Below are 137,719 nucleotides of genomic sequence, written 5' to 3' on the forward strand. Positions count from 1 at the left end.
CCAAAAGGGCCGTGAAGCCCTGGCACAGGCTGCTTAGGGCAATGATGGAGTCACAATCCCTGGAGGGGTTTAACAGATGTGTAGAATTAACACTTGAGGGCGTGGATTAATGCTGTCAGTGCTAGGGGAATGTTTGGACTCGATGAGCGTAAAGGGCTTTTCCAACCTAAATGATTCTGTGGATTGCTCCGTTGTATCTCCGTGCAATGTCAGCCCAGGCAGGGCTCTGGGAGGGAACAGAATGAAGTGCTGAAGGCCAAGTGATGGTCACCACCTCAGCCTGGTCATCCTTGCTTTGAATGAACGAGTTCCCAAGGCTGCAGGTGTGTCCTCTTTGCTGCGTTCCCCGTTAAATCCCGGCTAATTAGGAGTCTCCTTTTTTACTGAAAGGATGGCCAGCTCCTCCTGCCCTTCCCTTCTCGTATCAATCAAAACCGCTGCCACCTAAATTCAGGTGTGCCTAGAGAGCTCCTCCTTCCCAGTGCCGCGGGGAGGGAGGCAGAGCAAAAGGTGATTTCAGGATTATTCCGGGCTTTAGGGCAGGGGCGCTCGAGGCTGCGGGCAGCCAGGAGGAGCCTCGGCGCTGCCTTTCCACCCTCCCACCCGCTTTCGGGAGGCGCCAGGGCCCGGCAACCAGGAAGATTTCGGCGCGGTGCAGCCCGGACCGGCCCCTTTGTTCGAGCGGGCCCAGCCGTGAGCCGGGAGGGCCGGAGGGAGTGGCGGTGCCGGCCCCGCATCCTCCTCCGCCCCCGCCGCTCCGAGCCGCCGCCCAGATCCCTCCTCCCGGCCGCGCAGGGAGTGGCAGGGCGGCTGCCGGCCGGGCTGGCATCCTGCGCTGCCAGCGAGCCCCTGCCCCGCTCCGCCGGGCAGCTCAGGGTGAGTGGGGCGGCGGGAGGGCCGGCAGCGCCCGGCCAGCGCCGCAACAAAGGAGGGATGGACGGAGAAGGTGCGGGAGGAGCGCGGGCAGCGGGGATGCGCCGCTCGCACCGATGGGCGTCTCGGCCCCGCGCATTGTCCTTGGGCTGGGAAAGGCAGCGAGCATCCTCGGCGGGCCGGCATCCCGGCGGGGTTCCTCGGCCGGGCAGCGGCGGCACCCGGCGAGGAGGGGTTCGGGGTGCTCACCCGGCCAGGAGCCCGGCAGGATGCGGGGCTGCGGGGTGCTCACCCAGAGAGGAGCCCGGCGGGGTGCGGGGTGCTCACCCAGAGAGGAGCCCGGCGGGGTGCGGGGCTGCGGGGTGCTCACCCGGCCAGGAGGGGTGCGGGGTGCTCACACAGAGAGGAGCCCGCCAGGGTGCGGGGTGCTCACACAGAGAGGAGCCCGGCACGGTGCGGGGTGCTCACACAGAGAGGAGCCCGGCAGGGTGCGGGGCTGCGGGGTGCTCACCCAGAGAGGAGCCCGCCAGGCTGCGGGGCGGGCGCTGCCGCTGCTCCTGGGACACGGCACAGCGCGGTGGAGCGGCCAGAGAGGCAGCGGCCTGATGCCATGGAGACGGAGGTGGGAGTGGGTGTCAGCATCCGTGTCTCGGTTCCGAGCGAGTTTTGGGTTGGAAATGGGTGGAAAATTGTCTTTTGTCTTTGGGAAGCTTGACTGTTTGCTAGGCTCAGTGTCCTCGCTCGGGTTTTCTTGGTTAACGATCCAGATCTGGACATTAACCACATCCTGCAGGATCTGCTGTGTGTTTTTGTCTGTTGCAAGATGTGCTGCTGAGGAAGGCCCGGGCTGAGCTGCTGGCACGGTGCTCAGCTGTGAGCAGCCAGGCAGATGCAGCAGAGTCTGCCCCTCTCATCTCCTGCCACGAAACAGCAAAGGGTGTTTGGGGCAGCATCCAGGGATGGAGGCAGAGGCATGAGCTGTTATCTGTACAGCATCCAGGCAGGCTGCAGCAGCGTTTGGAAGCGCTGGGAGACAAAGCACTGTGTCAGCACCGAGTGTTATTTGCTGCTCTGTCGAGCATCATCTCTCAGGCCTACAAACCTTGTCTCAGAAACTCATCCTGCTGGAATGGATGTCAAGTTTTACCAGTCCATCCCTTACTGCTGGCTAGAAGTCAGCAAGGTGACTTGCAACTCAAGAACTGGTCTGTATGTGGACAGAGATAAATTTGGGGTGCCTGGCTAGGCTTGCTGGCCTCTGCCCAGCTGCCTGCTAACACCATTCCTCTCCCCATAAGTGCTCCAAGAGAGCCCTGTTAATCAGCACAGGTCTGTCATTGCTGGTGTGGTGATGCTTGGCAACATAGTGCAGCTCCTGATCTTAAAGTTGGGTCTGAGATTTTAAGAAATTTTAAGAAATTACTGCCTGCTGTTAGAGCCTGCCAGAGATTAGGAAGGAGGGAGTCTGCTCAAACGTCTGTGTTCTCACAAAAGTTGTCACTGCCTACCAGAAATCTCTGGGAGTACAGGACTTCAAAGGCTCAGCTCTGAGACATGGCACAAGTGACAACATTAGCACCAGCCACTGCAGCACAGCAGGGAGAAGCTGTGCTGGAGCCTATCTCAGGAACACTTGTGTGGGGCTGCCCTCACTTAAGGGAAACCTTGTGGTTTTTTCAGGAGATGCTCTTAGGATCAGTATGGGTGGGATTATCCACTGGGGCTAAGGCTTGGAGGCTGCCATAATCTACTCTAGCAAGGAGCTCTTCCTGGTGTGTTTCCTCTTTATCCCCACTTGTGCTTTTTTGATTTGGCAGAAGAAGTGATGGAGAACACAGAGGGGGTTTTCTGCTACCAAGGGATGTGGTGCTGTAAGGACATCCAGATTCTTCTGTTGTATTGCTGGGTGGTTAAAATGGAACAAGGCATGTGTTCCACCTCCTGATTGAGGCTGTTGGTTTTATTTATCAAAATGCTGCCTCTGTCCATGATACTTAGGGAAATACTTTTTTTTTTTTTTTTTTTTTTTTTTTTTTTTTTTTTTTTTTGAGGGTGTTTTACAATTCTGGTGAAGACAGGAGACAATATATAGTTCCACACCCCAGTGTTGGTACCACTTTGCAGAGAGTACACAATGCATGGCAAGTTTTAGATACTTTTAAAGCTCTGGGAAAGCCCAGGTATGGGTAGCTAGACCTGAATGTGACTGCCTGTGTTAGACAATGGTGTGCACTTATCTATAGAGATATCTGTAGATATTTATAGAGAGATCTATTTTTTCATGGATGCCTTTTATAAATATCTTATGACTCTTTTCCTCTCCATCTTCCAAAGGCTCAAGAAGGACCAAGGAAGTTGCTGATATGGGTTGAGAGCACTATTTTTTCCTCTGTTGCTGACTTAAATGCCCCCAGTAATCAATCTCTGTTGTTTGTATCACTGTTCTTATGGTGTTTATGGTAGAATTTCAGGTCTTATCCAGGGAGAACACCTTGTTTGATAGTACTGGTGATGTCAGACTCCAGCCTAACTTGGGCTTTGTTTTACTGGTCAGTGGTTTAAAACAGCCACACTAAGTTGCTGACCAAAGACAAACTGTCCATGCCCACTCTGGAAGCCCAGGTTAGAGTAAGGAATTGGCCTTGGTCTTTCTGGTGTCCTGCTCTATTCCTGTCTTCTCCATGTGGGTCCTTCCCATCTTCTCCCACATGGAAGCTCTTGTTTGCATGGCTGACAGTGATGGAGACACACAGAATTCTCAGTGTATCACTGCACAAAGTCCCTTTCTGCAGCACCCCCGTGCTCTTGGAGCCTTTCCCTGTTCTGCTGAGAGCAGCCTGTGTGCTCTGTTGAGTGTTGATGCTGAACAGGACAAAGCAAAATCATTTCCCTCATAGCTGGATTTGATTTCTTGCTCTTACATGATTGTGCAGTAGCTCATGTTGTGGAAAAATTACTTTGTTACATGTGACTGATACTTTCTGCTATTCCTGAAAAAAAAACAAAACATCCCCTCGAAACCTCTTTTAAATAATACCTACAGCAACCTGACAGTGTTTCTACATCAGACTTTTGGGAAATCATTCCTGTACACTGGTACAGTTTTTTATTATCCCAGTCTAAATAAGTGAAACTGTGTCTCTAAAACAGCCATGCTTGGTTCAGATGCAGTATAAGCAAAGAAAGATGTGTGAGGAAATAAAGCCAACTTTGTCATATTTTTGTTCCTTTTGGTTGGTGTGGGTTTTTTTTCCTTCAGAATGATGGAACTAAATATGATGCTGACTTGAACTGGCACTGAAATTGTGATATTTTAATTTCATTTGTTTTCTTGTATTGAGCACTCACCTGCATAGTTGCAGAGGAATGTGGCACAGACTGGCAAAATTCCATGTTGCAGTTTCTGAGCCTGTCATGAAGTCTCCATCTCCTCATCCCAGTCTGCTGAAGCACAAAGAGAATCTAAACTTTGGTTTATTTTGAGAGTTTATGCTCTGAATTCTTCTGTTAACTCCCTTGATAATAACTCTGTTTGTGCCTGTGAAAGCCAAATGATTATTTTTGAAAATATTTATACTGTGGGTCTATAAAATAAACACTTCAGAAGGATTTTCCAAGTGCTTTGATGGGTTAGATATTCAAGGAGATAGTGGTGCCATCTCTGCCACTGTTTTTGCAGAAGTCTTGGGAAAATAGTTTCTTTCTCTCTGTTTCTCCCAGGTACAAAAGGGGTGCTGTAATTCTGACCTCCTCTGAGGTTTGTGAATGAAATGCTATGGGGATGTTTGGTATGTGCATCTTGGAGCTCTTAAATACCTTTTTGCTCCTTATAAATCACTTTCCTGTGCTATCACACATGCTTCCTTTAAAAAGATGATACAAATTAAATTGTATTGCCTATGCCAGAGCTCTTGGTCGAAATTAATTCTGTTTTATTTTACTGAATAACTTGCATAGTGTAGTAAAGACCACGTGGATATTGGTTACACTGGAAAGGTTTCACAGAAACTTCAAGAAATCATCTGATCCACCTGTCTGTTCCAGATTGGATCTGTCTTCATCTGTCATTCAAGACAGAGGTTGGGAGATTTTTATTTTACAAAGAATACTGTAGCAATGAAGGAATTTGCACAGCCTCTCTGGGCAGTCTGGCTCAGTTTGAACTCTTTTCTGTAGTGCATGTTTCCCTTTTGTTTTGTTGTTGTCATTGTCACTTTGCCTATCTGCATGTTTCTGTACAAAGGACAAAGGTGTTTGACTGATAAAAACCAACACAATTTCTTTTGCAGCATGAACTTTGCAGCACATCCTCTGCTGGGGCAGGGAAGGCTTCCAGCCTGAGGCACCAGCTCCTGATATAGTCACTGACAAAGGATTTCTCTGGCTGATCTGTTCTTTTTCTTCCTTTGGCATATTCCCCCCCCATTTATCTGTTGCATCATGCTTTGACAACTTCTGTCCCCTGTAATTAGTGCTGGAAACTTTTCAGTAACCTGACAGGCACAAAAAGCAGCTGCCTGTTGAAACCAGCAGCACTTTCCCATCCTTTGTGAACACTCACACTCATGACCTGCAAGTGCCTCCCCTGGATGCAGGGACTGTCCTGGCTGTGGAACAAACCTCCCTAGAAAAAGAGGCCTCTCCAGTTGTGTTTGTAGCCTCATATTTGGCTGTTGTATATTATGTACTGTGCTATCTCTCTGGCTCCTATCAGCATGAAGCTGGCCCTGGTGAATAAAGCCTCCTCCTTGGCTATATTTAGCATTTAGCTATTTGTTTTATAACTGAAATCCTTACTATGCAAATTGGAGCAGGTCAGTCTGCAACCTTGGATAACTGCCCTTTTTTTTTTCCCTCTGGACTTTTGTTTCCCAGCTGGTAAGTTTGGCATGTTTAGCTGATGACCCATCCACCAGCCATCCCTAATGGAGATTTAATGATAAAAAATATGGCATAAAAAGGCAGGCCTGTGTATAATATACTGGTGAGACAGAAATCCTTTTGGAGGAAGGATGGTTTGCCTTTTACTCTTCATCTTCTGTGTGTCTGTTTATGTGGGCTTTTACTGGGGCCTATGCAATACCTTTTTGAACTTGCTGAGTCTCATCCATAGGAAAGCTTTGTTTATATGTGTTCAAATATTTATGTATATTTCTAGTAAATACTACTGGCAATATCAATGCCTCATGCAAGCTTAGTCTTGATGTCTCTGAAACATCTGCAAGCACTATTCCTTTATTTATCTCTGAATCTCTCCAAAGCACACTGGGAAGGTGTAGGAGCACTCCCAGCACACTTACATGGAAATGTCAAAGTCAAATAGTACTTTTTGGTGATCATATGATTCAGGTTTATGGAGTGCCATGATGCACTCTGCCTGAGGGTGCTGGCAGCTCTGATTGCCATTGTTACAAGTGACAACTCAGTTTTTGTCCTTCCCTTTTGGTTGAAACATGACCAGTTTGTCTTAGAGATGTTGTGCCACTGCTCTGCATTGTGATGTAGGGAGCTGCTTTTTCTAAGGACACTGCACTTGCTTGGCTAGAGGAGATGATATCTTGATCTCTGTACAAAATCACGACTGTGGCTTTGCCTGCATTAGTGCAGGCACAAACAGCCATTTCTGTGAGAAGTGAAGGAGCAGCCAGGGACACCTGGTGACTCCAAAGCTCCAGCTGGAACATGTAGTGCTGTGCTACTCCAGGAGTGTGGTGGGCTGATCCATCTGTGCTGCCTACCTGCTGCAGGCTGAGTTCATCACTCCTACTCCAGAGATACAAACAATTAAATTGTATTTTTAGCACTGCTCTGTCTATCCAGACCCTTTCCTTTTGACTGCTGGCATCTGCACATCATGGACTGCTGTGTGTGCTTCTCAGGGGCATGGCAGTGTCTGGATTGAATGCTGGTTGAAACCAGGCCATGCAGCACTCCAGCTCCTGCTGAGTCTCTGCTGCTGTGGAAGGAGGCTGGGATTGACAGCCTGGCCCAGATGTGGCAACCTCTCATTCCTGCCAGCCCAACACATCCTGCTGGAGTGGGCATGTTCAGTCTCCACACCTGCTGTGCAATCTGACTGCATAGGGTGGGGTTTATCTTCTCACTGCAATCCCCAACCTCCCTATGTAGGACATGCTAGGGAGCCATCTCTGGTGTCACTGCCACTTAGTGCCCAGAGGCTTTGAGTTGGGGTCCATGTGGTGCAATCCAAAGTAAACATTGGATTTTGCAAGGCAGGGTGTGGGGGGAAAGGATCTGTGTGGCAGGAGGAGATAACAGATCAAATTGGATCTTATCTGTCAATATCATAATTTGCCAAAATTATGATTTTGGTCATTGATAGGGATGTAATTTGAATATGACAGGGGTGTGATTTGAATGAGATGTGTTCCTTCTTGTACTTTAAGATCCATGAGCTATCCAAACTCCTGTTGTGTGAGATGAGTGAAGTTACAGGTGGTAAATTAAGAAACTCCAGGATTAACAAACACTGACTGAAAGCAAACTCTTCAGATTACTGTTCTCCTTGTCTGCACCACTGGTTGTGGTGGGAGCTGTGTGGATCTTGCAGTGTTTGTAGAGAGGCTCAGGAGAAAGCTGCAACTGAATGCACATAGCCCAGAGGTCATCTGCTGAAATGGAAAGATGAGTCTGGGCTGGTGAATCAGCAGGGAGGAGGAGGAGGGTGATTCTTTAGTTTGGTGATCTCAGACCTTTCAAGAGGTATATCCTGCTGCTCTGCCCCCCTCAGCTGACAGGTTGGTGCTGTTACCATCCTCTGTATGTAGCAAGGACATCAGTGATGCCTGTGGAAGGACACAGGAGTCCTGGCTGTCTGTGCTGTATCTTAGCTATGGGGTGATTAGAGGTTGGATCTTTAGAGGTGCCTTCCAACCCACCTGGGTCTATTATAGTCTGTATTTACCTTTTAGCTTCCCTCCTGTTGTATCTTAACACTCACAGTGTGAAGGTGGGTTAGCTGTTCTTTGAACTTTTGGGAGCAGTTGCTTTGTTTGAAGGTATGAGATGACATTAGCTCATAGTATTTGGCATAGTTTGCCCCTGGCCTGGTGACCCATCATGGGATGCAGCATGCACTTTGGGTTCCCATGCCTAGAGCAGACTGAATTCAGTGAGGAGGCTTGGAGAAGGTCAGCTGAGATGACCTGGGAACTGGTGAGTCTCATATCTCTGGAATTCTCAAAAGAGAGCATTTCTTGCTCAGAATGGCACAGAGAAGGCAGAAAAAGGGCAGAGCTGTCTCTGGGAGCTGGGCACAATGGGAGGGTGTCAGAGTTGTGCAAAGGGCACAGGAGGAATGTGGGCAGAAGGTTGGCTTGGATAAATCTGCACTGGCAAGTGGTGGGGTGTTTCCTGGGCAGCAAAGGCTGAAACTGGAGTGAAATATCTTGTACAGTGGTTTCATAACTAATGGAAAGGGGCTGCAGCAGGGGCAGGGTTACATATTCCTATCCTGCATCCCTGCCTGAGGTTTTGGCAGCTTGTGGAGAGGCAGGGTCAGGTTTCCCTTGGTGTTGCACTGGGCTTGTTCTGAGGAGATTCTGTAGTAGATGTAACACCAGCAGTGGCCCAGGGCAAGGCTTCTGTTGGTTCCTGCTGGGATGGCCAGGTCTAAATCACAAAAAGGATTGCATGGACATGGTGCCTTTTCCTAGGGCTCTTGAGAGTGTGTGTAGGCACTGGGCAGAATTAGTGGAGCACAGTGAGGAGTTTGTCCCAAGGTACACCAGAAACTTTTTGTATCCCAGTCTTATTAACCAAATCATCTGCAAGTTTAAAGTGTCAGTCACTGCAGTGCCATCAGACAGGCTAAGCCTATATAAAGGCCTATATAAAAAGGGAAAAATCAGGACAGAAGGGGCCCAGATCCTGGTTTTGTTTCATAATCAAAGTTCAGAACAGAGGCTAGATTGCAGAAGGGCACAAATTACAATACATGTATTAATCTGAACTCCAGTTAGTAACAGATGAAGTGCCAGTGTAAACTTTAGTACTATGCTAAATCAGCAGTCAAAAGCTAGGAAATTCCAATTCTGCATTCCAAAAATGCAGATCCTTCTGTAGCTCTGCATAGCATGGCTGGGTTGGTGTACAGCTCATATTTAATTAAAGAAATTGTTTCTCCAGTAGAAAAACACCAAACCATTATCATGGAATATACATGCCATGTATCATTGTGTTTCCTGCACTCGGCTTGCTCTCCTCGTGTTTCTCTTCCAGATGCTGTTTTTGACAAATAACACTTCCTGTGAATAGGGAACTTGGATTTTATCAAAGCCTCATGAATTGCAGAGAAATCTCTAATAGAATTGAGTGGTGATAAATCAAGTCTGAGCTGACCTGCAGGACACCAGCTGTGAAACCTCTGTGTACATTCTGTTCCCTTCCCATGTGAGCCTGCAGCTTTGGTGTCATGGCCCTAATGAATCTCTGCAGGGACACTGTCCCCTGCCCCCAGGGCTGAACTCTAGGGAGCAGAAACTCATGCAGAACCAAGAACATGTCCAGGATTTTTCCCACAAATTGGAGATAGCTTTGCTCTGCAATTAGTACAGAATTTTTGTTATCTACTGTAGCACAAGCTCATCCAGCCCATAAATTACTCCAAAGGTTATGTAATGACTTCCTTGAATGTACTTTGGCTTTTTATTTCTGCCTCAGGATTTGCATTGTGGTTTTTAGAGTGCAGTAGGAGGGTTTTTTTCACATTGCTCCTTTAAAAACTCTTGCTTTAGATGTAAATCACAGGATGTTTAGTCTGTTATAGATGTTAGAATTAGTTTTAAAAATACCTGAGCTTTTAAATAAAAGTCCTCTAGGTTTTCCCTTGGCATTCTGTGCTAATTATTACAAAACTTGAGTGAGCAAGAAGACTAGCAAGGCTTCTCTAAATGTTAACAGCACTTCACACTTGTCAGGGAAACTCTGTAGTGACAACAGAGTTTTATGGCTGAAAATCTCTTTGAATTCTTAACTGCAAGAGAGAAAAAACCTGCTGGCTGACAGAGGGTATTCCCTGTTTTTCCCTACATGTAACTGGAAGCAGTATGAGGAGTATGAAAGCTCCTTTCATTCCTGCAGTACTCTGTCTCCATTCCCTCTATGGGAGAAGGAAAGGTTTCCTTGGAAGACAAGTCTGACCTTAATTAAAAATGAATGTCTCTCATTTCCTCTATACTTCAGTTAAGTGCAAGGATTTACTCCTAATCTGCCACGTGCCTCAGAAATGAGTTTCTGGTGGCTTGTCAGGAGTAACTCCTCAGAGAAGTGAGAAGGTGTTGGCACAATTACCTTGGATAGGATGGAGCATCTTAAGGAATTAAAAGATAAAATTGCCTTTTCTTCTCAGCACAATCTGTCTCTATTAGCAAAGCTGCAGTTTGGCCTTATCATATCCTGTCTCTGATAGGATTCATTTCCTGTCCCTTTCACACGAGCCTGAGCACTTCCAGTCTGGCCCCTGGATTTGGATTTCAAGGCAGAATTCTCTTCTTGAAATCCCTAACCCATCTTTGCAGCATGGTCTGTGTTGTGAGCCTAGGGCACCAAATCTTTACTTGCTTTTGTCCCTAGCATGGGACACTTGGCAGTAATATATCCAGGAATAAGAACTCCAGGAGATGAAAATGTCATTTCACTGGGAGTGGGGAAGGTGCAGAAAAGCTTGGAAATATGGAGTGGATGCAACCAAATGCTCAGGAACAAGAAATAAAATAGCTTTAAAAAAATCAGTATCTTTAGGCCAGTAAAGGTTTTATATAAGGCCTAATAAAGGAATACCAGATTTGGCTCTGCAAGCTTTTTGCCTTTATTCTGTGTGCTCATTGAGGTGAGTGCAGAACTCCAGTGATCAGGGGATCAAATTCTGTAGCATTTTATTTTCAGGGAGATGTTGAGCTGCACATACTGTTCTGAAGGTTTGCAGTGCCTGATGCTGAATTGTGTGTTTTCAGAGGGGAAGCAGGGGTGGCTCTCAGGCTGTTCTAAGGTAGGTTTGCTCTTGTCCAGGGTCCCAGAGGCCCTGACAGAAGGCAGGGAATGAAACCAGTGATTGTGAGGAGAATGACACAGATCAGGGGATGAGACCCAGAAATCTTGGAGGTTAATGCAAGAGTCTTTGTGTGCATTGAGCCATATGATAGCCCTGAAAGGGCTGAAATTCCATTTACAAATGTGCTGCATCCCAGACCCTCGTGTTCCTCATCTGTAGCATGAACATAAGGAAAGATGGAATAGGGTTTAAATAACAGCACAAGCAATTGAGTCTCAAAAAGTTGTCTTAGATGGGAATAGATAAAAACAGAGACTTTCTTGTGCTAACCTTTTCCTATCAAAAAAGTTGTCTTTGAAATCATTGATTATTTGTATAAGTCCAAAATTATTTTTTAAAAGTATTGTCCTGCTTCTCAGCATTGTTATCATTAACCTTTTGGACAACACAATAATATTGATTTCCCTCAGTATGATAATTAAAAAGTCCTTGGTTTGTGTTATTTCTCTCTCACATTTATGAAATAATTGACTCTAAGCACCTTCAGTTGTTTGTTTTGAATGTGTGCTGCTCTGATGCAATTATTCATGATGCCTGCCAGGCATATCCAGATATATTGCTCCTGGTGAAAAGTATTTCTTGGCTGTACATCTGTAATTAATTGAGAACAGTTCCTGTCTCAGCTTTGGAGATGAAATTTCAGGAGAATACACTCTGGAGTGAGTGTTTCCCCTAAAGAGAAAAGGGCTTCGGTACCTCATTTTTCTGCTAATGAGAGAAATTGATGCTGGGGATGAAAGTGGAAAAAAAAACAAAACCCAAAAGTGGTTTATAAAAAAAAAAAACAAAGGTGGGGGGGTTGCCCACAAGGTACAGAAAAGGATTGAATAAACGCTGTATATGAACCCCCAGAAATTTATCCTTCTACAATAGCACAAAACAACTCAAAAATTCCCCGGGAAGAAAAATCCACAGGCTGAGAGAGTGGTCTGGAAAGGGAAATGGTGTCCGGGAAAAGGAGTTCATGTGGCAGCCCAGAGCACAGCAGATGGGAAATTGTTGAATTTCTTCTCGCAGCAGCCAAAGTTGGAGGATTCTGATGTCCTTGGAGGATTCTGCTGTCCTTTCTCGTGTTGGATCAGCTCCCCCAGGTCTCCGGATCGGGGCAATCCCGGAAAACAAGCCAAGCCAAAAACAGTTCAGGGGAACAAGAAACAAAAAGAGAGGATTCCCGGCACAGCCTCCGTGCTAGGGGAAGAAAAGGGAAAAAACCCTCTTGCTTCAAGGTAGTAAAAAACCCAGTGGAAGAGGAGGAAGGATGCAGCAGAGTCAGAGAGGGAACATGGAGCGCTCCAACCCCGCCCTGCTCCTCCTAAAGCCGCTGCGGGCATCTCTGCCCATGGAGCATCAGCGGGGATGGAGAGTCAGCATTGCACTGCTCCCCTTCCCAGGCTGGGGGACTCACCCTCAGCTGTCCCCTTTTCTGGTGGAACCATGGGGAAGTGAATGTTTTGGTCATTTGGAGCAGGGTTTAATATTGTGCATTCCTGGGATGCTTTTCTTGGTTGTGGGAACAGACAGGATCATTCATTCCAGTATGGGAAGGCTGCAGGAAAAATCTAGCAGATATCTAGAAAATGCCTGTTGTCTGTCATATCTTGTAAAAGAAACAAAGCAAAATTAAGTAGAGCTGGTGGCACTGGACTATCCAGAGGGGCAGATGGGGTTTTCTTTTTACAGTGTATCTAAAGAAAGTCACATTTCCATGAAGTTTTGCAGGAAGGCAAAGCGTACAGCTTGTGCAGGTAATATGGGGAGTAGGAATGATAAATCATGTAGAGAATAGAAACTTTCAGTTCTCCTGAGGTTTCTGGATAGAACTTAAAGACTATTCTGGCTTTCAGTATCAGGGAAGAGAGATGGCTCATGTGTTTCTTACACCATGTGTTTGCCTGTGTTCAGCATCTACTGCTGGAAGCAGATTTTTAGAAGAGCTGGGAGCAGGTTTTTCAGGAGGGCTGTGCTAATAGAGCCTGTTGGGAAGCTGAGGGTTCTGTATGGGAGCTCAGAGCATGTTTTATCTCTAATGGAGCAGGACAGTGCCCTGTGGAGATACTGGCCTGGGTCCCAGGCCAAGGATATTTCTGCAGCATACAAGCTGCATCACTCAGCCAGGAACTAATGTGGGACTAGGATGGCTCAGGCAGCATTGCTCTGGGTGGTGAGGATGACCTAATGGCATCATTTGGAAGAGCTCTGTGCTCAGAGCTTTCTAAAAATCTGCTCATATGTATTTGTGTTGAAGTGGGGGAGAAACTGGTGACAGAGAAGGAGTATCTCTCCCTACCAGCAGGCAGAGACTTCTTTAAAAGCATCCCAGACATTTATTTTTATCTGTGTAGTACTGACAAACTGCATTTATAGTAAAATTGACTCCAGTTCATCCTTATTTGCTGTGTGGTGATGAAAGTGCAGGCATGTGCTGAGGCAGCTGTGCTCAGCCTGCCCTTGTGACAGTGACACTTTGGATGGGTGAGTTTGCCCCTCTCAGACCCCCAAAGCTGGCATGCAGTGGGCACAGCCAGGCAGGGGATCTGCTTTCATTCCTAGTACCACCTGAGAAATTTTTGAATCTGTTTAATGTGACCCTAGTGAGTGTGGCCATGAACTGGTTGTGGTGGTTAAAAAGCATAAAAGCATCTCTCTGTTCCAAGGGGAGCATGATTAGCAGCCTGTGGAGTTCATTTGGATTTAGCATTAGTGTGTTGAAAGCAAATGTGTTTGTGTAAAGATTTCTGGCAAAAATATTTATGTGGTGGGAATACACTTCCTCTTGTTTGTCTCCCCAGTGTAAAAATATCCAGTTGTCCTGAGAAGAAGCAGAAAATCACAATATCCTGTGATGGGAGTGGACAGCTGATCTTTAGGGATGAGATGTGGAGGGAGAATGAGCTGAAGTTCCTGTCTCCTCAAATATGGGCAGCAAAACAGAGGAACACACTAAATTCACTGTTCTCTAAAGTTTGTGGTGCTGGCTGCAAAGTTAAGGCTCCAGAGATGCTCTCTAACAGAAGACTGAAAAGCTGTAAAATCCTTTTATTCTTCTGGCACCCTTTCCTACTTAAATTCTTCTCTACTGCTGTTTTTTTCCTTCCCTGTGTCTTTTTATCTTCTTATCCACATTCCTGGTTAATTCAACCAGCTGTGTGGGAGCACCAGCAGCCCCAGGTTGCTTAATCATGAGTACAAAATCAAACTTTGTAACCAAAATATAGGACCAAGTAATGAGTAAATTCAGGAGTGAAGTGATGTTGTGAAGAGGGAAAACTTTCAGGCTGAAGGTGATGGTTTAAGTTCTCCAGGTAGAGCACATCACCTGCCAGCAGCAGAGCTAGAAATCAAGTTGGTCTGTACAATCAAAGCCAGCCCTGGGCAAAATGTGTCCTATGAGATGGAGTGGGTGGGAGATGCCATATCTGATGGCTTGACAGATAAAAGGAACTTGGCTGATCAATGTTTTTCACCTCCAGATTCAGTTCACTTTCTCCCTATTTTATGCTAAACAGAGCTGGAAGCTGCAGCCTCCTGTCCAGCTCTGACAGCTGTTCCTTGCCAGCTCTGTTGCAGGCAGGCTGTTTTTTCTCTTCTTTAAGAAAAATTTCTTGCTCTTGTCTGTTATTTCTGCTGTGGGTGATGTGATTGGAGCATCCTGCCTCTCATCCCTGACTTCTGCAGTGTCTGAATCCCCCCCAGGTGCTGAACACCTTGGTGGGCACATGGGCAAGGCTTTGATCCCTCAGTTTTTTGCTCAGGCTCCCTCCCCAGCATGTCTCTGCTGATCCCTCCTTCCTTTGTGACTTTAAGCTGATGTAGGATGACTGACTCCTACTGCACTTTTAGATATTTGAGAGCCCTTGGGAGCACAGTTTTGGAATTCTCCTTGTGGTTTTCCCTCCTCTGTGTCTGCTTGCAGCTTTTCCTGGAGCCCTGCCAGCCCTGTGCTCGCTCTGACTCTGAGCCTGTGTTGAAGTCCTTACTCATGCCTTAATCACTTCCCATCCCACTATTGCAATTCCCTCCTTGTACCATCTGTAAATCTTTGCTGCACTGATTCTCAGGGGTGCTGCCTCCCTCCTTTGCCCAGGAATCTGTGTCTCCAGTTTCTGCCTGGTCCTTGGATTGCTCTCCTTGCTGTGCCTGGCTTACTCTGCTGCCACCATTTTTCCCTCCACATCCCAGCCTCAGCTTCCTTTTGGCTGATAGGCTCATTTTTTAAAATTATTTTTCTTTATCCATTAGGAATGTTGCTGCTTTTTTTTTAACAACTTAGTCATTTCCTTTATTTTTCTTTTCTTGTCATAAAATTGTGCTTGTTGATGCAACATCCTTGCAAGGAATTTTGAGGTTTTATTCCATTTGCCTGCTGGGAAGGGAATGACATAAGAAAGGATTGTGACTTCACTAATGAATAGTTAGTAGAGTTATGCTTAAATTTCAGAAAGTTTGGGGTTTTTTTTCAAATTTTCTTGTAAATCCATAGGTCATATACCCTTTCTGTGATAAGTTTTTAGATTTGCCTTTAAGGAAAGGAGCTGAAAATCCCATGTCAGACATTGGGTTCATCCTTCCCCTGCCAGTTTGGAGAGGCTGCCCCAAAGGCTAGTGAGACTGGGGCTGTGCATCAAAGGTGATGCTTTTTGTCAGGGTTCTGACAGCACAGCAGAGGCTTGGCAGGTGCTGAATTGTGGCTTTAGAATTTAAAACAAATCAAAACCATTTCAGTTACTCAAATCCCAAACTGTAGTTAAATTCTTGTTTAATGGCTCTGGGAAGTTTCAGCTTTAGCCCAGGACTTTGATATGATGGGGAAAAAAAAAGTAACTTGAAGATGGGAGATGAGGGCAATATCACCCTTGTTTTATGGGAGAAGAAATGAAAGGTTCTGACTTTTCTAAGGCTGTGAGGACAGGGCTGGGCACTGCTTTCTGGGAGCCTGGTCCATGCTGTCCCACTCATTCTCTGTCTGATTCCTCTGTGCTCTTCTCTCCCAGGTGTGTGACAATGGAAGAAGAGGTGCATCATCAAGAAGCCTGATCAGTGACACTGGGACAGCTCTTGGGACACTGGCAGTAGGAGCCTGAGATACAGGAGACAGGAACCATGCTGAAACCAAGTGGACTTAAAATCCCAGGCAGGGCTGGGAAGCACTCCAGCCCAGTGGGACGAGCATCAGGGAGCACTGCAGCTGCTGTCACCACTGGCTCTAAAGAAGGTAAGGGCTCCCTGCAGGGCATGAGCTGATTGCCTGGCTTGGAGGCAGTGGTCTGGTGGAGCCAGTGTTCCACAGAATGTGAAATTCCCCATCTGCATGTGGGTTGATGGATCAAAACAAGTGTAACAGGGTGAATAAATGGGCTCCCTCTCCCAATTAATGCACAAACCAGGCTGTGGAGTGGGTGGGAGACAGATGGATCTGCTGATGTTTAGGGCTGGCAGAGGTGCCTATACAGACATGGGAAGGGCTATAATTAGGCAGATGGGAACCTTAAATACTGCCCTGTAGCCATTGCTGTTGGCCTGTGAGGATGTAGGAGTAATAACTGAGCACTTAAGGTGATTTGGCCTGTACTACTTACATCAAATTAGTGCCTTTGTTTGAACAGAAACATTTGAAGCCCTAGGATTTGAATAATGACTTACCTTCACATACCTACACATGCTAGCTGCTGTTGATCCATATCCAGTGTATACATAAGCTCTGCAGGCTGCCATTATCAGTATAATTAACACTTTGAAAGCAGTTGAGGGTGTGATTTGCTTAGGATTCATTTCTTCTGGCTTATTGGCTGGTGGGTTGTTTTTTTATTATATGTAATTTAGTAAATATTGAAGATGGGAGTTTTGTATGATATGTTTTTCATTTCACTTTGTTAAAAAAGGCTTTCTTCATTGCTTTCTGGGAGAACACATCAGGATGATGGCAAAACTTGTACTTTCACTATATTACACTTTCATTTGAGAAAGTCAGTGGTTGCTTCTTTAAATCTGTCAACCTCTTGTCCTTATAATTCAGGCCACTTCCTACATGCCTGGTTGCTTTACTGTGTGTTTCAGTATCCAAAATATAGAACATTTAGCAGAATGGGGAAAGCCTCTCAGCATTTTTAATCAAGGGGATAATATTTGTCAAAATTTGCTTTAGCATGCTCAGACAAATTAATAATGGGATAATGGGATAATGATGCTGCAAAATGAGGGTCACAAGACAATGCTGCCTCTTGTCAGAGTAAGGCAGAAGTGTTAATTATTTAATCACATCAAAATAATAGCCATCTCTGAGGTTCCTGTTTAGCTTGGGCACTCTGGGATGGTGATTCAGGCACAGGATGTTCACCCACAGTCTCTCCTTGCTGCTGAGCCTCTGCTACCTTGTGACACATCAGGGGCTGTGCTTTGCTCATGGATTCTTTCAGCTGAGCTCTCTGTTCTTGCAGTGACCAGCAGTGTATGTATAACCTCTGCCACTGTAAATTCTGTCCCCAAACAGAATTGTAAAAGCCAAAGGCCTAACTTGACTTTTTTCACATCTGTAAGGCCTTGTTTGAGGAGCCAAACATTGCTTGAGGTGGTGTGCAGAGTTCCAGACCCTTTGGTGTGATACAGCACTATAGGGGCTGGAAAGGAGCTGCTCTTTCCTTGCTGAGCACTTGGCACATTAACAAATGTGTGGATATTAACAAATGTGTGGATTACAGTTTTGTGTGAATGGGTTTTAATATTAGAAAGCCTGATTTCTTTATTTTGTACCCAAATCAAAGGTACCGAAGTATCCTTTCATTTGTTTGTTAGAGAGAAGCATAAACTGACAAAGAAAATTTTTGATAGGTTTGGCTGTGTATTTTTGAAGTTACTCTCCTTATCCTGTATTTCTGAATTTCCCCCTTGTTTCTCTATACCTTCAGCTGTGATTGAGGAATGAACCTGAACTCCAGTGATGTGCCAATATAACTCCCCACTGTGACTCTCCCAAGGTGCTTCAGTCTGGATTTATAATTGACATGTGTCATGGAGCTGCTTTCAGTTGATTTTAATCACCTGAAAACCACCAAAATGAGGGAAAAGATCTGAGGCTTCTCTCCTCCCCAGAGGCTTTGTAGTGGCATTTCAGCAGGCACAGTTGGTGCATGTCTTGTGGTATGAAAGGGTCAGTTAGTGGCAGGGTCAAGGCAACCTCTGGGCTGAATGCAGTGCCTGTTTGCTGGAGTCCCTTTGTGCCTTGTTCAGCTCCAGCCATCTGTCACCAAGGGATGTGCAGCCAAGTGCCCTGTGCAGCTCCAAATGGAGTCTGACCTTTGCTGGAGAAGTTCTGCATTTTATTCCTGGAAAAAGGTGGGCATGGAGAAAGGGAGAAGTCCTGTGATGGTGGCTTGGTGCTGTGTGACAGATGTACTGCTGCTCCTCTGCCTCTCAGGATAGTGCAGGAGGCTTTTGGAAATTGTGGGGCTGCTGGAGCAATCACAGCACTGAGCCCTTCCTACCTGGAAGGTGAGAACTGTGCACAGGGGGGTTACTTTAACAATTTGGGTTGGATGTGTAACAGTGGTTGGGCTTGTAGTGTTATCCCTGGCACCTTCTCACTCAGTGTCCTGCTCAAGGGCTGCTGCTGTGTCCCTGCATGGCCTGTACCTGCTCTTCCTCCTGCAGGTCTCTCCAAAAGTCTGGCCAGCTGCCTCTTGCTCCTCTCCTTTCCAAAGATAATCTGTGAGCAAGATATGCATCCCAGAATCCTGCTGACTTGCCTAAGTGCCCTTCTCTGGGAGCAGCAGCATCTGTGCTGCTGTGGAGCACAGCACAGTCATGGGATTCAGCCTTTGGTAGGGGAAAGCTCCAACAGAAAACACTCTATTTTTGTGTTAAAGTGGTTTAATTCTATTCCAGAGCCAAGTGTCCACATCACTGAAACTCTAGCCAAAGCAGGCACTGATGTGAGTTTTGGGGATGCTTGTAGCCAAAGAATCTGGTGGTAGATGGCTGTGGAAATTGGATTTCATTAAATTTCCTGGGATGAATCAGATCTGGGCCACTAGACTTTATATGAGGTCTTAAAGTTGTATGAAGGAGTCTCTGTGTGAGGTGTTTGAGAAGCCCTGCAGAAACCACGAGCTGTGACCTGTGTCAGTGCACTGAAAGTGCTTCCTGGGAGGCTGACAAGGTTTTCCTGACTCCACAAAAACTCATTACATGCCCCTGAACTCCTGCCTTACTCCTTGCTTCTTACCTGCCTCTTCCTAGAAAAGCCATAGGAAACATCTGCATTTTATGGAGCTTGATGGAAGAAAACCAGAGTAGTTTGGGTTACAAAATACAGAGCTGCAACTCTGATCTGCATGATGGTGGAGGATAGAAATCTCAAAATCCTGAAATGTGGTTGCAGAAGAGAACCAAACATCTAACAAAGCAACAGAATTAAACTGCAGCAATGCCCAGTCTGTTGCCTCTGAAATGTTCCTTGGCTCTGGGAGTTTAGGGCTGGCTCAGACCCCAAATGGGGATTACATCTTTCAGATTGTGTGTTAAGAGAAGATGCCTGTTCTCCAGTTGTACCTAAGATATGGCAGAGCCATTAGATACAAATGAATTTTTACAAGCTTCATGTTTTGATCCTCTTCTCCTCCCATGAGTTTATCAATCCTGTTTGCACAAGTGCAAGTGGAGGTACTTCCCTTCTTTTTTACCCTAGAATACACAAAGTTGCTTTGATTTCTCCTTTTTATTTTCCCCAGTGTTCTGTTCATATCCCTTTGTAGAAAGCCAGGTGTCTCTTATCTGTCTCATTTCCCAGGCATGGAGATCCCTCTTTAAAATTTCCATTTCCATGTACACTTGACAACTCACATCTCATGTACCAGGAAGAGGGTCAGTGCAGATGGGAGATGCTGTGTGTGCATGTCCATGGAATTTCAATTCATGGGTGTAGGTTTCTATAGAGACCAAATGTGCTGTAGTCACTCTGAGCCAGCTTGCCACACATGTTATATCAGTTATTATTCCTGAAAACAGATTCAGAGTCAATTCTGCTCAAGGAATGTCTTATGTCATCTTTGAACTTTCCTTGAGTGGGAAGTTGTGTCTCCTTCCTGAGCTGGTGCTTTCACAGAGCCATTATTTTTAAGGGCTTTTGTGGTCTGGGTTAGGTACATTGGTTTGCTGTAGTTGTGGGCTTTTTTTAAAAATTGGAAATTGCCATTTCTGCTGAAAGTCAGTGGGGAACTGACAGCTGACATGGACTCCTGGAAGAAATGAGCTGTGAGGGGTGTCCATGCTGGCTGTACCCCTCCCTCCTCTCCTATAAAGCTGGAGCAACAGAATAAATAAGTTCTGCTGCTTTGCAGTAACTATTTTCCTTAACCAGACTGAAAATTCATCTCTAGCTGCCTTAGAAGAGGATTCCCACAAATGTGTTGGCTTATTTCCCATGTTTGAGGTGAACAAAGCCACTGCTCTTTACCCCACATTCAGGAGAGGTTTCTGTGCTGAAGGTGTGGTTGATGGATAAAGGGCTCAATGTAATATCTGGATTTCTTGTTACAAAGCTCCTGTCTCAGTTTCTTTCCCACCCTACTCCTGGAAAACCCTGCTTTTGCAAGATGGAAAGAGAAGGGAAGCTGAGATGAATGGGCCCACAGAGCCCTCCCAGCTGGTGGAACAGGTGAAAGCTGCTGGGAAGAGAAGCATTCCTATTTGAGAGTGAGTTTTGTCTGCTCAGAGCAGTGTTAGAGTAACATGGCTGGAAGAGAAATTTGCCTTTCATACTAAATGTGGCTGTCAGCTGGCTCTAGTGTTTGTTTATAGTTCTTAAATCTCTTATTGAATTAAAAAATTATAGCAAAAGACAGAGGACAAAAGAAATATTTGTATTTACAGTGAAGCTGGGCAGCATTGAGACTTCAGTCTTTGCTGGAGGCAAAAAAGCCCAAACTTATTAAATTTTCTATGAGACTTATGTGCATCCAGTCAGAACCCAGCACAGACCTTGGATTTTACAGATGGATCCTGTTATTCTGAACAGGCAAGTGCAAGTATCTGTCACATGAATTTCATATTTAGGCATGGCTAACAATATCAGAACTGTTTTTCAGCAGTTACCTAGTTTTATTGCCAAAATTATGCTTTGATAGCTAAACTATACAGCATATTGCTGGGAGCCTGGCAATGCCTTCTTGTTTTCATATAAGTGTACATGCTTTATTTTTGATGAAGAATAAATGCACATGGCTAATTAATGTTGGCATAATGGCAACTGTGTGTTGCTTTTGTTCACTAAAAATAAGAGTGAAGCAGACTGGAACGTTCCCAGGGCCATTAAAGAGAATGGGATGACTAGCTCCATAGGGTAATTTAACTAAAATATGCTGTAATGAGGGTTTGATAAGGCTGAGCTGGGTACCAGGTCCTGGTTAGTTGCATTTGGGTTTTGATTACTGATGGGTTGAGTTTTTTGAGTGCTGGGTCCCCTTTTGGGGGACAATTACTGCTGTGCCCCAGGGCTGAGTTTGCACAAGGGGGTTAACTTTTTATTTAAAAAAATCTTTTCTAGAAATGTGATTATGTTCTGAGGGCTACTTCTAGTTTGAGACTCAGCAATTCTGTGGCCAGGTCTCTTTTGATCTGTACCTGCATCAATTCTGCTGGAGGACTCTGAATCTCACCACCTTACCTCTCTTTTGCATTTTCTGCCTTGCTCTTGCCTTTCCCCGTGGAAAATCTTAATTTCTTTTTATTTATCTGCCACAGTGTTAACAGCAACATCTTGGTAAATTGACTTGGAAATCAGTTGTTCACCCCTAGAGTTCCTCAGAATGTTTTTTAAGTTAGATTGGCTGGATGCATAGGAGTAAGAAGCAATTTCTGCTGCTTCTAAAATTTCCTGTGGTAAAAAACAGAGGGAGAGATGGTGTCCTTCCTGGGGAATTTATTCCTCAGTAACAAGGGAGAGCTTGGGGAGGTTGCTCTCAGGTAAATATTGATGGTTTGGTGGCATCTTAACACAGGCCTTTTTTTTTTATAAAGCTGCAAGAAATTACTGAGGCTTTCTGATTTTGTATCAATCTATTAATTCTAATTCCCAAATAAATATTAAAGACACTAAAGCATTGTTTTGCCTGCAACAAAAGAAATAGGATTGCAATGTCCAGAGCAGCTGATTGACTGGCACAGACACAGGGACCTAATTCTTGTCTGTTCAAAGGCTTTGTGCCTTTTGATTAATATTAACTTGGAGTGTTGTGTGCTGGTGAATTGAGAGAGAAGACCCCACATCCCAGGGCCAGAGGCTGCTATTATTTCTAGCAAACATTTGGTTTTGCTGTTTTGCATCAGGCCTCATGGAGTGATGAGTATTGTCAGCTCCCAGCTGAGTGCTGTCCTCAATTAAATCCCTGCTTCAGCCCTGGGGTTGGATTAGTGATCCTGCTGCAAACATGTCATTGGGGAAGTTTGATTAGCTCTTGCTTTATGTTAGTGGCTCTGTGTCTTCATTTCCTTGGGGAATCAGGTGGTTGAGGTGCCAGTGAGGTGTTTGAGGATCAAATGCTTCTATTGCAGTGGCAGCAGGTTAGCACTCCATGAGCAGGCAGAGCTGCAGGATCCAGGTCTGCACAGGCAGTCAAGGAGTTAACAGCTATCTGAAAGAAAATAAGATTGTTTTGGACAGGAAAAACTGCAAAGGAAAGTTACTGTTTTGCTGATCCAGGGCTGAGGTACAGCTGAGGAGTGGGAACTCCTCAACATCCATGGGAACTGCAACATCCATGGGAACTGCAACATCCATGGGAACTGCTCTGCTGAGGGGTCTTTAGAGCCTGAGTGTGGGTCATTGCTGCTGAGGGTTTGCTTTGTGGAGGGTCTGTCCCTCCATACAAATCCAGTTGCTCATGGACACAGATGCTGTCATGAGACCCTGCATGTTTGTTCTCATCCTCATGGCATGTTCTATGCCAGAGTGTTCTGGGTTGGTTGTGGACTTGTGTTCAGCTCATACTACCTTTCATCAGCTGCTCTGCCTGCCATGTGAAATACCTTTTGTACTGGAATTTTTGAAGGTGATGGTCTCTCCACCCTTTCTGGTTCCCCTCCTGAAGGGAAGTGCCTTTGCTGGCATTCCTTTCCCAAGAAGTGATTCAGTGCATTCCAAGCAATATAAAAAGCCATTGAATTAATCTTAGTTTAATCAGCTTTACAGGTAACATAGAGAGATAACTGTGAGTCTGATTTTAATTGTCTTAATGATTAGATACTCTTAGAAGGATTTGATGTAGTTAATCCTTAATATTCAGCTCATTCATTGTGGATGAGGAATGCACACACACCAAAGACATATGGAGGTCAGATACCCTCCTGCTCTCTCTGTAGCTGTTCTCAGAACAGCAGGGAAAGAAAATCTGCTTCCCACAGATGTTCAGCTTATGGAGGTTGGAATAGAATGAACTGAATGCTATTCAGCTGGGCTGGTGAGTCTGCAGCAGCATCACTGTGGTTGTGGTTATGCCCATCAGAGTAGGGATGCAGCTTGGGGCAGGATCTGCTCCTGTGTGTTCTGCCTGCAACAATTGCACTAATCCTGCAAGAGCAGATTAATCATTAAAGGTCTGGGCCAATATTCATTGAAATTAAAGGAGAGAGTCCCTTTGGCATAGCTGGATTTGGGATGAGAGCCTGCAGGATTAAAGTGGCATCAGACTGTTGATACATAATATTTGCCATAGGTGGGAATTAACCATCACACACTGACCCTGCATGTGAGCATCTTCCTTGCAAGCAGTCAAGGTGACTTGATCTCCACAAAAGCCTTAAAACATTTAGAATACAAATATTATTCTCTATTTATTTTAAGTTCAGTAGGATATTTACTTTTTAATGGAGATGCTAGTAAGTAAATTAAAAGAGACTGGTTTTTATGCAGGAGTGAAATCTGTAAGAAAACACTGTTTATCACAACAATCACTCCAAAATAATAAGAGTTGTCAAAATTGAGCTGTCTGTGACTTCATCAGCTCTATTCAAAATACAGTTGATGGTCTCTCTGTTACAAAATGTGTTTGGCAATGCTGTTTTCCAGCACAGTAAATGTGTGTCCTGAGTGCTACATCTGGACTGTGGACTGGAGGATGCAGCAGAGTGCTTCACTCCATGGATGTGTTTGCAGAATTCGTTGTGAGAAAGAAAATGTTTGTGAATGGGGATTTTTACATGGTCTCAGAGGAAGGCAGTGATGAGCTTAGCCACGAGTACCTCTTAAAAAAAAAAGCTGAACCTGCACCAAGGTTCAGGAGTAAATTTGTGATGTAGTGCACTGCCAGTGCTCCAGTTGTAGAGCAGCATTAGGAGTTAACTCTGCTGCAGGAGTGTTCCCAATCTGCTTGAGGAATTCCTACCAAGCAGGAGCTGTAAGTCATTCTCACTTTCTTTAATTTTAAGCCTCCTATGCACACATGAAACCTCTCTGTTCAAGACTCTGAATGCCTTACCACCTCCTGTAAAGCTTGTGACAAAGGTCAATATTACCCATTTTTTACACAAAATACAACTTACAGGATGGCATGGGCCATCTTCTTTAAGTCAGATGTGAAGGTGAAGGTTATCTTGGCAGGCAGATTTTTCTGGCCTTTTGTCCTCCCTGTCCTGTCACAGGAGCAGCAGCTTTCATCTCTGCTCCCCCTCATCCTTTTCATTGACTGAAGTGTGGTGTCTGTGAACATTAATGCTTTTGGAATTTGGCTGAGGGTGTGCAGTCACTGAGCTGTAAGATAAGTTTCTGTCCTGAACATGATTGTCTTATTTCACACTTAAATCTGCACAGTTCTTTAGGATTCATGTCCCTGAACATAACAGGAGCCTTTTTTATATCTCAGAAATACTTTCTACAGAATATTTTATTTGGAGGTATTTGCTCAAGGAAAAAAAAAAAAAAATCTTGCCAGAAATTAGAAGGGTTTGCTGGAGATTGAACAGAAGGATTTCAGGTAAAGATGGCATGATGTTGAGAAAATTCTGAACCCTAAAATGGGCTTGGGGGTATCATCCTCAGTGACTGACTCTATCCTGGCTGGGTGTTCAGAAGATTAAAGCCTAAAACTGATAATCTCATAAAGTGCTGAAGAAGTAGCATGAGAGGGAGTCATAGTCCACATGAGTCTTTCATCCTAGTGAGGTGTGCTGGGGATGGGGGCACAGTGTGTGCACAGGGCCCTGTGCTCAGTCTTCTGTGCAGCTCAACTCATCAGCTCCTGAGCTTTATCTCTCATCTCTCATTTCACACCACCAGTTTCCCACCACCCTGGTGCCTGCTCACTTTCCCCACCATCACTCCTGGAATGGTGTAAGGTGTCATTTCTGGTGGTCACTGAGGCTTAGATGTGTTTGGTTTGGGAACACTTGCTGTGGGGGTCAGTGTTTGTATTTTAGGATCAAATCTGATCATGATCGTGTTTACTTTCAAAAAAAAAAAAAGACAAAGAAAAGACATCCACTGACAATAGGTGACTTGGTTTTTCTGTAAATGATGCCTGTTCATGTACAGCTCATTGCCTTTTGAATTGGATACTTAGCTGTTTGTGCCAGGTATTTGGAATAAAGTAGATGACTCAGTGTTAATCTGCTCTCAAATATCCTTTTTATTAGATTAGGCAAAGCAGAGCCAGCCCAACAAACTGCATTTTGCATAGCATGGGGCTGTGTACAATCAGTCCATTGTGTGCTGGGTAGCCTGCTCTGTGCATGGATGTATGGCTGCAGGAATAAATGGCTGATGGAGTGATGATTCAGAGCTGTGTTTAGTACAGTGCAGCCCCAGGATTGTGCCCAGGGGTTTTGGCAGCTATGAGGTGATGTCTTTACCTCTGCTATAGTTCCTCTGGGATCCTGGGGTGCTGCAGGTGGCCCCTGGAATCTCCCTCTTTCAGGTGGATGACTCAAAGAGATGCTGCAATTGTATTAATGTCATGTTTTTACTGAGGAAGGGAGAAAGCCTAGTGCTTGTCTGTCTGCTGGTGCCATCCCAGTGGTTCAAACTCTGCTCTTAGCACAGCTGAAAACCAGCCTCAGCATGCAGATAAGGAGCTAACAAAGCTCATTCTTACATGTCAGGTGTTAAATTTTTCCACTTCTTCCCTCAAAAGTAGCTGCAGACAAGGCATGAGGAAAATACCTTTTGTGGCTGCAAGCTGCCAGCTTGTACAGAACAATTGCTGTGAAGATGATCCCAACTCCTGCCAGAGGCAAGCAGAGCAAAGTAAAATTGGAAAGTCACAGAAGAGCTTGTGGTTGTACCAAAGAAATGTTTCTGAGGTTAGCAGGTAGAAATGAGAAGTGATTATCTGTCAGGACAGTAGGAATGAGGAAGATCTGACTGCTGTGCAGTATTGCTGCATGTTTAGCCCTTATCATGGGGAGATTCCATGGTGCCAGCAGAACTCACTGCCTGAGCTTGCAGCTTCCAGTTGTACAAATGCACCAAATCAAGGATGCTTTAAGCCTGAGCTGGGGAGTGTGGGGCTGTGCAGGGCTCCAAGGGCAGTGGGAGCACAGGTATGAGTGGCACAGCTCCTCACCTGTCACACCAAGGAAACACTGCACTGCACTGATCTGACCTGACTGGGGGAACCAGATCACTGAGCACTCTGAGGATGTAATGCTTGTACAGAGCTGGAGTAAATACTGTGCCCACAGGCAGTCTGTGCCAAAGCTGGAGTCAAACTAGACTCTCTCCTGCCATTTAACTTTTCTTTCCCATGGATTGTTAGAGGTACAGTCACTCTGCTTGTGCATGGCTGCTCAGGTTATGCCCTATCAATAAACACCCCGAGTTATGCACACACAGCAACTTCTCCTGCATCTTGTTCCCCATTCAGGGAGCTGCTGGGATCTCCTAAACTGGCTCCAGTCTGATCAGAAAGCAATAATTGCCCTCTAGACAAAGCCAGACTCTTTTTTTTGGTGCTTTCCATCCTACATTTGATTGGGACTGAGCTAATGCTATAATTTCTGAATGAATAAGTCAGTGGCCTTTCTGTGTGCACCTGCTTGAGCAATGTTACTGCTTGGCTGCTCATCCCAGTTGCTGCTGCAGGAATGGTCCCAGAGTCCATCCGAGTGGGTTTTGTGTGGGAATTGATGCCTGAGCAAAATTCCAATATGTAAGAAGGCTGTGAAAATTCAAAACCCTGCTGCTCAATTATTTCTTCTGGTGGAGGGGAAAATACTATGCTTTACTTGGCTGCTCTTTACAATGTTTGGTGCTCCAGACAAATTTCTCCAGTTCAGAACAGTCCCAAGACTGTTGTGCTCTCAATGCTAGTGCCAGTGTTCTGCCTGGGAAATGGTTTATAAATGTCTTATTAAAGACCTGTGTCTGCCTCCTTTTCTTTGTTTTTGTCATGGGATCAGCTCACTGAGAGCAGCTGTCTTCACTTCCATCACAGCAGCCCCCAAGCCACACTTGTGCTCACAGATTCCCACGGCAGACAGCTGTGCACGTGTGTGTGCTGGGCTTGTGGGCATGGCAGATTCAGCCTGAGCTCCTTCTCTAACTTCTCCCTGCTGCTTTGGAAAGAAAAGGCTCCAAGGAATCAGCTTTGTGCTGGTTTTATAGAGAGCTGAACACGCAGTGTGGCTGCAGCTCTGCCAGTGTGGGAGCTGGGCATTGGCAGGGGGTCCTGTGACACTCAGGCTGCTGGAAGGAACTCCCTGTGCTGGCAGGAGCCTTTCCTGTGAGTATTCCCCCTCCCCACTTGGGGTTTCTGCTCTTGGGGCCATCCCATGGGTTACCCTGGGCTGCTCTCTAATGCTCCTTTCTGCCCTTAAGTCTTTCATTACTTGCAGTGGTCTGTGCCAGGTAACCCAGTTTGGTTGTGGGGCTAGTGGGACAAAATTTAGTGAACCTTTAGAGCTAAGGGCTTGCTTGAATGGAAAACTGTGTTTTCTTGTCAGAATAACTTAGGGTGAATAAAGTGAGTAAAGCTTTCTTTAGTTGAAGTGATTTTATTGCTTATTTAAGGAAGAATGGAATCTGTTATTTTGTAATGTACCCTGGGTTACTTTACTATACTAAGCTGGCATTTATTAAATTCTAGTTTTACAAATTTGTCTGTATGTTATTTCTAGAGATGAGGGGTGGCACATGCTGAGGATGAAGATATGGTTGCTCCAATCTTTGTTAAACTTGCAAGCTGTTAAAATTGTGGGATTTTTGTTTTCATTCTTTTTGGTGAAAAGAGGGTGCTTCTCCAGAGATGTAATATATAGGCCCTGTTTAAAGGCTGAAAAATGTTAAATAGAGTATTGAAAAGTGAATGTTGAAAGAATATGGCTTTAAAAATAATAATTACATAAAAATTAAGACTGCAATCTTGAGATGAATAGATCCTCCATATGCTGCAAGGTAATTATTCCCCAGTGAAAGAAATCTTGTGCATTTTCTATTAGTCACTTGCCTTCCTTGTACTGCCAAAACCAATCTGCTTTGCATATTTCATTGAATACTGTTGTTTATTTGGAAAAAAAAAACCAAAAACTAAAAAACTTGAAATCCTCACACATAATTATATAGTTTTGCTGTTTGTTTCTTTTCAGAATTATGCAGGATTTGATCTAGCAGAGCTGGTAACCCCCCCAGCTCCTCCATCCCTCCTATCTCTAGCAGGCACCAAGAATGTGTGTCTGTGGCAGAGCAGATTTTGTACCAGTCAGCATCTTGAATGAGACCTTTATAAGAAAGCCTTTGTTTGGGATGTCTGTTTGAGGTTCACTGCCCTTCCCAGCTGCCTCTCTGGAGGCAAATATTTGTCTCAATGGGCATCTCCTTCCATTCAGTGCAAGACATCTTTGCAATGCTCCTTACTTGGTTTTGCTTCTCATTCATAATTCTCATTCTTATTATCTTCCTCCTCATTGCAGTTTTATTTCTGGATATGCCTCCTCTCTTCAAAGGAGATAACACAGGGATGCTGAAGTTGTATCAGGTCTTAATATCCACACCATTGGGATTATTCCTGGGAGCAGCAGGGGCAATGGATTTTCAGGGTACCAGATGCAGAGCTTGCTTCTGTGCCAGATCACAGCCCCAACTTTTCAGCTGTGAACTTGCAGAGCTTTCAGTCGTTGTTTCCAAGTCAGCCATAAATCTCTGGGGCTCCTTCCTCCCAGTGTGCTGCCAGGCAGTTGGCTATTGTCTGCAAAGTATTGCTTTTGCTCTCAGGCACCTCTTCCCTCTCTGTTTCTGCCTCATCCTGCAGCTTGAAAGGGCTGTGATAAATCTTGCAGAAAACAGCCACTTCATTGCTGTGCTTGATAATTTGAATTTGGATGTGGCAATGAGCTGGCTTTCACTTGGTTGCTAACAGTGTCATGTTTATGTAATCCAGGTTGCTTTGAGAAGCTCAAATCCCTGTGTGGGAACCTAGAAATTCCATCACCATCAGAGAGTGCTGTGAGGGCAGCAGACAGCAGCCCTTCTGCAGGAGGTGATCTGTCTGTGCCTGTGTGGCTGCTGCTGCTGCTGCCAAGGGGAGAATCCCTGTCTCCCTGCACAGGTGGCAGCTCCTGGAGGTGCAGCAGGTTGTGCTCCCTTCTCTCTTGCCAGGCTGACTAGCTGCTGTAGGTGGCAGGGACTGTCCCCCTCTGAGCTCTGAAGAGCTCTGCTCTCCATCAGTGAGGTGCAGCAGGGTTGTGCTTGCAGATGAAATGGCATCAGAGAGGGGCTTACATCACCTACAGTGCCAGTAGATGAGTGAAACCACTGCACCAGGAGCTGACAGCTCTGGGGCTGTAAGGACAAGACCATGCTGTCCAGCTCTCAGTGGAGGTGGTGGGCTGTTGGATGGGAGAGTATCACCCTCTGCAGATGTTTGGTGCCCTGAGCAGGGATTGTGTCTGACTGTCATCCCCACCTCATCACCTGAGCATTGACCCAGTGAGCCAGGCTGCTCTAATGGCTCCAAGGCTCTTGCACAGCCCCTGTAGCAGTAAAACCAGATGTTACTCCTGTTAGCTGGCACCCCTGTGGCCAGCTGTAGGGTTTTTCAGCTGACAAAATCTTGGCTTCAAATGGGCATTGCAGCCCCTGGTCTGAGCACTGTCCTGAAGCCCTGCCGGGCTGGGAGGAGCAGAGCTGGTAACAAAACGTTTTTTTGGCCAGTCTGTTTGCAAGGCTGCACTTTGAGATGCTCACAGACTGCAGAAGTTGCTGCCCTGTCACAGGTTAGTGGTATCTACAGCAGGGGCCACAGGGTGGAGGGAATTCAGCCTTGTGGCAGTGGTGGTTCTGCTGGGCAGCTTCTGGTGCTGGGTAGTGGATGAGAAGATTATTGATTGCCATGGAGAGGGAATGCAGCCAGGAGTGGGTGGGCAGCTCTGCTGCATGCCAGGCTGTCTTGTGATGTGGAGATGTTAGAGGGTAAAAACCTCTGAAAATTGAAATAGAAAAGGAAAAAGGCCTCTTGTGGGGGCACTGTGAAACTCTTCTGTAAATACATTTATTTCTCCCTCCTTCCTGACACAAGATGCTGCTGTGGAATCTCTCTTTTTCATTTGGTTGTGAGTTTTTTGTTGTTGTTGTTTTGTTGGTTGGGGTTTTTTTGTGTGTGTGTGTGGTTTTGTGGGGTTTTTTTTGTTTTGCTTTTGTTTTTTTTCTTTCCTCTTTCTTTTAAATCTAGTGTGCCTCCATTTTATCAATTAACTGCTTGTCTCCTGATTCCCATGGCAACACAACAGGCTGTTGCATTTGGCAGTTGTGGTGCCTGGCATGTGTCTTGGGAGCAGCCAGACTACAAAAGGGTTCTGCAGGGAGTAGGAAATACATGGGCAACACTCACTGTGCCCTGCTCTCACACTGAACTGCTCTTCCCTTCCTCTCCCTCCTCCCCTTTAGATACAAGTTTCCTTTCCACTTTGTTTCAGCTGCCTGGTGTTAAGAAATGACCAGCTGTGGTGCTGTGGGAGGTGAGGAGGTGTGGAGGGAGCGAGGGGATGGATGTGTTCAGTGCATGGATGTGTGCAGTGCATGGACTTTAGCACAGCACAAGGCTGAGCACATTGTCAGGGATGCTGCAGGGAAAGCTGCTCCTGCTGATGCTGCAGAGCAAGTGCCTCTTCCTCCCACTTCAGTTGCCAGAGCTTCCTTGAGGGAGGGTTTCTTGCTTCTGTACTACACAAAGCTTCTGTTCACTCCTTTCTACAGCAGTTTCCAAGAGCTGGCAGGATCCATGCCCTTTTTGCAGAAATCCCTGTGCTTCAAGGGATTTTGGACACATAGCTTTCATTGACACGGTAACAAGAGCCCTGTGAACAGGCTGAAACTTCAGTTAAACTTTTAACCTCTCCAGCTCTTTGCTGGCAGGAATTTGTCAGTGTGGGTCCCTAAAACTAATGGGGTGAGTTTGCAGAAAAAAACTCTAAGCACCAGGTTTGCCATAGTGCTGGTTAATGTGTAGGTTTTGTGAAGGCCAAAGGTAACACAGAGATCTGGAGCTGGATAAGATGTGCTGGAATCTCTGTGTGACTCCAATTTCTGAGTTGTTGTTCAGCCCTGGAAGCTGTGACCTACAGGAAGCCTATTTAATCCAGAAAGAATGAGCCAGCTAATGAACACAATAGGATTGTAAAGTTGGAAAGCCTGAGTGGAGGAGATCCTGCTCACTGCTTGTTGTGTCTTGGAGTCCCAGTGAGAGGTGGAGGCAGTCACTGCTGTCAAAGTGCTGATAGAAGTGGGCTCTGTGCTGGATCCTCTTGGATCAAGCAGCAAGACCTTCCTCATTGCTGGCCTCAGGTGAGCTGCTGAGTTAGGCCTGGCAGTGACCTTCAGAGTGTTCCTGTGGCTTCTGACTGGCATCAGCAGGTACTGGCAGGGCTGGAGTAGAGTGTACCCAGCCTGTTCTATTTGGTGTGTTTCTCTTGCATAACTCTTCTCACTTTTGTACCTGAGATCTTGTTTTACTTTGTTTTGCTGTTTCTTGGAACTTTTCTCTTAGTGAGCTTTTTGGAACTTGTTGGCATTTATCTGGGGAGTCTGACTAGAAGAAGACTTTTCTTCAAAACAGCAAATCCAAGTGACCCAGACCAACAGACCAACTCCTCAGGTGCCTTTAGGCTGGGAAAGCTCAGAAATCTGTTGTGATAATCCTCTTGGATGGCTTTCCTTCAGCTGTAGGAGACACTTGGAGAGTGGCAATGCCAGTGTCAGGTCTCTGAGGGCAGTGCCATCAGCTGCTCTCACTTTTTGGGCTATCCTAAGATACTCATGGGGTTGAAGTCAAGTTACTCATTGCTACCATTTGCCTTCTGAAAGGCTGGTGACCAAATAGCTGGCAGGATCAGAGCTTAGTCTACTCTGGATGCTGTCTGACCATCTGGTTAATGGGTTGGTTACAGGCAAGAGAAGTGAGTTCAACTTGATCATGGTTACTCTTGGCTTCTCTGAAAACCTGCTGCACAAAAGTCCATTAGCTGCTCTGTGGTTATTATTTCATGTGTGGGTAATGAAAGCCATGTAAAACACAAGTTTCTACATTGTGGCCATAATAAACAAGGTGAAGCTTCAGGCAGTTCCTTATTTGCATCCTGTATTTTGAATAATTCACCTCATGCTCAAGAATAATGATGATTCTGCCTGCACTGCTGAGGAGCCTGGGATGAGATTGTTTCCCTGAGATGTAATTACTGTAGTTCAGCATACCTGCCTATCAGACAGGCACCTAAAATGGACAAGAGTGGGAAAGTTGCACTATATTTTCACTTTTGGGGGAAGACAGTGTTGCACCAGGAATCCAATGAACTGTTCTGTGTTATTTTCCTGGTCTAAGTCAATTTTGATGGTGTTTGCTCTTGCAGTGAAATGCAGTGAGTCTAAATGCAATTTGAAATCCTGCTGTAGTGTTTGTTTAGCCTTGGGCAGCCTTCCTGCCTTTCTTTGCTGCTGAAGGGTTTGCTTATCCCAGCCCCACTGCAGAGGTGCTTGTGAGAGTTAATGTGACCTGTATCTTAACCATTAACTAACACCCAAAATTGAGAGCTGTGCTGAAACTGAGGCTCCAGTAAGACTGGAAAAACAGTTTTGATCTCTTCCCAATATAGTAGCAGAACCTCCCAGATTTTATGTGCCTGTAGTTCCCTGTGCAGTAGGTTGAGTTTGGCTGTTCTTGACACTGTGCATATGTGTGCACAAACATGTCAGTGCCATGATCTTGGTGTGTTAGGGTGCTCTGCCAAGCATGAAACCAAGGTGTAAATTGTGTTTCTAATTTAATTTATTCTCCTACCTATCACAGACCTTATTGGTGATAAACCCCTGTAGCCAGCTTGGGCTCTTTAACTTCTTTATCTTCTTAAAATGTAACTTCTTATCTATCTGCTTTACTGTCTTATGCTATTAAGCATTGAAATGACAACAGTGGCCTTATTATCTTCCTATGATTGTTTTTATAGTTCAGATGGATGGAACACTGTTTCCTTCACACTTCTTTTTATTTAAAGTCTTTTGTAAAGATCAGAAGCTCAAAGCATCCTTATAGTCTTTGGGTTTATTTTTTGAAGGTGAAACTGGTTCTTGGATGTAGTGTTATTGATGTTGATGGATGTTGATGTTGTTGATGGAGCTCATCTTGGTTGAGAATTGAGAATGACACAAGCCAGAAAGTTGCCCAAAAGCCCCCAAAACTTCTTGATGAACACATGAGGTTGAGAAAGCCTTCAAGGCAGGGTCCAGAAGAAGGTTTTCCCTGGGGCTGACTGAACTCTTCTGGGAGCTCCATGATCTCTGTTGCCACCAACATTTTCAGTTGGGAACAGTACTCACACAGGTGGGGACAGTATTTACTGTCCTTCCTGTGCCCATCATGGAATTTTCTTGAGCATTTCCCATGTGTTATGCTGTGCATGTCCCCTTTGGTTGATCTTCTCAAGAGTTGCTTCAGTTCACTGAGCCCAGTGAGCTGGTTGGAGATACTTCTGTTCATGAGAGGAGTTTGTACAATCACACCTTAATTGCTGCTCTCTTCTTGTTCAGACAAGGTTCAGACCAGGCAGAGGCACTGCTTCCAGGGGCCCCAAACTGGTGGCCATAGAAATTTGTCAAGTGTTGACTCTGGAGTCTAATAAGAACCAAAGTATCAAAATTGATCCTTGTAAAACACATGATTCAGCAGAAACTAAGTTCTTCATGATATTTGAGCTCTTTTCTTTCTTCTTTCCTAGACTTCTAGCAAAGCTTTGAAGTATCTTGCTTTGAGAGCTTTTGTTTTTCCCTCTTTCTAGGAGCTGAGCCTGATCTGTCAGGCCCATTACTTGTGGAAGAGCTGTAGAAGTGTTGCAGACTGAGCTGCAGTGATGGCTGAGGCTGAACAACTTTCACAGTTCATTACACATAAGCACTCAAGTTTGGCTTGTCTCTGCAGCTGCTCAGGGTGTCCTCTGTCAGCTTCTTTGGTAGCAAATAAAAATTTTTCCTGGCTGTGCTTTAAACTTTTCTGGTTGATAGCAGCCAGAAACTTCAGCTGAAAGTTCAGGTGAAGAGTTCAGGGAGCTTTCATTGAGCACAGGATATTTGGGACCAAGTCTCCTGCAAACACCCCCTACACCAGCTGTGTTGGAGACCCACACTTGGGACCTCATGGCTAATGAGAGCTGAGGATGGCTGAAGGTCCATGGATGTGACTTGCTGGATCTTACTTTGCAAGCTTATTTCCTCAGTTTCTGTTGTGATTTCTATTAGGGCTTTACTCAACTTCCTGCTTTAACCCTTAGAGTTTTAATGAAGTTCACTTGTTCTTGACATTTGGTGCCTGGGTCCCAGGCTGAAAGCACAAAGTTTAAGATAGGAGGGTTTGAGAGTGGGGTCAGCAAGACTTAGGTCACTGCTGTCTCATTTGCTTGGGTTGACTCTGTTCCCATTCAGGCACCTATCATGTGTTTAAGGGTTCCATTTTGTATTATGGAGAGTTTGGCTGATCAAGCCTCTGCTGCAGAGTGTGGGCAGAGCAGTGAGTACCAGCATCACCTGCAGTGTTCCTTCCCCAGGCAGCAGAGAATTGCTGAAAGGCTGATGCTGGGAAAAGGGCACTCTTTATTGCCAGTTATATTGAGCTCCATGCACATTGTGTGGTCCTGAAAGGCTGTGCATGAAGGTCTGTAGATGCTTCCTGTTTAAATAAATGCTGTTCATATTGAACACAGCCCAGGTGCTGCTTGTTCAGCAAAGGGCACAGCAGCAGTTGAGAAAAATGGGGAATTTGTGGAGGCTGCTGTCTGTTCCCACAGGAGCTCTTGGTGCCATTGGTGAGACACTCAATGGGGTTCTCATAGTGCCAAGTACTAAAACATCAGTGCTTCACACTTAAAAAAAAAAAATAAAATATATATATATATATACACACACACATATTTAATTTTTGGGGTAAAAGGATGTCTTTGGCTTCTTTCTGCAAAGCAGCAGTTCATTGGGCTCTCTGGTCCTTACCAGCACTCCTGTGCTATTGAGCTTATCCACACTAGTGTAGCCCCTGTGGGGCTGTGAGGGGGCTGAGGTATTGTACAGGAGATGAAGATATGGGGTCGTTTCTTTATGTTCTGTGTGGGACCTGCAGAAACTGGGCAGCAGATGGAGGATCTGTGCAGACTGCCTTCCCACCAAGGAAGGTGAGTAATGATGTCACTCAGGTTTAATCTTCACAGGGTGTACACTGCAATCTAAGTTGTTGTCCCAGATGTTTCCTTTCTGTAAACACCTTTTTCCTAGTGTTTTGGCTTCATTCTAGGATTTCTCCTTATACCAAAACCCTCTTTTTCCTTGATCCACAGGCTCACCTTTACACAAGCAGGGTACCACGTCCACCGCCAGCGCCGACAAGTCGGGTTCAAAGGTTGCCGAGGTGGGCGACGATTTCCTGGGAGACTTTGTGGTGGGCGAGCGCGTCTGGGTGAACGGAGTGAAGCCAGGAGTGATCCAGTACCTTGGGGAGACGCAGTTTGCCCCAGGCCAGTGGGCAGGGGTTGTTCTGGACGAGCCTGTGGGTAAGAATGACGGCTCGGTGGGAGGAGTGCGCTACTTCGAGTGCCAGCCGCTGCAGGGCATCTTCACGCGCCCGTCCAAGCTGACGCGGCAGCCGGCGGCCGAGGGCTCGGGCAGCGACGCGCCCTCCGTGGACTCGCTGACGGCTCAGAACCTGTCCCTGCACTCGGGAACGGCCACGCCGCCCCTGTCCGGCCGCGTCATCCCGCTGCGGGAGAGCGTCCTCAACAGCGCCATGAAAACCGGCAACGAGTCCGGCTCCAACCTCTCCGACAGCGGCTCTGTGAAAAAGGGGGAGAAGGACTTGCGGCTCGGGGATCGCGTGCTGGTGAGTGCATCCTGGGTCCTGTTTGAGGGACAGGTGTCTGCCAATAAGGGCAGGAGCTTCGCTTTGAAATGGAGAATGTAAACCCCCCTCCCTCCAAATTATTATAATTTTGAAATTAAGGGGCTCTCAGGAAAAGATATGGGAATTAGGAATAACAGTTCTTTACTAGGAAAATTAAAATAGAAATGCAGTATTACAAAGAACAATCCCAAACCCTGCCAGAGTCAGAATCCAAGCTGACACCCGTCAGTCAGTCAGGGTGGTGGCAGCAGTCCCACTCAATGGTGGCTGCATCCTCCTGCAGGGGCAGATGTGGTTCAGCTGGAGCAGTGCTCCTGGAGAAGGTGCAGTTTCCTCTGAAGGTGCAGGGATGATGTGGAAAGGTCTGGCTTTCCTCTGGAATCCAGTGGGAAGAAGGTACCTTGGTGTCCAAAATCTCAGTTTTTATCTGGGTAGGAAAGGCTTGGCTCCTGCCCTGCCTGGAGCATCTCCCAGTGGGATGATGGAATTTTATCAGTCATGCACTGGGACTCACTGGCCATGAACAGGAGATATCTCCTGGAGGGAGGATGGGCTGTGGGAAGATAAAGATGATTGCCCAGCTGGTTTAAAGATGGCCCATTAGCAGATAATGTGTGCCAGGAGATCAGGGGCACTGCCACACCTGGCTCAACAGATGGTGACAGAATTCACATTTCTGGCCGCACCCTGTATTGCAACCCAAGACACCCTGCAATGGCAAAGGACAAAGATTTGTCCCCCCTGCTGAGTGTTCCTGGTCAGCTTCAGGACAAGACAAAAGGAGGACAGGGTTGGTGCTGAGGTGTGGGATGGAATGTGGTCTTGGGAGATGCCTGGGCCAAGCAGGCATCAAACATATACAGTGTTATTTGGGATGCTACTTCTTCTGGATGTGTCTCTCTTTCTCATTAGTGCATGTGTTCCAAAGTACTTCTTGTATTGAAGACAAGTCCTGAAATGTTAGAAAGATGTCAGAGAGAGAACAACTGAAATATGAGGGAAATAGAAGCACAATCATTTATTATATTCTAATCTTACAGTACTCCATAATGGAATGTGTTATTTGGGCTTTCAAGGAATTTGCAGCAGTGTCTTGTTCCATGTTGCTGTACATAGTCTGAAAGGACTTGCAAGAATCTCTCCTGCTTGTCACTCTTTCTGGTGGTTGAGGTTTTTATGTCAGATGTGACACAAACCTCTTTCCTGTACAGAGAGGAACTTCCAGTAATTTTTAGAAAATGGCAGGGCTTTGGGAGAGGTTGTGATGGATGAGTTATCCACATCTGATTTCTGTTGTTATTTTCATTATTTGGAATAGACTACCTGATGACTAAGCCAAAATGCCACACTTGTACTAGGAATGTACTAGGGTTACTGGAAGTTTGCCACCTAGTTTGTCATTTGTGTTGTAGCAAAGGAGATGGACAAGGGGAAGAATGATGTCAAAGATGGGAGGACTGGGTTCTGTCCAGCTCTGTAAGAGAATTTTGTATTGTTAGTGTGTGTGATACATAGTGTAATATCAGATATTGAAAGAGCCAAGCATTTGAGCAGATCTGTAGTAATATCTGTGGATCTAAAAGGTAAATATGGTTCTGACCAAAAGCTGTGACAGGTTGCAGAGGGATCAGTCTTTGCACATCCTGGATAATGTGAATCCCATTTATCCATGTGTTCCTGGATACCTTCATTTGCACCTGGTTCCAGTACAGCAGTGGTTGTGGGGAGGGCAGACAGACTGGACATCTGTTTAATGGCAGGTGTTTGGTAGAACTGGCTCCACAGTCAGTGTGAATCAGGAGTGTGTGCAGAGACTGTCAGAACCAGTCTCAGAAAGGACATTCTCAAATGTCCTTTTGGGACTGTTATTGGGTTGTCCAATAGTTTTTACTTTAGTTATATAAAATATATACAATGTAAAGTTGGTTATTTTCGGGGGGGGGGGGGAAGTGAAGATTGGTTCTGCTTGTGCTCACTGGATGATGCTTAGCAAACCTGGTGTGAATATGTAGGTTTGTAGAATTGAGAGAGTTTCATTTTCTCAGATTTTCCCCAAAATGTGCACAGGAGCTGACACTTGCTCAGGGGTCTGTCTGTTTCCTGATTTCAGTAGAGTTGGCCTCTGATCCCTCCCCATCCCTACTGGCAGCAGAGCTGCTGCTGTCCCTGCTGTCCCAGGATGGGTGGGCAGGGAGAGGTGGCAGCACCATTCTCTGTTTGCACAAGTGTTGATGCTTCATGTTGGTGTGTAACAGCAGGGAAAAATGAACCTGAGGGTCTGTGCTCTTTGGATGAGTTTATTTTCTCCCATTTTCTGCTTTACCTCTTGCAGGGAGTGTCCAGGTGACAACTTATGATTTTAGAAGCGGCAGTCATTAGAAGGCAAACTGCAAAATATAAAATCTTTGGTAAACCTGGCCCTGGTCTTTCTGAACCAGGCAGGAAATGGAATTATGTTCTTCTCCTGACCACAAGTTCTCTGAGACAGGACCTGTGCCCTGAACAGTCTGCTCACCTCAGTGCAGTGAATTTTGGCAGAGCCACAGGGTATAACCTGGGAGCATCTCTCCCCAGCCTTCTGTTGAGTTGTGTTTTGGGAATGGTTTGGGTTTTAAATTTGTTTTCAATGAAGATGTATTCCTTAAAAGCTTTTCCTCCATGCCTGTTAATTTATCCACCTCATGTTATTAGATAAAGTTTATGCTGTGACTTGTTAGTGTAATAAATAGCTCCAGAAGAGTGAGCCTGGATTAAGCTCAGTCTCTCTCTGGTTCTAGCAGCAATGCTCAGCTTACAGAAACATCAGGACTTGTTTGCACACAGTCACAGAGATCCAGGCAAAGAACAGATAATAACAAGAAGAAATAATTTGCTGTTATGGTTCATTCACATGTTCTTGGCTTGGCAGCTTTTATTTTACTTATGGGAGGTGTCAGTTAATGGGTCATGTTGGGTATTAGAATACATAAACAATAATTCTGAATTAACCTCAGTTCCCTCAAAGTCCTTGAGCAAATCTTTGCTCATCCTCTATGGATTGGTACAGTTTTAGTTGTTTTTATTACTCTCAATGTTTGCTTTTTGAGAGTGGCTTTTAGATGTATGGGATGCACCAAAGGCTTTTCAAATGACAGGATGTTTTTAGTGGTGATTGTGCACAAGGTTGCAGGGGACCCTTCTAGATTAGCCAGGACACCTGGCTCTCTGTAGTCTGGCCATTTCCTGATGGTGCCTTTCTTTAACTTCAATAAAATCCATTATAGCTTGAAGACATTTTTGCTTTTCAGTTACTTTATTACAAGAATCTCTCTGACTCTCCAGCAGTTGCAGAAAGTGACTTTCAGCTTTCCATTAGAAGAGTTAGATAATATTTGCCTTTGGCACTCAGGCTTTTTCCCAGAGATGTAAAAATTGCATTAAAGAAATGAAAAATCCACCCTAATATTGTAGAACTCATCTCTTGAAGTCTGGCAAATAAATGTGGGGCAATTAACCTTTGCTTTAGTGACAGTGGAGTTCCCAAAATAGGATAATTGCTGAAGTTCTGTTAATGTGAGGCTGGCTTTTTGCCTTTCTGCAGGGAAAGAAGGGATGGAAACAGAGCAGTGTGGAGCATTTTCTGCCTGGGAGGAATTTCTGCTTGGTTTTTTGCCTAAGAAAATGTATTTTGCATTCTTTGTGGAGAAGCCTTCTTAGCAGCTGAACTCATTTCCCCTTGGATGCCATTGCTTTCTGAAGAGCTGAGGAAAATAAGTGGCTTTATTATATGTCAGCCTAAATAAAAAAAATAATTTAAACAAAAAAATTGCTCTTAGAGTAGCTATTCTGCCCTTCAGCCATGCTTGTATTTCCTAACTGGGACTGTACACTTCAGCACTGAAATGGAGTAACAAACAGGACTGTTTAAAGGCCAGGTTACATCCAGAGGCTGGCTCAGCTGCTGAGGGTATTGCCCCAGACACCAGGATGGATTCCAGCTGTGTGATTGTGCTGGAAGTTGCAGATGTTCCAAGGCAGTGGCAGTGCTGGAGCAGCAGCACTCAGGGAGTGTCAGTGCAGCAGCCCTGGAGCTGGGCAGGGCTGTGTGAGCCTGCCTGAGCTGCTGGAAATGCATCCTGGCCTTCCCCCTGAGCCTGTGGCTCTCATCATCTTGTCTGTCTGCTGAGAACTTTGCCTGCAGTGTGTTGCAGCTCCTGGCAAATGATGGAAAGCATTCATGAATAAACTAATCAAGTTCTTTCTTCAGTATCCCCCCACATGTCCCTGCCACAGCCCTGAGCTGCAGAGAGCACTGAACCTCCTGAGTGAGAAGTAATTTCCTGAGAAGCTCCCTGGGCAGGAGAACTGCAGCCTAAGCCTTGTCCTTGGCCAGAGGCAGCTCACTGCTCTGCTGCCAGAGTCCCTGAGCTGCTCCAGGGCCTGAGGCTGAAGCCTCACTGCTGGAAAGACATGCAAGGTGCCATGGGGGAGGAGTCCTGCTCTTTGTTTTCCTGGTTTACCATTGGAGCTCTCCCAGTTTGGGGAGTCCTAGAGGTGCAGCAATGCTCCTGTGTGGCCTTTTTCACACCAACAATCACCAGGCATATTCCTTATTGCTAATCAGGCAGAAAGGAAGGATCTTTCTGTAGTTCTATCAAGGCAGGATTCTTGGTATTCCACTGCCTGCTTAGAGCTCCATCCTTTAGAGCAGCAGTTGCTGTGTTGTGATTAGAGAGTGTAGCAGAATGACTGTGGAATGATGGATCTCTGTCCCTATGCAAGTTTGTGACAGGCACTGGGAAGTGCAGTGTTCCAGCTGTTTGCAGGATTCAAGGGACAAGAAAACATCCAGGACTTCCAGTTAGAGCTCTTTCCTCTCTATATAATGTTGTTATATAATAATGTCTATATAATATTGAAAGGGGCTTTTTACAGGAGTGTGTAGTGTCAGGATAAGGGGGAATGGCTTCAAACTGACAGAGTAGGGTTAGATTTGATATTAGGAAATATTCTTGAGGCCCTGGCACAGGTTGTCCCCATCTCTGGAAGTGTTCAGGGCAAGGTTGCTTGGGACTTGGAGCAGCCTGGTGTGGTGGAAGGTGTCCCTGCCCATGGCAAGGGATGGAACAAGATGAACTTTTAAGGTCCCTTCTATCACACTTCTGTGGAATAGAAGATGGTTTCATAGAAACCATCCTGTTTCTGTGCAGTGAAATAAAGAGGGAAATAAATAGCCCAAAGCAACTGCCCTGCCCTGCTGCCACATGAATCCTTAGAGGCTCTTTGTGCACACCCTCCTAACCATTCATTTGGGCTGAGACACTGCCTGGCCCTTGTCTGTGGGTGCAGTATCTGCAGTTCAGTAGAGTTGGAAGTGGGCTGTGGAGCAAACTGTGTTACTGACATGGGCAGACTTGGTATCTGAGGCAGCCCCAGGAGGGATGCTGTAATTCCAGGCTTTCCTCTTACACATCCCTAGGATATTATTTTCTCACTGGTGCCTGACAGATAAATGCACAGAAATGTCTTGCATCAGCAGTGCTGTCAGACTCATTGCTGTGCAATGCTGACTTGTGCTGTGGGGATGGGAGGCACAAAGATAAGTGGTTGGATGAAAAGAAGCTATAAAAATTCCTGTAGCTTCACATACAGAGGGCTGGCCTGTAATTACTGGCTGGCTGTTTCTCCTCTTACCCTAAAAGCCAGTTCTGGTATTCTCAGATGACATGGTGTTTATCTGATCAGATAAAGCTGCTGATGGCCAGATGGCACATGGAGGTAAGTTGTATTTACAGATAAACCTGACCACAAGCCAGTTCTCCACCTTCCACCAGCTGCTGCACACTGGCCCTGGCTGTAGCTGGGACACAGCCCCAGGATGTGCTGGCCACATCTCCCATGGGTTCACACATTTACCCCCCTGCATTCACAGGTCATTATTTCAGGTGATCTGTAGTAGCTGGACCCACAGCCTGTGCCTGTGCCAGAAGCCCCCTCTGTAAATCAGTATTATTGCACAGTGATTTTCAGTGCTTGGAAGAGTTAAACTGTTTATGATGGGAAAATGCAGCTCCTGCCTCTCTCAGCTTGGGTGGAAATAAAATCCTTGAGTGGGTGGATGAGTATGGGGAGGGGGAAATAAGCCCAGCCATTTATCCCCAAGGAAAAGGATGGTTGCTCCAGTTTACAGGCTGGATAGAGCCTGCAGCTACAGCTCAAACCAGAACCAGCCACACTTGTCCAGTAAAGGTGATGACCAATTCCTGTTGGCCTCATCCCATAACAGAGTGGGATAAGCTGGTGTGCTGCACACAAAAAGTAACTGAAGGTCCTCAGAGTGTGAAGCAAGTGTCCTGTGTGTGCTCTTTTCCCCTGCCCCTTCCTTCCTCTTCCCACAGGTGAGCAGCAGGACAGTCTCAGGGCTCCCTGGGACACAGGAGCTCTGCAGAGCAGGCACACCAGAGTGTGCTGGGCAGCTGATGTTCCCACCTCCACCCTCTGGTCAGCAGCCCTGTCTTGTGGAAATGCTTTGAAAATCAATTTAAATGGGTAAATTAGAATGTTAAACAGAAAGGACAGTGCTGCCTCTGGAATTCTGCTTGGGAATATGATCAGGCAGGTGCCTCAGCCATTGCTGACCCCTGAATGTGCATGACATGGCTGGGGACAGTCCCTGTTGGCCTGAAAGGAACAGAGAATATTTTTCTCTTCTTCCTGAGCTGTATGGGAGTGTTCTGTAAGCACAGCAATGCCCACAGGCTACAGGGTAAGAGCAGATCCCAAGAGATTCTTGCTTGGAGCAAGAAACTAATGTGGGATGAGCAGGGCCATGAGGAGCAAAGAGCAAACACAGGCTGGAGGGTGTTGCTCACAGCAGCCAGGTTGAGATCTGTCCTGCTGCTAGTTTGGTAAATAGTTTAAATGATGTGTTAGCTCTGTTGAAGGCAGTGTCAGGAAGGGTTAACATCATTCATTATCTTCTCAACCCTGGCATACTGGTCTGGATCCCATTTTGCTGGGAAAAGCACAGTAAAATGTGATACTACAATTAGCAGGGAAGGTGTGTGGATGTCCTTCCATGACTGCATGTTGCTGCTCTGACTCAGCAGCAGATACAGACCTGCTGAATAGCCTTGCCTTCATTTTGTTGGGAAGGTAAAGCCCAGGACTGTCCCTTGAAACTATTTGGGATGTTTCATTGGGGAAAGGACCAATCAGCAAGATAGCCTTTGATCAAAGGCATGAAAAAGGGGGCAGAGACCTTCAGTCTGGAGCTGAATGTTCCAGGAGCTTCCAAGAGGAAGGGCGACCACAAACTTGTTTAAACTTAACCATGAATGTTTTTACCTGAAATGGAGAAACTTGGAGTGTTGGCACTGGCCAAAATAATCTCCAAAACAAAAAAAATCTAGTATCACTGTGTCAATATTGTTTCCATTTTTTGGAACTTCCAGAAAGAGCTCTTTTTAGCTGCTTTATGCTTGGTTTTTGTTGTCGTTTTTCCCAAAATAATTATAAAAGCAATAACACTTTATATTTAGTAAAATCCCATTCTCTTGGGCATGAATAATCTCAGCAATAGTTTTTGATAAGGTAACTATTAAAGGCTTCTCAGAAAAGCTCTGGGAGTTTTGTTCATTTTTGAGTGAAACTTGCTCTAAAAGCTGTGATATATCTGAGCTGAGGCTGGTGGCAGCATTGTTAATTCTGTGCTGTCTCTGGCTTTAGCACACAGAGGGGTGCTCTCTCCACTTTGCCCTTGCTCCACTCCAGGCATGTTGAGATGCAGACAAGTTCCCTGTAGAGGAGCTCATGACCTGGAGTGTCACTGATGCCAGCATCAGGCTGGGATGTTCTGGGTTGGAATCCTCAGGTCTCTGTGCCACAGGAGCCATCCATGCTCAGCTGCTGTTCCATCTGTTACAGATAGTGGTATCCAAGCCAGCATGGGCAGGAGGGATGGCTGAGAGCTCATGCCATGCCATTACTCACTTCCCTGGCTGCCCTGTGTCCTCTCCCAAGGTGATACCTCTGATTTATGGAAGGGTCTGATAGAATCAAACATTCTGTTCTGATGAGACCATTTCATACACAGCACAACCTGCTGACTGCCTTCTTCAAAGCATTATTTATTTCAGCAGCATTAGCTGAACAAATCTGCATGTCTGAGATGGGTGGATTTTCTGGGCCCTCCATCCATCAGAGTTTTTGCATGGCTGCCAAAAGATGGGAAATTCAACAAGAAGCTCAAGCACTGGCATCACATGTGACAGCCTGACCTTGGCTCCTGAGTGCACTGGGGGAGCCCAGGCTCTTGGAGAGCAGATGTGCCAGCCTGGGCTTGGGTGAGAGCATGATGCTGTATGGCAGGGTGTGTGTTACAGAGAGAAAAACACACACAGAGGGTGGCAGAAAAATGGCAAGTGAAAACAGAGCACACTGCTCTGGAAGGAGGGAATCATGTGGCTGTTCGGGGGAGTTTTGGACTGCTCTGTGCTTACAGTCCTCTATGACATGGGGCTTTTGGGTGGGAGCATGGCCTGCACTCTTACTGCCCAGTTTTGGTGTTGGCATAATTAATATGTGTATCAGGTCAGTAGGGCTTGCTTTTTACCCTCTTGGCTGAAAACAGCTTTCTGAAATATGTAACAGTGATGGGTACAGAACTGAGTGCTCCTGTGTGTGCCTGGAAGAGTGGGACCCTGCACTAGATGCCATGGGCACACTGATGGAGGGAACTCATTGGTTTTTAAAGCTTGCATGAGACTCTGTCAGGGTCATATGGCTTGGTAAATATCTGACTCAACATCTAGAATTAAAACACAATAAAAATAAAATTGGGGGGGGCACATCAGCAGTGGTAAGTTCCTATGAATGATATTAAGATTAATTACACTTATATTGAGTTCAACTTGCAGCTAAAGAAATGTATTAGAGTGGCATTAAATCATTGCATTAATATTAAGAGGCTAAATTTGTATAAACTCAAATCAATCAAAATAGGGACTGGCATTTAACTGTGAGTGTAAGGTAAAGAATTCATTACAACTGTTCAAATCAGTAACTTGCCAAGTACCTAATACTGAAATTGAATTGTCTTTTTACTCCTGGGCACAGTGTAGAACCAGAAAGTTTTCTTATGATCCTTTTCCTGCTGGCAAATATTTTATTCTATCCTATAGCAAAGAGAACATCCCCAAAGATTTTCTTCCATAAGCAGAAATGCTTTGAATCCCTAGTGAGAGGAATTCCAGAGGGCTAACTCAAGCTGTGTGCTGCAGCCTCCCAGGACTTGAGGTAGGACCCAGAGTTCAGAACTCTGCTGTTTAGTCCATAAAGGTGCAGTTACTTTTAGTCTGGGAAACTCTTTTTTCCTTTTTTATAAGCAATTTTTTTTAGGGATTTAGAATTGGTAAATCTAACATTCCCACCCTGGAATACACAAACCCAGAGATTTCTGCATTTGGCTCTCACTGTTTTCTGTAGGAAAATAATTCTCTGTTGATACCTTTTTATGTTCAGTTTAATATTAAGAAAATGAATAACTGCAGGATGAAACTGCCAATTTAATTTTAAACTTATTTTTAAGCTTTCTTCCTTGAATTTAGGCATTAGCAGAGATAGGCTAAAAAGGCTTGGATCATACGCTGATTTACTTAAAGTATGAACCTTTAGAACCACTTTCCTTCCTTTCTGTCTTCCTTTTCTCACCCAAGTGTCTAAGTGGGAGTGTTTAGTGCAGAGGCAGCTGCTGCTCAGTGCCACAAACTCTTGGAGCAATGATCAAAACAGCTCCCAAGGTTCCTGACTTCCCTCCTTGAGCCTCCTCAGGAAGCTGCAAACTTTGAGAACTTTAAGTGTAAATTCAGGAGAAAAAGGTGGGATTTATTCTTATTTCTCCATGGTGGGGGAAGAAAGCTGTGCTGGAGGATGCCTGGCAGTGAGCTGAGCCCCACTCCCATGCAGTTTGTCAGCACTGTGAATTGCTGTAGGAAGTGTAGATAAAAGTGGAACAACTCTATTTTGAGCAGTTCTACATCCTGGGAGCAAGCTGAGGAGCAAGGAATGCTTTCCTGGCTCAGCTGTCCTCTTGCTGTCATGCCCAGCACTGCCCAAAACTCTTGCCTGAATGAGCACAGGGCTGAAAACCTGGCAGTGCAGTCATGGTTCTCCAGGCAAGGCAGGTATGAGCTGTGCCTGCAGGGCTCAAACTCCTTTGTGGCTTCACAAATAACTTGGTGCAATTAGTTGACACCTTGAAATACGTTTTCATTACATTTACTCTGACATCTTCCAGGCAGGCAGTCCCAAAATCACTTTGTAGTTTCAGCACTGGGAGAGCTTGGTGTGAGAACTGAAACAGAAAACACAGATGTCTTCTCTACAGATGTCCCTTTCTCTAAATGCCTGTGCCAGCTTCAGTCCCCTTGTGTCAGTGCTGCCATCTCTAATGCTCAGCATTTCTCTCTGCCAGGTGGGGGGCACCAAGACAGGAGTGGTGCGCTACGTGGGAGAGACGGATTTCGCCAAGGGAGAGTGGTGTGGAGTGGAGCTGGATGAACCCCTGGGCAAGAACGATGGGGCAGTGGCTGGCACAAGGTACTGTGGGCTCTGAGCCCCAGCCCAGGTCCTGCACACCTCCTGGGCTGGCTGGGGGACAAATGCCATCAGACCTGGCAGGAGAGGAGGGCTGTGTTGGGTTGGACGTTGTGGGTGGGGGGAAGAGTCTCATTTGGAGTGTCTCAGGCTTTTGGATGGCTTTGAAGGGAGATCAATGCAAACCTCATCACTGGGCCACTTTAAAGCAGGATCAGATAACTTCTGTGAAGGAGAACCTGAATGGCTTCAGGAAACAGGAGAAAGTAGGGAGGGAAGATAACTTACAGTGGGATTTAATTTTTGCTAGAAATTGACTCTGTTAATTGTATTAACTCTACTTTCTACCACACATTCCCATCATAAACTTTCTTCTTGTGCTGTAAGTCACACTGTCAGAGCTACAAAAGACAAAGATTTTACTTTATTTTCTCCTCATCTTAATGTTTTATTTTGTTCTTTCTGGGAGCAAATTTCCAAAAAAATTTGGAAAGAACAGTTGGTGGTTGTTTTTTGTCCTTGTCCTAATTCTGTAGTGTGATAGGTGTCTGCTAATTGATCTTACCACCTCTGATTCCATAGGCACCTCCACTCTTTTCCAAAAAATACCTTGTTAGTCCCTATAAAACTAGGCAGGGACATCTCACAAGCTTGCATGAAAGCACTTTCTGTTCATGTGGAATTTAGTTAAGAGTGACCCAGGCCTTGGATCTTGAGTTTGGTGGTGTTAAATCTGAATTATACAGCAGCTCTTTGATCATGCTTCAAATACAGGTGCAACTATTCCTTGTCCTACACAAGTTCCTTAAGTGGGAAATACTGTTGGTTTCTTGGAGCTTCTGAAGGCAATCTGGCTTTAGAGGTGAGATTTATCTTTCACAAAATTAACTAGGTTGGAAAAGACCTTTGATATCATCAAGTCCAACCTATAACTTTGAAACTGAGGAGCTGAGAGTTCCTGCCTTGTTAGATCTCAGGTTCTCTAACGAAGGTTTCTTATGTTGGGTCAGCCTTAAAAATAAGCAGCCATGTGCCTTCATTTAAATGAAGAGAAAAGCTGTCTTGTTCAATGTCAGGGCAAGAAAGCAGAAAGTGATTGGCAGCAGATGGCTGAGTTTCAGTCTATTCTCAAAATAAAAGAACCAGGATGGTAGAGAATAAATCATGGAGTGAATGCAAGTTCCTGCTTTCTTTATCATACAATTCAAACAATCTGGAAGACTAATCTTCAGGGTGCTCAGAAATTATTTACTGTCTCTGTGCATGTGGAAGGTGTGAAAGGCAGATGTGAGTGTAGTGCTGTCTGCCTCTCATCCTCTTAACATGTTGCTGTGTTTTGAAAATCCACCTTTTGGAAGTCATCTGTGTTCTGAAACTGCTGCATCTTGGCTGAGGCTGTTCTGGTGTGTGCCCTGTCTGCAGAGGCTTCTCCTTTGTTTCACACTGTTTAGAGCAAGGCTGCAGCACTGTCCATGCCTCTCCTTCATCCAGCCTTTGTATTTTCTTGTGCCCATTTCAACAGCAGTGCTTTGGAGAAGCTAACACAGTGAAACCAGCTCCCTTGGTGCATGTAGCCACCCCTCAGTCAGTCTTCCCTGCTTGCTGTGGCACCCTGGAACTCTTGAGGCTGTCCTGGTCTTGTCCTGCAGGATCAGCCTGGCAGAGGCTGTCCAGGGCTCTCAGTCTGTGCTTTGCCTGTGGTTGCCATCTAGTGAGCATCCCTGGCCTGCCAACAAGCCCAGCACTGCAGCTGCAGCAGGAGAGTGAAGCCCAAAGTGCAGCTCAAGACCCTGAGGCTGGTGGAGCAGCAGAGGCAGCATGGAGCCTTTGGTGACATTCCCCACCTTTGGTGCCATGGGCAGCTCCACTTGAGTTGGTGAATTGGCTGAAATTTGTGCTGGGTCACTGGTTTTCCTGCAGGCTCAGGTGTGGATGTGCATCAAGGGGAGCCCCAGGCTGGGCTTTCCCTGCAGCTGTGGCTGTTCAGTGGCAGCTGCCTGCAGGCTGTCCCCAGGGCACAGGGGGTCTCTGTGGGGAGCCCTGTGTACATCAGGTGGTGCTGGTTTGCACTGAGGTTTGCTGCACCTGCCTTCCTGTCTGCACAGGAGAATACAGAGCTGCTGGTGTGCTTTGGTTTGGTGTCATTTCCACAAAGCCAAGCAACTTCATCTCTAGTAATTTAAATGCTGCCTACTTATTTTACTGTTCTCCCTTCTCTCCCTTCTCTAGAGTCCTTGCTCACTAAACTGCCCAGACCTTTTAACTTTTGCATTGTTTTCAGCCTTTTACATTGAAGATTTTTCCATCTATTTCAACATTTCTTGTGCTGTTTTCCACCTGCAGTTTGCATTTCCATCACACCACCACTTCTCTGCCCTGTTTCCTCTCTGTAATGTGAGCACAGAGCTCCTCCACACTCTGTGAGGAGGTTTTTATGTAGATTTTTTTTTTTTTCTGCTAAGTGGTTTGGACCCAAATCCTGCTTCTGAATTATAAAAGTTAATTGCAACCACTTTCAATCTGGGCTGAAAGAAAATGGGCAGGCATAGTGATGCAAGTTTGAACTTGCTAAGAGCTGTCAGAGGCTTTTAAGGGAATTCACATTTGAGATTGGTGCTCCTGGCTGCACAACAATCTGTGCTTACACCAGGCAGAGCTGTGGAAGGGCTGTTGGCTGCCTGTGCCTGCTGGAATTGGGGAAGATGATGCTGAGCAGGGCTTTGGCAGGTTTGCAAGAGGCCAGCCTGTGGTATGGCTGGTTTTCCAAACCCAAGGGCCTGTGTTGGCAGGAAGTTAAGGAGGCTGAGAGATTTGGGGTTGTTTAAAGTTTGTTATAGAAAAGAAACGGATCTGAGCTGATGTTTAAAAATTAATTTTATTCTCATCTGGCTGGAGATAAGGCTGTTCCCTGGCCTCCCAAGCACACAGGGGTCTGCCTGTGACACAGCTGTGTGGCTGCCAGCACTTAATAAAAGGGAGTTGGGGAAACAGCTGCTCACATCTGGAGAGAGAGAAAACTAGTGCTAGTAAAACTGGATTTATGTAATTCAGTCATTAGAACCTGTTTTTTTATATTAGCATAGGACAGATTGTTTTATGAGCCAGTATTTAGTTCTATTCTTGCTGGGAAACCTATGAGAAAGCTCTTACAGGAGTTTTTTGAGTTGGCTGCTCCCCTGAAAGTGGAGGACACAGTGCTGGAGGTGATCTTGCTGCAGTGCAGCTGGCCAGCAGCAGGGGAATCTTGGTTTATGCTGGTCAGCCAAGGCCCTGAAGGAGTTTCCAGGGTTTCACACTGAGTTGTGGCTCATTTTTATTCTGGAAGAGGGCTCTGGAGAGACAGAATCATTGGGCTGACTGCAGTTGTGGAAGAGACCATGCACTGTAATTATCTGATCCTCCCTTTTCCATGCTTTCATCTTTCCAAATTTGTTTGCAGAGGAGACAGTTTCTCTGCCACCCAAAGGAGGTGGCACACGCTGGAGTTTGCTGTAATGGTATTTTTAGCCTCAAAGGTTTGAGCTGTTGTTTTCTCCTGTTTGGGTAGGAAAGATTTTTACACTGTGGAAGATTTATGCAGAGCTGTATCATTCAGATCTTTTTATTTGACAGTGTCACAAGGTGGATCAGGTTGGAAGGGACCACAGTTGATCCTTTAGTCCAACCTTCCTGCTCAGGAAGGGTTATCCCTGAGCACATGGTATTATGTGTAGAAGGTTCAGGAATATCCCCAGTGTGGCAGACTCCACAGCTTCTCTGGGCAGCCTGGTCAGGGCTTGGTCACTGTACAGGGAAGAAGTTCTTCCTCATGTTTAGTTGGAACTTTCTGCCCATGGCCTCTTGTCTCATTGCTGAGCTGCACAGGCTTGTCCACCTTGTGACATCTCCCTGCAGACACACTTTACTCCATCACTATCTTCAAAGCAGGGTGTCCTGTTTGGAGCACAGGTGTCTGCCAATAAAGGCAGGAGCTTCTCTTTGAAATGGAGAATCTAAACCCCCTTCCTCCAAATTATTATCGTTTTGAAATTAAGGGGCTGTCAGGCAAAGATATGGGAATTAGGAATAACAGTTCTTTCCTAGGAAAATTAAATTAGAAATGCAGTATTACAAAGAACAATCCCAAACCCTGCCAGAGTCAGAATCCAAGCTGACACCCATCAGTCAGTCAGGGTGGTGGCAGCAGTCCCATTCAATGGTGGCTGCATCCTCCTGCAGGGGCAGATGTGGTTCAGCTGGAGCAGTGCTCCTGGAGAAGGTGCAGTTTCCTCTGAAGGTCCAGGGATGATGTGGAAAGGTCTGGCTTTCCTCTGGAATCCAGTGGAAAGAAGGTGCCTTGGTGTCCAAAATGTCAGTTTTTATCTGGGTAGGAAATGTTTGGCTCATCCCCTGACTGGAGCATCTCCCAGTGGGATGATGGAATTTTATCAGTCACACAGTGGGACTCACTGGGCCAGCAGCAGATGATATCTTCCTGGAGGGAGATGGGCTGTGGGAAAGTTAAAGATGATTTCCCAGCTGGTTTAAAGATGGCCCATTAGCAGATAATATGTGCCAGGAGATCAGGGGCACTGCCCCACCTGGTTTTAACAGTTGGTGACAGAATACACATTTCTGGCCACATCAACCCAACACACAGGGTGAAGAACACAGCCAGTTGGTTGGTGAGGCAGGAGTGCTTGTGCTGTGCCTGTGTTTATGTTCTGGGATGTGTGCTCTCCAGGCTACCAGCTATGTCTTTCCTGGCATCTTATCAAGGTGCACAGCAATTAGGGCTTGGTGATTACCTGAGGTGCCCCTGCTAAAACACCACAAATGCAAACATGGAGATTGCAGCACTATGAGTAGGAAAGGAGAACGATCCAACTGTCCACAGGAAACAATGCCACAGCAAAGCCCCTCGAATGAGCTGTGGGCTGGGGTTCTGTGCTGCTTGGCAGTGCCATTGCTCACTGGCTGCATCTCCTGTTCTCCAGGTATTTTCAGTGCCCACCCAAGTTTGGCCTCTTTGCTCCCATCCACAAGGTGATCCGCATCGGGTTCCCATCAACCAGCCCTGCCAAGGCCAAGAAGAGCAAGAGGATGGCCATGGGGGTGTCAGCCCTGACCCACAGCCCCAGCAGCTCCTCCATCAGCTCCGTCAGCTCCGTGGCCTCCTCGGTGGGCGGCCGGCCCAGCCGCAGCGGGCTGGTGAGTGCCAGAGCTCAGCCTCAGTCTGCCTTGGCACCAGCCCCAGGGCTGGCTGCTCCACTGCACGTGCTGAGAGCTTTCCTGCACTTTTTTCTGCTATTTATGGGGGATTTTGGTGTTCCTTAGTGTGAATTTTCATGGATTTTATTGGGTTTTTTAGGGTGACTTTATCCTGGATTTTTACTGATGTTTCTCCAAATAATCCCTGGAATTTTGAAAGGTTTGAGGTGTTCCAGTGCTGATGTTAAGAGTTTTTCTTCACTTTTTTTGTGCTATTTATGGGGGATTTTGGTGTTCCTTAATGTGAATTTTCCTGGATTTTATTGGGTTTTTTAGGGTGACTTTATTCTGGATTTATCCTGGATTTTTCCTGATGTTTCTCCAAATAATCCCTGGAATTTTGACAGGTTTGAGGTGTTCCAGTGCAGATGTTAAGAGTTTTTCTTCACTTTTTTTGTGCTATTTATGGGGGATTTTGGCATTCCTTAATGTGAATTTTCATGGATTTTATTGGGTTTTTAAAGATGAATTTATCCTGGATTTTTCCTGATGTTTTTGCAAATAATCCCTGGAATTTTGAAGGGTTTGAGGTGTTCCAGTGCTGATGTTAAGAGTTTTTCTTCACTTTTTTTGTGCTATTTATGGGGGATTTTGGTGTTCCTTAATGTGAATTTTCATGGATTTTATTGGGTTTTTTAAGGTGAATTTATCCTGGATTTTTCCTGATGTTTTTGCAAATAATCCCTGGAATTTTGACAGGTTTGGGGTGTTTCAGTGAAGATGTTAAGAGTTTTTCTTCACTTTTTTTTGCTATTTATGGGGGATTTTGGTGTTCCTTAATGTGAATTTTCATGGATTTTTTTGGGTTTTTTAGGGTGACTTTATTCTGGATTTATCCTGGATTTTTACTGATGTTTCTCCAAATAATCCCTGGAATTTTGACAGGTTTGGGGTGTTCCAGTGCTGATGTTAAGAGTTTTTCTTCACTTTTTTGTGCTATTTATGGGGGATTTTGGCATTCCTTAATGTGAATTTTCATGGATTTTTTTGGGTTTTTTAGGATGAATTTATCCTGGATTTTTCCTGATGTTTTTGCAAATAATCCCTGGAATTTTGACAGGTTTGGGGTGTTCCAGTGCAGATGTTAAGAGTTTTTCTGGACATTTTTTGTGCTATTTATGGGGGATTTTGGCGTTCCTTAATGTGAATTTTCATGGATTTTATTGGGTTTTTTAGGATGAATTTATCCTGGATTTTTACTGATGTTTCTCCAAATAATCCCTGGAATTTTGACAGGTTTGGGGTGTTCCAGTGCAGATGTTAAGAGTTTTTCTGCACTTTTTTGTGCTATTTATGGGGGATTTGCATTCCTTAATGTGAATTTTGAGGGATTTTACTGGGTTTTTAGGATTAATTTATTCTAGATTTTTCCTGGATTTTTCCTGATGTTTCTCCAAATAATCCCTGGAATTTTAACAGATTTGGGGTGTTCCAGTGCAGATTTTAGGACTTTTTGGGCCATTTCAGTTTGATTTTTAGAGGATTTTTTGCTTTTCTCCGTGCAAATTTTCAGGGATTTTTCTAGTTTGTTAGGCTGGATTTTTCCTGATGCTTTTCCCAGCAATCCTTGGAGTTTTGGCAGAGTTTAGGTGTTTTAGTACAGATTTCAGGAGGTTTTGGCCCATTTTTTTAATGATTTGAAGGGTTTTTGGGCTATTTTCAGTCACATTTCCTCTGGATATCTGGTGAGTAGCTCCTGCTCCAGCATCAATCTGCCTTTGTGACCCAACTTCCCAAAGCAGCAGGGTTGGGGTTCTCCCAGTGCTGCTCCCTCACCATCCATGAGTGAGAGAATGGAGTGTGGGGTGGTGTTACCCACCCCACAGATTGTCTCCCTCCATGGGCTCAGCTCCAGGTGATGGACACTGACCCCCTTGGCAGTGGGGTGAATCTCAGTCCTGCTGAACAGGTTTATAAGGGATCCCTGCAGAAAAAGGACCCTGTTTCAGTCTGACATGGTCACACTGCTCCATTGACCAGCTGTGCAAAGCTCCTGCTGGGACTGGGCAGGGTGACAGTGTCCTGGTCACATGCCTGGGGTTTTGGCAGAAACAGAGCAGTGAGATTATTAAAAGTTCTGGCTCTGCTGTGGTGTCACTGCAGAACACTCTTGGCTGGGGACAAGGGTGCAGTGTCATTCCTGGGAGTGGATCAAATAACCCCATTCTGGTCTCCACCTGAGATCAGTCTACCCAGCTGAGCTCACTTTCTGGGATTTCATCAGTGCAGGCCATCAATAAAATGTATCTAAGAAGGCAGATGATACAATGCATGATAATTTTTCCTGACCCAGTTCCCACCCCATGTTCTGTCCTTTGGGATATGATGCTTTCATTGCAGTGCAGAAGAGCAATTGAGCTTGTGAGCATTGTCCAGATGTTTCTCAGACTTAACCTCCCCTGTAGGGCCCAGAGCTGGAACTGCAGCTCTGTTCAGCTGAATCACTAGGTGAGCAGCATTCCAGATTTAACAGGGGGAATTCAGCTGTTCTAGCTTGCTCAGGACACAGCCTCACCCCATCTTGTTGAACTCTTTTCCCAGCTGACAGAGACCTCCTCTCGATATGCCAGGAAGATCTCTGGCACCACAGCTCTGCAGGAGGCTCTGAAGGAGAAGCAGCAGCACATTGAGCAGCTGCTGGCAGAGCGAGACCTGGAGAGGGCAGAGGTTGCCAAAGCCACCAGCCACATCTGTGAGGTGGAGAAGGAAATTGCTATCATGAAGGCCCAGCATGAGCAGGTGGGAGGTGATATGGCTTTTTGATCTCAAATACCTGAATACTTGATGTCCTCTGAAAGTGTCAGATCATAATGTTCCCACTGTGGGTGAAACTTGGGCTCTGAATTAATATTAAGAGCTGAGGCTCTTTCTCCCCTCTCCCAGTGTCACATGTGCTGTCTGTGCCAGGAGCAGAATAAAGGGCTGTGCCAGAAAAGAGGCATTAGACAGTTTGTGTCTGGTGGATCAATACATTTCATTGCTAAAATGCAAGTGGAAGGCAAATTTGTTCCCCTCAGCCACTGAATCTGGCTGTGGCTGTGACTGCATTGCAGTGATTTTATGGTGCTGAGAGCATCAGCTCAGTTCATATGCCACTGCTTTCCCACCAGAGAGGATGTTTTTATAACATCAATAAAGGCAGGAAATCTAGAAGGAAAACAGGCTGATCGTATTAGGCTGGTGTTTCTTTGGTTTTTGAACAAGCACTTATGCAGAGGATATTTGATGTATTAAAATGCTTAAAGAGAGTTGTGTTTGTGCTGTTTGTCAGTGTGTGGTTCTTCAACATCTGCTGCTGTCCTAAATTCTTTACTTGTGCTTGTAAAGCCAAGTGAGCAGCCTGGGAGCAGGGATGGCACTGTATGTTTGTGTGGTGGGTCACACCTGCCTGTCAGAAATGCAGGAGAAATTGAGAAATCAACTGCAAGCTGACATTCTTCTTGGGTGTTGTGTTTCCCAGTAATTATCAGTAACAAATGAACTAACAGAAGTCTGAAATATCTCTTGCTTCATGACTGGAGCTGAATTGCACTGATAATCTCTGAGCAGATTTTCAGAACTTTCCAGGCTTCAAGTTTTTAACTCTAATCAGAGCTGGCTTCTCCAAAAGGGTCAGGTCAGAGAGGCACTGGATCATTTACAGCTGCTGGAGATGGAGCAGTTTTTGTTCTTTTGATCCCTAAATCCTAAGCTCTTTGGAAAATGTGCTTTTAGCACTCCGTCCTCTGAAACAATCATCAAAACTTTCTGTTCCCTAGTTCTGACCCTTTCTTTAACAGCTTTGTACTACTTCAGACATGGTTAACTTTTGTGTCTTGGGCTTGCTTTTTGCTCCAGTATGTCTCAGAGGCAGAAGGAAACCTCCAGCGAGCACGAGCCTTGGTGGATGGGATGCAGAAGGAGAAAATTGAGCTGTTGAACCAGCTGGAAGAGGAGAAGAGGTAAGGCAGGAGTGGATGGGTGTGAGGGAGGCCATGTGTGGGCAGTGATAGAGCCTTCAGGTGGTTTTGGCTTAAGGACACAGTATGGAATAAAAATTGGGTGATAAACAGGCACGTGCACCTTGGGCCATCACAGACCCTCCTGTGGAACCTGGATTTACAGAGTCCTCTTCTTCCCCTCCATTTGTGTTGGGCTGGTCTTGAGGATGTTCTTTGTGAGGAAGAGAAGCCATACTGGAGTACAACCCTAGTGTAGTGTGTGATTCACCATCTCCCCACAGCCCAGAGGCCCCCATCTGTGCAGATATCATTTCCTCTCTGGAGAAGAGTGATGATCTGCATGTCATTCTTAGAGTCCAGATTATATACTCCATGTATATAATTAAACTCTTCAGTGGGAATAGAAAACATTTCTGTGTATTAAATAACTGAAAACATTGTTGATTTCAATTGACTGATGGCTCTCCTGTGGATGAAATGTTCTTTCATGCATAAATCTCCCCATATTCCTGGTAGGCAGCTGACTTTCCCAGCTCCAGCAGGCCCTTTAACCTAAGACAGCTGAATTTTCCTCTAAATATCAACAGAGGCCTCCCTCCTCTAATTAGAGGAGGTTTAGACAAGGAAGCTTGTTTATGGAGTTTATTATGTACACTCACAGCTATTTTTATCTGTAACAGAATCATAATCCTTACATCTGGCTACTAGCTAAACATCCTTGGCCTTTTTTTTCTTTTTTTTTTTTTTTTAATCAGTAAAGAGGAAAACAGGGATGGGTCTAGCAGAAAATTGAAATATTTTCTACTGTTACTGGCTTCTCTCTTCAGAAAGAAAAGAGTTTCCTCAGCATGTCTGTGTTAATGTGTGGGGTTTTATGTGCATTTATGCATGACTGCCCTCTGCAATCTCTGGGGAAGGCTCTTCTGTCTGCCAGGGCTGCTCACAGTTTCCACACTGTGGAAACATTAAACACTGCCCACCCTCTGCCAAGGAGGCAGAGGATCCAATTCCCTTGGAATATTTTGTAAGGACCCTGTGCATTTGGCACAGAAATTGCTCAGTGCTCAGCTGCAGGATAATAAGGTTTAAATAATCCAGTGCAACCTTGTGGTTTGCAGAGAACAGTAGTTGTGTGTCTGAGAGGATGTGCCTTGCAGAAAGGTCATGTTTGTGTGCAAAGCTGCTTGTAGCTCTCCTGCTCCATGGGTCTTGCTGCTCAGTTTCTGCTGAGCTGTTTGTATCCAAAGGTGGGCTGTGTCCCTCTCAGACTTTGATTCTGCAGGCCATGACATGATTTTTTAGCATTGGGTGGGTGGTTGTAGAACACAAAAAGCATATCAATAGTTTTTAGGCAGCTTTTCCATTTGTTGATAGTGACCTCTCCCTTGATGGTTGCAGTGAAAAGGCTGCAGTGGCTGCTCAGACAGAGGGTGCTGAGCTGAGTGTTCCTGATTGCTCTTTGTGTCCTTCCCTTCCCCAGGAAAGTGGAGGACTTGCAGTTCCGTGTGGAGGAAGAATCCATTACCAAAGGGGATCTGGAGGTAATTCCTTATGATCTTGCCAAAATGTGGGGCCCAAAGGTGCATGTGGGGCCTCACTTGAGTAACTTCTGCCACTTTTTCTCCCCTCTAACAATACTTTATAGATGGCTTTGGAGCTGCTGTGAACACCATGGTGTAACTGTGGGGATTGTTCTTTGGTGGGGTGCCCAAGGACTGTTCACTCTTGGAGCTGCCTGGAGCTGCTCTGTCACTCTGAATTGCCAAGCCATGTTCAAATCTCTATCTCAACATGTTGGAACATGCATTTTTCCACTCTAGAAATGAATTGACAGTTCAGTTCTTGTCCCAGTGGTATCCTGCTCTTAGCAGCTAATGGTCACACAGTCTCCTGATGGGATGTAATTGAATTCCAGCCAAAATGTTGTGCACCCTGAGGTATCCTCATGTGGGTTTGAGTGTGGGTTTGACTCTAGGATTGGCACCTGTCACTGGGAGGGGCTGTTGCTCAGTCATGCTGTTGCAGTGAACACTGTGCAAACTGGAAGTGATGTTTGGGTGAAGTGATGTTGGCCTTTGAGTGGGAAGCTTTTCCATGGGGAAAAAGGAAAATGAAATCTTTCTGTGAAGGCAAGGCTCTGCTCTCCAAATGTAAATCAAGGGAGTTTTCCATCTCTTTAGCTGGAGTGCTAGGTTATCAACAGCCAGAAAATGTCAAGGACTCCTGTGCTTCACTGTCACTCATAGCAATAAAAGCCCAGGAAAATGGGAAAACTAGGAAATGGATGTGTTGCTGTGGCTATGATGCTGTTGGCATAAACCTGTTGGCATCCAGAAGCTGAAGGAGATGCTTGACAGGGTATAAATTAGCACTGCCCTGATAGCAGACCTTTGCAGAAGCACAGCAAGTGCAGTTTCTGCCCATTGTGTGGGTGCAAAATCAGATTTCTGTTCATCCCTGGGCTGACAGCTTTCCCACAGTGCTTTAGAGAAATCCCTGCATCATTCCCTTTGAGAGCAGTGAGTTGTCCCTCTGTAAGCTCCAAGTGTTTAAGCTTGGCTGTGTAATTCTGGAACCAGGACTGGCCAGATGATATATTTGGATTTTTTATTTTTTTTTAAAGCCACCATGATTAGCATGATGATCAGATGGATAAGGCCTCCCATTCTCAGTTTGGGACTCACAGTCTTGGATTTCATTTTCCTTTGGGCTGGGAAAGAATTGTTTTGCATTGGGGATGTGGCCAAGCTTTCAGCAGGACATTATGGTCCTGTCCTCACTTCCATGCTTGTCTGTACAAAAGAATAAATAATTTAGGAATGCTTAATTTCCTCTGATCCAGGGAACTGGCATGCTCTCCATGAGTCCAGCATCAGTCCCAGCACAGGCATTGGCAGAGAGCTTGGCTAGGACCAGTTTTACATCTTGTCTGCCTAATTTGTATGCTCAGACTGAATGATTGACCCATTAAAGTTAATTCTCATTTTCTTGCTTTTTTTGTAGACAGTTAAGCTTTCCAGAAGCAAGTGATTAACTAGAGAAAAAAACCCCAAAAGCTGTTATTGGAAGTCAGGAGAATAAGTGTTCCTTCATGTTTCAGTGTTTCCTGGGAAATGCTATCCTTGATATTTGTTATGTAAAATCACAACAAAGTCATGCAGTAGCTGCAAGCACAGTCCTTGGCATCCCTCTCTGGAGCTGAACTAGCCAAAAGCAAAGTCCAGTGACCATTCTTTGCTTTGCTCTGGTCTTGTTAGTTCTCTTACACCAGCAGCTCTTCCAAGTATTCCGAGGGGAGTGTTTATTTTGACTTGACAGCCAGGAACAGACATGATGTCAATGGTAAGAACAGATTCTCTGCTCTGGGGTTTCTGCTGAAGGATTGGCTAAATCCCCTGAGGTTTGTCCCAACAGCATCCTTGGAAGCAAGGTGACCAAAGGTGTCCATGTGTTGGTGGCCTGAAGATACCGATCAAGGTGTTGGATCTCTGCTAGAGGGGCTGTGGATTTAGCCTTGAAATGTAGTTATGAATTCAACCCACTTTTGGCAGCCTTACTGTACAAAAATGACTTTGCAATTCATGTCAGGCCTATTCAAACCCAAAGCACTGATTTACAGAACAGTTTGATATCTCCATTCCCTGATCTCTGCAGTGCAGGTGTATTTTTTGGTTTACAGCATGCTATGTACAGTATATCCTGTATGACCTGGGGGTTTTTTCCCACTTAGTGCAAGATTTACATTGTCTTCAGAGCAGAAAGAGGATGGGAACTTCCAACTCTTTTCAGTCTACATTTTCAGTCTACCTTCTTGAAGAAAGATGTAGAGAATTATTGCAATGTCTTTGCATTTGTACTGGTAGGAGCTTTGCTTTTTGGGAAGTGTCTTCAGCTGATGCAGGAGAACACTGCAGCAGGTTTCTAATGCAGAAGGATGTTTTCCCATCACAGGTTCCATCTTCCTGTGAAGAGCCATACGAGTACCATGCAAAATCCCACAGGGACCATTTCCTGTTTGGCTGGATTTTTCCTCCTTGTTTGGGTTTTTATTCTCTTCCTGTTGTGAACTGCCTTTCCTTGTCTGGTACGCTGGAGATGATGTTGCAGCCTTCTCTCTCCCTGTCTCTCTCCCTCCCTGTCCATCTCCACTGTCTCCCCTCTGTGTGAGCAGACTCAGACGCAGTTGGAGCATGCCCGAATTCGGGAGCTCGAGCAGAGCCTGCTGTTTGAGAAGGCACAGGCTGAGAAACTCCTCAGAGAATTAGAGGACACCAGGGTAATGGAGCCTCCCTGCCCTGCCTGCACACAGCTTTTGCACTGCCCTGGTGCTCATGATGCCTTGCTTTGGGTTTCTTTCTTTTGGTTTTTGTGGGGTTGATTGATTTTGGCTTGGACTTAAGCTTCCTTGGGTTTTTTTTGTTTGGGTTTTTTTTTGCTCTTTTTCCCAGAAATAGTAGTATGATATGATTTCTAGCTTTGCTTCTCTTGTGGGGAGCTTGTTTCTCAGATTGAGTTTGCTTCTCTGCCCTACGCCACCATCTGACACATGAGCTCTTACAATTCATTTTTCAATTAACATATCTCAGTAGTATCCACACCCTGCACAATTCATTCTGCTCAAGGCCTCCCCATGCTATAAGAGGAAATAACATTGCAATCAACATTCCAGTCCCCCTGCCAGCTGTGGGAGCTGCCATCTGAAGTGGAAGGTGCTGGTGAGTGCAGGTGGGTCAGCCCTGATCCTTGGCCATGCCTGCAGCTGGACAGATTGCCCAGAGGAATCCTAAAAGCAGCCAGATGTGGAAAGGGCTTTTTTCATGCTGGTGTGGTATGGGAAGCAGCAAACTTGCTGCAGTGAGCAGCAATGGGTTTGAGAGCTGGAGAAAACCACAAATGTGAGGGTCTCCAAAAGTTGTGGATGGTTTGAAGTCCCCTGTGCCCATCTAAAACAATGACCACTGGGCTGCTGGCTTCTGGGGAAATGGCAATTGAAATGGAGTGAAATTGATCTCTTGGAGTTGGCCTCAGTTTCCTTCTTTCTTTTGCCTTTTTCTAATATTCCTTCCTCTTCTCCATCCATAGTGGCAGCACCCTGTACTCCCTGTGACTTGCAGGGAGTTCAGCCCTGCCAGGTTACATTCAGATGGCAAAACATGGATCCATAGCCCTTATGCTCAATGTGTGCCATGGCCAGATTTATTGTCTTGCATCCTCTAGCCTCCTTTGTTATTTTGACTTTGCTAATAAATTCTAACAAGTCCTCGTACGTAAAAATCCCTTTTCCTTTTTACACCAGGGTAAACAAATTCCATTACAGAAGAGAGGTCTGCAGGCTGAGGATTGCTGAGCAATAAAGGAAACATGATATGCTTAATGCTGGGTTTTGATGCTTGTGAAATTCCTGCATGTGCAGTCACATCTCCTCTGTGCATCATCTGGCAAGATGCCTGGTCTGGAAACATAATGCCCTTCCAGGACATTATTTTTCATAAACCACTGTTGCTCCCTAGTGAATTTCAAGGGTTATTTCCAAGCTGTTTTTCTGTGGAAAGCAAGAGGTTTGTATTAGGAAAAATAAATTGCAGTTGGCACAGACATAACTGTGGGATGTCAGTGCTGGTTACCCTGGTGCAAAACTGTGCTCGGGTCGGAGGGTACTGGGTGCTCTTCACCTCTTTATTTGACCTTTGCCTGATGCCCTTTGGATTTATTTCCACTGGAGAATGCTTGCTAAAGGGGAAGGTGCAGCAGTGAGGGGGTCACTGACTCAGTGCTGTTGTCACGTTGCAGTTGACCACGGTGGCAGAGCAGTCCAGGATCCTGCAGCTGGAGGAGGAGCTGAGCCTGAGGCGCAGCGAGGTGGACGAGCTCCGGCAGTGCCTGCACAGCTCCCAGCAGCCAGAGAGCCCCCAGCACAGCCTGGGCTTGCACTCCGAGGCGCTCAGGCTGAGGGACCAGCTGCTCTCTGCCAACAAGGAGCACCAGAAGGAGAGCAGCCAGCTGAAGGAGAAGTATGAGAAGACATTAAAGAAGTACCAGCAGGAGATGGAGAAGCTGAAGTCTGTCAATGAGAAGTACGCGCAGGAGATTGTTGATCTAAAGCAGAAAGTTCAGCAGGCCACTAATGAGAACATGGGGCTCATGGACAACTGGAAGTCCAAGTTGGACACGTTAGCTTCTGACCACCAGAAGTCTCTGGAGGACCTGAAAGCCACACTCAACTCAGGCCCTGACAGCCAGCAGAAGGAGATTGTGGAGCTGAAGGCAGTGGTGGAGAGTATAAAGCTGGAGCACCAGCTTGAGTTGGAGAACCTGAAAGCAAAGCACGACATTGAGACAGCTGTCCACATAAAGGAGAAAGAGAGTCTCAAACTGAAGCTGCAGGAGGCTTTAGATGAAGTGGAAAAAAGCAACAGCAACTGGAAAATGCAACTGGAAACCAAAAGCAGTCAGCACCTTCTTGAGCTCCAAGATGTGAAGGACAAGTGTCGAGATGCTGAGCTGAGGGTGCATGAACTGGAGAAACTTCATGGTGAATATACAGATCAGACAGAAGCAATAGCTTTCTTGAAAGAGCAGATATCTTTGGCTGAGAAGAAGATGTTGGACTATGAAACATTACAGAAAACAGAAGCCCACAGCAAACAGGAAATCCAAAGATTGCAGGAAAAAGTGCTTGTCTTAGAGAACAAGCTGCAGTCCATGGAGGCCCTGCATCCTTCTCAGCATGCAAATGTATGACTTTGGGGTCATTTTGCTTGTTTATTATCACTGTTGGTAACTCCTCAGCTGCTGCCTTGTGCAGTTTTCTGAGGCCTCTAATATCTGGATGTTTTTTCCTTGCACTGGCAGTGCTCTTTCTGCACTGCATCTCTATGCTGAAGGTGTCATTCCACTCTGGACAGCCAGTACAGTGGGACAATTAGGGAAAAGGAGGAAGTGGGGCCACATCTGGGTTTGGAGGCTGCTGTGGCAGCAGACCAGGGCTGTCAGGGTGGGCTCCCATCCTGAGCAAGCAGTGTTGTGAGCTGGGAAACCATCATTCCTACAACACAGGGAGCTGCAGCAGTCCTGGTGTGCTGTTGGGCAATGCCCTTTGGGGTGCTAGGAGCTAGGCTGGAAGAGTCAGCCTTGCCCAGCACCTGGAGCAAGAGAGGAACAGTGAAGTGTGGGATGGGGTGAGGGTGTGCCAACAGCAGGGCAGGGGCTTCACAGCACATATGGGAGACTGGGAAAGGCTGATGTTGAGGATTACAGTAGAAAAGCTGCCAGCAAAGGGCCAGAATGGCACCAGGCTGGGGAAATAAAATGCCTGATTGAATATGAGACCAGGGAAAATAAGAGCAGTAATATGAAGGGGTCAAATTACTGTGGCCTTTGTGTGTCCTTTTTTTTTCTTTTTTTTTACTATTTGCCAGAGGATGCATCATCCTGGCCTTGTCCATGGCACAGGGAATCATGGCTGGTTCTGCACTGTAGTGAGCAGAGATATTGCTGCTTATGGCTCTGGACAGGGCCATGTTTGTGTTTGGATTTTGCATGAGAAATGAGGAAAAACCCAATTTACATCCTGTGGGGATGCAGAAAATAAGCTGCGAAATGTACACATTTTAAGTATACTGTAATTTCATTGGTGATGTAGTCTCTGTTCCAGACAGAGATGTCAATGAAATGAATTCTATGCCTGTGTTTAATTTCCCAATATGAACAGCCCCACTGAAACCAGTTGCACCTCCAGGGAGCAAAGTCAAACCCATGAATTCCATGTTGTCTAAGTCAGAACATCACACCTTGGAAACAGGCGCACTGAGGGCAATAGAGGCAAAGGCCAAGGAGGAATCTCCAGCATTAATAGTGTTTGAAGGGTTCCTCCAGGATGTTTCATTTACTAAGGACAGATGGGAACAGTAAGTACTAAGGACACTGGGAAAGAGGAGTTGTTATTACAACATGTAACACATTATAGGCAATATTCAAACAGGAATAAATGGAAAAGAAGAAGCTGGAGGCTTGTTCCAGAGCCCTTTAGATAAATGGAAGGGCTCTGGGGAATATTGATACTGGATTAGAACCAGGGAAGTCTTGAAGTAATTATTTCAACTATATGTCAATTAAAATCAGGAGAATATGGGAAGAAATGCATGCATGAAAGCTTTTGAGTATCATGGGGAAAATTCTATTTAAAATTGTCATAGTTAATTTAAAGTGGCTGCAGTATTCACTGTCCAAGCATTTTAAACAAGCAAAGCTGTCTTGTGACCATCTTTCCTAGATTTTCAAGGGAGAACCACAACTGTGCTTCCCAGGAGTAGTTAAATAGTTTTTTCCTTACTAAAAGTCCATCAGGAAACATGTTTCTCCTCTGACTTGTCCCACAAGACTTCAGAGAACTGACCTGGGGGCTCCTGACTGTGGTGGCCACAGCAGCTGCTGGGTCTGGGCATGTGCTGAGGTGCCACCAGAAGCTGCTGGATGGGAAGAGGTGTGAAGGGCTCAGCTGTGGCCTCTGCCACAGAAAGTTTGGCATTGAAAGCTCTGCTTCTCTGGCTTTTCATTGCAATGTAGAAAGGAGGATGGGGAAAAAGCAGAATCCCCTGTATGGACCCAGCATTTGATTGTTATTATTTTTATGAATGCATTAGTTCTCTAATAAATGATTATTTTATTGATGTTTTTGTAACTCTGAGCACAGCTAGGTTCTACAGAAGTTGAGGAGCTCGTTGCTGGTAGGTCTCAAGCTGCATTTGCAGTTGGGTATTTGCTGTGATTGACCAGAGGTGCCTGGTCTGTGCAGAGCTGGAACCAGAACTTGTGGGGGAAAACCTGATCTCTGCTCCCTGCCAAGGGAATCCTGCTTTGTGCTCTGCTGTGGGTTGTGGCAGCCTCAGTAGTACCCAGCTGGACAAGTGGCTTCTCAAATAAGCCTCTATTTCCCTCTTGGGAAGGATGTAAAACATCCTAACTTGGACATGGGATACCTTTGCTTTGGGTGGGGCTTTGTGGTTGTTGGCTTTTGCTTTGAACCTTTGGGAAAAAGATTAGTTTATATCTTACATTTTACATTTATTCCAGATGATTGAGACTAATGATATTTCAGAAGAAAAGATAAAGATGAAGCAGACTATGGAAGGTATGAAACTATTATTTTTACCCTGTTCTAGTGGCTCATACATTTTCTCTTCCAAATTTGTGCTCTTGTAGGGATGGCTGCATGGCAGGGGTTTAGGAAGTCATTTCATGTTAAAATTTTCTGGATGACATTTGTTATCTGGATTTGTTTTTCCCTTCTAATCAAGCTGAGCATATGCAGGGGTGGATGTTTTTATCTGTGTTAGATACTCTCCATGCAGATGGTGCAGGTTGGAGACAGATCTGGGGAAATAGGTGCATTTCCATCCCATCACTGATTTTTACAGCAGGTAAAATTCAGACATTGTTATTTGCTCATGGGAGAGGAGTGATAATGGTAGATATTAATGTAGATATGAATGGCTTCAAATAATGATAGTTACTTTTTATTACACTTACTATAAATCAAATCCATCCTTTTAACAAAATGTGAAACTTATGCGCTCAGGAAACTTTTATAAAGTGTATTTCAACTTGAATTGCCCTCAGCCTCACAGAGGGTGGTGAGCTGTAACACTGAGTCTGAGCAATAGGTGGATTCAGAGGTATTTTGTCCTTTTTCTATTTCTCTCAGTGCAAGGCAGGCACTGTCCCTAAGCCTTGTCTGTCTTTGCAGATATGGGATTGTGTAGAACACATTCCTGTTATTCCCCATCCATGCAAGTGTCCAAGGCCAGGTTGGACAGGGCTTGGAGCAGCCTGGTCTGGTGGAAGGTGTCCCTGTCAAAACAGGACAAGTGTGGTGGAACAAGATGATCTCTATGTTCCTTTCCAAACCAAGCTATTCTCTGTTTCTACACCAAATTATTTGCTGATTGACAGGTAATTCCTGCCTAGTGATGGCAGAGCTTAACTAGATCCAGCAGCCACTGCTCTAAATGGCCACTCAGTCCAAGTGTGCATTGTTTCCACACTGAATAAACCCTGGAAAGATGTACTGAAAACAGCCAGGTCAGGTTTCAACCACAAAAGCATCAGACTTCACATCTACAGCTTGAGCATGGAAATACATCAGTTCCAGAAAACATCTTTTGAAACAGTCTCTGCCTTCCACTATAGGAGGTGGCACAAAGAAATGTGCTAAAAACTCCTTTGGGGTTTTTTAATAAATGTTTTATTGCCTTCACCCCCTTCCTCCTTTGTGGTTAATTTCTTAACCCTGTCTGACACAACTTGCAAGTGTGCCTCCCACCTCCAAGAGTGGTGAGATATCTCCTGCTGCTTCTCTGCCAGCAGGGATGCACCACCACAGTGCCCACTGCACCCTGACACCCCCCCAATTTGCACAAAGCATTTTCCATCCCTCTAATCTTTGCCTTTTCATTCCCCCACAGACCTCCAAGACAAGCTGAGTAAAAGAGACAAGGAGGTGTCATCCCTGGTGACCCAGACTGAAACTCTAAGGGCCCAAGTAAGTGGTAAGTTTCCCTAATCCAGTGTTGGTGGGAATGAAATGTTTCCCTGCTCGTTCTATGCACTGGTGTTCACCAAGAGCCCAGAGCTGAAAAAGGCTGATGTCAAACATGATGCTGCTGGTTTTTGAATGGCTATTGGTGGCAAAAATTAATTCAGGAATTGAACACAAACGGCACAAGCTATTTGTGTCCTGTGAGGGAGGGTTTGGGCTTGTTTGTGTATCAAGACACTGAGGCAGAATTCAGGGTGTGCTGTTTCCAAGATCTCCCCTTAACTACAGCCAGTCAAGAGCTAATCAGGTCTGTGCTTTTAGGAGTAGGAATTGGGAAAAGGCAAAAAGCAGGAATATAAGTAAAGGACTAAGTGAACTTTCTTCCTCTGATTCATCTGCTTCTCATAGCTCTGGAAAATAAATGCAAAACAGCAGAAAAGAAGGCTGATACAGTGTTCAAAGAAAAGAAGAGGTTGGAAGGAGAGCTGGAAGCCTTGACCAAGAAAACACATGATGCCTCAGGGCAACTGGTCCTGATCAGCCAGGAGCTGCTCAAGAAGGAAAGGTCAGTGTGCAGGTCTGGAGGACAGAGCTGGAGACAGAGGGGCTCTGTGTATATTCATGTTCCTTCTGGGTACAGTAATCGACCCCCAGAGGAAATGTAGGGTTGCACTGCTGAAACCCAGCTCACTGCTTTCCCTTCTTTAGAGATGCTGATGTGTGAATTAGGTTAGAATTAGAGGCTAATTCTCAAAAGGCACTGCCCTTTCACTGCTTGCCAGGAGCTGCAGGACAGCTCAGTTCCCGTGTGGAACTGAATGAAGTCATGCACAAGGCAGCCGAGCTGGCCGCTGCCCCGCTCCCCGCCTCAGAGGGACAAGAGGAGTTGGGTGGGATGTGCTGCCTGCCCTGTTTGGGTCTGTTTGGGGTGGGAGGGGCAGAGCAGCGCTCGGTGGTGTGGGGGCTGTCCTGAGGCCTGGCCGGTGTCTTGCAGGAGCCTGAACGAGCTGAGGGCTCTGCTGCTGGAGGCGAACCGGCACTCGCCGGGGCCGGAGCGCGACCTCGGCCGCGAGGTGCACAAAGCCGAGTGGCGCCTGAAGGAGCAGAAGCTCAAAGATGACATCAAGGGCCTTCGAGAGAAGCTGGTTGTGCTGGTGAGGGCACAAAACCCTTCCTGGGCATGCTTGGAGGCTGGGCGGCTCTGCCTGCTGTGGGGAGGAGGGTCTGAGCCCTTCGCTCGTGCTGTGTTTTCTTGGTGCTGCTGAGCATCTGATGGGAGTTCTCTTGACAAGGACTGAGCTGTGGCCTGGCTTAGCAGCGCCTCATTGAGCAGCAAAGATACCCACATGTCGTACAGTCACAGAATGTCCCGAGCTGGAAAGGCCACAGGGATGATCAAGCCCTGCTGAGGACACCCCAACAATCCCGTGTGCCTGGGAGCAGTGTCCAAGCTCTCCTGGAGCTCTGGCAGCCTCGGGACTGTGCCTGTTCCCTGGGGAGCCTGGGCAGTGCCAGCACCCTCTGGGGGAAAAACCTTTCCTGATACCCAACCAAAACCTCCCCTGACACAGCTCCAGCCATCCCTGGGTCCTGTCCCTGAGCAGAGATCAGTGTGTTCTTTCTGAGGAAGCTGCAGATTGCTGTGTCCTTCTCAGTGTTCTGTTCCTACAGGTTTTAGATCCATGGCTAAATAGAGCTACAGTCTGTGGGAGAAACTGAAGGTCGTTCAGCTACCCCCCGCGTTTTACATATTCTCTGATCCAAGAATAAGCAGTGTCCTCAAATTCCCGTGTTCTCAGCGTCCTCCAGTGGCTGAGATGTGAATAATTGATCTGAATTGATCAGCTGGGAGCAAACTGGTTGTGTTTCTGATCACTTGCTGCGAGCTGTGCGCTGCCCCTGTGTTACTCTATGGGGCTGGAGCAGTGAAAGGACACAGTAACTTAACTCCCTCTTGCATGGTGCAAGAAAAGCAATTTATTGAAGAAAGCCATGTTTTTAAATAAAGTTCATGCAAAACACAACAGAAAAGATTCATTGGTCAAAGTAATTTACCAAAATAAGAGTATTGGTCTAATACTGATACAGACAAAAGACTCTAACAATTTAAAGTTACAAAGTGTATGTTTATTCAGCGCTGGGCAGCAGTGAGGTAATCCTCTAATACACACTGCAAAATCACAGGTGATCACAGAGTATTTATTGGGAAAGGATTCAAACAAATACATATTCATAATAACAGTCCCTCCCATCCCTCCTTCCCATCGTAATTAGCTTGAATAGCTGTTAAGCATTTTTTGACTTCTTAAATTAAGTCTGGGGTCGTTTTCGTGGGGAGGGGTCTTAAAAGGAGGAAAACCTAAACTCTTGACCCTTTCTATCAGTGACAATACAGATGATTTCTGGGGATAGTCCAGTTTTCCAAAGAATGGTTTCTGGTTCCATTGTCTACGTTCCTTTGGATCTGCTCACTAGTTTCATCTTTTCCCATTGTAAGCGCAGCTGAGCAAACATAAAATGACAGACAATTAATTATTGAAGTTTCAGATAACTATTCCCTTCTAACTTTCAATTACTTTCAGCAAGGTAACTAAAATCCAAATTTTCTAAGATTCACAAAGAAGGGGAATCACAGCGCGGTTCTAGGCATGACGTGGATTTCCACCCTGAGTTTCTGCAGCGCTTGTTGCTGTAACTGACTCTGCTCTCCCAAGGACAAGGAGAAGGCGGTGTCGGAGCAGCGGCGCTTCTCGCTGATCGACCCCTCGAGCGAGTCGGAGCTGCTGCGGCTGCAGCAGCGCCTGGTCAGCACCGAGGACGTGCTGCGCAACGCCCTGGAGCAGGGACACCAGATGGAGAAGCTGATGGAGGCCATGAGGCTCTCCTCCGAGAAAACACAGGTACGGTGTTATGTGTTGGAGGTAATAAACGAATCAAACCGAATTCAAAGGTTAAATTGGCAAATTTTATTTTCGTGACTGAAAATACGGTCCTGGAAAACCACAACCGGAAAAAAAACAACACCGAGCCCGGGTTCGGAGTTGGGTGAACACACGATGTTACCCAGCCTCTATCGCACTGGGTTCCCCTGGTGTTCACACTGCCGTCTTGGTTGGCCCCTTTTTATACTGTTTTTCATAGCCTGGAGCGGGACAGTTCTTTGTTTCATTCAAATTCAGCTCTGGTGTCCACACAAGACAGAGTCCTTCCTGCTCCTTGACGAGATTTTGTGTCCCTTGTGTATTGCTTTTAGGTGGTTGATTTCATCTTTACGGGAACCAGAGTCGGGGAATGCAGTCCTGGGGGAGGTGATGGGATTTTCGGGAAATGCTGCTCCCCCGTGAGTTTCTGGGCTTCCCCAGGAGACAGGTGCTTATCGATAGCAGTCCAGCCTGTAGATGTGTTAATTTACCTAGTTCTGAGGCAATCACTGCCTTTGCCTGTGGCTCGTTTATTTTTATTTTGCAGACTTATTTTATACAAAACACGAATTACAATTTTATATATATATATATACATATATATATCACATTATAGATAAAAGCGAGATCAAGACGAATTAAATATGATTAAAATAGGCGAGATTTATTTTGTGACCTCACGGTCCTCCATAGCCACAATCAAAAACAGGGACAGTGCCGAGCCCGAGGGCGGCCCCGGGTGAACACACTGGTCTGATCTCTATCACATCAGATCCCCCAGTGTTCACAAACCCGTTTTTATACAGTTTTTCCTTGCCCGGAGCGGAGGTATTTGTCTTCTCTTGTCGTTCAGCATATTCATGTAGTTTTCTTTCACCGCGTTGGGCTGGACAAAACCTGGGAGATGATGAATATTGATGAAGGCAAGTTCAGGTTTACAGGAAGATGGAATTGAGATGTAACTTGCAGATTTTGGTTTACTGAAAACGGGCACTCAGATGTATTTTTCTTGGTGGCTCTGGTTATGTTAATCGTGGGTGCTTATCGGGCTCTCATCGTCTGGGTGTGCCCTGGGCAGAGCCATCTCCCCCGGGCTAGGTCTATTGTCTTGCTAACCCGAGCTCTGCAGCTTTTGTTGGCAGTTAGTGTTGCAATTAAGGAATCAATGTTTCTCCCTTTGCAGCTCCCGGTTTTCAAGCTTTTATTATTTTATTTATACAGACATTGCTCATTCCACATTTATTTACAACTCTTTACACGAATTACATTCTATCATATATCACAGTGTCACTGCCTGTGGGGTCTCTTTGTGCCCGAGACCCCTCACAGCAGGACATTCGGTGGTTTAGCGTTTGTGTTTTTCCCAGCCTGAGCACTGGAGAAGAGGCAGAAGCCGTTTTCTGAGGTTTCCAAGGTTGTTTATTCTTTCTTAGCAAAGGAATTCTTTGTCTGAGTTAGAGGTCTGTCAAAGGCACACTGCCTCTCAGAGGGCAGGTCTTATCTTTTATACTATAAATTACATACTTGATGTTTACAATTACTTTCCAATACATGACCCTTGCATTGCCCTGTCTATTTTTCTCCCAAACCAATCCAGAAGTGCCATCCTAACTCAGAAAATGGATGACATGAAGAAGAAGAAAATACATACTACACCCAAAATCCTCCATCTTAGCTCTAAACTACTTATCATAAACAATTCTAAAAATCCACTTTTCTACCTTCTAGCAATCTAATTTATACTCTACTTATTTTTTGTGACTTCTGATTCTTCTTGCAATGATGGAATGGGGTTTTGGGAAGTTGCACTGTGAATAATTGTTCTTTGTACAGTATTGTCTGGCTGCACGTGTTCATAACGTGGAGGTTGAGGTTTTTCTGACATCCTCTTCTTTGAGAGGTTTATCTGAGCATCTCTAAGCAGAAACTTTGCAGGTGACTCTGGGAAAATGCTTTCCATCTCTTACCAGCTCTCTCACCACCTTGGTGTCTTATGTGAATGTGCTGATGGGCTGTGAATGCTCCCACTGCAGTTTCTGTCTTCTCTCCCCAGCTTCCTCTGATCTCCCTTTGTTTCTTCTGCCTAAAGAAAAGCTGCTTCTGCTGTTTGTCTTGCATCCTTCTTTATGAAACTGAAGGGTACAAATAGCTTGATTTTTGGCTTTTCCATCTCATACCTGTGGAGTCTCAACCCTGACTGGTTCCTTCTGCAAAGTGACCTGCCCCTTGTGCCAAGCTTTGTGCTTCATGTCCTTAAATGTTCTTCTAGCTGTATTTTCTCTTGGGTCTGCAAATAGGCAGTGGCTTTTGGAGCTCAGATGCACCATTCTCTCTCTTGTACTTGCTCATTTAAATTCTCAGGTGAAAAGTGTCTCTCTTGCAATAATGAGTTACAACTGGCATTCAAGGAGACACCTTAAGGTAATGCAGAACAAGCCACTAGACACAGAATGGGCAGAGAGTTTTCTTTCACTGCTGCAGGTGCAGATATGCTGTGTTAGGTAATCTGGGGGTTTTCAAGCCTTCTCCTCCCATGACAATTCCTTTTGGAAACACCAAACCCTTTGCATTGCAGTGGTGTGAGCAATGGGCTGGGAAGGGTGCAAGGTAAAAAGTGCAACCCTGAAAGATCTGCTGGCTCACTGAACATCTGTGTGTTGCACACAAGTCTCTGTATCCTGCAGTGCAGCATCTGCCAGCACCAGGCAGCACTGATGGAGTTGTCATCACATGTTTGTGGCAGTCCAGGATGTATCATAATCCTGTCAGTACCTCCAGAGTCACTTCTGCTGCAATTGCTGTGTCAAATGCAAATGCATCATGACACCCTCATCTCTTGGCAGCTACAGGAGGGGAAAGTTATTCTCTCTTTGCTTTAATGCACAGTCTCTTGAGAAAGGGAAATCTTCCCTTTTGCATTCCCATCTCCAGAAGTTGTGCAGGTGGCAATTATTTCTTCCCCAGTTCTATAAAATGACTGATCTTACCTGAAGTGAATTGGAACAGACCTTATGAGGTCAGCTGAGATAGCCCTGCTATCTCAGTTTGATATATTCATGCTCAAGCAAATGTAGAGATATGATAGAATAGCATTATGTCTTCAACTGCAATCAAAGGTGCAAAGAAGCAGAGGATTACTGTGGGAAGGCAGGCTTCAAATTTCTACTGATGTCAGGTTTTTAAAGTGCTATTTTCAGGGAAGTCTGGATCAAAGCTGCCTAGTTTCAGTTTGAAATCTGTTCACCCTTCCTCATGTGAAGGAGAACTGTTACCCAGGGGCTTTCAGGCTAAGGACATTGCTGGCCCAAAGAAATCCTGCTGCAGTATTTAGGGAATTGATGGGTCTGCCCCAGAAGCCACATGCCCACTGTAACTCATTTTGCACCTCTTTCCAACCTTCTGTCTCCTCTGATGGAAGCAGCTGTTGCCCAGGTATCTGCCTTTGCAGAAAGAAAATCTTCACCTTCTCCTTGTGTTGGGAGACACGTGACCTACAGGTTTGCAGGAAATAACAGGATTTGGCACTTGGAGATTTTCTTGAAGAGTTTTAATGATTCCTCCGGGAGCCTTTTTTTTAAAATTTCAAGCAAATTGCATCACTTTGTTCATTATTGTGACCATGTTCTGAGCCCAGACGTCAAGCCTGATTTTTGATATCAGCTGTGTGGTCAGTGCTCAGATTGGGTGAGCTGCAGGCAGAAATCACCTGTGGTGGGGTTGCTGAGCCCTGGCAGCAGCACTGCTCTTGCCATCCAGGCAGGATCCACAGCCTGGCAAACAGCTCAGTCTCTTATCAGACCTCAGTTTGAATTTCTGCCTGGTTTTTGTGATCAAACTAAACCTCTGTCCTGTAGGGTCAAACCTCTGCACCTTTGTGGTCCCTGTGAGGATTGAAATTGGGGCTCTTAAACCCTGCAGTCCTGCTCCCCATAATGCCATCAGCAGGTCACCAGCAAATGTCACTCTGCCAAGGCCTGAGCACCCAACATTGGCAGTGCTGGGGCTTCAGACTGCAGCTTTCTTCTCTTGCTTTGCTGACTGTAGTGTCATTGGGAAGCTAAAAAGCTCCATTCTACTCTGTTAGAGAAACATTATAAATGTTTAAAAGTTCCTGTGCTTTCTAAAGATGGAACAGCCTGTCCTGGTTGCCAGACTTGTCCCCAGAGAGGGGAAATGGCAAATGTCCTTTTCAGTGCTGGGTGTTCAGTATGCTGTGCTTTGCAGCTAACATTTCCCTTGGCTGGATTTGTTTTTTGGTATTTTAGAGTTGGGGTGAATAGTGGGTCTGTGTCCCTAAGGAGCTTGGGGGATGTTTGGTAGCTGAGGGTTGCAATCAGGCACGTGGGGATTGAGCCAGAGCGCAGAGGGCAGGGAGGTTCTTGCCAGAAGTGGGGCGGGGGTTTTTGCACCTTCCTTTCCTTGTGTGGAGTGGGCAGCTAAGGAGGGACAGGGCAGTCTTGCCAAATTTCATTGCTTGTAAGCAAAACCACCAGGATCTGTGCCCCTCTTCAATAAGTATTGTCTGTTTTCCATTGCAGACTGTTGGAAATTCTGGCTCTGCTAATGGGATTCACCAGCAGGATAAATCCCACAAGCAAGAGGTAAGTTCTGAGCAGGATGTTGTTTAAAACAGTATCTGCTTCATGTGGTTTCTTGCCTGCTGTGGTGGGGGCAGCACTTGGCTAGGGGTAGTTCTGCCAGCACAGTTTGGCTGTATCATTCTCACAGCAAGAGCAAGAAGCTTTGCCCAACCCCAGTCCCCAAATGTGGTGAGAGCCTCACTAGAAACCCCTTGAAGCCATGGGGAAGGTGGTGGTGAGGGGTGCAGTGCAAAGGGAGTTTCCCCACAGTTTCCTGGCCCAGAGCTGTGTGACACTTCTGGCAGTCCCTGCTCAGCCTCACATCTCTGCTGTCCCTTTTTCTGAGTGCCATTTGTGGGACATGCTGTCCTGGCCTCTCACACCAAACTCCATCTGCCCATACTGGGAAAACTAGTGGGCATTCTACTCCATGCTTCTTCCCAAAAAAGCCTCTGTGCTTGTCCTCATTTCACTTACCAAGATCTCTTTTCTTCTAGGAGAAGCTCTGATAGAGAAGAGGTGAGAAGGATCATTTCACGCCAGTATCAGCTCCTCTGCACAGTCAGGAAAAACAGCAGCACATCTGGCTTTAGCACCTCCAAAAGACCACACACAGTATTTTCACTTTAAAGCAGGACAATGTTTATAATGTACTAACTGATGTAATCAGGACAATCCCAGAGTCCAGTTTCCAAGACAGCCATTGTTCCAGGAGGGAGCAGAAAGACCTCTCTGGGTTTGGTTTCTTACTTGTATTGGTTTTGACTGTGGAATTTGTATTGTTTGACTGCCCTTGTCCCACAGCTGACATGGTTTGGATGACAGCTGCCCTGGCCTGTGGCTGAAGTGTCAGTGGGTCCCAGTAACTCCCCAGGAGCTGCACAGGGATTTGCCTGTGCTGTTCAAAGCATGTGCCCATAGGCTGCACCCTTCCACAGGCTCTGTCCCTTCCCTCCCACACACCCTGGTGTCCTGAGGACCTGCACAAGTGAGTAAAACCTGCTGGGCTGATGATGTGAGGTCTGGGGACATGTTCCCCTTGTGCCTTTGTGGAAGACATCACTGTTTTAGAGCAGAGGCTGCACTTAGTTCTTGTATTACAGCATGTCATGGGAAACAATCCAGTTTCAGAGGGATATTTATTTAGTTTCTTCTCCCCTGCCATTTGGGGAAGAAGCAGTGGTGGCTCTGAGTCTGGGGTCAGGCACAACTTGCCTGGATGTTTTCCCTGCAGTGAGATCTCTGGGCAGGTCTCCTGGAGTCCTGTGCCCTGGCCAGCTGTCCAGCTCAGTGCCCCTCACTCCTGGGGGCTTCATGGGGTCTGTTCTGAACTCAGGACTCCACAGATGCTGGATCTCAGCATCACTGGCCTTGCAGCTCCATGCTGGGGGCAGTCAGTGTGGGACAGATGCATTGAGCAAGTGGTTCCCTCCTTGCCTGTTCAGTTTAACAGCTAACTGCAGACTGCCTGGTGCTTTCCAGAGCTGTCCTTGGCTCTTCAGTGTGATGCCCATCCCTTCTAGCCAGGATGGATGAGGTGGAGGTGCTGCTGTGAGCCTGACTTTGATGGCTTCAGCAATCCTCTGCAATACTGAGTGTGAGTATTTGGAGCAGAGGCAATCCAAGACTGGAGCCCACACAGCTCTTGTGTCTGTACCAGCAGAGGATCTTGTTCTTTCATCCCAGGCTTTACTCTGCCTTTGCACCACAGCTCCCAAGCAATATTAGGGCAGAGGAAGGTGCAAACATGCTCTTAAAGGTGTGAAAGAGCCCAGCTCAGGTTCACTGGTCAGTAGCACAGGGAACAGTCACAGCAATATTCTTCCAGGCTTCTCCCAGTTGGAGCCCAGCTCCTCCAGTCTTCACAAACTCTTGTGCTATGATGTGAAAGGACAAGATGGGAGAGGAGATGTGAGCCAGACCCCTAGCAGGTGAACATGATGGAACATCAGGTCCATTGCTTTTTGCCCTGATTTCCCACAAAGTTGTGTCACTTTTTCTGAGTGGGTTGCTGACTCCTGCTTCTTTGAAGGATGGGCAGCCAGAAGCAGCCTGGGAAAGATTTGAGCTTCATGGCTGCAGTTTTACCATGAAGAGAATGACAATGAATACTTGACCCTTCTCACCTGACACAGGTTTGGTGATCTCCTGTCCTTCAGAGCAGGATGGAAGAGGAAGGGGACTTCAGGGAAGTAAAGCAGGTCAGAAATCACAGCAGAAATCTGCATGTGGTAGTGGGATTGAACTGGCTGGCAATAATTCACAAAGGATTCCATCCTGCCTTGTAGAAGTGTTTCTTCAGCTCTTACTAAAAATTGCCACATATCTGCCTGGCTCTGGGAGTTTCCCAGGGGATTGTAGAAGTGGTCTCCAAAACCCTCCTGGTTGAGTATTCATCTTCTGAGTGGTTTTGGAAAGTCCCAGAGGGAATTTTTGTTTGTTACAACTCTCAAGAGTGAATACCTTACTGCTGTTTTGAAGAATTTAGAGCTGATGTTTCCCAAAATGCTCCTGTTGGCTGGATGGTTTCTGAAGTCATGTTTGCAGAACCCCTGGGCTTCCTGGTCACCTGCAAGAGGGAGGCTCCATTCTGGTTTGTAACTTAATTTCCCTTATGGGTCTTGTAGTGACTTGTGACCAGCTACCCTCACCTACAGCAGAGATAAGTGTGTTTTCCACCTCCCTTTGGCTCTGTGCAGAGGGGGATCCCCTGTGTGGCTATGGGGACCATGTATTTGGTTCTGTTGATCAGATCTAAAGGTGTCAGGCTGGAAGAGTCCCTGGCTCCTGCCTCTTCCCAGGGCCCATCCCCTGAGAGCAGCTCAGACCTGTGGCTTTTCCCATTCAGCTTGGGAGACAATGCAGAACAGGAACAGATGGGTTCAGAGTTAGTGCTGATGGTCTTCTCTGGCTGTGAATGGCTCTGCTGGTCCCTGGGGATCAGCCAGGAGTGTTTGCTCTGCTGGCTCTCTGCAGGCTGTGTGGTCACTGTGTTGCAGGGCTGAGGGTTGAAGCCCCCCACCCACTGGGGTGCAGGTGCATGGGAGCTGCTCCCAAATAGGACCATCCACAATGCCAGCAGGATATGCTGTTGTGTGCTCATGTGGGCTTAGCTCAACCCTGTAAGGGGCCAGGAGGGGTTGGACTCACTCACTTCCCCTCCAAAATCAGCACAGGCTTCCCCAGGGCACCAGGCTCTGGCTGCCCTTCTGAGGTGGTAAGAGACCACACTAGGGACAAACTTGGAAAGGACAAAGGGGGAGATTCCCCAGCCCCTCTATTTATTTGTAAGTTTAAGTGCTATTTTTACCTGTGTGGTGGTGTATAAAGTACTTCATGATACTTGGTCTTACTGGCTTTGTCTTTGGCAGCGAGCTCGGGGCAGGGGAGCAGTGGTGCACCCTTGTCCTGTTGTTGATCCAGGCTGGTTCCTGTTTGTGCCTTCACTCCCCCTCTGCCTTCAGCCTTGCTCTTACCTTGATCCCCAAGAGCTGGTAAGGGAGGGCTGTGCTTTCCCAGCCTTTCTCCCAGCCTGAGGATGCTGTGCTGGTTTTCCATCTGGCAATGGGTCCTGAGCATCCTCTGAGCCCCAGAGCAGCAGTGCAGGGTGGGGAGCAGGAGGTGACATGCTGCTGGAGCCCTGGGCTCAGGGAAGGACCAGGCATTACCCAGACAGTGATGCATTTCTGCTGAGAGCTGAGCCTTTATCCAGTGAAAAAAACCAGCCTTTGGAATGGACACTACTTAGTATTGAGTGATTGCTCTAATGCACAAGACCAAAGGGAAAAGAATCAGTCTTGCTTGGAAATACCAGCTTTGTCCCTCCTGCAGCATCCAGAGAGCTGGAGCAAGGGGCAGCACCATGCTGGAATGCTGGTGCCAAGCTGCCTGGATGTTACAGCTCCTGGAATGACAGGTGCCAAGCTGCCAGCCAAGGCCTTACAGCTCCTGCCTCCCCCCAGCCACCAGCAGCTCCTCTTGCAGTAGACATGCATAAGGGTTTCATTAAACAAAATGATGCAAATGACACTGTAAAAGTCTTAATGAAAATGCCAGTACTCTGTTATTCAGCAGCTTTAGCAGCTCAGCACTGTCTGTAGGGAGTTATTAATACACTAAGATCCTATAGGCCTCCTGTAAGTTACCAGAGAAAAAATGATACTAGATGTATAAATGGATAATAACCTTTTACCCATACAGTATGTATTACAATTTTGTAGCTTAGTCATTTTTGGCTATCAGATTTTGTTAGTATGATACAAAAAAAAAAAAAAAAAAAAAAAAAAAAAGTTTTGACTGCTAATGTCTATTTTGTTATTTGATTCATTTTCTTCCTCTGTACAAATCTGTCTGTGTAACTCCTCCACATCTGTATTCATGTACCATCCCCCTTGTCCTGGCTTGCTGGTGTGGTGAGCTCCTACTAAACAATAAACTCTGTGGCTGAAGTTGGACATGCTGGGGCTGCTGGGGCGTGTTCAGGTGTTGTGCAGTGCACAGAGTGTCCTGAGCTGGAAGGGGCTGGGGGCACAGGGCTGTGGCACTGCTCCCCCTGCCCTGAGCCTCAGCAGTGACCTTGAGCCATCTGGGTTTGGGCTCTGAGAGTGGCTGGGAGGCTGCAGAGCTGCCCTGGGATGAGCTGAGCTGGAGCACAGTAGCATTTGCTTGGGAATAGCCAAGCCCAGCACCATCTCCTGGCTGGGCAGCTCCTGCTGTCAAGTATCTCCCAGGCCTCAGAGTGGTTATGCAATTTATTAATCCATGATTATCTTCCATCTAATTGTCTCCTTGCTGGTGTATCCACAATGCCCTGAGTGTTGCAGGGTGCTGTGCCAGACCCACTTCCCTGCACCTCAGCACTGATCCATACTTGTTTGAGCAGTGCCACCTTCATTTTGCATAGACTGTGCTTGGGTCATCCCCATTCCTTCCAGGTCATCTACCACAGAGCTTCAGAGCACATGGAGATGGGGATTGCAGTGAATCAGTCCAGGAGGAGCTGCCACCCCCCAGCCCCCTGCCTCTCTTGTCCCTGTGTTCCCACCACGTGTCCATGGGATGCTCTGAGCACCACAGTTATGCTGTCACCCATGAGGCAGGACTGGACAAATTTATGCCAGGGCTTGGTGCTTTTTTTCATGGTACAGCATCTCAGTTGGGAATTTCCTTGGCTGCCTGTGGCCTGTGCCCTGGCTCAGCACTGCCCATGTAGCAAGGGAACTTCCATCTCCTCCTGCTGTATCTTCCTGCATCCAGAGGCTGTAGTTCCTTTACAGGAAAGTATTGTCAGCTGCTTAAGATACAGGGAAAAATTGCAATGATTTTCCACTTGCTTCCTGGCTCCTCCTTTTCCTGGATATAAAATTATCCACAGGATTATCTGAAAGTTTTAAATTCTTCCCAAGAGCAGCTCAGTTTTGCAGGTGTTGGTTTTGTTCCAGAGCAAGGCCCCAGGAAAACTAAAGGCACCTGATGACAACAGCATGAAAACTGTCCATGCAGCCTTATCCCAGAGTTGTAACAGTCTGTGCACATATCCCTGATTTCCCATTATTTTCCTTTTTCAGGGTGGGTAAGATGTTCTTATCTCTCCAGCAGCTCCCTGCCACGCTGCAGTGCAAACCAGCAGATGGAAAACCAGCCCTGGTCGATGGCCCTGAGCAATGAGCTCAGACCAGAGTGCAAAGGATGAGTGAGGCTGTTAAACTGCAGACAGAAACACACCACTGCCTGCTCTGCCTCAGCATTGTCTGCCCCACAGTACTCTAGGCTGGGATTTTAACTACCAGAGAAAAAAAAAAAGATGTAATGGAGTTTTTTTATGATGCTGAGAAAGCAAAATGGATAGCTGAGACCTATTCTGAAAAGGGGGAAGGTGTGTTTTCCTCTGTACTTACTAGAGAGGCACCTTCTGTACAGGAAGAATTCCCTTCAAAATTTCAGTTCAGAATTGAAACTTGCATGCTTTTATTTGATCTGAATTTCTTGACTTGTCTTTTGTAATAGATGTTCTCACAACATTGTGGAAGAATTGCAGACTCCAGAACTCACTTCCTCAAGTGTTTATTTCCCTGTAACATTCTGGCTCTTGGACAATGAGCTAGTCTGCTTAGCAGGGGAAAAGCAAATCAAACCAACAAAAAACTCCAAGAAAAACACCAAACACCCCCAGATGGGACTCTGAAGTGGTCTTAATCCAGTGGTTTGTGATCTGATCCAGAAGGAATACTCTGTCCCATGCATGCTATTACCAGAGTGGGTAGAAACAGCAGCTTTGGACTCTGAGCTGCACTTGGCTTTGTCTCCAGGTTTTTGCCTGCAGCACTGTTTGAGCTCCTTCTCCATCAAACAGTCCCAGTGCAGGGCCTCTCTTGGCAGCTGGATGTGGAATGTCCAGGTGGTCCTTCTGAGGAGAGCTCCAGGGGTTCCATGTCTGCAGGAGGTCCCAGAGCAGGGGGGATGCCTGGTGCTCTGTCAGCACTCACTCAGGTTTGCCCTGGATCCCCATGGGCAGCACACGAGGCACAGGGGCCCCAGTGCCCCCAGCCAGGCCAGCTCTGGGAGCCAGCATTGCCCAGGGAGCAGGGACTGTGCTGGGGCTGCAGGACCATGTCACAAGTCCATGCGAGTTCTTCTCCAAGCTGAGCTACAACACGGTCACGTTTCATGGCCACAGCATCGCCCTGGGTGACTCAAGCGCCGGATCATGGCCTGTGAGCAGCTGAAGGTGGTGAACTGTTAGAGAAGCCGTGTCTGCTGCAGTGCTGGAAGTGTCCAAGCCCAGGCTGGAGGGGCTTGGAGCAGCCTGCTCTGGAGGGAATGTTCCTGTTCCGTTCCTGTCACGGTGCAGCTGCAGGATGGTCTGCAGGGAATGTTCCTGTTCCGTTCCTGTCACGGTGCAGCTGCAGGATGGTCTGCAGGGAATGTTCCTGTTCCGTTCCTGTCACGGTGCAGCTGCAGGATGGTCGGCAGGGAATGTTCCTGTTCCGTTCCTGTCACGGTGCAGCTGCAGGATGGTCTGCAGGGAATGTTCCTGTTCCGTTCCTGTCACGGTGCAGCTGCAGGATGGTCGGCAGGGAATGTTCCTGTTCCGTTCCTGTCACGGTGCAGCTGCAGGATGGTCGGCAGGGAATGTTCCTGTTCCGTTCCTGTCACGGTGCAGCTGCAGGATGGTCTGCAGGGAATGTTCCTGTTCCGTTCCTGTCACGGTGCAGCTGCAGGATGGTCTGCAGGGAATGTTCCTGTTCCGTTCCTGTCACGGTGCAGCTGCAGGATGGTCTGCAGGGAATGTTCCTGTTCCGTTCCTGTCACGGTGCAGCTGCAGGTGCCCGAGGGTCGCAGCGCAGCCGCTCCACGCTCCAGGGACCCCCCGTGCCCTGGGAGCCGCTGGCGCCCGGCAGGGCAGCGGGGCCGTTGCCTGGCAACGGGAGCTGTGATGGACAGGAGCGCGAGCGGCGCCGGCCCCAGTGCTGCGGGGATGAGCAAGGAGCCGCCGCTGCTGCTCGCCCCTGCCAGCGCTGCCTTGGCCCAGCGCTGCTGCCATCCCTGTGCTTCATCCCTGCATCATCCCCTCTGCTCATCCCTGACACGCCCAGCTGCCCAGCGAGGCTGGTGACCAAGCATGGATGAAGAGACAAGCAACATCCCTGCAGACATGGCGACATCCCTGGAGGCACTCAGCCTCTCCCAGCTGCTGGATCTTGCCATTGGGGCACCCGAGCGGGGCACTGTCCATTTTCTGGCCATACGAAAACTGCTGGAGGTTGTGCTTGTGCACCTGAACACACACTACCTGACTGCCCAGGAGCCGTGGACAGGCCAGCTGGGTGGCCCCTCACTCGCTGACATGGTCTCTGGCATGGAACAGATGAAGAAGGAGATTCAAAACTACAAAAAAAAGTCTAAGGTAAAGGCTCTTGCCAGCCCTCTGGGTGCTCCCCCACCAGACAGCCCCTCCCCATTCCTCAGACTGCAGTGCTTGGCACTGCCCTCTCTGCCCAGGCACAGGCTGAGCCCCTGGCAGCAGCTCTTTGCCATCTGCATGGGCTTCAGAGCCCTGGCACTGAGCCAGGGGCAGCAGGTGGCACTGGGACTCTTCCTGCTGACCTGGCTGTGCCATGGGCTGCCCCTGGCAGGGGGGGACTCTGAGGTGCTGCTGCCCTGGCCATGAGCTTTGACATCCATGTTTCTCGGAGTGTTTCACAGGGTCATCAAGAAGATATTGGTGGGATAAAGGCAGAAAATTCCCGTATGGCTGAGGACATCAAGAACATGCAGGAGGCACAGGTCTGTGCAGACCACTGTGGCTCTGAAGGTCATATTCCCCACACACGCTGTCCAGAGTCTTCTTTCTGACAGTGCTTTCTCTTAGGCAACAGCTGCTGCCAAGCATCTTCAGGAGACAGAAAGTTTAAAGACTGCCCAGCGCCGCCTGATAGAGGACATGAAGAAGATCCAGAACTCACGGGACGAGGTGAATTTCTGCCGGGGGCACTCTGTGGGTCTGAGATAGCAGCCAGTACCCCGGGCTCTGCCAGCTGGAGGCTCAGTACCCTTGTCCCCCATGATGAATGGAGAGTGCTGCCTGCAGGGCCCTGCCAGCTGGGCTGAGTGCTGTCCCCAGTGCTCTGCAAACCATGGCAGGGGTCAGGGCCTTGCAGGTCCCCAGGGACCCTCCCCAGAGGCTCACTGCCACCACACCTCTCTCCTAGGACATGGCTGCCGTCCAGGACGTCCGGGACGAGATTGACAGGATAAAGGCACAACTGGCTGTCATAGAAGAAGAAATAAAGAAGATAAAGGATGCCCTTGCCTTAGTGAGCTGCTGGGTGGTGTCATCTTTGGGCTCTCATGGGGAACTCAGCGTGGCTCCACAAGCAGGGTTTGGGGTCAAGGTCTCAGGACTGGGTGGGATGGGGGGCCCTGGGGCTTTCTGTGCAGCTGATGTGGCCCCACACTGGAACAACATGCTGCCTGTGCCCTGATTCTACTGTCACTGCCCTTCCCAGTTGAAGAAGCTGGAGGAGGACATTAAAAAGCTGAGGGCAGAAACAGCCAAGTGGAAAGAAGAGATTAACAAGGAGATCTCTCAGAAATTTGAGTAAGAGGGAAGAAGTGGGTTTCAAACCCTGCAGGGCTCCCAGGGGATCTGGGAGCATGCTGGTTTGCAGGATAACCCTGCCCTTGTCCCCATCTTGCTGGCCAGGGCTATGCAACAGGAGACAAAGCGTGAGCTGAAGAAGATGGAGGAGCAGCAGGAACTGAGGAATGCCATGCTGAAGCAGCTGGTGGCTGAGACAGCCAACCAGCTGAATGAGCAGGTGAGGTCCTGTGGGAGGACTCCTACCACCCACTGGCTGGGTCATGTTGGAGGTCTATGCCTCATCCTCATGCTGTGCTGTACTGTGCTGCAGTGTGAGGGAGACCCAAAATGCTCAAGATTGGCCTGGATCACTCAGCAGCAAGGACAGAAATTAAAGATTTTTTGCAAATGTCCTGTTGATATTTAGGTCTCAGAGCTATTGGCTGAGTAATGCAGGTGTGTCCCTGTGGAGCAGCCAAACCCCCTTTGATCAGCACCTTATATTCTCCCATCCCTGGAACAGGATCATGAGCTGGCACAGCAAATGGAAGCCAGGTTTGTGCAGATTCAGAGGGACTATGAGAAGATCAGCTTTGCATCAGGGAGTCTCCAGAAGGACTCTCAAGAAAAGCAGAAAGCAATCGAGGTGAGCGGCTGATGTCCCTTGAGGGTCAGAGCATCCCCCAAGCTCTGCTTTTGACCCCAGGCAGGGATCACAAGCAATCTGCCTCCCTGCCCTCCTGCTCACAGCACTCTGCTGCTTCCAAGTCCCTTTCCTCGAGGCTTTTGGGGAGGGGGAGTGGGGTGTGCTCCCTGCTCCTGGACTGTGCCCCAGGAGGCAGCTCCAACCCTGCTGTGATCTCATGGGTTCCTTTCTGTGCTGAAAGATGCTGTTCCAGTCTCTGGAGAAGCTGCAGCAGGAGAAAGCAGATGAGCAGGAGATGTTGGCAGCAATAGACGTGGTACAGTCTCCAGGGGCCCCTGTGCCAGCCCAGGGGTTCCTGGGCAGGGTGACAAATGCCCCTTGTCCCTTGGGGGCTGGGTGGCAGAACTGGCCTTGGGAGGGAGGATTTCCTGAGCGTGTGGGGTCCCAAACCCTTCAGATGGTGGGACCAACCTCACTGGGGTGATCAGTGGCCACAGCACCCTGAAAGGGCCATGATGGTCTGGAGGAAGCACTGCTCCCCCTGTCCCTCACACGTGCTGGCCCTGCCTGCTGTTCCTCACCCCTTTCCCCACTGCTCTCTTCCTGTTCTCCTCTGCTAGAAGGCAGACAAAGCTGCCTTGGACAGCAAAATCGATTCCAGCCAGTTTGAAGGGAACATGGAGCAGCTGAATGAGAGGATGCAGGATTTGCAGAGTCAGATTTCAGACCAGGAGCAGCACTGGAATGAAGTGCAGCAGAAATTCAGAGATGCAATGGAAGAGAAGGTGAGGGCTACCTTGCTCCCCACCGTGAGAAAATGGCACCTTTAGGACCTGAGAGCCTGAGGCAGCATCTCCCTGAGGATCCCCTCCAGGCTTTACCCTGGAGACTCCACATTGCACCCCGGGGCAGCTGGCTGAGGCTGTGCACTGTTCACAGCTGGATCGCCTGGAGCTGAAGGCTTTCCGTAAGCGCCTGGAGGAGTCCTGGAACAGAACCATTGAGAATTTCGAAAAGAGAGTGACAGATGACAGTGGAGCTGGGATTAAGAAGTGAGTACCATGGAGATTCTGGTGGCTTTGGGGACAGCAATGATCCCAATCCCTCCACCTGTCCCAGCCACTGCCCGTGGCACCCTGCCATGGCACCAGTTTCACTGCTAAATGAGCCATGGGGATGCTGATGAAACATCTACACCTACTCCTTCCAGCAGCAGCAGGTTCCACACAGGAAAGGAGGCACCAGGAGGGGGCAGCTGCAGGACAGAGCCCTCCCAAAGCAAAATGGGGGTGTGGGTGCAAAGGCTCCCAGAAGCCAGGGTGTGAGATGGCAGCTCCTCCTCCCAGGCAGGGCTGTGGCTCGCAGTGTCCCAGAGCTGGGCCGTGCCCTGCCCTCCTGGCCGGGCACACGGGGGATTTGGTGCCCCAGAGGGGCTGAAAGCAGAGCAAGGGCTGGCTGGGATGGTGACAAGGATGCTGTGCCCTTCCCCTGGCATCAGCCAGCAGGTTGGGGATGGGGAGGAACAGGCTCCAGGGCCCAGGGTTCCCCCTTGCAAACGCCCCCTGTGACTCTGGGCAGTGGCAGGCCGGCAGCTGGCTGCTGCCAGCGAGCTGCTGCCTGTGTGCTGTGGGCTGTGGCCCCAGGAGCTCAGGCAGCCTCTCCTCTCCCCTCCTCAGGCAGCTGCCAGTGCCCTTCTCGTGCCTGTCCTGTGACCGCATGCTCTCCATGCAGGTTCCTGGCCCGTGAGTAGCACCAGAGCATCGGGGGCAGCGGGGCTGCCGTGGGGGACACGGTGCCAGCAGTGACCCTCTGTGCTGGCCACGGGGGGACACTGGCTGCTCGGGAGCCTCTGGTGTGGGGAGCCCCCTCTGCAGCCCTGCCCAGCAGCAGGGGGTGTGGGCACTCAGCCCAAGGGCTGCAGGCAGCAGGATGCCATGGGCTGCAATCCTATGGGGTGGGAGTGCTGCCTTGAGCAGGCACAGCTTGTTTGTGCCCTGGCACACACCTGTGACTCCTGCCCTCCCCAGGTACCCCGAGACACTCCCATACTTGCAGCCACTGCCCACCAGCAAGGAGACCCGGTGCAGTCAAAGGTAGGGGCTTTGGGGACACATCCCTGGCTCTGGGAGTGCAGGGGGGCCCTGCCACAGCAAGGAGGGCCCTGCCTTGTATGGGATGGGTTTTTTCATCCTGCAGCAGGTGGACAGGAGCTGGGAGGGACATTTCCCTGCAGGCAGCCCCCCCAGTCCCTCCTTGGCACAGCAGGGTCCAGCCTGGGATGCCACAGGGCTGGGCACTAAGGATCCTCTGCCCCTTCCCACAGGAGGTCAGAGATCCATGGCAGTGTCCCCCGTGTGCCTCAGAGCTGTGGGGACTATCAGAGCAGCAGCTCCACGATGCAGCACATCATTGCTTCACCACATACCAGTGCACAGCTGCAGCGTCTCCTGGTACTCTCCAACAAGGTACAGATGATGAAGGTGGTGACACAGAGGGGTCACTGAGGCTCCATGGCCAGGGGTAATCTGTGCCTTCAGTCCCCGGGCAGAGCTGGGTTGGGAGGATTACTGGGGCATGCTGAATCAGGCCCTGCATTGCAGCAGCTGCTCTCTCCTTCCCAGTCCAGAGTGAGCCAGCTGCTGCCCAGTGGTGGATTCATCCCGAGGGGCCGGAATGACCAGCTTCCTGTGGTGACCAGGGCACAGGATGGGTCAGGTGTGGCTCTGTTAAGGCATGGGTATTAAGGAGGAGAAGGGACAGATTGTCTGCTGGGTTCAGGCTGGGGATGAATAGGGCTCTGTGTGCAAAGCTGGGCATGGGTAAGAAGGTGCAGAAGCAGAATGGAGCAGAAGGAGTGGCACATGGGGCAGTTTGGAGCTGGAGTAAGGTGGGGAATGGCCGTGGCTAGTGTGGGACAAGAGCTTGTGTGCAGTGGGTGGGGCCAGCACCTGGTCCCGGGGGTCTCTGGCCAGGCAGGTGACACTCCTGCTGGTCCCATTCTGGGCCGGCAGAGCTGCTCCAGCCAGGGGCTGCCCCGGGGACATGGGGGCTCACCCTGCTCCTAAACTCCCAGGCCCTGCCGCCTCACGGGTTCACTTGGCAGGTACAGCCCCCCAAAACACCTGGGCACCTGGGCTGGCCCAGCCCCGCCGGACAACAACAACCCCCACCCAGCTGGACGGGTCCCAGCGCCCAGTGATCGATCTGGGAAAACTCTGGAGAAGCCAGAGAAGCCCGCAATGACGGCATCAGAAACTTGTTTCTTTAGTTGTATTAAATTAATAAAAAAACTTAAAACCACATGCCGCTCCTTGTCTCACCAGCCTCTCACTTCCCCGGGCTCCCTGATGCTCCTCAAGCTCCTTCCCCCGCTGTGGCTCTGCCGCCAGCCCGAGCAGATCGTGCCCAGGGCCGGGCCTGAGGCTGCTGCTGCTGCCGCGGCGCTGAGGCGGCTCTGGGGCTGCGGGCCGCTCTGGGAGCAGCAGCAGCGCTGCAGAGGCCGCGGCCCTGCCGATGGTGCCCGGCTGGCGCTGCCGGCGCTGCCGCTGCAATCCCCGCGGGCAGGTGCCGATGGTGCCCGGCTGGCGCTGCCGGCGCTGCCGCTGCAATCCCCGCGGGCAGGTGCCGATGGTGCCCGGCTGGCGCTGCCGGCGCTGCCGCTGCAATCCCCGCGGGCAGGTGCCGATGGTGCCCGGCTGGCGCTGCCGGTGCTGCCGCTGCAATCCCCGCGGGCAGGTGCCGATGGTGCCCGGCTGGCGCTGCCGGCGCTGCCGCTGCAATCCCCACAGCAGCGCTGCCGCCGCCTCAGGGGCCGCTCGGGCCCGGCCCGCAGCCCCGAGCGCGGCTGTGCCTTCATCTCTGCACCGCCACAGCCCGAGCTCGTTTGTCACCTTCCTCCCGCTCTGCCCTTCGCAGGGCCAGCAGCAGGGGCTGCCCAGCGGGTTTCCTCCCGCAGCGCTCCCTGTCAGAGCTGCTTTGCAGCCGGGCACCGCGGCTGTCCCGCTGCCCGGGGCTGATCCTGCACGGCTCACGATGGCATAAAAGTGTTTATTAGCCACGTATTCTACTTTAGGCGGCCAGAGAGCCCATAAGAGCCTTGGGCCACCTTTCAATGTTAACTAAGTTTTCAAGATACCACTGACTGTTACATAACTGCCATTTTTACTTAATTTGCAACTCTTTCAGCCAGATTTCATACCCAAACAACACTGTGTGGAGCATACTCGTGAAAGGTATGAATGTGACTTTACAGACTGTGTGAATCTACTTGTCGATGGGGACAATGATTTAGAGATAGGGAAGTAATGGAAGAATTTATCAGTTCTGGAAAATGTTACTAATTGTCATGGACTTTATCTCAGCCAAGGCAACGTTAAATTGCCGAATGTAGAGAAAAAATACAAAGATTTAATATGAATAGCGTTTTGTTATATAAAGAAAAATAAAAGCGGGGAGGGGGAGTGTGCATAGTAGAGTGGAACATCGAGCAGGTGACCTGGGAAGTCTCTAAGAGTACCTTAGCCAGTGAGGGAAGAAAGAGAGTGATGCATCTGGGAAATTAGGATTAAAAGTGGGCTGCATCCCCCAACAATTTGAGAGTCCCCATGGGAACTGCCCATGGGCCCTCACTGTATTTGAATAAAGTTACAGGACTCCTCAGTCTCTTTGGGCATAAACCTCTGGCGTTGTGAATTCTACCACACACCTGCAGCGCCCTTTATCCCGTCCCAGCACAGACATTCCTCTGTGCTCGGGTCTGTCACAGCCCTTGGACAGGTCACTGCACTGCGGGAGTGGGGACACAGGGAAGCGCTGCGGGAGGAAACCCGCTGGGCAGCCCCTGCTGCTGGCCCTGCGAAGGGCAGAGCGGGAGGAAGGTGACAAACGAGCTCGGGCTGTGGCGGTGCAGAGATGAAGGCACAGCCGCGCTCGGGGCTGCGGGCCGGGCCCGAGCGGCCCCTGAGGCGGCGGCAGCGCTGCTGTGGGGATTGCAGCGGCAGCGCCGGCAGCGCCAGCCGGGCACCATCGGCACCTGCCCGCGGGGATTGCAGCGGCAGCGCCGGCAGCGCCAGCCGGGCACCATCGGCACCTGCCCGCGGGGATTGCAGCGGCAGCGCCGGCAGCGCCAGCCGGGCACCATCGGCAGGGCCGCGGCCTCTGCAGCGCTGCTGCTGCTCCCAGAGCGGCCCGCAGCCCCAGAGCCGCCTCAGCGCCGCGGCAGCAGCAGCAGCCTCAGGCCCGGCCCTGGGCACGATCTGCTCGGGCTGGCGGCAGAGCCACAGCGGGGGAAGGAGCTTGAGGAGCATCAGGGAGCCCGGGGGAGAGAGAGGCTGGTGAGACAAGGCTCTGCTATAACTTTAAGTTTTTTTATTAACTCAATGCAACTAAAGAATCATGTTTCTGATGCCGTCATTGCGGGCTTTTCTGGGTTTTGACATGAAGTGCCAGATCGAGCACGGGGTGGTGAATCCGGTAGAGCAGTGGGGGGGCTGTTGACGCCCGGCGGGGCTGCAGCGGCCGGGCCAGCCCCGGTGCCCAGGAGATGTGCCTGGGGGCTGTGCCCGGCCGGCGATCCTCAGAGGCACCAGCGCCTGGGGGTGAGGAGCAGGGTGAGCCCCCATTTCTCAGGGCAGCCCCTGGCTGGAGCAGCTCTGCCGGCCCAGAATGGGACCAGCAGGAGTGTCACCTGCCTAGGTGGGAGACCCTCAGAGATCCAAGCTCAGTTGCCCCATGTGCCTGTTCTCTGCTCCATTCTGTTTCTGCCCCGTACAAACCAGTCCAGAGACCAAACCTCCATTCCCAACTCAGTACACAGAGCCCTGCTTGCCCTGGACATTGTACCCAGCACACAGACAGCCTCTTACCCCTCTGACCCCCATGCCCTAACAGAGCCACACCTGACTTATCCTGTGCCCTGGTCACCACAGGAAGCTGGTCACTCTGGCCCTTCGGGATTTGTCCACTATTGTCCAGCAGCTGGGCCACTCTGAACTGGAAAGGAGAGAGCAGCTGGCTGCAATGCAGGGCCCAATTCAGCATGTCCCAGTAATCCTCCCAACCCAGCTGTGCCCAGGGGTCTGGAGGCACAGATTGCCCCTGGATTGTCAGCAAGGCCATGGAGCTCCTCTGTATCCTCATGTACATCATCCTTACCTTGTCCTGAACTACCGGGGGACACAGCCCATGTGCACTTTTCTGTTCTGAAGCAATGAGGTGCTGCATCATGGGGACGCTGCTCTGATAGTCCCCATAGCTCTGTGGCACATGGAGGAAACTACCATGGACCACTGGACTCCTGTATAAGGGGCAGAGGATCCTCAGTGCCCAGCCCTGTGACATCCCAGGCTGGACCCTGTTGTGCCAGGGAGGGACTGGGGGGCTGCCTGCAGGGGCATGTCCCTCCCAGCTCCTGTCCACCTGCTGCAGCAGCCCCAAGCACATGCCACAGGCTGGATCTGCTAGCTCTTTCCCCACGGGCAGGTGCACTGGCCATGGCCATGGCAGGTCCCTCTGCAGAGGACACCAGCTGGCAGGAGCTGGGCTGTCCAAGCTGCAGGCCTTGATTTTGTGAACTACTTTCATAGGAGGCACACAGCTCCCCACTAAGCCTAGCTCAGAATAAAAGCAGACACAACTCATCAGATGTGCTTTCAGCAACCTTGGGACAGAGATGTGGGCCTGACAGAGCAGTGCAAGGTGGGGGCTGCAAAACCCCCCAGATCTGGAGCAAGCCCTGGCCCTCCACACCTGCTCTCTGCTCCCCCCAGTCTCCTCTGTCCTGGCCCAGGGAAGAGCCCTCCTTGCTGTGGCAGGGCCCCCCTGCACTCCCAGAGCCAGGGATGTGTCCCCAAAGCCCCTACCTTTGGCTGCGTCGAGTCTCCTTGCTGGGGGGCAGTGGCTGCAAATATGGGAGTGTCTCGGGGTACCTGGGGAGGGCAGGAGTCACAGGTGTGTGCCAGGGCACAAACAAGCTGTGCCTGCTCAAGGCAGCACTCCCAACCCCATAGGATTGCAGCCCATGGCATCCTGCTGCCTGCAGCCCTTGGGCTGAGTGCCCACACCCCCTGCTGCTGGGCAGGGCTGCAGAGGGGGCTCCCCACACCAGAGGCTCCCGAGCAGCCAGTGTCCCCCCGTGGCCAGCACAGAGGGTCCCTGCTGGCACCGTGTCCCCCACGGCAGCCCCGCTGCCCCCGATGCTCTGGTGCTACTCACGGGCCAGGAACCTGCATGGAGAGCATGCGGTCACAGGACAGGCACGAGAAGGGCACTGGCAGCTGCCTGAGGAGGGGAGAGGAGAGGCTGCCTGAGCTCCTGGGGCCACAGCCCACAGCACACAGGCAGCAGCTCGCTGGCAGCAGCCAGCTGCCGGCCTGCCACTGCCCAGAGTCACAGGGGGCGTTTGCAGGGGGAACCCTGGGCCCTGGAGCCTGTTCCTCCCCATCCCCAACCTGCTGGCTGATGCCAGGGGAAGGGCACAGCATCCTTGTCACCATCCCAGCCAGCCCTTGCTCTGCTTTCAGCCCCTCTGGGGCACCAAATCCCCCGTGTGCCCGGCCAGGAGGGCAGGGCACGGCCCAGCTCTGGGACACTGCGAGCCACAGCCCTGCCTGGGAGGAGGAGCTGCCATCTCACACCCTGGCTTCTGGGAGCCTTTGCACCCACACCCCCATTTTGCTTTGGGAGGGCTCTGTCCTGCAGCTGCCCCCTCCTGGTGCCTCCTTTCCTGTGTGGAACCTGCTGCTGCTGGAAGGAGTAGGTGTAGCTGCTTCATCAGCATCCCCATGGCTCATTTAGCAGTGAAACTGGTGCCATGGCAGTGGCTGGGACCGGTGGAGAGATTGGGATCATTGCTGTCCCCAAAGCCACCAGAACCTCCATTGTACTCACTTCCTAATCCCAGCACCTTTGTCACGTGTCAGCCTGTTCTCCAGTTCCTCAAGGTTCCTGTTCCAGGTCTCCTCCATCTGGTTACGGAAAGCCTTCAGCTCCAGGCGATCCAGCTGTGAACAGTGCACAGCCTCAGCCAGCTGCCCCGGGGTGCAATGTGGAGTCTCCAGGGTAAAGCCTGGAGGGGATCCTCAGGGAGATGCTGCCTCAGGCTCTCAGGTCCCAAAGGTGATGAGCAAAGTAGCCCTCACCTTCATTTCCTCCACAAAGTTGAGCTTCTGCTGCACCTCATTCCAGTCCACCTTCTGGCCTGAAATCTGACTCTGCAAATCCTGCATCCTCTCATCCAGCCTCTCCAGGTTTGCTTCAAACTGGCTGCAGTTGACTTTGCTGCCCAAGGCAGCTTTGTCTGCCTTCTAGCAAAGGGGAACAGCAGGAGAGCAGTGGGGAAAGTTTTGAGGAACAGCAGGCAGGGCCAGCATGTGTAAGGGACAGGGGGAGCAGTGCTTCCTCCAGACCATCATGGCCCTTTCAGGGTGCTGTGGCCCCTGATCACCCCAGTGAGGTTGGTCCCACCATCTGAAGGGTTTGGGACCCCACACGCTCAGGAAATTCTCCCTCCCCAGGCCAGTTCTGCCACTCAGCCCCCAAGGGACAAGGGGCATTTGTCACCCTGCCCAGGAACCCCTGGGCTGGCACAGGGGCCCCTGGAGACTGTACCACGTCTATTGCTGCCAACATCTCCTGCTCATCTGCTTTCTCCTGCTGCAGCTTCTCCAGAGACTGGAACAGCATCTTTCAGCACAGAAAGGAACCCATGAGATCACAGCAGGGTTGGAGCTGCCTCCTGGGGCACAGTCCAGGAGCAGGGAGCACACCCCTCTCCCCATCCCCAAAAGCCTCGAGGAAAGGGACTTGGAAGCAGCAGAGTGCTGTGAGCAGGAGGGCAGGGAGGCAGATTGCTTGTGATCCCTGCCTGGGGTCAAAAGTAGAGCTTGAGGGATGCTCTGATACTAGAGCAGTTTCAGCCACACACCTCGATTGCTTTCTGCTTTTCTTGAGAGTCCTTCTGGAGGCTGTCAGAAGCAAGGCTGATCTTCTCATAGTCCGCTTGCATCTGTTCAACCGTGGCCTCCAGGTTGTGCTGCCGTTCCTGGTCCTTCTGCAGCGAAGAACAAGTGCAGTACTGAGCAAGAGGAGGCCTGGCTGCTCCACTGGGACAGACTGGCATTACTCAGCCAGTGGCCACAAGCCCTCAATGTTAACAGAATGTTTGCATCAAGGCTTTAATTTCTGCCCATGCCACTCACTGGTCCAGGCCAATGTGGGGCACTTTGTGTCTCCCCCACACTGCAGCACATCCAGCTGGTGGATCCTCAGCCCCCATGCTGCCATCTGCCTACCTGGCCCCAATGGCTCATCCTCTCGAGCTTGCCCAGGGCCATCAGCCGTGCCTCCAGGGAGTCCACCTGCTCCTGGAGTTTCTCACAGCGCTGCAGGAGCTGCCCCAGTTGCACGTTGATGTCGAAGGTGCAGCTGGAGCACTCTGCCTTTACCCTGTCCTGCTCTGCCTGCACGGTCCATGCCACCTCCCCTATCTCAGCCAGCTGCAGGAAGGGCAGAGGGAATTGGCTCAGGAGAAGGGATGAATGGAACCAACAGTCCTGCGTGCTGTGTGCCTCAGTGGCCCCAGCCAGCTGGGGAATATGGCTGGGAACCCCACCAGGATTACTGCACGCAGCCAGTGCCTGGTGGGAGTCCTCCCCACAGGACCTCACCTGCTCGTTCAGCTGTTTGGCTGTCTCAGCCACCAGCTGCTCCAGCATGGAATTCCTTGTCTCCTGCTGCTCTTCCATCTTCTGCAGCTCCTGCATCATCTCCTGTTGCATAGCCCTGGCCAGCGGGATGGGGACAAGGGCAGGGTTATCCCTGCAGGGCTGCTCTGGCACTGTCTTGTGCCTGCAAACCAGGATGCTCCCAGACCCCCTGGGAGCCCTGCAGGGTTTGAAATTTCTGTCCTCTTACTCAAGTTGCTTAGAGATCTCCTTTTTGTTTTCTTCTTTCCACTTGGGTATTTCCACCCTCAGCTTTTTAATGTCCTCCTCCAGCTTCTTTATCTGGGAAGGGCAGTGACAGTAGAGTCAGGGCAAAGACAGCATGTTGTCCCAGTGTGGGAGCACATCAGCTGCACAGAAAGCCCCAGGGCCCCCCATCCTTCCCCCAGCCCCTCACTCCAAACCCTGGGCTCACAGAGCTGCACTGAAGTTCCCCAAGTGCACCCAAAGGTGACACCACCCCATAGCTCACCAAGGCAGCCAACTCCTTAACCTTCTGTGTCGTGCGTGTCTGTGTCATCTTTAACTTGTCAATCTCCTCACGGAGATTCATGGAGACAGAGTCCTAGTGGAGAGGGGTGGTGGGAGTCAGTCTCTAGGGAGGGTCTGTGGGGGCTGGCAGGGCTCTGTGGGCAGCAATCTCCATGCATCCTGCCAGGCCACAGCCCAGGCCACTCCCTGCTGTCTCAGACCCACAACTTGTTCTCAGCAGCACTTCACCTTGTCCTGATCCTTCTGCAATGTCTTCATGGCCTCTGCCATGGCTTCATGGCCTTCTGCAGTACCCTGAGGGAAAAAAGGGATGTCAGAGGCGATCGCCAGGGCAGCAAAACCCCAGAGTCCCCCCCTGGCTCAGTGCCAGGGCTCTGAAGCCCATGCAGATGGCAAAGAGCTGCTGCCAGGGGCTCAGCCTGTGCCTGGGCAGAGAGGGCAGTGCCAAGCACTGCAGTCTGAGGAATGGAGAGGGGCTGTCTGGTGGGGGAGTGCCCAGGGCATGGGGAAGAGCCCTTTACCTCGGACCTGTAGACTTCCATCTCTTTCTTAATTTCTTCCATTTGAGCAGCTACATCAGCGAGTGAGGGGCCACTCGGCTGACCTGTCCATGGCTCCTGGGTGGTCAGGTAGTGTGTGTCCAGGTGCGCCACCACAGCCTCCAGCAGCTTTCGCATGGCTGCAAAATGGACAGTGCCCCGCTCGGGTGCCCCAATGGCAAGATCCAGCAGCTGGGAGAGGCTGAGTGCCTCCAGGGATGTCGCCATGTCTGCAGGGATGTTGCTTGTCTCTTCATCCATGCTTGGTCACCAGCCTCGCTGGGCAGCTGGGCGTGTCAGGGATGAGCAGAGGGGATGATGCAGGGATGAAGCACAGGGATGGCAGCAGCGCTGGGCCAAGGCAGCGCTGGCAGGGGCGAGCAGCAGCGGCGGCTCCTTGCTCATCCCCGCAGCACTGGGGCCGGCGCCGCTCGCGCTCCTGTCCATCACAGCTCCCGTTGCCAGGCAACGGCCCCGCTGCCCTGCCGGGCGCCAGCGGCTCCCAGGGCACGGGGGGTCCCTGGAGCGTGGAGCGGCTGCGCTGCGACCCTCGGGCACCTGCAGCTGCACCGTGACAGGAACGGAACAGGAACATTCCCTGCAGACCATCCTGCAGCTGCACCGTGACAGGAACGGAACAGGAACATTCCCTGCCGACCATCCTGCAGCTGCACCGTGACAGGAACGGAACAGGAACATTCCCTGCCGACCATCCTGCAGCTGCACCGTGACAGGAACGGAACAGGAACATTCCCTGCAGACCATCCTGCAGCTGCACCGTGACAGGAACGGAACAGGAACATTCCCTGCAGACCAGGCTGCTCCAAGCCCCTCCAGCCTGGGCTTGGACACTTCCAGCACTGCAGCAGACATGGCTTCTCTGGGTAAACTGGCCCAGGGCGTCACCACCTCACAGGGAAGAATTTCTTCCCAATATCCCACCTGTTCTCTCAGCTCTCAGGGTTAAGTCCACCTCCAGCCCTTTTGTAGTCCTTTCCTTTTACTGAAAAGTGCTCCAGGGTCTCCCAGGGCAGTACAGCCTCAATGTTTTTCTTTTCATTGGTTTAAGATGTGTGTTCCATCTAAGCCAGTTCCTCCACTGGGGCAAACCCAAGGGCTGCTTTGGAGCATCCATTGGGATCAGCCTTTGCCAGGGAAGCAGTGGGGTGCTGTTCATCATGCCAGAGATGCAGGAGGACCCCTGTCAGCCCCTCGCTGAGCTGTAGGGTTCTTGAGGCACAGACTCCTTTCTCCTCTGGAGTTCAGGGCAGAGTCTATGTGGGTGAAGCCTTTGCACAATTTCCTCCAAGTCAGGTTTTCTATCAGTTGGACAGTCCATAAAGAAGACAATGAAACTGCTCCTGCCAATGTCCCCAAGGCCTTGGGGGGGAAGACAAATAAAGTTCTTCCCTTCAACACCTGCCTGCCCCTTTCCAAAACATGCTCTGTTCACCCTTAGTCCTTCCTGCCCCAAAGCTCTATGGCAGTGATTTTCAGGTTAAGGGGGTTGCAATTTTATTACTTTTAATTAATGTTTTAAATTAATCTTTAGCAGTGTAAGTTCAACTCTCAGCCAGTTCTCAGCAGTCTCAGTTCAACTCTTAGGTAGCTAAAGTTCTATTCACAGTGTAGTATCATTAGAGTTTGTTTGGGAAAATCAGGGGAACTTTCAGTTTTGCTAAACTGACGAACAAATGTCCTAATCCAGTGAGTTCAAGGTAAAGACCCCAGGGATTTTATTAAGGTAGTCTTAGACACACTGTTAACTCCAGGTGGAGGAATTGTGGTAATGGCAAAAATGGGGGAAGAGACTGAGAGAGGGCATGATCAGAATGTTCAACAGGGAATGGTGGATCATTATTTCCCTCCACACATCCCTTATAGGGAGACAATTATTGATTCCATATCAAAGATTAGTTATATATGGGATAAAAGATGCTATTCTAGAAGCTATAGATACATCAAAACTCATATCAAGCAGCTCAAAGAAAAGATGAATCCCCTTCTGATTTTCACCAGTGACTCACTATGGTGTGGCCAGAAAGTGCAGGGATCTGCATCCTGAAAGGAAGGGAGATCCTTTACAGTTAGCAGCATTACTTGTGGGACAATCTGCTCCAGATATTAGAATGAGACTGGAGGGGGAAGATTCTAGGAACCTAAAGAGATTATTGAAAACTGTTTGGGAAGGGTATTATAACATAGAGAAGATAAGGAAAGCAGGAACAGGAAACTCCTAGCAGCTTTACTGAGCCCAAAACTCCCTCCCCAAGGGGAGTTACAGAACAAGAGATGGAGGGCACCCAGGGAGGGGGATCTCACAGGGGGGCTCTGGAAGAAACAGGCACCTCCCAACCAGGCCACAAGGCTTTTAACATTAGATGAAGCATGGAGGGAAGCAGGGGAGTCATCCCCAGCTGAAACCCTGGTGACCATGACAGTGGGGAGTGAACAGGTAGATTTTCTGGTGGATATAGGGACAACTTCTTCTGTACTATGTACATATAAAGGAGCCTTGAGCCAAAATACTCTAATTGTTGCTGGTGCCCCCAGGAAGAGTGAAAACATGCTATTTTCCCAACCTTTAAGATTCAAGACAGGTAGGCAGTGGTTAACTCACCAGTTTTTGTATGTGCCTCAGTGCCTGATGCCTTTGTTAGGAAGAGATATTTTTAGTCGAATAAATTCACAAACAACATTTGAAAATTGGCAAATACAATTCTGAATTTCTAACAGTAAAGCCATGGAGGCTCAGGTTTTTATATTGTTAAAATGCAGCCAAATGCCACAGAAGGGGTCCCAGAGCAGGTGGAAAACACTGTCACTCTGTTGGTGTGGACCAATGGAATTGCAGGGAAATCAAAAGTACAACCAGTAAGGATTCAGTTGGGGCCTGACGGAAGACTAGTTAGACAGAAAAAAATTTATTTGAAATTAGAAGCCAGAAGAGGGTAAGAAGAATAAATTGCCAAACTTTGCAAGATGGATCACTAAGGGAATGAGGGTCACAATATAGGACTCCTCTCCTGCCAGTAAAGGAACCACATACTAATGAATACAGGCAGATACAAGATCTCAGAGCTGTCAGTAGAATAGAGAGAGACTTAGACCCAGTGGTAGCAAGTCCTTAGATGCTTTTAACCCCAGTTAAGGAATCTGGTGAGTCCTGATGAGTCCACTGTTGTGGATGTTAAGGAGACTTTTTTCTGCATTGCCCTTGAAACTGAAAGTCAACTCTTGTTTGCCGTTGAATGGAAAATTCCTTGACAGGCCATGAAACCCAATTGAAATGGACCATTCTTCCCTTAGGGTTCAAAAATGGCCCCACATTGTTTCAGAACTGTCTCAATTTCAGACAAGTTAGGAAGAAATTAATCTTGAAATTAACATTTCCTCTAAAAGAACCAGGTTTTGGCACTCCCTCCCCCCAGAATTTCTTGCAGGAAAGTGAAAAAACCTGTTTATTTAACACACAGAGTGCACGCAGGCATGGGGAAAAGAATGAATAGTGTTGGATAGTAAAACCTTCAGGCTGTGGAAAAAGCTGGTGGGTTCAGATTGTTTGTGCAGGTGAGGCTCAGCTCCTCCTGAGCTCCTGAGCTGGGATGAGCATCCCAGGCCTCCCCTGGGCCATGGTGCAGAGCTCCCAGCAGGGTTTTGGTGTTCCACACCGGGGCAGAGATGAGCTGTTCAGGAGAAGCAGCCACAGTCCCAGGAAAACTTCTTGCCTCAGCTAACAAACAAGAAGCTGGCTAAAAGCAAAGATGTATTCCCTCTGTCTGTGCTCACAACACAGCTGAGAGAACCCAGGGAGGATGTGTGAAAACAGCACTGAAAGGATTCCACCAGCTTTCCACCCCTCTCTTGGACCTAGCTTAAAGTTACAGGACTCATGTCTGGGCATAAAGCAGACAATGGGATACAGTACCATACTATGACCCCAAGACAAGAACCAATTGGCAAAAGAATTGGAGGTATGGGAGAAGGAGAATGACCTCAGCACTTTGCTACAGTATGTAGCAACAGTATTGTCTTGGCTTGAAGGACAGGTGTCTGCCAATAAAGGCAGGAGCTTCTCTTTGAAATGGAGAATGTAAACCCCCTTCTTCCAAATTATTATTATAATTTTTAAATTAAGGGGCTCTCAGAAAAAGATATGGGAATTAGGAAGAACAGTTCTTTACTAGGAAAATTAAATTAGAAATGCAGTATTACAAAGAACAATCCCAAACCCTGCCAGAGTCAGAATCCAAGCTGACACCCGTCAGTCAGTCAGGGTGGTGGCACAGTCCCATTCAATGGTGGCTGCATCCTCCTGCAGTGGCAGATGTGGTTCAGCTGGAGCAGTGCTCCTGGAGAAGGTGCAGTTTCCTCTGAAGGTCCAGGGATGATGTGGAAAGGTCTGGCTTTCCTCTGGAATCCAGTGGAAAGAAGGTGCCTTGGTGTCCAAAATCTCAGTTTTTATCTGGGTAGGAAAGGCTTGGCTGCTCCCCTGGCTCCTCCACCACCTCTGCACACAAGGCTGAGCTCCTCCCTCTAATACCCTGGAATTGTCTGAGGGGAAGAAGGGGAACATATGGACTAATTTTAAATGTGCATTCAGAACAGTGCATGCCCGTGGAGCTCTCTGGAACAAAGGAAGGCTCATTCAGCACAAGGATCTCCTGGCAGAAGTGGAGACATTATCAGACAACTACTAGAAAGTGCTCAGTTACCAGCCAAAGTGGCTCTCATACATTGTAAAGCTCATCCATTTGGAAATACATCAGTTCATGTAGGAAACTGGCAGATAAAGTTGCTAAAGAGGTGGCAGAGAAAAGCATCCTGATAGTTGCTGCATCAAAATGTGTGACTTTTCAAATGTAACCCCAGAACACCAAGCCAAAGATAAAATGCTGGTAAAACTGAATGGCCCTAGCTTTAAAATATGGTAAGTTTTGCCAAAAACGTTTTATTAAGTAGTTTAATAGTAATTATTGCATTTTAGTGTCTTAAGTCTTTCTAGCTATTCAATGATTTAAGTGGAAGTAATTGTAAAATAAATAATTAAGATCACTTTCAGAGGGGGGAATTGTTAGAAATTATATAACTTTCCTAATACTATTCCAATTATTTGTTTTCATCAACTTTTTATAATTGCTTTAATTAACCATAAGCAGTGCAGTTTTCCACTGGAGCATGAGCAAGTTTTCCACAAGCTGCTGGTAGAGGAACAACCTTTTGGGAAAATCACTGAAACTTTTAAGTTTTGCTAAACCAACCTTGATGTACTTCACTAAACAAATTCTAGGATAGAGAAATGGTGCTGAGAACTGGACACCAGGAATGCAGAATTTGCAGATTGTGAGGACAATTTGTAGAAACCAGAGATAAAGAAGAAGCTAACAAAGATAATTCAGCTTTTAGTGTACTGAAAACTCTATCTGGGAAAAAATAAGCATAATAAAAAGCTGGAAAGTGGACTAATTAACATTGTTATCAAAAATCAGTAAGAAACGAACATGTTAATTTTAGTATTTTGGATTAGGCATTCTCTATTGCAATGCCAGATGTACAAACTGCTGGACATGATGTACATGCTGTGTACAGGAAAAACCCCTGTTTAAATATCATATTTTACATCATATTTATAATTTTTCTCAGAGGAAACATACACATGATAATAATTTCCCCAAAGTAATTCACAAACATTCCCTCCCCTTAGCATGTGCATTATTCTGCCCTGGAATTCCCTTTGGTCCCAGCTGGTTGATATATCTGATATATCTGACCTGGTGAACTGGGGCTTCTTTGCAAATGAGGAGAGAAGTTGGCATAGCTGGCCTAGTTCTTTAATTTGCAAAACCTTAGCTCAATGGACTGTAGTTTTATTCCCTTCCTTGGTAAATGTTTATCCTGCTTTCGATAGCGTGGTTCCATAGACCAGTGACTTGGCAAAATGAGCAAATATTAGCCCACCAGGAGCAAGCAATTCTTCATCTGAGAATGATGAAGTGTGAGAACTGAGAACTCAATAACAAATGGAAGATAGAATATTAATTCATGAAGAGAATGATGTAATTTATAGGCAATGAGCATTAATTTTTTGCACAAAAGACACTGCGAAAAGTTTAGAGTGGGCGTGCGTGCTGAGTGGAGCTGTCCCCACGCACCCTGGTGCTGGGAGTAAAGGAATGCCTGATTCCTAATATTAAAAATAGTGTAAAACAGTTTGATTTACCCTGACGGTTTCAGTGACAGCGGGAAAAGGCTCTGCCTGTATTTTTTAAGCGCTTTTTATTAAGTTAATAATACGAGGAAGGTATGTGTGTGCCAGCCACTGCCGCGGGCGCTGCTCCGTGCTGAGGCGCTGTCCCGCTACCTGGGGGCTGCGGGTGCGCGGCGGGGCCGGAGCGGCGGCAGCAGCCCCCGTGCCCTGGGGATGTGCTGGGGGGCTGCGCCCGGCCGCTGAACCCGGGAGGCAGCAGGGCCTGGGGGAGGCAAGGGTGAGCCCCCACTTACCAGGGGCTGGCCCCATCTGGGCGGCTCTGCCAGCCCAGGAGGGGTCGGCAGGAGGGTCACCTGCCTGGCCACAGACCCCCAGAAATCAGGTGCAGACCCAGCAGACAACCAGTCCCTTCTTACCCTGATCCCCGTGCCCTAACAGAGCCACACCTGACTCATCCTGAGCCCTGGTCACCACAGGAAGCTGGTCATTCCGGCCCCTCGGGATGAATCCACCACGGCCCAGCAGCTGGCTCACTCTGGCCTGGGGAGGAGAGAGCAGCTGCTGCAATGTGCGGCAGGATTCAGCATTCCTTAACAACCCTCCCAAGCCAGCTCTGCCTGGGGAAACTGAAGGTGCAGATTCACCCTGGATATTCAGCATCACCCTGCCAGCCTCCATTACACATGCCATGTCCCTGTCTTCACCATCCCTACCTTGTCGGGGAGGGTCACAACTGCTTGTTGTGATTCGCTGCTCCGGAGCGAATCCTGAGTAGGTGGAGCTGTGAAACTGCTGCTGGCATTGTCCCCATGGCTCTGAGGCACACGGGGGACATTGCCATGGACCATCGGGTCCCTGTGGGAAGGGCAGAGGATCCTCAGTGCCCAGCCCTGAGGCATCCCAGGCTGGACCCTGCTGTGCCAAGGAGGGACTGGGGGGGCTGCCTGCAGGGGCATGTCCCTCCCAGCTCCTGTCCACCTGCTGCAGGATGAAAAAACCCATCCCATACAGGGAAGAGCCCTCCTTGCTGTGGCAGGGCCCCCCTGCACTCCCAGAGCCAGGGATGTGCCCCCAAAGCCCCTACCTTTGGCTGTGCCATTGTTCCTTGATGGGGGGCAGTGGCTGCAAATATGGGAGTGTCTCGGGGTACCTGGGGAGGGCAGGAGTCACAGGTGTGTGCCAGGGCACAAACAAGCTGTGCCTGCTCAAGGCAGCACTCCCACCCCATAGGATTGCAGCCCATGGCATCCTGCTGCCTGCAGCCCTTGGGCTGAGTGCCCACACCCCCTGCTGCTGGGCAGGGCTGCAGAGGGGGCTCCCCACACCAGAGGCTCCCGAGCAGCCAGTGTCCCCCCGTGGCCAGCACAGAGGGTCACTGCTGGCACCGTGTCCCCCACGGCAGCCCCGCTGCCCCCGATGCTCTGGTGCTACTCACGGGCCAGGAACCTGCATGGAGAGCATGCGGTCACAGGACAGGCACGAGAAGGGCACTGGCAGCTGCCTGAGGAGGGGAGAGGAGAGGCTGCCTGAGCTCCTGGGGCCACAGCCCACAGCACACAGGCAGCAGCTCGCTGGCAGCAGCCAGCTGCCGGCCTGCCACTGCCCAGAGTCACAGGGGGCGTTTGCAGGGGGAACCCTGGGCCCTGGAGCCTGTTCCTCCCCATCCCCAACCTGCTGGCTGATGCCAGGGGAAGGGCACAGCATCCTTGTCACCATCCCAGCCAGCCCTTGCTCTGCTTTCAGCCCCTCTGGGGCACCAAATCCCCCGTGTGCCCGGCCAGGAGGGCAGGGCACGGCCCAGCTCTGGGACACTGCGAGCCACAGCCCTGCCTGGGAGGAGGAGCTGCCATCTCACACCCTGGCTTCTGGGAGCCTTTGCACCCACACCCCCATTTTGCTTTGGGAGGGCTCTGTCCTGCAGCTGCCCCCTCCTGGTGCCTCCTTTCCTGTGTGGAACCTGCTGCTGCTGGAAGGAGTAGGTGTAGCTGCTTCATCAGCATCCCCATGGCTCATTTAGCAGCGAAATTGGTACCATGACAGGGTGCCACAGGCAGTGGCTGGGACAGGTGGAGAGAGTGGGATCATTGCTGTCCCCAAAGCCACCAGAACCTCCATCGAACTCACCTCTTAATCCCAGCAGCTGCGTCATCCTCCCTGATCTTACTCTCGAGCTCTGAAATGCTTCTCTTCCACATCTCCACCATCTGGTTACGGAAAGCCTTCAGCTCCAGGCGATCCAGCTGTGAACAGTGCACAGCCTCAGCCAGCTGCCCCGGGGTGCAATGTGGAGTCTCCAGGGTAAAGCCTGGAGGGGATCCTCAGGGAGATGCTGCCTCAGGCTCTCAGGTCCCAAAGGTGATGAGCAAAGTAGCCCTCACCTTCGTTTTCTCCACAAAGTTGACCTTCTGCTGCACCTCATTCCAGTGCTGCTTCTGGCCTGAAATCTGGCTCTGCAAATCCTGCATCCTCTCATCCAGCCTCTCCAGGTTTGCTTCAAACTGGCTGCAGTTGACTTTGCTGCCCAAGGCAGCTTTGTCTGCCTTCTAGCAAAGGGGGAAAGGGGTGAGGAACAGCAGGCAGGGCCAGCACGTGTGAGGGACAGGGGGAGCAGTGCTTCCTCCAGACCATCATGGCCCTTTCAGGGTGCTGTGGCCCCTGATCACCCCAGTGAGGTTGGTCCCACCATCTGAAGGGTTTGGGACCCCACACGCTCAGGAAATCCTCCCTCCCAAGGCCAGTTCTCCCACCCAGCCCCCAAGGGACAAGGGACATTTGTCACCCTGCCCAGGAACCCCTGGGCTGGCACAGGGGCCCCTGGAGACTGTACCACGTCTATTGCTGCCAACATCTCCTGCTCATCTGCTTTCTCCTGCTGCAGCTTCTCCAGAGACTGGAACAGCATCTTTCAGCACAGAAAGGAACCCATGAGATCACAGCAGGGTTGGAGCTGCCTCCTGGGGCACAGTCCAGGAGCAGGGAGCACACCCCACTCCCCCTCCCCAAAAGCCTCGAGGAAAGGGACTTGGAAGCAGCAGAGTGCTGTGAGCAGGAGGGCAGGGAGGCAGATTGCTTGTGATCCCTGCCTGGGGTCAAAAGCAGAGCTTGGGGGATGCTCTGATACCAGAGCAGTTTCAGCCACACACCTCGATTGCTTTCTGCTTTTCTTGAGAGTCCTTCTGAAGACTCCCTGAGATGAAGCTGAGCTTCTCATAGTCATTTTGCATCTGTACAACTGAGGCACGCTTGGACTGCATCCGTCCTGTGTCCTGCTCCAAGGAGGAAAAACATCTGATGCAGACAAAAGGGGCCTGGCTGCTCCACTGGGACAGACTGGCATTACTCAGCCAGTGGCCACAAGCCCTCAATGTTAACAGGATGTTTGCATCAAGGCTTTAATTTCTGCCCATGCCACTCACTGGTCCAGGCCAATGTGGGGCACTTTGTGTCTCCCCCACACTGCAGCACATCCAGCTGGTGGATCCTCAGTCCCCCATGCTGCCATCTGCCTACCTGGCCCCAATGGCTCATCCTCTCGAGCTTGCCCATGGCCATCAGCCGTGCCTCCAGGGAGTCCACCTGCTCCTGGAGTTTCTCACAGTGCTGCAGGAGCTGCCCCAGTTGCACGTTGATGTCGAAGGTGCAGCTGGAGCACTCTGCCTTTACCCTGTCCTGCTCTGCCTGCACGGTCCATGCCACCTCCCCTATCTCAGCCAGCTGCAGGAAGGGCAGAGGGAATTGGCTCAGGAGAAGGGATGAATGGAACCAACAGTCCTGCGTGCTGTGTGCCTCAGTGGCCCCAGCCAGCTGGGGAATATGGCTGGGAACCCCACCAGGATTACTGCACCCAGCCAGTGCCTGGTGGGAGTCCTTCCCACAGGACCTCACCTGCTCGTTCAGCTGTTTGGCTGTCTCAGCCACCAGCTGCTCCAGCATGGAATTCCTTGTCTCCTGCTGCTCTTCCATCTTCTGCAGCTCCTGCATCATCTCCTGTTGCATAGCCCTGGCCAGCGGGGTGGGGACAAGGGCAGGGTTATCCCTGCAGGGCTGCTCTGGCACTGTCTTGTGCCTGCAAACCAGGATGCTCCCAGACCCCCTGGGAGCCCTGCAGGGTTTGAAACTTCTGTCCTCTTACTCAAGTTGCTTAGACATCTCCTTTCTGCTCTCTTCTTTCCACTTGGGTATTTCCACCCTCAGTTTTTTAATGTCCTCCTCCAGCTTCTTTATCTGGGAAGGGCAGTGACAGTAGAGTCGGGGCACAGACAGCATGTTGTCCCAGCGTGGGGGCACATCAGCTGCACAGAAAGCCCCAGGGCCCCCCATCCTTCCCCCAGCCCCTCACTCCAAACCCTGGGCTCACAGAGCTGCACTGAAGTTCCCCAAGTGCACCCAAAGGTGACACCACCCCATAGCTCACCAAGGCAGCCAACTCCTTAACCTTCTGTGTTGTTTGTGACTGTGTTATCTTTATCTTGTCAATCTCCTCACGGAGATTCACGGAGACAGAGTCCTAGTGGAGAGGGGTGGTGGGAGTCAGTCTCTAGGGAGGGTCTGTGGGGGCTGGCAGGGCTCTGTGGGCAGCAATCTCCATGCATCCTGCCAGGCCACAGCCCAGGGACTGGCTGCTGTCTCAGACCCACAGCTTGCTCTCAGCAGCACTTCACCTTGTCCTGATCCTTCTGCAATGTCTTCATGGCCTCTGCCGTGGCTTCATGGCCTTCTGCAGTACCCTGAGGGAAAAAAGGGATGTCAGAGGCGATCGCCAGGGCAGCAAAACCCCAGAGTCCCCCCCTGGCTCAGTGCCAGGGCTCTGAAGCCCATGCAGATGGCAAAGAGCTGCTGCCAGGGGCTCAGCCTGTGCCTGGGCAGAGAGGGCAGTGCCAAGCACTGCAGTCTGAGGAATGGAGAGGGGCTGTCTGGTGGGGGAGTGCCCAGGGCATGGGGAAGAGCCCTTTACCTCGGACATCTTTCTTATTTCTTTCACTTCAGCAGCTATATTGGCAAGTGAGGGGCCACTGAGCTGGCCTGGCCATGGCTCCTGGGTGGTCAGGTAGTGTGTGTCCAGGTGCACCAGCACGGCCTCCAGCAGCTTTCGTATGGCTGCAAAATGCACGGTGCCATGCTCGGGTGCCCCAATGGCAAGATCCAGCAGCTGGGAGAGGCTGAGTGTGTCCAGCGATGTTGCCATGTCTGCACACACTCTGTCCCTGGTTGGTCACAAGCCTTCCTGCCCAGCTGAGTGTGTCAGGGATGAGGAAAAGCAACAATAAGAAGGATGGGTAGCCTGCAGGCTTCTTCCTCTTTCCCCATTGGTGAAAGGACTGGAGCTGGTCTGCTCATGCCTCCATCACAATTCCTGTTGCCAGGCACCACACCCCGCCCTGGGAGCCACAGGATCACAGACTGATGAAGTCATGGAGTCATGGAATGGTTTGGGCTGGAAGGGACCTTGAAGATCAAAGGAACGTCTTTCCAATCCCTTGCCATAGGTAGGAACAGTTTCCACTACAGTAGGTTGCTCCAAGTCCCATTCAGCCTGACCCTGGACACTTTCATGAATAGGGCAGACAAAATTTCTTTGGGCAACCTGTGCCAAGGCATCATGATCCTCACAGGGAAGGTGTTCCCAGCACCCAATCTAACCCTGCCATCTTGCAGTGTGAAGCTGTTCCCCCTTGTCTTGTCATTGGAGGCGGTTGTACCAAGTCCCTCTCCAGCCCTTTTGGAGCCCCGTTAAGTGACTGAAAGGGGCTTGAAAGATCCCCTGGCAGGACAGGAGAGGCCCATTATTCTTTTAATCAGTTTAAGACTTGCGTTACAGCTTAGCCAGTTCTTCATCTGCTATGTCAGTGTCCTGTTCTGTGGCATTTCATGTTCTTAGTTTCTTCATGCATTGTGGAGTGGCCTGGATTTGCTGTGCAGGAGAACTGTCAGTGTGAGTCACCATGGGCAAGGCACTGGAACAACCACAAAGTCCCAGATGAAGTCCAAAAAGTACATTTATGGTTGTTTCCTCGCCAAGAAAGGGATCCCCAAAGCAGCCCCCGGGCAGAGGCTGTGGTTAGAGTCAGCAGCCCCACAGAGCTCAGTCCATGTGAGAGAATCACCAAACCTGCTGCTTTCACCTGGTTACAGACATTGGTACTGGGTGGTTTGGCACAGCAAACCCAAGGGCTGCTTTGGAGCATCCATTGGGATCAGCCTTTGCCAGGGAAGCAGTGGGGTGCTGTTCATCATGCCAGAGATGCAGGAGGACCCCTGTCAGCCCCTCGCTGAGCTGTAGGGTTCTTGAGGCACAGACTCCTTTCTCCTCTGGAGTTCAGGGCAGAGTCTTGTGGGTGAAGCCTTTGCACAATTTCCTCCAAGTCAGGTTTTCTATCAGTTGGACAGTCCATAAAGAAGACAATGAAACTGCTCCTGCCAATGTCCCCAAGGCCTTGGGGGGGAAGACAAATAAAGTTCTTCCCTTCAACACCTGCCTGCCCCTTTCCAAAACATGCTCTGTTCACCCTTAGTCCTTCCTGCCCCAAAGCTCTATGGCAGAGATGTTTTGCTGAGGGGATACAGACCTGACTTATGAGCCAGCAGAGGAAATAAACCATAGAGGACTCTCAAATATGCTTGCAATGATTGGGAAACCTGACAGCATGGAAAGGGAATATAGTTACTGCATCCTGACAGTGTCAGCCACCTTCTGCTTCTTTGTCAGATGTGAGTATGGGAGCCTCCTGCAACTCCTCTGTGGCACATCTTAGCTTTAATGCCTTTAATCACTATTGCCTCCATTTGTTTTTTTCACCTTTCAAGATTTTTTCTTATCCCTAATTTCTTGAGCTTTGTGTTGCATACAGTATGAGAAAGAAAACCAGCATCAAAGGCAGCTGTCGGCAGTAGTGACCAGTCAAGTTCATTTGCAGTGACGTGACAAGGCTTGTAATAAGCAGCACATCTAGGGAAAAGTATAGCAAAGCAAGTTCCTTTCAATGATGTGTGGTTTATTGTCCAAATATGTCTTGTAAGAGATTGCAGGAAGATGAAATAAGAACAATGAAGAAGAACTAAGAACAATAAGTGAACAATTAATTATGATCATGAAATAAGAATAATGAATAGAGAACAGGAAATGAAAAAACAATGAACAATGAAACAGGAATAGGAAGGTAGAACAAGAAAGAAGAACAAATAATTTAGGAAGTTAGAACAAGAAAGAAGAACAAATAATTTAGAACATTAATACAGAACATGAATAAAGAATGAAGAAAGTGAATTAAACTGGCTTCTCTGCCTTCTTCACTTTTTTCATTGGAGGCTCCAATCCAACTGGAGACCTTGGCTGTGGATGTTGTGTTCTGTTTGGGGTGAAAGAAGGACATGATGGAGCAGGGCCTGCTCCAGGAACCGAGTGAAACTGAGCTCAGGCAGCTGTTGGGCACTTTGCTCTACCCCAAACTGCCCCATGTTTGACTTGTCCACATGGGAGCAAGGGGAAAAGGGCAGCTTGTCTATCCCTTTGGCAGGCTTTGCAGGGAGCAGCCTGATGCTGCCCAGCTCAGTGCCCCTGGGCAGGTCAATGCTCTGAGGGAATGGGGGCACAGGGAAGCGGTGCCCGGCTGTCCCCCATGTCCCCCATGTCCCCCCACGTCCCCCCGTGTCCCCATGTGTCCCCCAATGTCCCCGTGTGTTCCCATGTGTCCCCCCGTGTCCCCCCGGGAGCTGCTCGTGCTCGCGGGGGCCGGTCCCCCCTCAGGGCCCCGCCGGCGCTGGGCAGGATCAGCCCCGGGCAGCGGGACAGCCGCGGTGCCCGGCTGCAAAGCAGCTCTGACAGGGAGCGCTGCGGGAGGAAACCCGCTGGGCAGCCCCTGCTGCTGGCCCTGCGAAGGGCAGAGCGGGAGGAAGGTGACAAACGAGCTCGGGCTGTGGCGGTGCAGAGATGAAGGCACAGCCGCGCTCGGGGCTGCGGGCCGGGCCCGAGCGGCCCCTGAGGCGGCGGCAGCGCTGCTGTGGGGATTGCAGCGGCAGCGCCGGCAGCGCCAGCCGGGCACCATCGGCACCTGCCCGCGGGGATTGCAGCGGCAGCGCCGGCAGCGCCAGCCGGGCACCATCGGCACCTGCCCGCGGGGATTGCAGCGGCAGCGCCGGCAGCGCCAGCCGGGCACCATCGGCAGGGCCGCGGCCTCTGCAGCGCTGCTGCTGCTCCCAGAGCGGCCCGCAGCCCCAGAGCCGCCTCAGCGCCGCGGCAGCAGCAGCACCGGGGCTTGGGCTGCTGAAAACTTCCCTGAAATGAGCGTAACTTACAGCCAGTTCAGTTCTTCTGTACGCACTTGTACAACACTGTTAGAAATGAGAAACGAAAAGTCTCGATATTCAGCAAAATTTAGATTGGTTTATTTTACTTAGACAGTGCAATGCAGCGCTGAGGAAAACATAAGAGGTTACCACCCACTCCACACTCTGTCGAACTTCAGTTTGCAGCTTCTCTTTGTAGTATGGTTTTCTCGTAGTAATCAATAATTGTTGGGTTTTTTGCTGTCATAATTTTGCCAGGTAAGCAGCGATGGTCAAAAAACATCCATGAGATCTCGGGGTGATTTGAAGTCTCTGAGGGATTTGTCAAGTCTCATAGATAACCATCTGCTCTTGGTAGATAAAACCCGGCAGAATTAGGGAAGTCTGGTCTTAGTAGATAAGCCACAATTGATTACACAAAGGCAGGAAATCTGATTTAGCAAAATCTGTCGGGGCTATGGGAGAATCTTGTTTTGCAAACTGGTAGTAGATACAACTTATTTAGAAAACGTAATATTCATAACAGGGGGATTTAAACCAGAATGATTTCATCTTATATTTCCCTTTTTCTAGGTCCATTCCTCATCTAAGTATTCTGGATTATACAAACTCCAAAACTTCTATTATTAACACAAATCTTTTATCAATTATCACGAACACAAACTATTAGTTTTCAGTGCAAAACCGATGATACAAAATGGGAAACAGGTGCTGAAGTGCTGCTGCTTAGGGTCTTGAAGAGGAGTCCTGCTGCAAAAACATGTTGGGGCTGATAAAGGTGCTCCCCTTCCCTCTTCCCAACCTGGGAACTTCTCTTTCTGGGATAGAATCACAAAATACATGCACTTTAAACTTACAATAAACACCTTAAATTACTATAAATGCAGTTTTGATTGCACAATTATCCAGCTGTGGATCAGAGTGTAAGATTTTAAAAGACTAAGCAAAGGATATTTTTTTAAGTATTTGACAAAGAATTTCTCTATACCTTAATGAGCTGGCCCAAAGAAAGAAAAGCAGAAGAATTAGCAGTCTGTTCACAAAAGCATTAAACCATATTCACATCCAATATCCAGAAAATTAACACAAGTCTGCACTGTTTAGAGTGAAGTGCATTGTAGAGGAAGAAATGTGAAGCTGGGGTGTTATGAACTGCCTTGGATGTTCCCTTCACTGGCTCATTTTGGTTCCTGGCAGAAGAAATAGGGGCAATCAGAACTTCAAATGAAGCACTTGGACTCAGCATCAAGCAGTGAAAACCAACAAGAACACCTGAACATCAAACCATGGTGTTCTGATAGTTGAGTGAAGGTGGACATTTATTTTTCATAAACTCTTCTCTCTTGCTACCTTCAATGCAGCTAAAACAAGCCCCCAAAATCTAATTTCTGTGATGTCACCAGTTACACAGGAGTGTAGTTTCTTGGCCAGAAGAGTGACAGTGTGGATGCTCAGGAGTGCAGGTTTCTTTCAGTGAAAAGCAATCCCTTCTCTGCCAAAGCACTCCCAGAACTGTCAGCAGCTCCATCTCCAGGTGTTTCTCTGTGGGAGCCCAACCCTGTGTTCAGATCTCTGCCATCCTTAAGCCACGTCAGGGCCATAGTGCCCTGTGGGCTACAGATGCTACAGTGACTACAAATATTGGCAGAAAGGTCACCTGGAAGCCTTTCCTAGGGATTGGTGCAATGTAGGACCTCTGTGGGGGGGAAAAAATTAGTCTTAATTGGCAGAATTTCATTTCAGGGCATCTTGAATTGCAACAATATTTTGGGAGCTATTTATTATATCTGCAGATTTGCTGAGATTCCACATCCTTAGTGACCTGTGTCTGATTCAGGTCCTCAGGAACCAGACACACAACCCCTGTGGTGGCAGATCCTCACCCCTCAGCTGCTCTGCCAGGTATTTGTTGTGTTTCAGGGACAGAAAGCTCCTGTGCCTGGCTGATTGCCATCACTGCAACTGAAGAGCCATTGCCTCGAGATGCTCACACACAGGAACTGATGGCATCTGAATTCTACCAGCAACCATCCTCTCAGTGCAGGGCTGCAGCACACCACCAGCTGAGCCCAAAAGGGAGGACGCTGTGACAGGGCAGCATGAAGCATCCATATTTCCATTCACCCCAAACTAAAGCTATGTTTAGAAGCACAACACTGAGGCGTCCAGAATTCTTGGTCTCTCTTCTACAGACAGTGAGTAAAAGCCCCAAATTTGAGGTGCAAGATACCTGCCACATATCCCACAGTCCCCAAACCCACCTTCCCCAGTGCAAGAAAGAGTCAAATACTGACAACCAGACTCTTCTCAGATGGGAGCACATTCAAAGTTTATTTCTAATAATATGCAATTGTTATAGTGTGTGCCTGTCATTATTGTAAAGCCAATAAAAGCAAACACATACAATCTGGAATCTCCTCGTGAGGAGGAAACAGGATCTGCAACTTGGCTCTCAGCCCAATCATCCCAAGAACAAAACCAAGAGAATCACCTCAGGATTTACCAGTGTTGGAGTTTGTACCCCATGTCCCTGCAAGCCTCACAACGTGAGTCTGCTCAGGAGCAGATACATGATACATCTGTGTAGTGACCGTGGCTGCCAGCTGTGGCTCACTGACTCAGTGCTCATTGACAGGGAGGGAGAGTGAACATTTGCAAGCTGGATGGAAATAGCAACTAACATTTATTAAATGTTTTGGCACATTCCAGGTTCACTCTTACAGAATCTTCTGCCTTCTAGTGGTAGTGGGGTTTCACATGAATCTTCAGTCTCATGCTTGTTTTTCACCTGCAAACACTTTCATGTGTTGCTTCCTGCATCAGGAACTCTTGTCCCTGTAAAACCAACAGCTGCTTTCTGAATCTTTAGCTTTGTAGTTAAAGATAATATTTTGTAGCTTCTCTCTTTGTCTCTGTCTCTCTTTTAGAGAGCTGAGTGATCTAATGCCTTGCATCACACCAGCTGTGTGTCCCTCTACTCAATACAATATATAAGAGAGGCAGAAGAATCTCCTCAGGACACACATACAAACACCATGTCCCAGACAGTCCCAGCCATGTTTGGCAGAGGTGCTGCTGTAACCTTGTGCTGGCTCAGTTCTTCTGCTCAAACATGACCCTCACACAACCCTTTCTGGGTTTTGCCCACACCTTGCTGGTGTGAGGTTGGTGGAGTGTGGCCTTAGGTGGTTCCCTGGCGACCCAGGCGCCCGGGTTCCGCCTTGGAACCCCGCCTCTGTCCTGGGAACTCGGGCACTTGGCTGCTAGCTTTGGGGTCATGGGCTGGTGGTTTGTGGCCCTGATGCTGGTGTTAGTCCCCTGGCACCCTAGAAACCCTGCCCTGTGGCTGTGGCTCCTGATGTCCTGCCTCCCTGCCGTGCATCCCTGCCTGCTGTGCTTTGGGCCCGCCCTTCAGCGGGCACGGCTCTGCAGTTACGTGACTGGGCTCCCTGTCGAACACCCCAGACATAAAATATGCATTGCCGACCTTGTTAGAGCTGCTAAAAAACTTTCCTCTGTCACTGTGGGTATGTCATGAGTCCCTGGGAACACCAAACCCAACAAGGATCCTGCCCAGAGACTGGTCCCTCCTTTCCACCATGGACATCCATCCCAAAGGGGATCCCAACCCTGGACAGCACCCCAGAGCCCTCTGGGGTTTCCCATTTCAGCCAAGGCACTCACAATGACACCGAGCAGGATCCCAGGAAGCTGGGGACCCTAGGGACCCACCCTGGGCTCAGAACCATGCCAAGGTCTCCTTGGTCCTGATTTAGCCCCCAAGGGCCTTTGGGAATCCCAAACCTGTCTGGAACCCTGAAAATGACCCAACCATGGCCAAAGACACACCAGGGACACCTTGGCCCTACCTGGGACCTTAGGAATCCACAGGGACAGCTGACCTTTCCTAGTATTCCTTAAATCTCGTTCAGGACTCCAGGAATCCCCAGAAACCCCCAGACTTTCCCATCTCTGAAACTCCAACCCTAATCTGTACTGACTCCTGTGTCCCTGTGTTGGTTCTAGGGTCAGGACAGCGTGAGGAACTTCGGGACATCGTCATCGATGCTATGAATTATATAGAGGACCAAAAGGGCAATAGTGAGCAGTGAGGGATGTGAGACAGGACATGGGACATGAGACATGGGGCAAGGGGGGTGGGATGAGGAGGCCTTGAAGGGGGATGAGGTGGAGATGAAATATAAGATATATGAAGGTCTGGAAGCTGTAAAGGGATATTTGGGGAATCCTGAGAGTATATGGGTTTCAAGGTATTCAGCTTCTTGGGGAGTTTGAGAGGATATTTGGGAATATATCTAACTTCAGGAGGGATATATGGAGTGAAAATGAGTTGTGTAAGGGATCTGTGGGGTCTGGGAAATGTTTATGGGGACCAGAGGGAGGGTACATTGTCTTACCTGGACATTTGGGACACACCAGAACCCTTTATAGTGTCTCTGCGGGAAGCTGTCAAAACAATCTGGATGAAGCTGAGTGAGCTGAAGAAAGGTGTGTGGCCACCCTGGGACCCCCTGTCCTAGAGAAACTCCCAGGGACCCCATCTGGGCTGGCCAAGGGCTGAATCCTGGCAGCTCGTTACAAGGATGTGGGTCCCTAGCGATGTCCAGTCTAATGCTGCTTCCTCCCCACCAGTTCCAGCCTGCATCCCACCCTGTGGTGAGTGCCTGTCCTTTTGCCTTGCCCTCCCCTGTCTCCTAGTACATCTCCCACTTCCCTGGGACCACCAAGTCTCTCTTTCCCAGGATTCCAGCCAGATGCCCGTGTCTTCCAGTGTGCTACCTGCCGCTTTGTGGACTGTCAGTTTGCCCTGGACTGCCCAGGTATGGGGACATGAGACACTGTTGTGTTAAGGGTAAGGAAATCTTCCTCAATTTCCTCACATTCTTAGATTATTTTTATAGTGTTTTTTATGTTTGGTGGCACTTGAGTGACTCCAGTTACACTTCTGGTATTTATTGAGGTCAAATGGTCTAACTTAGCTTTTAAAGGTTTGGGTTAGAAGAATGCAGAATGTGTGCTCAGCAAGGGTGGTCATACATTGGAGGCAGGTAGCTTTTGGGATGGAAGTGTGTTCAGTATTTTAATGAGATTATAGTGAACAAAGTTGATCCAAAAGACAGGATTTCACCACAAACATCCCTGGGGATTCCTCTCATTTCTCACCCATGGTCCCACGCTGAGCACACCTGCCCAAGGATCCCTGTGCCTATCCCTGCAGCCAGCACAGCCCCATCATCTGTCAGGGCACGTGCAGATGTGAGCTCATGAGCCTGTCAATGCTCCCAGTGCAGGACCTGTGGACCTACACAGATGAAACCATTGTGCTGCACTGCAACGTGCCTTTCAAGATCCCCAAAGGCACGCCCGTCACCTGGCTGTTTGTCCCAAATGTGAGTTGCACATGGTCTTGCAGGGGGTGAGCAGATCTTCTGAGAGGGACTGCTGCAGGTGCAGGGACTGCTGCCCCACAGTGTGTGGGCTGGAGGTAGCAGCTGTAAGCACACACAGGATGCTTGCTCGTGTGAAGCAGATCCGTGTGTGCAAATGCAGAATCATAATGGTTTGGGTTTAAAAAGGCCTCAAAACTCCTGTCATTCCAGTCCCCTGAAACATGTACAGGGACACTTTCCACTGTCCCAGGCTGCTCCAAGCCCCAACCAACCTGCCCTTGGACACTTCCAGGGATGGGGCAGCCACATCTTACCTGTGCCAGGGGGAGAGTGGAAGCTTCAGACAAAGCTTATTAAAGAAGCTCTGCTGCTGAGTCTAAGAGTCAGAAAGAATTCCTTTGTGTATTTAGATTCTTTCAGAGAGATGGGTTCAGATGAAGGTAAATCCTTCCTTAGCCTCAGAATTTGGCAACAGTTTAAATCTTAGGAATTATTTTGGCCCATGAGTCCTAATGATGGCAAATCAGATATATTTCTAAAAATTAATTATTTAATAAACAAATGAACAGGCAAAATAGATGAAAGATCTTAATCAGAATTAGTACACAGTATAAAAGAACTACTGGTAGATTACAGTATAACATAGAACAGTGCATTATATCAAGGTATCTATGTTAAAGCTAGCAAAATATTATTGAATAGGATCCCAATGTAATTTACCACCAAAACAACAATAATGTACACAGATTTCTTCATTCAACCCCTGGGGGAGTAACTGGGAAATAGATATCCCTATTCATGGGAGAAACTCCACACATTTCCAGGAAAATGTATAGAAGCTTTCTGCTTTGCACAAGTTTGCTGTGGCTTTTTCAGTGTAAAGGGACTTGCTGTCAGTCAGAAATCCAGCTTATCTTCCATGTTTCACTTTGACAGTAAAATATTTATTGGTAGCTGGGTGCTAACTGAGTGAGCAAAAATAACTCATTACAGAGAGATTTTCCTGTTGGAGTCCTCTGACTGGCTAACAAACACCAGATGAGCTCTTGTGGGGGATGAGGTGCTCTGCTCCACAGGGCCTCACCACACTCCCAGGGAAGTTCTTCCTGCATGTGCAGGGAGTGACTTTTGTGTACACCCTGGTTGTGCATCCCTGGGTGTGGTGCTTGTGGGATGGAAGGTGTGTGCACCTGCAGCAGCAAGGATTGCAAGAAGCATGGAGGGGACACGTGTAGGACGTGCAGGACACAGGTACCTTTGTGTGCACATGCACAGTTCTGTGTGCCTGCTGCTCTGGGGGGTGCTGATGTGTCCCCCACACCCCAGCTGCGCACACAGGACATGGCACTGTTCAAGAAGGTGAATGGGAATCCAGAGAAGCCCTTCAGTCTGACCATTGAGGAGCCTGCTCCAGGAACTGTTGCCTGTAGCATGGGGGAGCCTTCCAAGCCCATTGTCCGCAAGTTCTTCTACCTGAACGGTGAGCCCAGACACCTGAGTGCCCTGGGGCAGGGAGCAGCGTGGGGCAGAGGGGCCCTGGGACACCTGGGCCCACGGGAAGGGGGTGAGCAGGGTGCCAGGACACCTGGCTTCGTGGTGGACAGGTGGATCAGAGCATGTGTTCCCTGGGGCCTGACTCCTGTGTGGATGGAGCAGGGTCCCCTGGATGCCTGGGTCACTGGGGACAGGGGGATCTGTGGCTGGAGCAACAGCTGCAGGGGTAGCTGGTCCCTGGGTGCAGGACCCCATGGCCTGAGGGGTCTGGGTCCCTACAGTGTCAGAGGGAAGTGTGGAGGAAGAGAAAGAGCTGCAGGATGTGTTCAGCACTGTGCTGCAGTCGCTGGATGCTGAGAAATCCCAGCCCCACGTCCCAGCCCTGGGGCTGGCTGTGGCTGCTGGCTCCACAGTATTCGTTCTGCTGCTGCTGTGAGTACTCCTGACCTGGGGAGCTCCACTCCAAAATTCCCCATGCTTCTGGAGCTCTTCACAGAACAGCATGGTGCTCCCTTACCCCTCTGTATTCTCAGTCCCCCGGGATTCCCTGCAAGTACAAGGGGACCCAGGTATCCAAGGGTGGGCCAGAGACTGCCAGCACTCCTAAATTCACAGGACCCTCCATGTCTCCTGGGACTCCCTTTGTCCTCTGGCCCATTCCAGGATCTCCCCCTTGCACCCAGTAGCACTCCAGGCTGTCTTTATTTCCCCTAGATTCCCTAATAGCCCCTGAAACCCTGCAACTTTCCCCTGTTCTCCCTATAACCCTTGCTGTCCCTTTGGGGGCACCAGTTACAGCCAGTTACCCCAGTTCACTTTTAGCTTCACCCTTAGGCCCATCAGCTGCTCCATGGACCCCCCAGTTGCCCCTTGAGCCCTCCAAATGCCCCATACACCCTGATGGGAATAGGGTATCCTCCCTGCTCCCCCTTTCTCCATTCCTCCTCCTGTCTCCCAGGGCCACCTGGCAATGCCTCTGTGTCCGTCAGACCTGCCACAGACGTGGACATCAGGGCACCAGAGAGGATTCCAGATCCCTGGATTCAGTGTAGGGGACTTCAGCACACGGATCCATGCCAGAGAACCAAAATTTCTGCGATTATTTTTCTTGTGCTGGGTGTTTGGATGGGAATAGTCTTAAAACAGAAATACAAAGTTCTGAAAACCTGGATTATGCTTGTGATAGAAATATTGGGTTTTTGGGCTTGCAGACATTAAAACCAGGTACTGGGCAGCATTTCCTTTCCCTGGGTGAACATCCCAGCTGCAGAGCTGTCAGTAATGGTGACAGTGCAGGGTGGGGAGAAGGGTAGTAACTTGACAGACTTGCTTTGGAGTTGCCTTAAGCTGGTCAAGAATTAATGGAACTGGTTGAGAAATACAAGGGATGGGTCCCTTGGCTGCCCATGACTCCAGCAAGGGCCAACAATAAAACCATGTCTGAGCAAAGCTGGCCAAAAATCATGGTATCAAAATGGAATCTCAGGGCAAAAAGAGGAGGGGATGCATCTATGCTTGCTTGAGATCAGCAGATGGACAATGTCTCTCCTTCTCCCCTGAAGGGATGCCTCTGGTTGAGCTTCACACCTCCAACTGCATTGGAGCAGACCTGGGAATAGTTATGTCTATATAACTGGGTCAATATATATTTACAGCTAATAGATCCCTGTTACTATCCCTTCTGTCATAAGACATATTAACACCCTGTAATTAGTGCATTTATCACCAGCAGTCCTGAATCTGCTTTCCTGATCCTTCCCTAAACCACACTATTTGTGAACCTGGATTGTGCAAGTTCCTATTCAACTGGGCTAGGCCATGTTGGCAAATTGCACTACAGGGAATCTGTGATCTCACAAGTTCCCACTGAGCACAGCCAGATTTATTGTGCCAGATATTGTATCAGATCTTCTACTTTAGTGCACTGCCTGTCCCTGCCGTCCTTTCTGAGTGCCTTACAACCCAACTATTCTACCTTTGCATGTTTCCAAATCCCTCTTCCCTCTGAGTGCTTCTATGGATCCCCTCTTACACATTGTCTACACTTGCAACCACTCTCAGGTGCACTCCATTCCTATCCAGCTGCTTTCATATCCTCTTTGCTCCCCTTGTTGTGCTCTCTTAGAATCCCTCCATTGTTCTTGCACGAACAGATCATTGCCATATTTCCCATGTACACTCTTGTGCCCTCCATTTCCCTCTGTGTGCACCCAGACCTCATCTGTCCCCTCCTCAAACACTTAGATCTTCTTTGGTCCTTTCAGCATCTCTTTACTGCTGACTTATATGCCCTGGGTAAGCTCACATCCCTCTTTTTCACAAGAATCAATCTGATTCCCTCAGATTCCCTCTGCTGACCTCCATCAATGCACAGATCTCACTGTCCCTTCAGTGGGTGCTCAGTTCCTATGGGTTCCACCATGATATCCCTCTGTGCACACTCAATCCCCTCTGTTTTCCCCCCATGCATGCTTAGATCCCCTCTGTACATACTCACATCCCCATTGCTGCCCTCCATCCACCTGTTTTCACTCCATTCCTGGGCATTCCTTGCTCTCCTCTCATCCTGCATGGCCACTCTCCCAAACCCAGTGCCCAGAGGCCACAACTGTCTCAACTGACACAGAAACCTTTCATCAGGCCCTTCAGCTGCTTCCCTACAGGTCAGGACTGTGTTCCACTGGGGAGTTGAGTTTTCTCCTGCTTCCCCCAGATACAGACCTCTCCACCACGACCCCCTGGCCATGTCATGCACCCCAGAACCCAGCAGCTGCTCCAAACACTGCCCCACAACAGTTCAGATCCCTGGGGATCTTGGGGCTGCTCTGCTGCCCCACCCAAAGCCAGGCTGGGCTGGACCTGGAGCAGGTTAAACAAGAGCCCCTCGACCTGGCAGCACCAGCTGAGTGGTGGGAGGCAGGGACAGACCTGTGTTTGCTCTGGCTGGTAGCTGTGGCATTCAAGTGTTTACTGAGCAATACTCTCCAAAGTTTGCAAATATGCTGTTCCCAGGGGAAATTCCATCCAAGTCACTAAGCACTCACAGAAGAGACCATTCCAAGGATTCTTGCTGGCTCAGGAATTATTTTCTTTGCAATCCAGAACCATAGGCACCTCCTCACCACCTCAGCTGGTGTTTTCTGCAGGAAACCAGCCTGATCTCTTCCAGCAGAAAAGGGGGTAGGACCCACTGAGCCCGCCCAGTGCAGAGGGCTCTACAAATGCCCCAGTGGCAGCCCCACTGCAGAGCTCTGCACTCCAGAGGGCATTTCCACAGGGAGCAATGGGTGAGTACAGGCTGGGCAGGGAGCAATGGGTGAGTACAGGCTGGGCAGGGAGCAGTGGGTGAGTACAGGCTGGGCAGGGAGCAATGGGTGAGTACAGGCTGGGCAGGGAGCAGTGGGTGAGTACAGGCTGGGCAGGGAGCAATGGGTGAGCACAGGCTGGGCAGGGAGCAGTGGGTGAGTACAGGCTGGGCAGGGAGCAGTGGGTGAGTACAGGCTGGGCAATGGGGGCAATGGGTGAGTACAGGCTGGGCAGGGAGCAGTGGGTGAGTACAGGCTGGGCAGGGAGCAGTGGGTGAGTACAGGCTGGGCAGGGAGCAATGGGTGAGTACAGGCTGGGCAATGGGGGCAATGGGTGAGCACAGGCTGGGCAGGGAGCAGTGGGTGAGTACAGGCTGGGCAATGGGGGCTCTTGCCAGCAAAGGGAGAGCAGAGCTCGGGCAGCTCAGCAGGGGCGAGAGGCTCCATGCAGGGTTCCTGACACTGAGCAGTGGCACCGGGTCCTGAGGGGCACTGGCCACTCTCAGAGCACCAGCTGCTCATCCCCTGGCCCCTGGCTCACCCCAGGCAGGGCCTGCTCCAGGAACCGAGTGAAACTGAGCTCAGGCAGCTGTTGGGTACTTTGCTCTGCCCCAAACTGCCCCATGTTTGACTTGTCCACATGGGAGCAAGGGGAAAAGGGCAGCTTGTCTATCCCTTTGGCAGGCTTTGCAGAGATCAGCCTGATGCTGCCCAGCCTGCTCGAGTTAAAGTAATGCTGGCACTATGGGAAGGATGGTCACATTTCTTCTTTTCTTCTTGTCCCTTTCTACCAGCTCAGTGTCTCCTGTTCCTTGTTTCTCTGCTCGTCTTGGCTGCACCAGGCCATTCTGTGCACACACAAACCATAAACACCTTCAAGAAATCTCCCAACACTACATCGAGTGTTCTGAAGAGAACCAGTAGGTAACATCCTGTGGGCATCTGGTGTTGTGTGCATGTGTTCAGCCAGCTCTGGCTAGGGCAGGACTGTGCACTGTCTCTAGCCCTGGCAGTGCTGAGATGGAGGATGGTGAATGTGTGCCTAGCTCAGGCTGCAGTGCTGTGTGTGTGTGTGTGTGTGTGTGTGCACTGTGCAGGCTGGGAAGAGGGGGCTCTGTGCTTGAAGGGATAATTTTTCCCCATTCCCTTAGTCACAGGCAGGGGCTAGGTCCTCTTCACCTTCCTCCCAGCATGACCCTGCTGTAGTGTCACAAACCCTTTCTCAGGACACCCAAAGGAGCCCACTGGTGTCCATATTCAGTCTCTTGGACTGATATCAGCATAGCTCAGTCAGTCTGGGACCTTTCAATGGGGTTGACTCCTGTTGGTCTTCCATGTGGAAAAGGAACAGAGGGTTGAGGTCAACCCACTCTCACCTTACAGACTTCCCTGGGCTGGGAAAAGTGCTTATCCCCCATGTGCTCTGGCCATGTGAAACTCCCTCCTGCCCAAGGTCTCTTTCTGATGCCCAGGCTTTTGTTCTGTCCCCTCTGTGCTGCCCCAGCGTGGCCCAGGGACTGCAGCGAGGTGCCTGCTGGCAGCCCCAGCGGGGTGTACATCATCCAGCCAGTGGGGCTGCACCCCATCACCGTGTCCTGCCAGCTGGGCGGGGCAGACGGGGGCTGGACCGTCATCCAGAGGAACCGGCAGGACACGGAGGTGGCCTGGGCAGAGTCCTGGAGCACCTACAAGCACGGCTTTGGGAACGTGCGCACCGAGCACTGGCTGGGCACCGAGCACATCCACCAGATCACCAGGCAGAAGCTCTACCAGGTCAGGTTTGTCATCTGGGATGCTGCAAACAACATGAAGTTCGCAGACTACAACCTGTTCAGCCTGGACGACGAGTCCCAGGGCTACAGGCTCAGGCTGGGAGCACACTCAGGGACAGCAGAGGATGCCATGGACTCAGACAACCCCAGGAAAGTGCACAACAACATGAAGTTCTCCACCAAGGATCGGGATCAGGATACCTACAGAGGGAACTGTGCCTCCCGCTATGGGGGGGGGTGGTGGTACTCTGCGTGTTACTCCGTGCAGCTGAACGTCAGGGGGGGCCTGACATGGGGCAAACTGTGCAAGGGGAACTGCAGAGCCTCGGCCATCCTCATCAAACCAGCTGCATACCACTAGAACTCCTGCCCTTCTGTGCACATGGCCAGGCCAGTGCCCTGCTGGGGCCTGTTGGATGATGAGGCCTTGGGGGTGAATGGGGCTGTTCCTCTATATCAACAGCTGCTTTGTTTTCCTCCTGTCCTGAAAAGCAGCAAAGCTCCTGGCTCTGGCTCTGGCCATTCACCTGTGGTGGGTTTTGGGAGGGAATATTATTAGAATGCATCTTTATAAATGCTACAGTATTCAAGCATTGTTCCTTCTGGAGAGAGCTCTATGCTCAGAAACCTAAACCCCTCCTGATCAGCATGTCTTTTGTTCTTTTTGCTTTGTGGGTACAGATGTTTTCAGCAGAAAAATATCCATCATCACCAGCTAACCTAACCCAAGTTGTACTGAGGTCAGGGCAGGTCATGTCCACAAGACATCCCTGCTGCAGTTTGTGTTCATCCTGCAGAATAAAATCACTTTCAGACCTGCCTAGTGTCCTTCATTTATTTGGGAACACCTTGCAACTGCTATCCATTTCCTGCCAGATGCACACCTGAGGCTTCTGGTGCAGTAAGAAAAAGTTTTCAAAGTAAAATTTTTTTATACAACTCAAGTGAGGAATTAGAGACAAAACTTTCACTTAAAGAAGAGGGTTGCATTCCAAGGTGGGGATTTTCCAAAAAGGGAATGTAGCATCACACAGCCAACAGCAAGCACAGGGTGAGAGGGAAGCATTAGGCCAGTTCAACCCTGCCAGCCATGACCTGGAAAGCCAGGCCAATGTCATCCTGCCCCATTATCCTTGTGGATGCTGGGGGGGAACTGGGAGAGTGGAAGGGAACAACTGCAAGGCCACACAGCACCTTATGGTTGGTCTGTCTGGGCCAGTGTGAGGGCTGAGACAGCCTGACATGACAGAGATCCCAGAATTTAAAGATTCTGAATCAGCTTGGGTCTGTATGGAATTGCTCCAGTGCAGTGATAACTCTGTGCACCGGGCAGCTCAGCAGTGGACACAGTAGCTGTGATGTGGTCCCTGATGCTGAGCAGAGGGAGGATGTTGGTCTAGCAGTGCTGAACAGAGCAGGAGATGTGTCACTGGCTGCTCTCATAGATTCACAGAATATTCTGAGTTGGAAGGGACCCACAAGGATCATTGAGTGCAACTGTTCCCTAACAGAGAGCCAGGAATGCAGCTCAGCATCACTCAGGGCTGGCTGCTGGCTGGAATGCTCTTTGTCAGGAGCCCCAAGCCTTTGTCCAGCCTCTTCCCTTCTGCTGGGCTGTGCATCCAGGCTGGAGCACCATGACTTTTTAAACCAGCAGACATATCTCTTAGTTCAGAAGTGCTACTCTCAAGTCAGCTCCAGCTGGGAGCCTTTCTCAACCAGCAGCACCCTGGTACCTCCCTCTTGCCATGGAGCAGTGCTGCTCACCTGCATGTGCCTCCAAGGCTGCCAAAGAATTCTCCTTGAGAACTCAGCAGCTCCTCAGGAGTGATGCACTGCCACAGCTCTCCTGGGTGCCCTGGGACCTTGGTCACAGGCCTTGGCTCCAGACTCCCATGTTCAGCATTCTGAGCCACAAACCTTCCCTGAGCTCAGCTTTCCTTCCACAGAGTGAGGAGAGGAGCTGTGGGTTCTTTCAAGCCCCACATTCAAACTGCCCTGCACCACAAGGGAACTTCACAGACACATTCCCTGTCTGCAGCAGGAATGATGGCACTGTCTCACCCACATCACTCACACCCTCAGGGAGTCCACTGCCCTCTCCCCACTCCAGGCTGTGATGGTTTCTTCTTTTTCCCAGCACAGCAACCATCCAGCCACAAACAGGGGCAAACTATGGGTGAGGGTTTTACATGATCAGGGCTTTGCTGGCCCTGTTGGCTAATTGTAGCCTTACAGCCACAGTCCATGTGCAGTGGCTGGAACACGCCGTTGAAAGGAACATTGCCTAACACACTTCCCGCCAAGTGTGCCACCCTGAAGGCTGGGCAGTGACCCCCCACAGGTGTGTGCAGGCAGACATGAGGCAGCACCGTCTGGCTCCAGGGTTTATTGCAGCTGATTCCTCCCAGCACGGATACCAGAGCTGGGGGTGTGCGGGGCCCGGGGGGGTGCAGGGCCTGGGCAAAGCGGGGTTCACCGGCTGCAGGGGAAGGGAACTGGCACCACGACCCCACCCCAAAGCAGTGCCCGTGCCCCAGTGCAGCCGGCACTGGACAGGGCTGCCCGTGTGCCCAGCGCTCCGGGCAGCGGCTCCCGAGCCCCAGAGCGGCTGTGCTTCGGCTGGGGAGGGGGCAGGAGCTGCGAGCAGAGCGGGACGTGCACCGGGACTGGCGGGAATGGGCACTGGGCTGGGGACGGTGGCACCCCCTCAGTGCCGGGGCTGGGCGTGCTCAGCACACATCTGTGGGCTTGACCAGGATGAGGGAGGACGCGCAGTCCCCGCTGTCACAGAAGCCCGGCCAGACAATGTAGTTCTTGGCGTTGAGCAGGACGTTCTGGCACCTGTTGTACCACCACCCCCCGTAGCTCTTGGCGCAGTTCCCGCTGTACTGGTCCTGGTCCTTGTCGACCGTGCTGAACTTCATGTTGTCGTGAATGCCGCCCTTCTTGGGGTGGTAGAGGGTCAGGTAGTCGTCCCCGTCCCCGGAGTGGCGGCCCAGCCTCAGGGGGTACCCGCTGGCCTCGCCCTCCACCCTGAAGATGTCGTACTCGGCGTAGTGGGTGACGTTGCCCTTGTCGCGCACCACGAATCGCACCTTGTAGGTGCCCTGCTGCGTCAGCAGGTGCAGGTACTCGGTGCCCAGCCAGTAATCGCTGTGCACGTTCCCAAAGCCGTACTTGTAGGTGGTCCAGGACTGCTTCCAGTTGAGCTCAGTGTCGTGGGAGTTCCTCTGCACCACGGTCCAGCCCCTGCCCTCGGTGTCCATGTCGCACCAGACCACGCGCGGGGGCGAGCGCGCCGGCTGGATCACGTAGACGCCGCTGCCGCTGCCCCGGGGCAGGCGGCTGCAGTCGGGGGGGAACCCTGCGGCTGCAGCACACGGGAGACAGGCACCGTCAGTCTGTCTGCACAGCTGAAGGTCGCTGAGGACTCAGGACAGAAAGCTGAGGTTCTGTCTGTGGCTCCTCCACTCCCTCATCCTCAGCAAACCCGAAAGTGTCTGAGCCTCTGTAAGAGCTCCAGAACCTATTTCTCATGATTTGCTGTTTCATTTGGAGCCTTCTAATGCAGGAAGAAGGGTAAAAAAAATCTCCAGGATTGCCAATACTGCCCTCCAAGTATGTCTGGCCCATATACCCTTGATATATAGAGCTGCAGCTCTTGCAGGGACCAGAAGTTTCCAAAATGCCCCACTGGATGAGGACATGTAATGAAAATTTGTTTTCTCTGGGGCTCATGGCATTGGATAAGAAGATTTAGTTCTGCCTTGGTCTTATTTATCTGTCTCATGTCTTACTAGCCAAAGTAATTTGCAATCTCATTTGTTTTTCTTGAGAAAATCTCCCATCATCTCTCATGGGAGACAATTTGCTATGGGTAATTCCAATTCAAGCCACTGAACTCAGGGGTCTTGCAGCTTGTATAATCCTCCCTTAAAGGGAGGAAGGGGATGTCCCTAATCCAACAAGAGCTAAACAAAAAGCTAGGAGGATCTCTCCTAGAACTGAGCCTCACAAACATGGCACAGCAATCCTTTCAGGCTGTGGTGTCTGGCAAAAACCCGTTGGTTTCAGCACAGACCCCCAAGGGGGTGAAGGTGATCTGGCAGCAGTCAGGCTGTAAACCCCAGGGGTTGTGTGTGTGAGGAGTTCCCGTGCTGTGCCACCCTCCCTGTCCCAGAGCAGAGCTGAGTGTGCTGCTGTGGCCCTCAGTGCCCCCCTGGTGCCCCTACTCACCGTTCCTGGGGCTGGCAGAGGCAGCAGGGGGCTTGGCTGGCTTGGCTGGGCCAGCGCTGGCGCAGAGGAGCAGCATTGCCAGCAGGGTGGGCAGCAGGAGCCAGGCTGTGCCAGCCTGCAGTCCTGGGGAGCAAAGAGCCCATCACCCTGGCTCCTACTGCTCTGCCCACAAGCAGACAGCAGGAGATTTCCTGGCCCACACAGGGGGACCAGCCCAAACAACCCCCCTACACCCTGCCCTCCCTCAGCTCATGGGGCAGGACCCCAGAGCAGCCCCCATGCCTCAGGCATTGCTCCAGCAGGGAAAGGACCAGGCTCCCAACGTTACCTCCCTTGGCAGGATGTTGGAACTCGTGGCACAGGCAGCCTGGGGCAGGCACAGCCTGGCACCAAGCATGGGTGTTGTTTGCTGCTTTGCTCGGGCACCCCTCCTGCTCCCAGGGAAACTCCCAGCTGCTGTCCTGCTCATCATTCTCTGTGCCTTTGCATACTCACCCTGTGAGGTCTCATTTGAGCCCAGCATCACTCAGAGTGAGTGAAAAACCAGCAGTGAAAAATCACTGCTTTTATTTATTGTCATGTTCTTTGCTGTCATTTTGCATAAGTGCCCTGCTAAAGGCAGCTCTCTGTTCCCAACACCTGCACTCAGCAGCCCCAGGCAGGAGCCAGCAGTGTCCAGGGAAACTAGGAATGTCCCAGGCCAGGCTGGACAGGGCCTGGAAACGTCCCTGCCCATGGCACTGGGTGGGATTTAAGATCCCTTCCAACACAAGCCAGCCTGGGATTGCCAAAAAAACTCACCAGGAGCAGGAAACTCACCCATCACGACAGCACAGCTGCACAGAGCAGGAGCCCAGGGGTGCACCCTGCCATGCCCAGGGCCCTGCTGCCTTTATAGGCACTGCACACACCCAGCTGTGCTCACACTCATCATCTCCAGAGGCACAAGGAGCCACTTGCAGGTTGTGACTGGAGCAGTTTCCAGATCCCATGACAGCACAGCTGAGGGGAGGGACACATGTCCTTCCAGCCAGAGAGGTACAGAATAACCCCCTCCATGCTGAGAAATTTCACTTATTGACTGTCCCTACATAAACACTACATGTGAATTGCACACTTGGAGCAAAACCTGGAGAGCTGTGATCAAAGTGAAGTGGAGAGACCCAGCTTTTCAAGGATATACAGAAGCTAGCAAAGGGGGAGAGGGCTATGTGACCAGACCCAAGCAAACCTTGGAAAGTTGAGGACAGGTCCTCAAGAGAGGTGCCTGCTCACTAACCCTTCCCTGGCAGGATTTGGGATCAGCCATTGGGCTGGAGCCAGTGTCCCCTGGCACCCCAGTGTCCCCTGGCACCCCAGTCTCCCCTGAGCAAGGGCTCCAGATATCAAACTAGTGTCCATGGGACCCTTTGCCACTCTCCTTCCCAATCCCCATCTTTGTCCTGCTGAGTCCCTACAGATCCACCTTCAGTCCCAGAAGTGTTGCCCAGGAGTTTCTCTGTCTTCTGGCTCAAAATGCTCTCCACAAATGCTTTGAGGGAAGCTGTTCTTCCTGCCAGAGGGTCCAGGAAGCTCCATAACCTTTCCAAGTCAAATTTAAGAAGATAAAGATCTAGCCCTTCTGCCTTCTTCTTCTGTGCTGGTTTCTGATCAGACTTTTTTCATGACACAGCTTCACCCCTGCTGTTCACAGCAATCCAGGGTCAAGCTGAGGTTCCCACCAAACTTTCCATCCTGTGGAAATCAAGCAGGCTTTGATGGACAGAGACATCCAGACCTCTCATGACAATGGATCCCTGGATTGATAGGATGAGGGAAAATAACCTCAAGTTGCATCAGGGCAGTTTTAGATTAGATATTAGGGAACATTTCTTCATGGAAAAGGTTGTCAAGCACTGGAACAGGCTGCCCAGGGCAGTGGTAAAGTCATCATCCCTGGAAACATTCAGAAAACATGTGGATGTGACACTTGAGGACATGGTTTGTTGGTGAACTCAGTGATGCTGGGCTGACAGCTGGATTCACTGATCACAGAGATATTTTCCAGCCTTAATAATTCTGTGATTCTATGATCAAGCTGCATCTGAACCCTCCAGTGTCAGCTCTGCCAGCCTGGGGGAGGTTGGGAGCCAAGGGGAGCTGAGGAGGGGATGTTTGTCCTGCCAGTTCCTGGCTCAGAGGAAAGGGCTGAGGGTGGGCTCTGTGTGAGGCTGTCCAGGATCCTGGATGAAGAAACTCAGGGCAGAGGGCAGGGCTGCAAATATGGCAGGGATGTGAGCAGCCCACCCAGGAAATAAACCACCCACAGGGTCTAAACCCATCCAGAAAAAGTGGACAGAGAGGGGATTGGAGTCCCCACTGTGCTCCCAGTGAGGACTGAAGGTCAGGGCTGAGTTTAAAGTGACCTCAGGGGCCCAGGGGAAGGTGCTGGGTGGGACAGGGCCATGACAGCTTTTAACCCTGAAAGGGCAAATCCCCCAGCAGGGCTGGGCTGTGTGGGGCCAGTGCTGAGATTTCAGGGCTGGGGAGGGGGGTGAGCAGAGAATTGGAGACATGGGGTGTCCAGGATCAGCTCTGGGTGCCTCTGGTTTGCCTCAGTGCCAAAACAGTGAAAACTTGAATGGGTTCAGAGGCATCTGGGTCACTTGTGAATGTCAGGGGATGGAGGTCCCATTTTTTGGGGTTTTTTTGGTGGGTTTTTTGGGTTTTTTGGTTGGTTTTTTTTTTGTTGTTGTTGGTTTTTTTTTTTTTTTGTTTTGGTTTTTTTGGGTTTTTTTTGGTGGTTGTTGTTTTTTTCCATCTTTGAACACACTCAGGCTGATTTTTTAAAATTTAATTTCCATTCCTTGCCCTTGTATGTGTTGGCTCTCATGACCCTGTGCACCTCCAAGGAGAGTCTCACAGCCACAGGGTGATGGAACAATTTAGGCTGGGAGGGGCTTCTGGAGACCCTCTGGTCCAAACCATGCTCAGACAAGTCCTTGTCCAGCCAAGTCTTGAACATCTCTAAGAGAAATCCCACAGCCTCTCTCTGGGCACCTGTCCCAATATTGGATCAAGCTCATGTTAAAGCAAAGTTCTATTTCTAGCTTGAGTTTCCACCTTCCAGCTTAGATCCATTGCTTCTCATCCCACCTCCTTGAGAATCTGGCTCCACGTTCTCTGTGTAGTCCCATGAGTTGGTTGATGTCAGCAATAAACTCCTTCTGTGCCTGCTCTTCTCCAGGTGGAGCAAACCCATTTCTCTCCACTTCTCTGACATGTCCTGAGCTCCAGGACTCCAACCAGCCTGGTGCCCTCCAGATTTGCTCCATTCTGTGTCTCCCAGTGAGGGATCCAAAGCAATCAGTGCTCTGAGGAGCCTGACTCCCCCTGCTCCTCACCCTCTCTGGGCAGCCACAGGATCCCATCTCAGCCTTCTCTCCTGCATCCTTCCCAGCCCCTCCCCACATCCCTGTCCCCCTGCCCAGCTGGATCCTTCTGCAGCTGAAGCTGCTGCTCTGCACAGGGGAGCCCCACACAGCCCTCCAGCCCTCCACCTGTGCAAGTGAATAATCCCTTCCCTCACCCTCCTGGCTGCATTTTTCCAGATTTTTCAGCAAACAGAACTGTGGCTCTTCCAGCATGGAACTTTGATCAAGGCCAGGTCACACAGGGCTTGGAGCAACAGGGCCTGTGGACACCTGGGAGATGTCCCTGCCCATGGCAGGGGGATGGAGCAGATGATCTTTGAAGAAACCTTCCAACACAAACCTTTCCAGGATTCTGTGTTTCTGTGAAATACACTGAACAGGAGCTGGGGGCCAGGATAGAGCTGGGCATTTGCATAAATCTTCTCCCCTGCCTGCTTTGCTCATCCCAACCTTCACGATGCCAATCTTCACATGGGCCACAGCCTCCTGTAAAAACTGGCTGGAAGCTGCTGGAGCAGCCCTGCTGAGCCCCTAGGAGTGTCCATGACCAGGTGACACTGCAAGGACACAGTATGTGACAAAAACCCTGCCTGTGCAGCCCAGGGTGGCTGCTGGGCTGCAGGAACCCTCCTAACTCAGAACACTGCAGGCATCTATCCCTGGGAAAGGGAGGTCTGGCATTTTCTATAGACATTCATGGTGTAAGTGCTCCTAGAGCAGAGAGGGGCTTGAGGTGAGACCATTTCACATCAGTGGCACTTCATGATGCCCAAAAGCCCCTTGTGATTGCTGCAAGGGCCAGCCTGGGGTGCCTGGGGCAGCACAGGGGGCAGGGCAGGGCAGGGGGGCAGGAGGCACTGGAGTGGAACTTTGTGAAGTTCAGGGCACAGGTTCTCAGGAACACTGGAGTGCCTCTTCCCTGAAGAGTCTGTGGGGTTCCCAGGGGCTGCTGAGCTCAATGTCAACTCTGCAGAGAGGGATTTATGGCTGGTGTTTGATTTCCATCCAGGAGGTGAAAGCCATTGGGGTATTTACTCACCAGTTGAGCTCTGTGGAGATGCCCCAAGAACGTCATTCCCTGGGGAAACACTGCACAGTGAGCTGTGGTTATTTTTAGGCAAGCACCAAATTATTTGCTTTGCCTCTGAAGAAAGCTCTTCACCTGTGGGACACACAGACTTCTTTGTGCAAGGACTGATCACTTGATGGTGAAGAGCAAATAAGCCCTAAGCCCCTGGTCCTGCTGCCAACCACAGGACAAGTTTGGGTCTCCTGCCTCCACCCCCTCACCTGCTCAGCCTTATAACTTTCAGGCAGGACACCCCTGCAGCCAGGCCAAACCAGCCAGCTCTGTGCTGCACAGGGTCCAGGGACAGCATGGGTGAGTGTGGGGTGGGGTGGGGTGGGATGGGATGGGATGGGATGGGATGGGATGGGATGGGATGGGATGGGATGGGATGGGATGGGATGGGATGGGATGGGATGGGATGGGTGAAATGGCACCCCTGTGTGTGGCTGCAGGTCACAGGATACCCCAGCACTCTGCAGGGTCTGTCCCCCCCATACCCTGAGTTTCCTGGTGCTGAGTCCATCACTTTCTCCTTGCTCTGCCCAGGGCTGGGAGCTGGGGCAGGAGCCTGCATGCTCTGCTGTGTCCAGGTTGTACCAGTGTCACCCTGGAGTGACAATTTTATAGTCTTGTATTTACCATTCTTTGCAATTTTCAGTTCTCCAAGAAAGTGTTAAATACTCTAGAGTAGAAAAGGGATTTTTTGGATTTTTCTGTAAGTGTGATATTGAACAGGTACCCAGATCTGGAGGTCAGATGCTGAAATGCACATTGCTGTCCCCAGCAGAACACCCACAAGAGGCTGATCCTCCTCCTGCATCTCCTCCCTGTGCTTTTCATGGCCAGTTCCAGGGGAAGGGCTGCCAGTGAGGAGAGAATTTCTTCCCTGGGGGCCTCAAGGAAAAATGTCTTTAACCATGTCCCTAAACACAAGTGTATCAACACACCAAATGTTGTGTAGGAACTGAGAAGTGAATCAGTGGGACTGAAATGTGTTTGCTATAAAGCTGTAAACCAGCACAAATGGTGGGACATCTCTGAGCATTCCCAGAAGGGATGTTGGTCTCCAGGGTGGCTGCAATTCCAGCCAGGCTGGCATCCATGGTCATTTTCCTTCTCAGGCATCCCAGAGGATGGTGCCAAGCCCAGGTACCCCTGGGAAATGCAATAAATGTTGGCTCTGCTTGGTTTTGAACAGAGGCAGTCACAGTGGTAATCTGGCAGGTGAGCTGTGTCAGAATTCCCCATGGGCAGGCATCTCCACAATGTCCTGATCTTTAGGAATCATGATAAACTTTTTGTTATGTTACTTAGGTTGAATACTGCAAAAAGTGAGCTGGTTTTTCCTAGTGCACTGAAACAGAGCAGAGCAGACCAGCTTTCACATATGGAAATTTTGAGTAGCCACATAATCAGAGAAAGGGCACAATTCACCCCAGACCTGACTCCTGCAGGTCTGTGCTGCCTTTCTTCCACACAAGGCTCTGCCTGGAGCTCATTCCCACCCAGGGCTATGAATGTCCCATGGGAGATGGGAAGAAAGGGGATTCCTCCCTCTGTGTTTGTTGTTATCTCTAGGCCTGGGTCTGGAGTTTTATAGGGATTCCTGACTATGGACACTTTGGGTTTGGATGAGGTTTCAGCATCTCTTTGGTCTCAAACACCACTACAGCAGGCACCACCACTAATGACTCCTGCAATGTGCATGTGGCAGCTCATCTAAATGAACTCATCTCCATGGGGCTCGTGGCTCTGAGGGAGCTCTACACAGAGTTTTATTTTCCCATTTTACTCTGAATGGGATTAGTGGTTTTCCAGTAGAAGACTCATGGCTCATTCTTCCAATCTCTTCCCATTTCAGCTACCCAGTGCCTTTGTCTCCTACTTTTGACCTGCCTGCTGGCCCTGGCAGCATCTTTTCCTGATGTTGACATAAGAAACCTGTACCTCCTCAATGGCACAATGGATGACATTATGAATGCTCCCCCACAGCCCTCCCAGATTGGTGAGTATGACCCCCCAACAGGGAGAGGCAAGCAAGGTCCTGCTCAGTCAGACCCTGCACAGCCTGCCCACACCTCTGGGAATAAACACTGACCTGAGAGTGTCTGACTGAGACAAGAGTAACCTTAGGGTGCACCTCTGCTTGCTGCCTGCCTCATCTCCTGCATGGCATGAAGTTCTTCTGGCCATAAGGGACAGAATAGCCCAAATCTGAGAGCTCACACAATCCCAGGAGAAAGGACAATTTGGCCTCGTTGGCAGCAAGACCCAGCCCAGAGTCTTGTAGTCCATATGTTCCTCCCTGGAGAAGAAGGGTTAAAGATGCTCTCAGTGTGTTTTGGAGACATGGAAAACAGTTCCCATTTCTGGAAATCACAATGTCAGTGGAGAACTGACTTCAAGGAAGGCTCAACACAGAGAGGAAATAAATGGAGTTAATACAGAGTTTAAGCAGTGGCAGTGGCACAGGGCAATCAGCCAGGTGATGGCACAGAGTAACCTGCAGGTACCAGGGTGTGTTGGAGCAATGAGGAAGCCTTGAAGGAATGCTTGGGGAAAAAGCCAGGGTCTGTGGGTGGGATGTGGCAGGACAGGAAGAGCTGATTCCCTTCCAAGGGAGGAGGAAGTGTGCTCAGCAGAAGAGCTCAAGGTCCAAGTGTTTGGTGCTGGTTCCAGAGCAGCTGTCAGGAGACTGCCAGCATAGGGAGCACTGTGACTGAGACAAGAGCCTGAGACAGTTCAGCAAGAGCTGCAAGTCTGAGCAGAGAGTGTGCTCTGGGCTCCACAGTGCCCTCAGAAACTGTGTGATTTTGGGGTTGTCTTGTGCAGGGAGTTGGACTTGATGACCTTTATGCTTTCTTTCCAACCTGGGATACTCTATGACTTTGTGATCTCTCACCTACAGCACTGTGCTCTGCAAACATCAGCAGCATGCTGGGTGAGCAGGGAGGCATCCAGAGAGGACAGGCCAGCACTCCAAAGCCTTGATTTGGAGAGGAGTGCTTCCAAAGGGATGGGGTGTGAAGGCAGACAGCAGCAGAGGCAGATGCCTTACAGCACAAACATGAGTAAACAGCTCCATATGGCTGTAGGAATAGTGAATGTCACACTAGGAAAGTCCTCCATGTCACACGAGGGTTTCCCACTCCACACAGGCTCAGGTTGTAAATAAATCAAAGGGAGTCCAAAAGAGAGTCAATATCAAAATTCAGAAAGTCAGAAGTCTGGCAGGCAGACTATGTCAGGAATGGGCTTACACAGAGTGCAAGAGGCTTCAGGTAAACACAAGGAAGGAGGTGAAAGTGCCAGCTGAGACTGAGGAGGGAGCAGGTATTTGAGGGTGTCACAGCAGCAGCTGCAGGGTTAATTGTTTTAGAGAGGGGACAGGAATGGCTTTTGTGATTCCATGAGCCTGTGACTCATCCCTCTCTTTTACAGCCCTCAGTGGATACAGAGATATCCTTGCAAAAGAATTGTATTAACTCGTTCTAAACCAACCTCTCTTCCAGCAACACCCTTCAAATCCCCTTTTGAGCAGACACCTCTCCCAACTCCTGACCCCTCAGCTGGTTTTCCTGGGTCTGCTCTCACATTTCTTCCTCCATTTTGATCCCTCTTCTTCCCAAGTCCCAAGTGCTGCTGCTGCACTAACAACCATCTTCCCAGTGTTGCCACCACCATTAGGGCTTTTCCCCTACACAATATGCCCAAATCCTTTCCACCAAAAAACCATCAGTCTCACTCTAACACCGTGTCAATTCCCCCAACTTGCCGATGTCTGAAATGGGTAAATTCCCCTGGAATCAGAAACAGTGACAGAAAAAACTGGAATATCATCTGGAGAAGACTGAGCTGTCCCAGCAGGCACGTGCAGGCTCACTGCTGTCTCTGTGTTGTGCAGGTGATGGGGATGGACGGGATGGACACGTGCGGGAGGCCAGAGACATCGCACACCGCGCGGCCACCAGCCACGGTGAGTGTGAGTGTGAGTGTGAGTGAGAGTGAGAGTGTGAGTGAGAGTGTGAGTGTGAGTGTGAGTGTGAGTGTGAGTGAGAGTGAGAGTGAGAGTGTGAGTGTGAGTGTGAGTGTGAGTGAGAGTGTGGGTGTGAGTGTGAGTGTGAGTGTGAGTGTGAGTGTGGGTGAGAGTGTGGGTGTGAGTGTGAGTGTGAGTGTGAGTGAGAGTGTGGGTGTGAGTGTGAGTGTGAGTGTGAGTGTGAGTGTGAGTGTGAGCCAGTGCCTGTGCCTAACCTCAGGGGACTCTGTTACCAGCTGTGCCCTGGGCTCAGTACCTGATCAGCTGTTTTTGCATGGGGAATTTTCCAGAGAAAGGTCCAAACTGGCAGGTGATGCTCCATTACTGGGAAGGGGTGATCCGTCATTTTCCTGTTTTCACTGCACAGTTGATGAGAAGATTGGGTCTGACAGAATTGCTGAACTGGCTGGTCAGCATTAGCCCATAAGGCCAAGGACAGGTCCTGCCTGCTGGGGGTGACTGGTGACAGAGGTACTGGGAGTGGGGCACATTCCTTCCCAGCACCGTGTAGGTACATTCAGCTGTTTGTTGTATGAGGTGTGGACATTCTGGAGAATGGGAAGGCCATAATCAAATCTAATAAGTCAGAAATCTCTAAAGAACTACTTGGGTAAGGCCAGAAAACAACAATGCTTTTGCCCTGTTGAGATCGCAAGAGCTAATTCAATTGTCAGAGGTATGGATGTCATGGTCACCCTGTCTGGGGCAAGGTGCTAAACCTCTGTGCTGTACCAGCAAGTGACTTTGTCCCCCAGATTGGCATTTGTCTGTGGAGATGCATCATCTTCATGTACATCATTTTCATGTGCATCATCATCTTCATGACACAGGCAAATCACTGAGGCTGAACCCACCCTGGGTGAAGGTTCTTTGGTGGCATGATGCCTGGCTTGGTCTCACCAGACATTTTTGCAGCATGTCCCCATCAGTTTGAGTCCAGTCTTAGGAAGATGTGAAGCTCAACTCTTACACTGATCATGTGAAGATTTTGATTTACTCTTGTAAGTAAATCAAAATCAGGCATGGCAGGAATACAGCCTAGGAATGTGTGTGTGGAGGATGCAGACACAAAGGAAATGCTCCACCTTTAGGAGATTTAATAACCAGCTCTTGTTTCCAGCCTCAGCCTGGCCCAAGGACTGCAGCGAGATTCCCCACGGCAGCCACAGCGGGGTGTACATCATCCAGCCCAAGGGGCTGCACCACCTGGTGGTGTACTGCGAGATGAACGTCACCCACGGGGGCTGGACCGTCATCCAGAGGAACCAGAGGGACACTCCTGTCACCTGGGCCGAGTCCTGGAGCACCTACAAGTTCGGCTTCGGCAACGTGCGCACCGAGTACTGGCTGGGCACCGAGTACATCCACCAGATCGCCAAGCAGAAGGTTTACCAGGTCAGGTTTGTCATCCAGGACTCTGCTGACACCTTCAGCTTCGCAGACTACAACCTGTTCAGCGTGGAGGACGAGTCCCTGGGCTACAGGCTCAGGCTGGGCTCCTACAATGGCACGGCTGGGGATGCCATGACCTCGGACAACCCCAACAGCATGCATGACAACATGAAATTCTCCACCAAGGACCGGGATCAGGACACCTACAGCAAGAACTGTGCCTACAGCTACGAGGGAGGGTGGTGGTACTCGTCCTGCTACTCCGTGCGGCTGAATTACAAGGGTGGCATGACTTGGGGCAACCTGTGCAAGGGGAACTGCAAATCCTCTCTTATCCTCATTAAACCAGCTTCATACTGTTAGTGCTTCTTCCTCCTCCTGTCCCCAGTGGGCACTCTGCAAAGGCTCTGCATGGCCAAAGAGTGTGAGCCTCTCTGGAGCAGAGCGAGGAGCACCAGGGTAGCAGGGCTTTAACACCACTTTACAATCCCCCACTCCAATTGCAGACTCCCCTCTGCTCAGCTCCATGCTCCATTCCCCTGTGCTTGCCAATGATTCCTTGTTATTATGTGCATAATCAAGAATTTTAAAAACACTTATGAAATTTGTGGATTCCACGTGTACCTTCTCTGTAGGAGGAAGATGCACGGCTTTGGAGTTACATCAGTTTCCTTGCTGTCTCCAGAGCTCACAGAAAGCAAAAAAGCTGCATGCCCCAAATTTCATGTACTCTGAGCCTCTCTGCAGTGTTTGATAAAGCATCCAATAAACATGCTTGCTTGAGCTCATTCTTCAGTACTGATATGTGTTCTGTACCTCTGATCTTCTCCCCTGAGACTCAAGAAATCCCATGTCAGGTGCCAGGACTGGAGTCTTTAGGCCTATCATAGATTCACAGCCTGGTTTGGGTTGTAAGGGACCTTAAAACCCATCTCATTCCAAACCCCCAGCCATGGTAAGGGACACCTTCCACTAAACCAAGTTACTCAGCCTGGAGAGAGAAATCCTTGAGTGCTTCTCATGCACATAAGAAAATTAAACCCAGTTACATTGTAATAAAGGCCCTGTGATCTGCAGGACACACACTATCGGGCACATCTTTACATTGTAACCTAGGACAGCCAGTGACAGAGTGCCCCGGTGACAGGGAGAGCCCCGGTGACAGGGAGAGCCCCGGTGACAGGAGCCCCTCTGCTGCCACCTCTCCTGAGCCAGCGGGTTACAGGGCACGGGGCTGTGACAGTGACTGGCTGTGACAGGCTCCCAGCTCTCCTGTGCCTGCGCTGGCGGCAGGAGGGACTCGCACAGGGTGCGGGACGTGCACAGAGAGCTGCGGGTGCGCAGGGTGAGCACAGAGAGGGATGCAGGATGCACAGAGCGCCCTGAAGAATCCGTGCAGTGGGTGCAGGGTGCTCATAGAGGGTGCTGGGTGTTACAGCAGGTGCAGGATGCTCACAGAGGGTGTGGGGTGAGCACAGGGTGTGGGGTGAGCACAGAGTGTCAGGGTGTGCACAGGGAGTGCAGGGTGTGCACAGAGTGTCAGGGTGTGCACAGGGGGTGCAGGGTGTGCACAGAGGGTGCAGGGTGTCACAGCAGGTGTAGGGTGTCACAGCAGGTGCAGGATGCTCACAGAGGGTGCAGGGTGTGCACAGGGGGTGCAGGGTGTGCACAGGGGGTGCAGGGTGTCACAGCAGGTGCAGGATGCTCACAGAGGGTGCAGGGTGTGCACAGGGGGTGCAGGGTGTGCACAGGGGGTGCAGGGTGTCACAGCAGGTGCAGGATGCTCACAGAGGGTGCAGGGTGTGCACAGGGAGTGCAGGGTGTGCACAGAGGGTGCTGGGTGTGCACAGAGTGTCAGGGTGTGCACAGAGGGTGCAGGGTGTCACAGCAGGTGCAGGATGCTCACAGAGGGTGCAGGGTGTGCACAGGGAGTGCAGGGTGTGCACAGAGGGTGCAGGGTGTGCACAGGGGGTGCAGGGTGTGCACAGGGGGTGCAGGGTGTCACAGCAGGTGCAGGATGCTCACAGAGGGTGCAGGGTGTGCACAGGGGATGCAGGATGCTCACAGAGGGTGCAGGGTGCTGACAGCGGTTTCAGGGTTTCGGACAGGAGCCGCGGCGGTGTCCCCGGCCGGGGGCGGTGCGGTGCGGGAGCGCTCCGCGCTCCGCTGCGGCTCCTTTAAGACCGGCGGGGGCGGCGCGCGCGGCGGGGGCGGGGGGTCCCGGTACCGATCCCGATCCCCATCCCGATCCCCATCCCTGTCCCCATCCCGGTCCCGGCCCATGTCCCGGCCGGCGCCGCCCGGCTCCCCGGGCCGGCTCGGGGCGCTGAGCACGGCGCAGCTCCGCGCTCTGCTGCAGGACGAGCCGCGGCTGCAGCGCGCCGCCCGCCTCTGCAGGAAGGTACGGCCGGGGCCGGGGGGCCGGGGGGGCCCGCAGCCGGCACTGCAGAGCTGGGATGGAGCAGGGGGAGAGCCCGCACTCGCTGCTCCGGGGCAGTCCCGGTGCGCACGGTGGAGCCGC

General features: G+C 49.4%; 9 protein-coding genes across 13 annotated transcripts in view; 6 read left to right on the forward strand and 3 right to left on the reverse strand.

The window, feature by feature from the left end:
* Positions 1-447: 447 nt before the first annotated feature.
* CLIP2 (CAP-Gly domain containing linker protein 2) lies at positions 448-78,549 on the forward strand. Of its 3 annotated transcripts, none has more exons than XM_079324905.1 (17): positions 448-876; positions 15,937-16,157; positions 35,732-36,270; positions 46,745-46,869; positions 51,843-52,056; positions 54,658-54,855; positions 55,954-56,057; positions 57,538-57,598; positions 60,229-60,333; positions 61,848-62,792; positions 65,130-65,187; positions 66,521-66,604; positions 67,003-67,159; positions 67,589-67,748; positions 69,309-69,494; positions 74,054-74,116; positions 74,593-78,549. In XM_079324905.1, exons 2-17 carry the CDS (start codon positions 16,046-16,048, stop codon positions 74,602-74,604), a joined length of 3,123 nt encoding a protein of 1,040 aa, XP_079181031.1. In that variant the 5' UTR covers positions 448-876; positions 15,937-16,045; the 3' UTR covers positions 74,605-78,549. The 3 variants fall into 3 exon arrangements, with proteins under 3 accessions (XP_079181031.1, XP_079181033.1, XP_079181032.1); XM_079324906.1 differs by lacking the exon at positions 448-876 and adding an exon at positions 9,186-9,263; XM_079324907.1 differs by lacking the exon at positions 60,229-60,333 and having other exon boundaries at positions 716-876.
* A 3,107-nt stretch (positions 78,550-81,656) lies between these two features.
* Positions 81,657-87,066, forward strand: LOC306811327 (uncharacterized protein; the record flags this gene model as incomplete). The annotated part of the gene is made up of 15 exons (XM_079324922.1): positions 81,657-82,001; positions 82,301-82,381; positions 82,467-82,568; positions 82,807-82,911; positions 83,104-83,195; positions 83,301-83,415; positions 83,701-83,823; positions 84,065-84,139; positions 84,444-84,608; positions 84,763-84,875; positions 85,500-85,565; positions 85,851-85,916; positions 86,147-86,288; positions 86,445-86,538; positions 86,927-87,066. Exons 1-15 carry the CDS (start codon positions 81,717-81,719, stop codon positions 87,064-87,066), a joined length of 1,764 nt encoding a protein of 587 aa, XP_079181048.1. The 5' UTR covers positions 81,657-81,716.
* Positions 87,067-89,232: 2,166 nt separating this feature from the next.
* Positions 89,233-94,804, reverse strand: LOC306811205 (uncharacterized protein; the record flags this gene model as incomplete). The annotated part of the gene is made up of 15 exons (XM_079324681.1): positions 89,233-89,414; positions 89,721-89,814; positions 89,977-90,118; positions 90,684-90,749; positions 91,036-91,101; positions 91,711-91,823; positions 91,962-92,126; positions 92,431-92,505; positions 92,747-92,872; positions 93,114-93,317; positions 93,489-93,603; positions 93,736-93,827; positions 94,018-94,110; positions 94,266-94,331; positions 94,559-94,804. 15 exons carry the CDS (start codon positions 94,802-94,804, stop codon positions 89,233-89,235), a joined length of 1,845 nt encoding a protein of 614 aa, XP_079180807.1.
* Positions 94,805-100,925: 6,121 nt separating this feature from the next.
* LOC306811330 (uncharacterized protein) lies at positions 100,926-105,490 on the reverse strand. Its single transcript, XM_079324925.1, has 14 exons — positions 105,446-105,490; positions 105,199-105,291; positions 104,917-105,008; positions 104,670-104,784; positions 104,295-104,498; positions 103,928-104,050; positions 103,612-103,686; positions 103,163-103,327; positions 102,909-103,024; positions 102,220-102,285; positions 101,869-101,934; positions 101,498-101,639; positions 101,231-101,324; positions 100,926-101,046 (listed from the first exon to the last, which is right to left on the reverse strand). Exons 1-14 carry the CDS (start codon positions 105,473-105,475, stop codon positions 100,934-100,936), a joined length of 1,494 nt encoding a protein of 497 aa, XP_079181051.1. The 5' UTR covers positions 105,476-105,490; the 3' UTR covers positions 100,926-100,933.
* Positions 105,491-112,312: 6,822 nt separating this feature from the next.
* Positions 112,313-117,143, forward strand: SPACA6 (sperm acrosome associated 6). 2 transcript variants are annotated; one of them, XM_079324931.1, is made up of 9 exons: positions 112,313-112,376; positions 113,094-113,168; positions 113,508-113,576; positions 113,721-113,744; positions 113,831-113,908; positions 114,375-114,478; positions 115,805-115,958; positions 116,254-116,404; positions 116,931-117,143. In XM_079324931.1, the coding sequence occupies exons 2-9, from the start codon at positions 113,138-113,140 to the stop codon at positions 117,022-117,024; spliced, it is 705 nt and encodes a 234-aa protein (XP_079181057.1). In that variant the 5' UTR covers positions 112,313-112,376; positions 113,094-113,137; the 3' UTR covers positions 117,025-117,143. The 2 variants fall into 2 exon arrangements, with proteins under 2 accessions (XP_079181057.1, XP_079181056.1); XM_079324930.1 differs by lacking the exon at positions 112,313-112,376 and adding an exon at positions 112,387-112,594.
* Positions 117,144-119,100: 1,957 nt separating this feature from the next.
* Positions 119,101-121,869, forward strand: LOC306811338 (fibrinogen-like protein 1-like protein). The gene is made up of 3 exons (XM_079324941.1): positions 119,101-119,259; positions 120,072-120,197; positions 120,782-121,869. Exons 1-3 carry the CDS (start codon positions 119,256-119,258, stop codon positions 121,408-121,410), a joined length of 759 nt encoding a protein of 252 aa, XP_079181067.1. The 5' UTR covers positions 119,101-119,255; the 3' UTR covers positions 121,411-121,869.
* Positions 121,870-123,423: 1,554 nt separating this feature from the next.
* On the reverse strand, positions 123,424-126,237 carry LOC306811334 (fibrinogen-like protein 1-like protein). Its single transcript, XM_079324932.1, is given in 5 exon segments — positions 123,424-124,422; positions 125,289-125,411; positions 126,108-126,167; positions 126,170-126,203; positions 126,205-126,237. Coding segments are annotated over 5 exon segments (876 nt in total). The 5' UTR covers positions 126,223-126,237; the 3' UTR covers positions 123,424-123,781.
* Positions 126,238-130,078: 3,841 nt separating this feature from the next.
* Positions 130,079-135,986, forward strand: LOC306811206 (fibrinogen-like protein 1-like protein; the record flags this gene model as incomplete). Its single annotated transcript, XM_079324682.1, has 4 exons — positions 130,079-130,093; positions 131,592-131,775; positions 133,675-133,746; positions 134,927-135,986. The coding sequence occupies 4 exons, from the start codon at positions 130,079-130,081 to the stop codon at positions 135,559-135,561; spliced, it is 906 nt and encodes a 301-aa protein (XP_079180808.1). The 3' UTR covers positions 135,562-135,986.
* Positions 135,987-137,397: 1,411 nt separating this feature from the next.
* Positions 137,398-137,719, forward strand: part of VPS37D (VPS37D subunit of ESCRT-I) — a 2,521-nt gene continuing 2,199 nt past the window's right edge. The window contains exon 1 of one of the 2 annotated variants that reach the window (XM_079324725.1): positions 137,398-137,599. In XM_079324725.1, coding sequence (XP_079180851.1) covers positions 137,480-137,599 — 120 coding nt within the window. In that variant the 5' untranslated portion in view covers positions 137,398-137,479. The remainder of the gene's footprint in view (positions 137,600-137,719) is intronic. The other variant, XM_079324723.1, reaches the window with a different exon arrangement.

The sequence above is a fragment of the Erithacus rubecula genome, assembly GCF_903797595.1.
Source record: "Erithacus rubecula genome assembly, chromosome: 22".
Taxonomy (NCBI): domain Eukaryota; kingdom Metazoa; phylum Chordata; class Aves; order Passeriformes; family Muscicapidae; genus Erithacus; species Erithacus rubecula.

Bases quoted from the DNA above. Each gene is read 5' to 3' on its own strand.
- CLIP2 (XM_079324905.1), top strand. From the start codon at position 16,046: ATGCTGAAACCAAGTGGACTTAAAATCCCAGGCAGGGCTGGGAAGCAC. The intron at 56,058-57,537 runs GTAAGGCAGGAG...TCCCTTCCCCAG, and splicing joins CAGCTGGAAGAGGAGAAGAG to GAAAGTGGAGGACTTGCAGT. The intron at 66,605-67,002 runs GTAAGTTTCCCT...TGCTTCTCATAG, and splicing joins TCTAAGGGCCCAAGTAAGTG to CTCTGGAAAATAAATGCAAA.
- LOC306811330 (XM_079324925.1), bottom strand. From the start codon at position 105,475: ATGAAGACATTGCAGAAGGATCAGGACAAG. The intron at 104,785-104,916 runs GTAAGAGGACAG...CCCGCTGGCCAG, and splicing joins GAGATGTCTAAGCAACTTGA to GGCTATGCAACAGGAGATGA. The intron at 101,935-102,219 runs GTGAGTAGCACC...TGCCCTCCCCAG, and splicing joins TCCATGCAGGTTCCTGGCCC to GTACCCCGAGACACTCCCAT.
- SPACA6 (XM_079324930.1), top strand. From the start codon at position 112,426: ATGTCCTGCCTCCCTGCCGTGCATCCCTGCCTGCTGTGCTTTGGGCCC. The intron at 113,169-113,507 runs GTGAGCAGTGAG...GGGACACACCAG, and splicing joins AGAGGACCAAAAGGGCAATA to AACCCTTTATAGTGTCTCTG. The intron at 115,959-116,253 runs GTGAGCCCAGAC...GGGTCCCTACAG, and splicing joins CAAGTTCTTCTACCTGAACG to TGTCAGAGGGAAGTGTGGAG.
- LOC306811338 (XM_079324941.1), top strand. The intron at 120,198-120,781 runs GTAGGTAACATC...GTGCTGCCCCAG, and splicing joins GAGTGTTCTGAAGAGAACCA to CGTGGCCCAGGGACTGCAGC.